A 123,957-nucleotide genomic window follows, 5' to 3' on the forward strand; every position below is an offset into this window, starting at 1 on the left:
TTGGGGTGTGGGTTAGTGAAAGCAGGGAGATGTTTTTAACCTGCGGGTGTTTGGGAGAAGGCTCCCAGAGGGACTTCTGTGCACAGACCAGGCAAGGGGCGGGCGGAGGGTGGGGGCTGTCCCCCAGGCCACGTGGAAGCCAGCTGCCAGGGCTCTGGCAGGGGTGGGGCAGGGGCACTCCGTGCTGGGGATCTGGGTTTACACCTGAGGGTCCCATGGTTGGCGAGGGCTTAGCTGCAGCGAAGGTCGCGCTTCCCAGCCAGCCCTCGGTGTGTAATGGGGCCCGCCGGGCACGGGACAGATTCAGCCTTCCACCCCCACAGCTGGCACCCTTGGAGATGAATTTCTAACAAGTATCTGGGAAGAAAGCCAGATGGAATGTGCTGTGTCATACCCAGGGCGAGGGTTGCCAACCTTCTACCCCCAAGGGCAAGCCCACCTGGGTGCTCTGGAGTTCAGGGGTCTCAGAGACGCAGGATGGCTCTCAGAACAGGAGACTGTCTTGCTGGGGCTGCACCTGGTGTCTGGCCAGGTCTGAGGGAGGGAGAGGCAGCCAGGGCTCACCTGCGTGTCTGGGCCACACCTGGAGGGCCTGGCGGGGGTGTTCATGTGCCCCGAACGCAGGACCTCCGGACGGTGGCTTTGGTCCCACAAGGCCCCCTGCACAGGACTGGGAGGCACTGAGGACATGCCCCGGGCTCATCCCCATCAGAAGCCACAGGGATCAGTGGCACTCAGGAGCCCACAGCTCCTCGGGCACCTGGAAGAGAACATCGATTTACACGGAGATGAAATGCAAAAGGCAGGGAGGGAGGGAAACCAGAGAAGGACAGCTGGGGAAGGAGAGGACCCCCCCTCCCAGAGCCACACCCGAGAGGGAATGTGGGCACCTCAGGACGGCCACTCCTGTGGACAGGGCTCAGCGCTGGGCGGGCGGCCAGGGGGTAGGAATTCCCGGGCTGGCCAGGGGCAGGTGAGGAAGACTCTGGAGCTGTAGTGGCCCCCACGCTGGGGCCCCGGTGGAGTCAGGGGCAGCAGGGCAGGAGGCCAGCCTTGAGCCCAGCGTGCCTTGGCCACTGTCTCCAGCCAGCCAAGAACGGGCATGGCCCCAGTCTAGGATTTATTTTTATTTACTTTTCCAAAACTGAGCGTTGAGCTTTGGGCCAGCACCTGTGGGGTGTGGGTGAGGAGGGCAGCAGATTCCTGTGAACAGTGGTGAAGCGTCTGCCTTCGGCTCAGGTCATGAACAAGGTCCTGGGATCAGCCCAGTGTCCTTGCTCAGCAGGGAGCCTGCTTCTCCCTCCTCCTCTGCCCTTCCCCCTACTTGTGCTCTTTCACACCCACAAGCTCTCTCTCTGTCAAGTAAATAAAATATTAAAAAAAGAAGATTCCTGTGAACAAGGAAACAGAGCTGCTGTGATGCCCCACCCCTGCCCTGTGCCCCCAGCCCTCCTTCCTCAACGCCCCCACAACGGCCCGCCCCAGGCCTTTAAAACCTCCATGCCTCCCTCTCCCGCTGGACGGAGGCTCCGAGTGAGCACCATGCAGCTGAATTTCAGCGGCCTGCAGGCCCTGGTGACAGGGGCAGGGAAAGGTGGGTATGTGTAGAGTGGGTGAGGGTGCGGGAGGGGCTGAGCTGGAGAGGAAGGTGGGGTCTCCCCTGAAGCCTCACAGGCCTGTGTTGGGGATCCTGGGAGTCCCTCCATGCCTGTCACAGACCGCCCCGCCAGCAATTATCCGCCCCCTGCACTCCTAGCAGCCCCTGGACCTGAGCCCAGGCTGATGTCCACCACGTAGCAGGCTGTGTTGGAACAGGACACTGGCCACTCTCTGGTCAGTGCAAGCAAGTCCCCCGCCCCTGGACGGTGGCCCTCAGGCTCAGAGATCCAGCCGGGGCCTCTTCCCCCGGCCCAGTGGGAAGGAGCTGCTCTCCGGGGCCTCCCGTGGTCAGATCCTGGCTGGCCGAGCTTCTGACTCAGACGGCCTCTTGCCCCATGGTGTCCATCCTCTGGCCAGCACCTTGTTCTTTCCTCAGTGAAAGGGGCTGCCGCCCCGGCCCTCAGCCTTGAGCTATATGTACTGAGCCATCTGCTCACTCGCTGCACCCCTGCAGGGATCGGGAGAGACACTGTGAAGGCCCTGCATGGCCTGGGAGCCAGAGTGATAGCCGTGAGCCGCACCAACACTGACCTGGTCAGCCTCTCCAAGGAGGTGAGGCACACAACCTCCACCGCACCCCGTCACCCCCAGCGCCAGGGCCAGAGCCTGCTCCCGCACACCTTCATGAGCCTGCTGGGACCACCTCCTTTGGTTACCAGCCAATGCTTCTCCACAGTGCCCTGGGATAGAGACCGTGTGTGTGGACCTGGGTGACTGGGAGGCCACGGAGCGGGCGCTGGGCAGCGTGGGCCCCGTGGACCTGCTGGTGAACAACGCTGCCGTGGCGCTGGCGCAGCCCTTCCTGGAGGTCACCAAGGAGGCCTTCGACAGGTGGGGAGTAGGAGAGCTGGTGGACTGGGGAAGGGTTGCTGAGATCGTGGGGCAGATGTGGCCACGCACTTGACTCTATGCCCCTCCCCCAGGGCCTTCAACGTGAACTTGCGCTCGGTGGTCCAGGTATCCCAGGTGAGCCAGGGGGAGGACAAGGCCCAGCGATAACAAGGCCCAGGTGGGAGCACGCTGGGGTCAGATTGCCCCTCTCTTGGCTTCTAGATTGTGGCCCGGGGCATGATCCACCGTGGAGTGCCTGGCTCCATCGTCAATGTCTCCAGCATGGTGGCCCATGTCACCTTCCCCAACTTATCTGTCTACAGTGAGTCCCTCTGCCCAGCCTGTAGCCCCGCCCCCCACATTCCATGCAGGAGATGCTGGGCTCCAGGCTTAGCCTCTGTGCAAAGAAGGCTGAATCCCTAAGTGTCCTCAGCACTGCCCTCCCTCCACAGGCTCTACCAAGGGTGCAATGACCATGCTCACCAAAGCCATGGCCTCAGAGCTGGGGCCATACAAGGTGGGCGTGGAAAGGGGGCCCTGAGGGACAGGGGTGGGGGGGCCACAGGAGGTGGGTCTGCAGGCACAAGGTAGGTGCTGGGGAGCGGGGCTTGCAGCTGGCAAGGGTCATGGGCAGCATGGGGCGTGGGGTATGGGAGAGGCCTGAGGAGGATCCGAGGCTCTGGCAGTGGGGTCAGAGATTGGACGCGGAAAGTAAGCTCTGCGGGGGCGGCGGGGGCCGGCAGGGGGGCTCACCTACCTGCTGAGGCCGCCGTTGGCCCCGGGCCCTAGATTCGGGTCAACTCCGTGGGCCCTACGGTGGTGCCGACGGCCATGAGCCAGAAGATCCTGACGGACCCCGAGTTTGTCCGGAAGCTGAAGGAGCGGCACCCGCTGCGGAAGTTCGCTGGTGAGCGGGGCTGCGGGGAGCGGGCACGGGCGGGGCGGGGCCGGGGCTGCCGGGACGCGCCCCCGCCGACCCCGCCTGCCCCCGCCGCAACCCGCAGACATGGAGGACGTGGTCAACAGCATCCTCTTCCTGCTCAGCGACCGCAGCGCCTCCACCAGCGGCTCGGGCATCCTCGTGGACGGCGGGTACCTGGCCTCCTAGGGCGCCGGCGCGGGCGAGCCAGCGGGGCCCTGCTCGGTCCAGCGGGCCCCGCCCCCGCCCCGCCGCGGCCCCGCCCTCCCCTCCCTGGCCCCGCCCCCGCCCCGCCGCGGCCCCGCCCCTCCCCTCCCTGGCCCCGCCCCCGCCCCGCCGCGGCCACGCCCTCCCCTCCCTGGCCCCGACGCGACCACGCCCCTCCATGGGCCCGCCCCCGCCCCGCCGCGGCCACGCCCCTCCATGGCCCCGCCCCTCCCTGGCCCCGCCCCCGGCAGCCCATCGCCCGTGCAGGCTCCGTGTGTGGCCGCGCTCCGCATCCACAGCCGCGCCGCCGTGAAACTCGCCCCGTCGCCCCCGCCCACTGTGTCCTCCGTCGCTGGTGGGATTTGCCTAAATAAACGGAGGCCATTGTCCTGGATCCGGTGCTTGCCGGGTTTGGAGGGAGGCGCCGGGAGGTGAAGGGGCGGATCCCCGGCCGCCGGGACTCCCCGCGACCTGGCTCCGGGCTGCCGGGCTGCGCCGTGTTTGCAGGGAGCCTCGCGGCCCGTGCTCTTCCCCAGAGCAGCGCAGCAGCCCTGCGCTGAGCCCAGAGGGCAGGGCCGAGCGGGCTGCGGCCACCTTCCCCACCCGCAGCTCCGACCGCCAGCAGCCGGGCGGCTGCGGGTCTGGGAGCTGGGGAAGGTGCCCTGGACTGGACCAGGCCATCCCTGGGGAGGACGGGATGGCGCGGTGCTGGAGCAGCCCGGTTTATCCCGCACACTTCCCTCCCCGCACCAGAGCACTGGCCGGAAGGGGTCCGCAGCGGGGCCTGCCTGCTGTCCCGGCCCAGTCCAGACCCAACAGCTCTGCGGGCCCTGTGGGGTTTCCCTGGAGCTCGCCTGAGTAGAGCCCCCACGTGGCAACCGCGGGGTGATGCGGCCTGTGGTGGTCCCTCAGCTAGACTGGGAAAGCCTCCCTCCCTGGCCCGGGAGGCGGGGAAGAGGGGTTGGGTGGGTACTGCGGGGCTAGGAGAGCCTCCGGCCCTGGCGGGGGTGGGCACAGCTCGGGGCATTTCCGGCCAATCTGCAGGGCCCTCCTGCAGCAGGGCTTGTGGCAGCTGGACTGACCCACTGGGGATCACAGGACAGGTCAGAGGGTTGGGACACCGTTCTGAGGTCAAAGGAAAGTCACAGAAGGGATCTAAGCCGATGTGCCTTCCCAAAAGGACCTCAGGTGGCCTCCGGCAGGCAGAGGGCAGGGTTTGCTGGGAAGCCACAGGGTGTGCACCTCAGGGCCAGGCTGGGTGGGGAGGACTCCCTTGGCTGTTCTCCAGGGGCTTCTCAGGTCTGTGCCGTATGCTGCCCTGGCTACTGTCTCCTCCAGCCTGTGCACTCCTCTGGGCCCAAAGCCCCAGCGACCCAGAGGCCCTGCAATCACCGAGTCCCTATTCTTGACCACAGAAGGGACTCCAGGCAGTTCTAGGCTTTCTCACCATGACCCACATATCAGCTTTTATGTGCGAGGCAGTGCACACGCGGGCTCATATATGTCTGTAAATGACCCCACAGCCTCAGGAAACAAAGCTTGCCCTCACTGGACACCGCACCCCGACAACCCCAATCCCATGTCTCCTTATCCTGCCCCAAGTGTTTTATTTTTCTTTTTAAGATTTTATTTATTTACGAGAGACACACAGAAAGAGAGACAGAGACAGACACAGGCAGAGGGATAAGCAGGCTCCATGCAGGGAGCCTGACGTGGGACTCAATCCCGGGACCCCAGGATCACGCCCTGGGCTGCAGGCGATGCCAAACCACTGCACCACCGGGGCTGCCCTGCCCAAGTGTTTTAAACAGCTGGTGGTCTGGGGCAGCCCAGGTGGCCCAGAGGTTTAGCGCCGCCTTCAGCCCAGGGCGTGACCCCGGGGTCCTGGGATCGAGTCCTGCCCCCGGCTCCCTGCATGGAGCCTGCTTCTCCCTCTGCCTGTGTCTCTGTCTCTGTCTCTCTCTGTGTGTCTCTCAGGAATAAATAAAATCTTAAAAAAAAAAAAGAGCTGGTGGTCTCAAGTGGGCAGGCCTTTACACTGGGGTTCAGCCCCCTGGAAGTTCCAGTGGACCTTTGTGGCAGTGGCTTCCTCGCGCTGACAGTTGTCCAAGTGAAGCGGCTGAGCCACGCCCGGGGCGGGGCGGGAGGGCCAGGCCGTCCTCCCGCGCCGCCTTCTCGGGCGCCACCGACCACCCCTGGGTCTGCAACCGCCCGGCGGGAGGAGACGCGCCGAGGTTGACCGGCCGCCCCGCCGCGCCCGCCCCCTCGGCCCGCCCCGCCCCGCCCCGGGGGTGCTCTCGCAGTGTCCCCGCCCCACCGGGCCCGGCCTGTGACTGGTCCCCCGCGCCCCGCCCCGCGCCCTCCCGCCTGCGGTCCGGCCGCGCCGCGCGCAGAGACGGAACCGCGGCCATGGAGCTGGGGCTGGCGGGCCGCCGGGCGCTCGTCACGGGGGCGGGCAAAGGTGGGCCTGCGGGGCGGCCGGGCGCCGGGGTCCAGGGGGCGGCCGGGGTCCAGGGGGCGGGGTCCGGGGGTCCAGGGGTCCAGGGGGCGGCCGGGGTCCAGGGGGCGGGGTCCGGGGGTCCAGGGGGCGGCTGGGGTCCAGGGGGCGGGGTCCGGGGGTCCAGGGGTCCGGGGGGGGCGGGGTCCGGGGGTCCAGGGGGCGGGGTCCGGGGTCCAGGGGGTGGCCGGGGTCCAGGGGGCGGGGTCCGGGGGTCCGGGGCGTTGCTGGGGTCCGGGGGGGCAGCGGTGCACCACACGCACCCACACTCCCTGCAGGCATCGGGCGCAGCACGGTCCAGGCGCTGCACGCCATGGGGGTGCAGGTGGTGGCAGTGAGCCGGACCCAGGCCGACCTGGACAGCCTGGTCCGTGAGGTAGGCTCCACCCTGTCCCCCCCCGCCCCCCCCCCCGCCCCGCCACAGGCCATGGGCCAAGTGCAGGCGCCAGGCGCTGAGGCTGACCGGGGACCCTCAGCAGCCCCTCCCGGGGCACTACCGGGTGTCCGTGGGCGGCCGAGTGTGGGGGCAATGGCGACGCCGCCGTCTGGGCTTGGAAGGAGCCAGAAATGGCTGCCCTGCAGCCTAGGGTGCGGGCAGTGGACCGGCCAGGAGCCCAGGGGCCGTGTTGGCGCCTCAGCCACCTCCTTCAGCGGCCTGGGGCGCCGGACCCTCCGGGACCTCTAACCCCTCCCGGTCGGCCTGGAAGGCCTCACGTGGCAGAGGCCCAGCTGTGCCCCCCGCCCCGGGCATGGAGCCTCTCCCAGCTGGGCCCCCCCCATACACACAGTGTCCCGGGGTGGAGCCCGTGTGTGTGGACCTGGGTGACTGGGAGGCCACGGAGCGGGCGCTGGGCAGCGTGGGCCCCGTGGACCTGCTGGTGAACAACGCTGCCGTGGCGCTGCTGCAGCCCTTCCTGGAGGTCACCAAGGAGGCGTGTGACACGTGAGCCGGCCAGGGTGGGGGAACCCTAGGGCAAGGGCTGGCCCCTGCGGCAGCGGGCCCCAGTCCCTGACCAGGGTCTCCCCATCTGCCTCCAGGTCCTTCCACGTGAACCTGCGGGCCGTCATCCAGGTGTCCCAGGTGAGCTGCCTTCAGGGCAGGGGTGGGAACGCCCGGTGGGTGACTAGTTCTGCCTCACGTTCCCTCTGCAATTCCAGATTGTGGCCCGCGGCTTAATAGCCAGGGGAGCCCCAGGGTCCATCGTGAACATCTCCAGCCAGGCCTCGCAGCGAGCAATAGCCAACCACAGCGTCTACTGTGAGTAAGCCCCCCGCTCCGCCCTCGCCCGACCCCACGGACCCCCAAGCCTGTGGCCAGCTCGGACTCCAGGCATCCCGCTCCTCACAGGCTCCACCAAAGGTGCCATGGACATGCTGACCAAGGTGATGGCTCTGGAGCTTGGGCCACACAAGGTGAGCCCTGTGCGATGCCTCCCACCACCCAGCCCACATACCCTGGGCACCTAGTCTGCCTTGCTGACCTCCTCCCTATCCTCCTGGTGCAGATCCGCGTGAACACGGTGAACCCCACAGTGGTGATGACCCCCATGGGCCAGGCCAATTGGAGCAACCCTCAGAAGGCCAAGACCATGCTGGATCGAATCCCACTTGGCAAGTTTGCGGGTGAGTCAGGCAGGAGCCCAGCTGGAAGTTGCACCAGTAGCCCCAGTGCCTGCCTAGATGAGGGGTGGGAAGGGAGGATGGAGGAGCGCCCCCGCACCTGTGCCCTGACTCCCACCCTGCCTGCAGAGGTGGAGAACGTGGTGGACACCATCCTCTTCCTGCTGAGTGACCGGAGCAGCATGACCACGGGTTCCACTGTGCCGGTGGATGGGGGCTTCCTGGCCACCTGAGTCTCTACCTGACACCCCTGCTCCATGCGGACCCCCCCCACCCAGTTTCTCCAATAAACATGAGTCTTCTGCTCAGCCTGCACATTGATTCCTAGGCTCTGGCAAGTGGCCAGGCGATGCAGAGTCCCGGGCTGCGTGCAGGAGTGAGTACCCGGTGGACTCACACCCCAGGCAGGGTGGCACGTGACTCCCTTGCCTGAGGTTTTCAGGCCTGGGAAGTGGGACCTTCCAGAAGGCCAGCTACTAAGCCTGGTGGTGAATTTGACCAAGGATGACCTTTGGCCCTGTCCAGAGGCCTTTGGGGTACGGGCAGCGGAGTCTTTAGCAGCCGGCTCTGTGGGGTAATCCTGACGTAAATGTTGGTTCATGTTCCTCAAAGTTAATGAGTTAGACAAACGGGAAACAAGAAAGATGGACATGGGAGCTTCGCTAATTGTCAGGGATCTGAACAACTTCTTTGCTGAATTAGATGAGAGTTCTCAGATACTGGAAGAACATTTTTTTTCACCTTTTTAAGAGTTCCTCACAAAGTACTGAGCACACGAGGCGCAGCACGGGAGCTTGATCTGCACTTCTCCGTTGCTTTCCGTCTAGACAGTTCATGGTAAATCAAGTCCCGTGGGAGAACCTGCCTGTTGCAGCCGTGTAGACGCGCAGCCGTGTGATGGCATTGAGGACAGGGCTGGGGAGAGATGCGTGGTCTCCCACCTTTTTTTTTTTTTTTTTACTATTGATTTATTTCTTAAAAAATATTTTTAAAAAATATTTTATTTATTTATTCATGAGAGTCACAGAGAGAGGCAGAGACACAGGCAGAGGGAGAAGCGGGCTCCCTGCGGGGAGCCAATGCTGGACCCATCCTGGGACTCCAGGATCATGACCTGAGCCGGAGGCGGACGCTCAACCGCTGAGCCCCCCAGGCGTCCCTTGATTTATTTTTAGAGACACAGTGTAGAGGGCGAGGAAAGGGAGAGAGGACCTCAAGGCCCCGCCCTGCTGAGTGCGGAGCCCACCGGATCCACACCGTGCTCGAGGTCATGACCTGAGTGGAAACCAAGGGTCCGAAGCTCAACCGAGGCCCGCAGGCGCCCCGAGGGCTCCCACCTTTATCCTTACCACACGGACGTGGACGTGGACGATAGCGCTGCGTACGGGACCAGCTAGGGGTGTTTGCAGTATTCGGAGTTGCTTTTGCTTTCAACTCGGCTACGTGTAATCATACGATGATCAATGATCGATAAAGGCTCTCTGGCAGCTGGCAGCTGGCCCTTCAGACCCGGCTCGGGCCTGCCCTGCGCACCGCCCTGCGCACCCGGGGAGCGCTGCAATCACGTGCTGCCTGGAGGTGCCCTGCGGCCTCAGGGTGAAGTCTGAGCCCCCAGACCAAGGCCCCCCCACAGCCCCGCTCCCGCCCCCCCGCGGACCGGCCCCACCTCTCAGGATTTCTCAGCCCTGCCAGACTGCACCCCCTGCCTCCCCCCTTGAGTGTCGCCCAGGCCCGGTGGGGGCGGGGTTGGGGGGGCTGCTGCAGTCCTGACAGGCTCCGTGGGGCTCGGTGGACCCCGACCACATCTGGCTGCTCAGTGAGTGTGCCCCTCTCAGGACCCTGAAGTCAGTACTCGGGGGGTGGCCCTCTTCACCCCAAAGGGGCTCCGTGCCCTTACTCCCACTTTGGTCTGGTCACATCCTTTGGCCCCGGACACAGCTGAGCAGGGTCTTCTCATCTCGCCCAGCGTGTGGGGTCAAGCTCCCCCCTCTGTGCTCTCCCTGACGGAGGTGAGGGGCGAGGCACCCCGTGGAAAGAGGCGAGTACCCAGACAGGCGGGAGATGTTGGCGGAGAATGTTTATTGTATAAAAGAAGAAAGGGCCACCCCATCCTGGGGCGCACGAACAGGACCCATCCCCCCAACCTCCCCCATCAGGAAGCCCATCCTGGGGCTGCCCTGGACCCGCCCCTGCAGCCCGAGGGAGACCCTGCTCCCTTCCAGCCTCCCGTGGGGGCCAGGCAGAGCTGGAGCTGTGCCCCCAGAAAGAGGAGACAGAGCAGACAGGACTCTGGTGCCCCAGCCCCGTCCCCAGGAGCGGCGGCCGCGTCCCCATGCGTCTTCCCCCTCCCCACCCACACCACTCCCCCACAGCGGACTCAGAGACACCAAACATCTCAATACGACGACAGCAAACAGGGCCCAGTGGGGCTGCTCCTGCAGAGGCAGGCTCTAGAAGACCGTGCACTTCTTCCCCGGCTTTTTCACGGGGGGTGGGCAGAGCACAGCCCGGATGGCCTCGTCAAACACGGTCTTCAGGCCCCGCTGGGTGAGGGCCGAGCACTCCAGGTACTTGACAGAGCCTGGGGGGAGCGAGGGACGGGGGTCAGTGACGGAGGGGCCGGTGGCGGTGGGAGGCGCAGTGCAAGCGGGGTCAGCACGGCGGGGACCCGCTCTGTGCCTCCCAGGGCACGCCCCCGCCCCCTTCCTGCCCCTGCGGTGCCTGCTCACCGATCTCCCGGGCCATGGCCAGGCCCTGGGGGTAGGTGATAGGGGCCAGCTTCTTGTCCCGCAGCCGCTCGATGGTGTCCTTGTCGTCGCGGAGGTCCAGCTTGGTGCCCACCAGGAGGATGGGCGTGTGGGGGCAGTGGTGTCGCACCTCTGGGTACCACTGTGGGGATGGAGGCTCTGACCCCTACACCTGGGGCCTTGTCCTGCAGCCATGCCCACAGCAGGCCATGGCCCCCAAGGGTCCCCTCCTCTCAGGCCCTGCTCCACACTGAGCCCTTCCTGCTTCATGAAGTGGCCAGTGGGCTTGGTGGGGAAACCGCCAAGGACAAAAATACCCACCGGGAAGTTTCAATGGCCCTCGTAGTTGGCCCCGAGCGCCTCACCCAGCACCCCTACCCTGCCTCTGCCCCCTCATCGCTCCCCTGGGTCACCTTCAGACCCAAGCAAAACAGATCTCCTCTGCCTCCCAAGGACACGTGACCTAAGGTCTTCAGGCAACACTGTCCCTGCCCAGCCGGGAAGGTGCTCTGGGCACCCCCCCGACGCCCCCTGCTCCCGCACACGGGTCCTCCCAGCGGCACAGCCCTACCTTGGCTCGAACATTCTCAAAGGATGCCGGGCTCACCAGCGAGAAGCAGATCAGAAAGACGTCCTTGGGAGAAAGGCGAGGGGGCCCAGGTGGGAGCGGTCAAGGACCTCCACATGGCCCCCGTGACCCCGGCCGACCTCAAGCACCCCGCGCCCCAGCGCCCCAGCCCCCCGGGGGCTGGCCCCGTTGTCACCTACAGTTTGGGGATAGGACAGTGGCCGCAGCCGGTCGTAGTCCTCCTGCCCGGCGGTGTCCCACAGCCCCAGGTTCACCGGCTTGCCGTCCACCATCACATTGGCCGAGTAGTTGTCGAAACTGCCAGGCAGAGCGGGACTGTCGGCGGGGCCTGGGCCGGGGCCACACACCCCGCGTGGCGCCGCCGCCCAGGGGAGCCCGGGGAGCCCGGGGAGCCCGGGGAGCCCGCCGCCCCCGCGCAGCGCTCACACGGTGGGGATGTACTCTCCCGGGAAGGCGTTGGTCGTGTAGCTGATGAGCAGGCAGGTCTTCCCCACGGCGCTGCGGACACAGGCCGAGCCTCAGCGCCCGCCCCGGCCCCGCCCGCGGCCCCGCCGGCCTCGGCGCAGGTGGGAGGCCCGGCCCCACCCCCGAGGCCGCGCAGCATCAGGTGGGCCGCGGCCCGCGCCCGGCCCCGGCCCCCGCCCGCCCCGCCCGCCGCCCGGTCCCGCGCCCGCGCCCCGCGCTCACCCGTCGCCGACCACCACGCACTTGATGGCCTGCATGGGCGCGGGCCGGGCGGGCGCGGCCGCGAGCCGAGCTGCGGAGAAATGCCCGGCGCCGGCGCCGCAGCGGCCGCGGACCCGAGCCGAGCGCCGAGCCGAGCGGCCGGAGACAGCCGAGCGCCGCCGAGCGCCGGGCGCGGAGACAGCCGAGCGCGGCCGGCGGGGGGCGCGGGGGGCGCGGGCCCGCCCCGAACCGGCGCGCGCGGCTCGGGACCGCTCGGTGGGGGGCGCCCAAGCCCCGGCCCCGGCGGGCTCCCCTGCGCCCCGGGACCCGCGCCGCCCGCCGGGGGCAGCGCGGGCGGGGGTCCGGGCCCCACCACTCCCCCCGGGGCGCGCAGGGGCGGCCGAGGGGCGTCCGTGTGCACGCGGCGGCCTCGCGGGGGAGCCCCGGGGCCGCAGCAGGGACACCGTGTGCCCGTGTCCCACCACCCCCGCCCCCCGCAGTGGCCCCGGGGTCCTCCCGCCCGGGTCGGGGCAGAGGGTCCCCTGGGTGTGGGGCGCAGACACGTGTGGGAGAAGGCACCACCCAAAACGTATCACAAAGTGTAAAAAGTGTATTTTAGAAGACGCAGGAGATGCGGGCCAGCCTCCCGCACCAGGTTACAGGTGAGAAGGGTGGGGTGCAGGGGTGCAGGGGTGCAGCGTGGGCTCCCGCAGGTCTTTTGCATTTCCTCGCCCTGGGGGTTGGAGGGGGGCTTTCCAGCGGATGCATCCAGCGAATTCCCTGGACTGGAAGGGCCCCGGGAAGGGCCGGAGGTGCCCACTCCCCACCGCGTGGCCAGCCCGCCCTGGGCCTGACTGATCCGGCCTGGCCCCGGACCCCCGAGTCCCCAGCTGCAGACCCCGCCTCAGCTGCCAGGCTGCCTCTTGAGAGGAAGGGACGGGTGGGAGACGCTGCCTCGGCGCCCCTCACTTCTGGGGGCTCGTGGCCCTCCGAGAAGACCCCTGCACATAAGCCAGGACAGCATTTTGCAGGAAGTTGGCCCTCTGGGCCTCCTCCTCCCGGATGCGGGCGATCTCGACCTCCTTGAGCCGAAGCTTCTCACGAAGGGAGGCGTTCTCGCTCTCCCTGTCCAGCAGCGCTTCCCGGTGGTCACCTGCGATCACTGCAGAGGGGGACACGGGCTGGAGGTCCACGTGGAGGCCTGGTGGGGCGCAGGCAGGCTCCCCGATCCCACAGGATCCCACAGGATCCCACAGATCCCACACCACCAGGCACCGCTCAGCCCTGCAGCCCGGCCACCTGTCGGCCGACCCCCTGCGAGAAGGCGCCGGGGGCTCTGGGCCCAGCTCACCCTTCAGCTGGCGCTCCAGGGCCGCCACCTTCTCTTTCAGCGCCTCCTGGGCTGTCAGTTCGGCCTGCAGGCGGCCGTTCTGCTCCTGCAGCTCCACCCGCACCCTGGTCACCTCAGCCACCTTTTCTTGGTCCTTGTTGCTTAGTTCCTGCCAGACACGGGGGTGAGTGTATGGCTGGTGGGGGGGAGCCCGGGGCACCGTGGGGAGACCCTCAACGCCCCAGCCACCTGCTGCAGCTCCTCCAGGCGCCGGCGCAGGCCTTCCACCTGCAGGCCCAGCTGGCTGGCCCGGGCCTGGGCGTCGGCCACCGTCTGCCTCTGCTGCAGGCAGGCGCTCTGAGCCTCGTCCCGGGCCTGCACCAGCAGCCGCAGCTTCTCCTCCAGGTGAGCCAGGCGCTGTTGCTGGGGTCACGGGAGAGGGGCTGGTGAGCAAAGTGAGGAGGGCTCAAGGCCTGCCTGCTGCCGCCCTGCACGTCGCAACCAAAGCACCAGGGAGCAAGGCGAACACCCCACCCCGTTCAGCCGGAGTGGGGATGACCTGTGGAGACGGCCTCCTAACCCGAGTTACCCAAGTTACGTGTGCATATTCTCAACAGGCTCAACTTGAACTAGCCTGTAGGTAGTACCCTTGCCGGGCTCCCCCCATCTCCCAGGCTGACCACTCTGTTCTGTGGTTCCGGCTTGGGCCAGGCCATCACAGGCTGCATGTGGGTGAACCGCTGCCCCCATGCCAGGGCTGGATGCCAGCAGCTCTCTGTAGGGGGTGGGATGTGATCCTGGGCCTGTCCTGCTGGGATCCTACCTGCCCCCAGCCCCTTATGGCTCCTGTCCCCCACCTCCCCCCAGTGAGCCCAAAGCCAGCCTGAGTCCAGCCTATGCACCTCAGCCCCCCAGGCCTCACTCCCTGGTGGGCGCTGCCAGCAGTGGGCTCACCTCCTCCAGACGGACTTGGTTCTTGGCCTTCATGAGCTCCTCCTCAGCCTGGCCACGCTCACTGAGAGCTGCCGCCTTCACTCGGCTCAGCTCCTGTAGCACAGACAGTGATCCCCGGGCCTGTCCTCCCAGCCCTGGCCAGGGACCCCTCTGGCCCCACCCAGCCGCTGGGCCGGGGTGACCCCTGCACCAGCCTCCTGAGAGCTTCGCTCACTAGACAGAGATCCCATGTCCCACCTCATTAGGTCCTCTGGCCTCAGAGGGATGTCGGTGGGTGGGTCCTGATGAGGTTCTGAGACCGAGAGCCTAGCACCCAACCAGCATGTGCTCACCTCCTCCAGGGTCAGCCTCGAGGCCTCCAGCCTCTGTACCCTCTCCTGCATGGCCCTCTCACTCTCTTCCAGGTGGCGAGTCATGTGTTCCACCTGCCAAGGTGAGGGGCAGGAACGGGGCTGGAAGACTAGTGCCCCCACTTACATCCCCCATGCAATCTCCACCCTGTGGCAGGCAAATCGTGGTGACACTTCCTCCTGAGAAGGGGCTGCCCCCCTGGCTTGGCAAGAAGTAAAGATGGAGGGCACGTCCCAGGGCCACGCCCAGACGGCACGGAGCGCCTGGCAGCCTGTGCTATGGTCTTTTCTAGAGGCTGATCGGGAGTTTCTGGGTCTGTCACTTGTTGGGGCTGGCCGAGATCTACCATGCAGCACCCCAAGGCTGCCAGGGAGCACAGCAGGGGTGTGCTTTAGGGGCACCATGCCCCTGAGGCTCCCGCAGGCCCTAGGCAGTCACAAGGGACGGCAGGTGGCACCTCCTTGGCTCGCAGCTGCTCCAGGTCCTCCAAGCTCTGTCGGGACCTATTCTTCTCCAGTTCCAGACGCTCTGGAAGCCCAGGGGGGACAGTGTGGGTGGGAATCCCCGGGTGCCCTCACCACCCATCCTCCCCTCTCTGGCCCCCTCTGCTGTGGGCTTGCATGTGCCCACCCTCGGCCTGGATGGCCCGCGCCTTCAGCTCAGCCGCTGTGTTGGTCAGCTCCTGCCTGGCCAGGAACAGCTGCTCCTGCTGAGATCTCACCTTCCGCTCCAGCTCGTCCACCTGGGAAGCCAGCACCATGGACGGAAGCTCCAGTCTGGCTCCTGCCCATGACCCTGTCCCCACTGTGGCCCTGCCCCCTGCCTGTGGCCCTGGCCCCCTGCCTTTGCCCCCTGCCCCGTGGCCCCAGCCCCTGCCCTGGCCCCCTGCCCCCTGCCTGTGGCCTGGCCCCCTGCCCCCCACCCCAGTCTCCCCAGGGCCCTGCCCCACACCCCCATACCTGGTTCCGCAGAAGCAGGTTCTTCTCGTTGGCAGCAGATAAATCTTTGAGGAGCTTAGACTCCCGTTCTGCAGCCTCCTGAGGGGGAGATCGGGCATCGCTGGTCACCCCGCCTGCCCGCCCTTGCCCACCCTGTGCCCACCCAGCCCTCCCTGCTCACCTGCTGCTCTAGCCTGTGCTCCTTTGCCTGCCTCTGTGCCAAGCTTCGCTGCTCCTGCTCTGTGGTAGCCAAGAGCTCCCCCAGGCCCTGGGCCTTCTGCTCTGACAGGGCCAGGGCAGCCTCGGCCATCTGCAGCCTGGGAGGAGGGGAGAGCCAGCCCCGTCCCAGCTTCGCCTTGAGCCTCGCACACGCGGTGCCGTTCTCACTCCTGCCCACCACTCTTCCCCTCAGCTAGAGCTCACCTCATCCAAGAAACCTTCCGGGGTTACCAACCCAGGAGTCTACTTTGTACACTGGGGACTAGAGTTCTTGTGTGTGTCACTTTTCTGCCGTGGGCCCATCTCTAAAACGTTCCAGAGCCCCCCACTCCTGCCTGTCCCCACTCCTGCCCCCAGCCCCACTGACTTGGCCTTGAGGGCGTTGATGATGGAATGTCTCTCGTTCAGGGCTTCCTGAAGCTGACCCATGCGTGCTGCCGACGCCCTAGAAGCAGAAAGGAAGGTCCGAGAAACCTCAGAGCACTCCCAGGCCCCCTGGCTCTGGCAGCAGCGGCTGCTCCTCATGCTTCCACGACGTCCCAGCCGCGGCTAGGGGTGTTCTCAGCGGCCGCCCCGAACCCGCCAGCCCGTGTCCTTGGGAAGCACACGCCACCACCTCGGCGGGCAGGTGACGAGGCTCGGGGTCAGTCATCCCACAAGGCCGAAGCCAGGACCCAAACCGCAGGCGCGCCGACGGGGCTGCGCTCACCTGCTGCTCCTGGCCATCTCTTTTCGCTGCTTGTCGATCGTCTCCATCAAGTCCAGAAACTGGGGGCAGAGGTGGCCAGAGCCCTGTGAGGGCCCGGAGGCCGCCTGCCGGCCCTGCTCAAGCAGGAAGGGGCGCCGACGCCCGGTCAAGCAGCAGAGCGGAAGGGCACTGGCCTCACGGAAGACGGGGCTCCCGCACTGGGGAGCGCAGAGGCCCCAGGGACGCCCACCTGCCCACCTAGATATGGGCCAGACCAAACCGGCCGAAGTGCTGGCCAGTCAGAGGAGCTTGGGGTCCTGCCGGCCCCCCGAGGCCAGCCCATTGCCCCGGCGGCTGGCATGAGGCTCCGCGGTCAGAGCAGTGCTGTCCTCACCTGCCGGGATTTCTCTTCCTGGAGATGCTGCACCTCCTTGCTGAGCACCCGGGTGCGGGCCTGATTCTCCCGGGAAGCAGCCTGCCGCTGCTGACTGTGGGCCATGGCTTGCTCTGTGGAAGGAGCCCCGCAGGAGCAGCCAGCGTTAGCCCAGCTCCGGGCCCCGAACCCGTAACCCGACAGTCGACACCGTGGGCAGTCTCGCCCCACACGTCAGAGCGCGCCGTGAGGCCAAGGGCTGTGGAGGCATAGGGAGGGGGCAACGGTGGGGCCAGGAGCCCGGGAGGCACCTGCTCAGGGGGGCATGCCTGCGGGAGGGGCAGGGGAGGCCGCTCAGCTGCCGCAGATGGGTATGGTCCTGGGGCATCTGGGCTCACCCCAAGGCTCAGATCCACCGCATGACTTTCAAGAACTGAACGTCACGCTCAACTCCCGTGTTCTGGAGATCTGGGCAGCAGCTGGGGAGGAGCCAGCCCAAGGTGGTGCCAGAGGCAGTGAGGAGAGCTGGGGACGACACGGGCGGGGCAAGCCCAGCCGGGGTGGAGGCCACGAGCGGGACTCCTGCCCACATTCAGGCCCTTGGGTGCCTGGTGCTCCTGAAGGACAAGCAGTCGCACTGAGTGGCAGGGTGTTCAACTGGGCCCGGGGCTGTGTTGTCGGGGTCACCGATGGCAGGGGACCACGGAGGCTGGGTGGCCCCGCTCCCACATGGCTCCCACGCACAGCCGTGACCTCTGGGGTGTCGGGGCAGGGCCAAGAAGCCCCTTTCCAGCTGTGGCTGGGCCACCAAGGTATTGGCATGACCATTGGGGCAAGGCCGTATATGCCAGCACCTCTGCTGCTCCGTCTGCCACGGGTGACCCCCCCACCTCACAGGCCTAACAAGCAAGTGCACACAGGACAGCTCAGAGCACCACAAGTGAAGTCCCCCACGAGCTCCCCGCCACCATACCCTTCCCTAGACACCTTCTCCCTCTTCATCCCGTTTCTGGTTCGGGCCACCCTCCCGATGCTGTTCCACGTCCCCGTCCTGGGCCTGGAGCCGCCCCTCCCTCGGTGGCTGGCCCAGTCAGACGGCCGGCTCCAAACCGTGCGGGCCATCGGCAGCCCCGGGTGCCCATACCCACAGCTCTGAGGATGTCGCCGGGGATGTTGTTCCCAGCCAGCTCCAGCCTCCACAGGCCTCTGTTGCGGGGGAGACAGTTCACCAGGGCCCGGCCTCCCAGGAGGCCGATGCTGTTCCAGCGCAGGTCTGGAAGGAAACCTGTGGTCACCAGATGGGGTGCACCGGGACAGAGCTGGCCCAGCCCGAGATGCTTCCTTTGGGAAGAGTGCTCTCCGTGATCCCCAGCCGAGAGGAGCCCAGCTCCCCAGGCCCCTCCCCACACCTTTCCGCCCCCTTGCTTCTAGAAGAGGACAAGAGCAGCAGAAAGGCGGAGGGAACAGTGGGATAGAGCCCCAGGTCTCCGGGACTGCAGATCTGGAGAAGGCCGGGGGGTGGCGGGGAGGCCTCACCCAGCTGCTGGAGGCTGGTGTTGCACGCCAGGGCCAAGGCCAGCTCCTCCGCGCCCTTGTGGTTGATCTGGTTGTTGCGGAGGTCCAGCTGCTGCAGGGCACTGTTGCCTGCCAGGGCCCCGCAGAAGGTGGCAAAGGCATCGTCCCACGAGCCCAGATTGTTCCACTCCAGGGTGAGACTGCAGGAAAGGTGGGCCTGAGGTGTGCGGCCCCAGGGAGCACCCTGCTGCCACAGGGGCCAGAGGACAGGTGCAGCCTACGGGGTCTTCGGCAGAAAGGCTGGAGCCTCATGAGGAACTTAGAGTTGCCAACACCCTGCCAACGGACGACTGGCCAGGAGACGACTCTCCTAGGCTGCAGGATGGCCCCTGGGCCAACCCCGAACCACTCATGGGGTGCTGGTGGACAGGGCGGAGGCCAGGATCACACCTCACCTCTGGATGGACTTGTTCTGTCGGAGGAGTTGTCCCAGAGCCTCAGCCCCTGCGGCTTGAAGGTTATTGCCCTAGGGCAGGAGGAGGCAGGCTGGTGACTCGCCATTGTTACAGGCTGGGCTCCAAATGCCCCATCTGCACCCCACAGGGCCCCGGCCAGGCAGCAGATGAGGCCTGCTCACCTTGAGATCCAGAAACCGCACGATGGTGTTGGCACACAGCCCCTGGAGCAGCAGTGAGGCCCCTGTGAGGGGGCAGGGCGGTCACTCCTCCCCGTGGGCGCCAGCGTGGGGCAGCTCCACAGAGGAGAGATGACTGTCCCAGCGGCCCCAACGGTCAGGATTCGTGCCCGAGGAGAGTTGCCCTGCTTCCTATTTGGTGCAAAACACCTGTAACCTCTGCTAGGCGCAGGGCCCGGCTGCTGACCCCCCCCCCCCCCCCCACGCTGGGCCTCTCAAAAGTCAGGGGAAGGGAAGGTCTCTCTTTCAGAGATTGCCCGCTGCCGCCAGGGACGCTGCTGCCTGCTTTAACCACACGCAGCGCGCGACAGAGCCTCAGAGGGGCGCCTGGGTGCCTTGTGGGTGAAGCATCGGTCTTCGGCGGGTCATGATCCAGGAGTCCTGGGATCGAGCCCCACATGAGGCTCCCCGCTCAGTGGAGAGCCCGCTTCTCCCTCCATCCCTCCCCCTGCTCCTCCTCTCTAGGTCTCTCACTCGCTCCCTGTCTCTCAAACAAACAAAATCTTAAAGAAAAGAAGAAGACCCCTCACAAAGACGAGGTCTGGTGGAACGGAAGAGCTCTCCGAAGGGGCTGCCGAGGCACCCGGACCCCGCTTAGCGCACCAGGCCGAGCGGAGCCAGGCAAAGCGCCGGACCCCAAGCCCAGCTCTCCAGTTGCAATGGTTGCAACCCCCGCGGCGCCCCGCAGCCCGGGGTGCCCACCTTCCTCGCTCAGCATGCAGTCGCTCAGGACGACCTCCGTCAGCAGCGCGTCCTTCGGCAGCAGCTTGCCCAGGGCCCTGCAGGTGTCCACGGTCAGGCTCTGCGCGGCCAGGTCCAGCCGGCCGCGGGGCAGCTCCTGCAGTCGCTGCAGGACGGCTTCCTGGGGCTCAGCCCCACCTTCCTTGCACAGCCGGCTGTAGGCGAGCCGGAGCTGCTGCATGGCGCTGCCGGAGGGACCGGCACGGACGGAGCCGGGTCCCCGGGGTCCCCGGGGTCCCCGGGGCCGAGCACAGGTCCCAAGTGCTCAGCGGCCGAGCGACGGGGCTCCACGGGAGGGACACCCGTGAGCGCGGGGGCGGCGGGAGCGGCGGGGCGAGGGCCCCTGCGGAAGCGCTCGCCCGCGGGGGGGCGCGAGCCCAGGCCCCCAGCCCGCGCGCCCCGGACCCTCGCTCTCCCGCCGCGGATGCCCGCGGCCGCCGCGAAGCCTCAGTATCCAGGAAGAGCGAGGCGCGCCGGGAAGGGCGGGCGCAAACTGCAACTCCCAGGAGGCTTTGCGAAGGCGGGCGCTTGCCTCCGGCCAATAGGGACGAAGGGGCGGGGCCGCGGAGGGCGCGCCGCGGGCTGATTGGCTGGGGGCGCGGGGGCGGGGCCGCGGAGGGCGCGCTTGGGGCGGACCGGCCGTGGGCTCCGAGGGCTCCGGAGGGCGCGCGTCGGGGCGGCGGTCATGGAGGCAACTGGCGGCGGCTTCCGGAAGGTGAGCGGGCCGGGGCGGGGGGCGGGCTGCGGGGTGCACAGAGGCCGCCGCCCGGCCCCACGCGGCACTCACCGCCCCGGGTCGCGCCCTCCGCCCTCCGCGCGGGGCCCTGCAGCCGAGCGTCCGCGGCCCGCGGAGGGGTGTGCAGAGACCGTGGGGCCCCGCTCGCCGGGGGGCCCCCTGCCTGCAGACCCTTGGCCCGTTGTCTCGCGGGCCTGTGCTCGGGGCCCAACCGAGGCCCTGCTGGTGCGAGTCCCGGGGGCCCCGGGACCCGGGTGCGCGTGTGCCTCGCGTGGACCTAGACACCTCCACTCAGGCACACTTGCGTGCTCTTGGCAGAGGCTGCCCCGGCGAGGACATGGGTCTAGTGCTATCCTCACTTACCAGTGGGGAAACTGAGGCCGAGTGAAGGCTTCATTCAGGCCATTCCGCTCTGGAGCGGCAGCCGTTTGAGGTTCTGGGTGGGTGGGTGGGTACGGAGGGCCCCGGCCGCCACCCCTGCAGGCTGTGAGTGGCTTCTGCATCTCGCTCGGTGGGTCTGTCCTCCGGTGAGATCAGGCAGGTGCGCCAGGTAGGCTCGAGGGCCATGCTCCACCTGTCCCAGGGCAGGAGTTAACGGCCTCACAGAGGCATCCATTCTGTGCCTCACCTGCCTCAGCCTCTTCTTTGTCATCCAGGACGGAGGCTCAGCCTGGCCCAGAGGGGTTAATGACGGGAAAAGGGAGGTCACCGAGGCCAGGGTGACTTGGCCAAGTGACCAGGAGAATCCCCCCGTTATCACTGCTGCAGAGGGTCCTGGAGGGCGCACCCCAGGGCTCCGCCAGAGCCGAGGCCGTGATTACCCTTGGGCAGGGCTGTCCCCGCTGAGGGTGGTGGGGACGGAGGGGCCAGAGCCCCTGCAGGCAGCAGGGCGAAGGCTGAGTGCGTCCAGGTCCTGTCCTGCCTTCTGCGAGTTGAAGTCACTGGTCTCACTCCTTTGATGTCACAGCCCTGCTCGGTAGCTCCGGGGGCAGGAGGGCGCCCCATCCCCGGCAGGTGGCGCCAGGCTCTCACGGTCGCTGCCTGGAGGACGAGGCTGCGTTCCAGTGACCGGGTGGCAGGTTCTTACTCCCCTGAGCCTGGGCTCCGTGGCGTCCACGCCCTCTCCTGCCCCTCTGCTCTGCTCCTGGGCTTTCTCAAGTTGCACCCGGCTGAGACGGCGAAGCCCCCATGGCTAAAGCTGCAGGGCTGGTCAGTCCCCAGTTCACCCTCCCTGCGTGACACCCCACTTCTGGGCTCCTGTGGCCACCCTCCTGCCTCCCTGCTGGCTCGGCTGGCTCCTCACTGACAGCCTCTTCCGCCGGACCCTGGTCTCCATACCCGCCCTTGGCCTACTCCCCAAATCCTCATCATCCTTCCCCCACCTGGCGGCTCTGCCTGGGTGCCTCCCAGCCCCCAGGATCTCTCACCCACAGCCCTCGGCTCTGCAGAGGGGTGTTGTCCCTTATGGGCCCAAGCCCCCCCCGACCTTGGGGAGTCCGGGCTAGGACCCACCCTTATTTGTCAGGAGGCCCTGTAGATGTGCCCAGGCTGTGCTCCCCTCCTCCTGCACCCACCCTGGCAGCCCAGCCCCCGTCCAGCTCTGTGGTTCCCAGTGTCCATCCCGTTACAGGAGGACTCCCTCCTGCACTGCAGCCTCCTGGGGGTGGGGGGCACACCTCCGATGGACCACCCACCACCTAGACCTGGCACGTAGCGCAGGGTCTGGCACAAGCTAGGCAGTGTTGCCAGGTGTGTCCACACCAGGAGCAGCTACGTCCTGCCCCGCTAGGAGTGCCTCCGCCCAGGGGTGGGAGCACAAGACCACCCTGGATCCCGCGGACTGGAGCCCAGACAGCAGCAGGTGGGCGCCTGGACTGCTCCCGCCTGTCCCCCCCGCGTGTCAGACTTCTGATCCTGGAGGCATCTCGGGGCTTCTCACTGCCCAGTCCCCCACCCTGGGAGAGGCCACACGGACGGAGGGCCTTTCCAGCAACCAGAACTAAATGCCTGAGGGGTCTGGCAGGCAGGGTGCCGTGCGGGCTGCTGACCTCGCTCCCCCACCTCTCTTCTCCCACCCCCAGGAACTGGTGAGCAAGCTGTTGCAGATGCACTTTAAGGACAGTAAGACCAAAGGTGCGTGGGCACCAGCCGGTGGGCAGGGCCACACCTGGGGGCTGCCAGGCACCCGTGCCTTGGGGGAAAGGGGCCACCTGTGTGAGGAGCTCAGATTAGTGAGAAGAGCCGTGGGGTGCAGGCCGGGCCTGGGGCCCGGGGGGGGGGGGGGGGGGGGGGGGGCGGCAGGGCGTGGCCCGTCACCTGCTCCCTCCCACCTTGCAGTCAGTGGGGATGCGCTACGGCTCATGGCGGAGCTGCTGACCATCTTCGTTGTGGGTGAGCCCAAGGGCCCTGGCGTGTCCTCCGTGTCCCACGGGGCTGGTCCTGACCCTGTTCCCCTGGCTTTCTCAGCGGGGGGGATCAACACGCAGCTTGGAGCCATTTCCCCACCAGCCCTACACCCCGTTGCTGGAAAAGCCCGTGTCCCAGGGGCCCCCGAGCTCCATCCTCTGAGCTGCCAGCCAGCGCTTGGGGGCGGGGGGGACCTGGGCTGCCCCGTCACTTCCCCCGTGTCGCGGCAGAAGCGGCTATCCGCAGCGTCCGACAGGCCCAGGCAGAGGACCTGGCTCTTGTGGATGTGGACCAGCTGGAGAAGGTGCTGCCTCAGCTGGTAGGTGCCTGCGGCCCATCCTGCATCCTGCGCTCCTGGGGCAGGGCTGGGGCCCGTGGGCTGAGTGCTGCTCTCCCCGCCCCACAGCTCCTGGACTTCTAGGGGCTCCCACCCCTACCGCGCCTGCTGTCCCAGTCAAGACCAAGCCCTGTGCCCACATTTCTGTGGCCTCTGGCCCCAGCCTGAGGTCCTGGGAGATGCCCCGCTGGACACAGCAGATGGGGTGGCTGAGGGGAGGTGGGGGGCAGGTGCCCTCCCTTGACCCCTCACACCCACCGGGGAGAAAGCACGTGTGGAGAAGCAGCGGGCCTAACACCCCGACATCAAAGCTTCCCTGCAACCTCTTAACCACTCGCTGCCCCTCGGAAGACACTTCCCTGAACTACACGTTTGCTCTCCCGAGGCAACATCAATAAATCAAAGCCGCCCGCCAGGCACGCCTCCGTTGCCATTAATCACCCAGAGTCCGGTTGCTTCGAAGCCCACGGGCCTGCCTCTGTCCAAGCCGGTGGAAGGACGGCATGGAACTGTGTGCGAGCGCCCCGTGAAGGGCCACGGCGAGGGCCAGGGAGACCTGAGGCCCCACGTGTGGCTGGGAGCACGGACGGCGCTCCTGCCACGGGATGATCGGCTGTGCGGCTGCCACTGGCCCAGCAGCGTCGCTGTGGGCAGGGTCAGCGGGGCCTGGAGGCTGGAGGCCTGGCCTCAGGCCGAGCCCCCAGTGGAGATCCAGGGCCGCACGGGACCCTCAGGAGCTGGGCCGGGTGGTATGGCTGCCCGTGGATGCTCACAGGCCTGCCCGGCCCCCGGCCGCTCCCTCTGTACCCTGCAGCACCTAACTTGCTTCAGCTCCAAAACCTGCTCAGGAACTGTGCAGTCTGGACACAGCCACAGGATGTCCACTAGGGAGGATGCCCCACCCACCCCAGGAATTGGGAGCAACCCTAGAGGACCACCCGGGGGCAGCCCCATCCACACCTGAGCAGGGTATGGGCTGCGGGGGCCAGCCTGCCCTCCCTGATTCACCCCGCTGGCTGGCTCCCCAACTTTCTCCTCCCACCCAGCTCCTCGGGGAGTTGCAGGGGTTCAAAGCCCTGGAAGGACGTGGAAGTGATTAGACCTAGAGGGGCAGCTGGGAGAACCTGTGCCCCAAGGCCGAGAAGTGCTCAGAGGGAGCAGCAGCCTGCCTTCCCTGTCCCTCCCATCCGGTGCCCTGGGTTAGGGCGGCCCTGCTCGCCTGGGGCCTACCCCCCCCGCACGTGGGTCCTCGTAGGAGGGGTGATTCCTGGGGTCAGTTAGGTAAAGTCACGGCTCGCAGTAAGACCCCTGTGCCTTTAGACCTGGGCCGACACGTGCAGGCCAGCAGCAGGACTCACGGGCCCAGGGGACAGCAGGGCCCTTTGCTGTAGAAAGGACGACAGTGGGGGGGCCGGGCCAGCAGCTCACACCTTTATTCCTGCTGGGGGGGGGGGGGGGTCCTGTGGCGGCAGATGGTGCGTCCAGGCTGGCGGCCCTCACCTCTTGCCGGCTGCAACGGGAACACCAGGATGACCACGGGGCCCTGGGTCAGCGGCCCCTTCCCTCCGCCGCGCCCTGCTACGGTACCTGGCAGCTTCAGCCACTTGGGCACCTTGCCCAGGTCCCTTCTGACCGGCTGGGCCGACCCAGGGCTGGGTTCAGGGAGCCGCACTGCCTCCGCCTCAGCCGCTGGCTCCAAGTCAAGGGGTGCAGGGTCAGGGGCCGGCATTGGGGGTGGGGTCCCAGCAACCCTGGACATGCACCTGTGGACAGAAGGCCGGGGTGCAGGACGGCCGACGCGCCATGGCAGGGGCTCCCCCTCCACAGTGCAGGCACTCACCTGGCCACCAGCACGTCAGCCGCAGACGGGGAGACTGTGTGTTCCAGCAGCCTCGGCGCCAGGAAAAGGCCTGTGGACACCCAGCCCACCGTCAGGCCACAGCTGCTGGGCCCTGGGAGGGGAGCGGCCCGGGCGGGGGGGCTGTCTGGGCACAGACCTCCCTCCCACATGTCCACACATCCCTTATTCCGGGGCATACAACAAGCCAGGATGCTCGGGACCTGGGGCTGGCCAGCTGCGCTGGGCAAGGGAAGGGACCCCCACTCACCTGTCGGTTCCTCAGCTCCAAGATGCACGAGGGCAGCAGGGAAGAGATTCGCCTGTGGGAGAAAAGGAGGCAGCTCAGGGCACCAGGTGGGGACCAGGGAACAGGTGGGGGGGCTGCAGCCCACGTTTGTGGTGGCCTCTTGCAGGCTGCATGTGCAGCTACGTGCACTCCCCAGGACCAGGGCTCCGCTGAGAGAGGGGCCACTGCCCAGCTCGGCTCTACTAGCTCCCCCACCCACCAGCCCCGGTGCAAGCTGGGGGCACGGTGAGACCCAGGGGTCCCTGCAGGAGCCCCTGAGCACTGGGTCCTAGTGCGAGCACTCTGGCATTTCTACTGACCTCTTCTCCCAACGGCCTGGCTCCCTGGGGAACCTGCCTGGAAGCTCTCCCGCCCCGCAGAGACTGCAAGGGGCCGACAGGGCAGGGACAAAGATGGACACAGAGACCGGGGCAGGGGGGCGGGACGTCTGGGGAGCAAAAAGGGGAGGTGTTCCTCAAAGAACAGCCCACAGGGGTCTGCGGCAGTGGGGGGCACGCAGACCTGCTCACAGCGGGGACCCTCGCCGACCACGAGAGTCCTGCGCAGGGAGGGGCCACCCAGGTCAGCCAGACCCCAAACGCCCACACCAGAGTTCCAGTCCCCCGACGTGGCTCTGGGCAGAGACCTGGTAGGGAGCACTAGGACCAGGGAGGGCGCTGCACCGGGAACCCCACACCCTCTCCTGGGTCTCCTCCCTCGGGGGGAGCAGGCAGGGCTCCTGCTCAGGTGTGGGTCAGGGTGGGACTCGGGGCCCCTCACGGCCCGGGATGGGGGGATGGGGGCGCGCAGACCCAGCAGGGGCTAAGTGGAGGTGCAGCATCAGGACTGCAGGCAGGGGGCCCCAGAGTCCACCGGGCCTGCCTCGGCACCTGAGGAGGCGCTCAGTGGAGGCCGGGGCAGATCCGAAAAGCCCTCGCACCATCCTGACACAGGCCATCAAAGCCTCCTGCGGGGCGTGCAGGGTCCTGGAGGCACCAGAAGATGGGGAGCAGGATGGGGACACAGGGATGGTGCTGCCCCAACCCCCGGGAGCCCCGGCTTGGCCGACCCTCCGGGCACCACGGCCCCTCTTGGCGCTGCGTGTATGAGAATGTTCCGGTTCGTGGGACTTTGCCCACACCCGCCTGGCAGGGCGGTCTGGGGGCTGCAGGGCCTCAAGCCTCAGAGGCGTGCTGCAGGGCCCTTGAACCCAGCCCCCCACCAGCGGTCCACCCTCGCCCGCTGGATCTGTGGGGCTCCAACCAGGTGAGGGGTGAGTGGACAGCGCAGGCGGCCACGACCTCCAGGAAGGAGCGCTACCCCTCCGCTCGGGCACACGCCGGACCCTCCCTGCGGAGCGGGCGGGGGTCCCCTGGGCCCAGGACAGCACCGGCACTTGAGCCCACGTGATGGGCACCAGGGGCGCCCGCGCCCACCAACTGCACCCCCTCATCCCCCCTCACCCTTGGCCCGGGCCCCACCTTCGCCAGCACGCACCCACCCCAGCCCGACGCTCCCTGGGCTGAGCGCGGCCCCCGGCGGGCAGCCTCCCGGGCAGCCGGCGGCCAGAGCACGGCCCTGCCAGGGACATGAAAGCGGCGGCTTCCGCGCCCACGCCCACGCCCGCGCACCCACACGGGGCGGAAGGCTTCCTTCCCCGGGCGCTGCCAGCGCTCTGATCGCGGCGGGCGGGGCGGCCACCCCGCGCCGAGGCCCCGCGGCTCCGGCTCAGCTGACGGATGAAAGGAGACAGCTGCTGGCGGCGGGGCAGTGTCACCGGGAAGCCGGTCCCCCCACCCCACCCCGGGCATCTCCTAACTTCAATGTTTATCAACAGGCTGCCCGGGAGGGAGGGAGGGAGGGAGGAAGAGGCCCAGCGCCCCTGGGGCTCCCGGGCCCTGCCCCCGCCGCCCTGGCCTCTTTCCTTTGCTAAACTCCCAGTCCCTGTGGGCCTTGCTCCGTGTCCCCCCCAGCGGGGCAGCCGCAGGCAGCACCCAGCCCCCTGCCCCAGCTCAGACCTCGCGGCCTGCCAGCCACTTAACGAGGGCGGCCTCTGTTACTAATTAAAATATCTGAAAAGACTTTGAAGAGGAAACCATTAGGCCGCAGGGCTGGGGAGGCCCCAGGCTACCCTCCGGGGCAGAGGAACAGGACATTCCTCCTCCTCTGGAAGGCAGGCCCGCAGGGCAGGGCAGGGCGCCCCAACCCTGCTCCCCCCTCACCTGCAGGAGCTGGGGGGCCACAGGGAGCGGCAGCGGAAGCAGACCCAGCTCTTGGGGAGCGCACATTCCCCGCAGAGGCCTCGGGGTGCAGGGGAAGCGGCAGGGGAGCAGGCCAGCAGCCGCCCCCGCAGCCGAGGCCACCCCTCAGGGGCCCGCAGCCAGCCAGCCGCCACCTGCAGGTGACGCCTCTGCCCTTCATCTTCGGGGCCCCCACAGCCCTGCCTGCTTGGCCAGTCACCCAGACCCCAGGGCGGCCAGCCGGGCAGGCCCCACCCTGCAGGGGCAGGAACTGGAGGCTGGGAAGCCGCAGAGGTGCTCCCCCCATACCCCTTCTCCGAGGCATCAGATCCTCCCGTAGAGCTGCCAGGGTGCTCCTCCTCCAGAGCCAGCGGCCGCACCTGCACCCCCAACCCCCTGCCCCCCCCCGCCCCAGGGCAGTACCTGAAAGAGGGTCAGCGTGTGGTCATCCAGGACAGTCTTGGGAGGAGTGATGACTGCAAAGAGACAGCTGTCTGGGCCACGGAGCACCTTGCCCCCCACCCCAGCTCACGGCCCCCTGCCCACCTCTGCCGCTATGAGAGCCCTGGCGGGGGGCTTAGGGGCTGCGAGGGGGCCCCGGCCTCACACGGTTCTCCGCGCAGCCCAGACACCCGGGAGAGGGAAGGCAGGCTGGAAGCAGAGGGTGCAGGGGCACTGGGGGGGCATGAACCAAGCTCCCCTCCCGAGCCCCTGATCATCTGCCTCGCCCTCTGCTACCAGTGAGGCTCACACGGTTGGGCAGGCTCCCGGCAGGACCAATAGCCCCACAGCGTCATTTCTAGGGCAAGGCTGCTTCGAGCCCCAGTTGGGAGGGGTCAGGGGTCACCAAAGGCCACCCGCAGGTGTCCAGGGGGCCCAGGAGAACTCACACAGGTAGAAGGGCAGCTCAGGATTCCCCAGGTGGCTCCTCACAAAGTCCCGCAAGTCCCCCACTGGAGAAGTACAGGGAAGGCAGAGAGGCTCCATGGGATAGGCACAGGCCCCGAACTCAGACCTGGGTCCCACACTGCAGACCCCCCAAGACCTGTGGCCAGGGGCCACCCCAGGCAGCTGGGCACCCCCACCCTCAAGCCAAATTGAGGCCCAGGGGGAGGAACCCAAGCGAGTTTGTCCCAGAGTCCCGAGGTGCTCGGCCTGCCGGGGCATCCCTCTCCTCACCTCTGCCCACCACCCAATCCTGAGCTCCGCCCTGGAGAGGCCGCAGCAGCACCCCAGGGACCTCAGGGCCCACCTACTGCTCTCATGGCCTGGGGACAGGTCGCCAAGGACCCCACTCAGGACTGGCAGCACAGGCACATTCCTTCTAGGTGAGCTGCAGCCCCAAGCCAGAGACACCTCCTGGGGGGGCTGGGCCCACCCCTGCTCTGGGTTCTCCTGTTTCATCTGAACAGGGGGACACAGGGGTGCTCGGCACCAGGCCAGCCCCCAGCCCCGTGCCCACACCTCCAACACTGCAAGCTCAAGGCCTGCCCCACATGGGCAGCAGCAACTGGTAACACCCACGTCCCCCAAAGGCCAGGCAGCCACAGTCCCTCGCCCTGGAAGAAAGAAGCCCAGCCCAGAGGGGCTCAGAGGGCCCCCCGCCCACCCCGGACGCCCAGGCAGGGCCGCTTACCAGTCTCGTTAGGGCGGAAGAAGCCCTGCAGGATGTAGCGGTCAGGGAACAGGACCCTCAGGACCACCTGCGCCAGAACAAGGCAACGTCAGCAGAACAGCCAGCCCCGTCCGGCTGGGCCCTAGACCCTGGACGCCCAGGAGCCGCACCCAGGGCTGGGGCAGCAGAAGGGCCTGCGACCGCCTGGGCCCGGGCGACTGGCACGCTCCCGGCCAGGGCTGCAGCCTCGGCTCGCCGCACACGAGGGCCCTTCAGGCAACCACCATGCACGTTTGCGAAAACATGTAAGTGTCTGCTTTCCACACAAAACGAGGCTGACTGGCCATGACCCACGGCTGGGCAGGCCCCGTGAGGCCTCGTGTGAAGCGTGACCAGGCCGGCGGCCCCGGGGCTGCGTTTGCTGCCGGCAGGGCCCGTGTCTGCGGCAGAAGCCCAGGAGGCCGCGGCCCAGATGCGTCCCCAGCCGCGCTCCTACCTTGGGGTACCGCTCCAGCTTCTCCCGCATCTGAGCCTCTCTGAAAGCCTTGGTCACTAAGGGCGCTTCTTCCAGGCGCTTCCTGCAGGGGTGTGGGTGGGGGCGTGAGGTCTGGGGTCTCCCTGGCCAGGCCGAGTGGCAGAGGGAGAGAGAATCTTAAGTAGGCTCCATGCCCAGTGAGGAGCCCACACGGGCTCCGTGGGCTGCTCCCCCTCGGGGCCAGATGGGACCGGGGACACCCTGCCTGAACCCCTGCACCCTCAGACCTGCTATGGGGGCCGTGGGACCAGGGCAGCACCGATGGGGCCGGGGCGCACCCACCGCTCACTCTTGAGCTGGGCCAATCGTCTTCTCACATCATCCACGGTCACTTCAAAGAACTTGTCCGGCAGCTCCGCGGGCCAAGCCTGGAGCAGCTCTTCCAGGTCTGGGTGGCACACCACGGGGTCCCGATCCACTGGCTGGGTGGGCAGAGGGCTCGGCTGACACGGGACCCCAGGGCCCGGCTCCTGCCTGTGGGGCTGGTGCGCCCAGGCCTCACGGCTGGGGTGGCCACACGGACCCCAGGGCCTGATGCTCACTGGCCACCCCGTCCGCCGCGGCCAGGCTCCGCAGGCACCCTCGCAGTGGGGGGGCCTGGGGAGTGACAGTGCGGCAGGGCCGGCCGTCCCCACAGCTCCCAGCTCGCTCCCTGTCTTGACAAGAGACCCTGATATCAGGCTCCCCCAAAGAGAGCAAACTTGGGGAGCAGAATCCTGGTCGGGGCCACATCGGGGATCCCAGGAGGGCAGGGGAACCGACAGCCCCCAAATTACAGGTCTGGCAAAAACCTGCCAGCCACTGGCCCCACGGCCCGGCTGCCCCCACCTCCCCTCCGTAGGGGAGTAGCCCAGCCCACCCTCACACCCCGGGGGACACAGGAAGTGACAGCATCGCTCCTAATTGGCAGCGACAACGAAGGAAACAGGAGGCAGGGCGTGCTTGGCTCGAGGCGCCTCCGGGGGTAAGCGCCCCTGTGAGTCTCCCGAGCGTGGGGGTGGGTCACCTCTCGGCGCCAAGGCTGCCGTGGGGCCGAGTCTGCCGAGGTGTGCAGGTCCCGCCGGGAGGCCGCCACGTCCTCTCCGGAGCAGGCGAGGGCCCGGCAGGCTCTGGAGGGCGGGCCACCCTGGGGACGAGCCCCGGCTGCCCCGCACACCCGCTGTGCCCGCACGGCCGACTCCGCAGCCGCACCCCGGGCCGTGGCCGTCCACCCCGGGCCGGCGCGTGCCCGGCTGCCCAGGCAGGGAGGCGGGCTCCCATCAGGAGGCCCTCGGACCTGGGCCACGGAGGGCCGGCTGAGCCGGGGCAGCAGGGCCCGTCGGGGGCTGGCCAAGGCCCCTGGGGGCTGCCCTTCGAAGCCACAGGATCCTGCGCTACTGCGGGCGTCTACACCAGAGCTTTTTATAACAAGATGCCAGGCGCCAGGCTGCCCCCCACAGCCGCGGCGCCTGCATTCCAGAAGGGCCAAGGGCTGGCCTGGGCGCCCGGGGCGGGCTGCGGGGGGGGCGAGGGCAGGACGCGGGTGCGCCCGAGCCGGGAACCGCCGTGTACACGTGTGCCAGGACCCGGGCACTCAGGCACGAAGCCCGCAGGCTGCCGGGCACCTCCGCGGCCTCTCCCGGGGCGGACCCAGCGCACACTTGCCCGCAGAACCGACGACCCGGCAGCACGGCGTCCGCGGTGCCCAACACACCTGCCGGGCGAAGCCAGTCCCAGGGAGCCCTGCCCACTGGGTCCTCGCGGTCCTCCTGGGCGCAGCCCGTGGTGCCCGCGCCCCAGGCCCCTTCCAGGACGGGGGACCCCGGGGACACCCGCCCCCCGCGCCACATTGCTCAGGGGCCACGACTCTCGGTCAGAAAACAAAACCGACCAGACCCTTCCTGGTTTGGGATCTGCCCTGCTTCCTTCTCTCCTCCCGCACCTCACGCCCTCCTGTCCGTCCCCCGGGAGCCGGGATGCCGGGCAAGAGCAGCCGGCAGAGCGTGGGGCCAGACCTCCCGCCGTCGGGGCCCAGGCAGGCCCTGCCCCGGGAGGCCACACGGAGGCCCGAGCTAGTGCCGGACGCCGGAGAAAGCAGCACAGCCCCACTCGGCCTTCCCCGGGACGGCATGTCCCCCGCAGAGGACGGGGCTGTGGCCAGGGGGAGCTGGGCCGAGCCCTGGCCCTGCTCACGCGCGACCCTGAGCCAGCAAGCCCCCCCAGCGGTCACGCCGCAGGCTCCCATCCTACGCGGATTCCCGGAGAGCTTTCTGGGCGGAGAGCACACGGCTCCAGCATGACACCCTCAGGAAGAGGAGCACATGTGGTGGCCACCGTGAGGGACAGTTCTGGCAGGACGGAGGACACGTGGGCACAGAGCAGGACAGCTCGACGGCTGTAACGCTGCCTGCAAGGTGGGTAACGCTGGCCAGGGGCCCAGGGGGGCGCAGGAGAGGCCAGGAGCGCGTCTGCGGGGGGCCCGAGCTGCAGAGGCTGGGCAGGCCCGCAGCCACCGAGCACCCGCTGGGGCCGGCCTGCCGGAGGCGCCCTCCTTCACCAGGACGGCCCGGGGCCTTGCCCACCCTTGGCCCCATGCCAGGCTCGGGGCGACTGAGGGCAAAGGTCAGCACCCCACGTGGAGGGCCGGGCGGGCCGGGCGCTGGGCCCACACCCTCTGGCAGCGGCCTTGCGAGTGGCCGAGCGTCCACTGGGCACACGGGTCCCCTCCTGTCGGAAGTGGCCTCACCGCTGCTGAGAGTTCATTTTCTTGACAGTAATTTTCCGGGACGTGATGACACACAGAGAAAAAATGTAAAAACGATTTGGGGGTGACCTCAACCCCAGATTTTCCAGCTTTCCTGTGAGGGCCCTTGTTTTTCTCCCCCAGTCCCAGCCCAGACTGTCCTCTGACAATGGTCTCTGGTCAGAGGGAATGTGAAGCGTTTCCCCTTGAGGCTTGGAGCTTAAATGAATCAGTACGCGAGGGCCGCGGGCCAAACCTCCCGAGTTACTCACAGAGCCGGCGCCCTAAGCCCGCCGCCGCCGGAGCCAGAGGGCGAGGCCAGCCCGGGCCCAGGGGGGCTGCCAAGGGGGCCGCGCAGGACACCTCACCCCGGCCCGCGGCCCCTCCCGAGCGGAGGGAACAGCATAACCGGGCAGCCGAGCACCAGCAGTGAATCTCAGGCTCCCACGTATCGGTGGCGTGACCACACGTGTGTCACCGTGGAGGGGATGCCAGGCGTGGCGTGGGGCCTCCTTGTGCACAGGCCGGGCCGCTGCCCCGAGGACCCCGGGGAGGCCACACAGCGCGAGCTCCGCAGCCACAGAGCAGAGGCCCCCACCCGGTGGGAACAGTCCCAGGGGGGCCCTCCACCTACACGGGCCTCCTGGCCCTGCCCGGCCAGCCCTGGGGGCCGGGCCACCCTGCGTGCCCACTGTCCACCGTGCTGTGCGCACTGGGCGTCTCTCCCCCACACTCAGCTGCAGCAGAGGCGGCTGGAGGGCACCTGCCGCACCACGTGGCCAGGACCTTCGGAGACACGACCTCTCTGCCTCTGCGGCATCCCTGCTAAGGCCACGGCTGCGCCTCCTGGGACAGCTGGGCCCTGGGCGGCTGCTGGAGCCTGAGGGCTGCCACAAACAGTGGCCGCGTGGGACAAGGGCAAGTTCCAACCATGCCCTGGGCCCACACATGGGGCACAGTGGGGCGTGCTCGCAGGAGGGTGCTAGGGGGGTGCCCGGGCCAAGAGGTGGGAGCAGAGGGCACCGCTCGAGGTCTGCTCTGACCCTCAGGCCCTGGCCGGGCTCCTCCAGCCCCACGTGCTCTAAACCTGCCCACAAACCAGGGAGCAGGGACGGCCAGCGGCCAGGCTGACACCTGCCCCGAGACGGAGGTCGACGGCACCAAGGACGGCCCAGGTCGGTGTCTGAGGGAGGAGACCCAGTGCTGCTGGGTGAGGGGAGGGCAGGGGAGACTGCCGCCAGCTGCCCGCCCTGCCCAGGGCACCGGGGCCTTTGATCAGAGCCCCCCATACCGGCTGGGGGGTGGGGGGCGCCTGCTGGGATCGCGGCCCAGCCGCACACAGGGCTGCGGGGCGGCCTCCTGGGCCGGCAGAAGGACTTCAAAGGACAGGCCAGGGGCCGCCGGGCAGCCCCAGCCTCTCCCCGCGCCCGGCTCTGATGGCCAGTAAAACTACCTTCTAATAATTAATGTTTTGACATCAAAGGCAAGAGCCGCCCGGGTCTGTAAACCATCCCAGTTCTCAGCCGAGGACCTGCCTATATTTTATCCTGTCTCTTCTGACTCTTTATTTAAATCCAAAACCACACACAGGCAAAACATTAATGGAAAACTTGGAAACTCTTTTTGATTACCAAAGTGCACCTTTGAAGTTCCCCCAAAAGTTCCGTTTTGTTCCCTTCTCCCCCCACCCCCCCGGGGCTGAAAAGGGACACAAAGCAGACACCATGTGGCCGGCCAGCCCTCTGGGTGTGGGGCTGTTAGTGACAGGAGGCACGAGGCAGGCGGGCGGGCAGGCGGGGGACGCTCCACAATCAACCAGCTGCTGGGGCGCCCAGATCAAAGGCACCCGCTGCTGGCGGCCAGGCGGCCCCTCCCCGGGACTCCTCCCGCCCGGGGGCCCCAGGTTCACAGCCTGGGGATGCACAGGGGCCAGAGAGGAGCCCCCTCCGGGAGGGCACCAGGCCAGACCCCCCAGGTGCCCGCGGGGCCGTCTGCAGCTTCCCAGGACACCTAGAGAGCCAGGGCCTGCTCGGGGCCAGGGGGTGCCCCGGCCCACCAGCCGCAGGCCACGGCGGGGAGAAGACAGCCAGCCCTGGCCCTAGGGTCCAGCCCTCAAACCCAAGGACTCCCAGAAGAGCAGGCCCAGGCGGAGCCAGCCCCTCGGGATGGGCTCACCCCAACCACACACGTGTGCTTTCAGCCACGGATGCCCGGCCCAGGTCACAAAGACCACGAACATGGGGACTGCGTATTAGTTTCTGAGACAGCCCAAACGTCAGCTGAGGGTCCAGGGCACGCCCACCGGCTCCCCAGGATGGCGGCCAGGGGACTCAGGACTGGCTGCGGCCCTTCCCTATGCCCCCCCATCCACTCGGCAAGGACACAGTGAGGGTGGCTCACCCGCAGAGCAGGAGCAAGTCCCAGCCGTCTGCCCCTGAAAGGACGCAGGCTCTGCCCCCGCTCTCCACCCCAGGGGCACAGGCACCCCTGACCCTCCACCCCCAGATGTGTGACCTGGAAGTAAAGAGGAGGACCCCCAGAAGGGACTGGATGCACGTGGGTGGCTTCAGCGACGCCCACACACTGGTTTACCCGAGCTACTGGCGCCAAAGCCTGAACTACAGCCTCAACTCCAACAGAGAGGCTGCGGGAGGACCCATGTCACCCAAACTGGGTCACTCCCTGGAATGCAAGGATGGTGCAAGGCAGGAACCTACCCAAATCCTCACACGTGAACAAACTAAAGGAGAAAGTGGGCCTGCCCCCGCACCCACTAGGCAGCAGCAGGAGACGGCCAACGAGCACAGGGACCCCGGCTAGGGGTCAAGCAACACCAGGGCGGCCTTTGGGTCCAACAGCTGGCGCGGGCACAAGGGTGGAGGGCCACGGCTCCCAGGCACCGCCTGCGCCAGGAGTGCCCGGCTCTCCGCCAGGACGCCAGGACACCGCCCACAGGGCACGCATTTTGGTCAAAACCCACCGTGCTGTGCATCTAGAATGTGCCTCGGGGAAGTTAACACGAAACAGCAGCACACAAACCACTCCCCAGAGAAGACGAACACGCACCCATCGACCCCGCCGCGCCCCCAGGCTCAGTGGCCAGGAGGGAGGACCCCCCCCACAGCCTGCTTCGTACCGGCTCTGGCTCTGGCGGGGGCTCCTGGCCCGGCCGCGACTTCTTGGGCTTGGAGGGGCCTCCGGGGCTGGAGAAGGACTTAGGCAACTTGGCTGAAGGCGACACCACAGACTTGGCGGACCCGGAGGGGCCCCCCAGGCGCTGTCCCCCTCCTGAGAAGGGAACAAAGGGGGCGGGGGCGGGGGCGGGCTCCTTCGAGGTCGGCTTGGCTTGAGCATCCACACGGCCGGCCCCCGAGGCAGCTGCTTCATCCTGATGGCTCACGTCACCCTGGCTGAGCCCCGCTGCATCCAGCGGGAGCAGGGGGCTGCCGGCGGCCTGGTCAGCGGACAGGGAAGGGGTCGGGCTTCCTGGGGTTTTGCTCCGAGAGACCCCAGGGTCCTGCCCGCCAGCCGAGCTGCATCGCTTCATGGAGAACCTGAGGCGCAGACCCAGGAAGCGAGTGAGACCCCCCGGCGCCCGGCCCACCCGACCCCGGCACCCTGAGGGCCCGGCAGGAGCAGCCGTCAGCCAAGTGGGGGGGTGCGTTCCCTCAGACCCGGTCCCCCCCCCCGTGTGGACTGCAGGGCCCCCACCTGATGATGGCGCTGCCCCCGGTGAGGCCCAGGGACTGGAGCGTCGTGGCCTGCAAGGCGGCTCTGCCGGTCACCTGAGAGGATGGAACAGGACACGCAGCTGAGCCCACTGGCCGCCCCCAGCGAGGGCACTGCAGGCTGGGTCCCCCGGCCCGAGCACGGGCACCACTGGCCCCACGGGGGTCCCCGGCCACCCCCGGCCCTGCCTCCCGCGCCCCACCTGCACCCCAGCATCTGTCGGCTGGTCCGCAGCTGCCTCCCCCACGGCGCCCCGTCCCACCAGGTCCCTCCCACTGACGGCCCCGGGGACCTGCCCCTCACAGCCCTGTCCTGGGGCACCTCCAGCACGACAAATAGGTGGGCACGGCCTGTCCACACCGGGACACCTCCCAGGGCCCCTTGGGGACAGGGGCCACCCAGGGCCAGGGAAGGGCACTTGGCCAGACTCAAAACAAAAAGCCCCTGTGAGCCAGGGGACCAAGTGCCAAGAGGGTCCCCGTCACGGGCGGGCGGGTGAGGACAGGCAGGGCCGCGGTGCCGGGCTACGCCTGCACCGTGCTGCCCTCGGTTTTGAAAAGATCAAAACACGGAGCAAAGCAAATATTTATTAAAATGAAACCACTTTTGTGACTCTCAGGCTTTGAGAGACGCTGGGAAAACAAACAGGGCGTCGAGGAGGTTTGGGGAGCAGCCCGGGCGGCCCGTGGTTAGCGCCAACCGAGCCGGCGCTCTGCTTTTTTCCATGAAACACATCACGCTTTCAGAGGCCGCTGCTTTGAAGGCGGGCCTGAGAGTGAATTTTCCAGATTGGAAAGCGGGGCCGGGCCGCGTGGTGACTCGGGCCAGGCGGGGGGGGGCACCTACCTCGTCCCTCATGTACACACAGACCGGGCTGGCCTCGCTCGGCTGCTCCAGGCGCTCCCTGCGGGGGAAGGACACCTCACAGGCCGCCGCCGCCGCCCTCAGACGGCTCCGCGGGGGGCGGGGGGGGGGGTGCAGGACGGCGGGCCCGGGCGGGGCGGCGGCCAACGGCTGGCAGGGAGCCACCTGCCATGGGGCCCTGGGCTCCCAGACAAGCCTCGGGCCACCGTCCACGCCGGGGTCCACGGGAAGGAGCCCCGCAGCCCCCGAGCTGTGCTCCCGTGGGAAGCCGTCCCAGAGAGCCCCAGGCCGGGAGGGCAGACACCCTGTCCCCCTGGGGGCTGTGGCCTCGGTCCTCGCCCCAGCCGCGTGGAGGGCAGCAGGGGCCCCCTGACCTCGGGCCGTGACGTGGAGACCGGGCTCACAGAGGGCCCTCCGCAGCCCCGCGAACCACTGTCACCAAGAGGTGAAAGTACAGGCCGTGGAGGGGCGCGGGGTCGGCACGCGGGGCAGGACGCACGCCCTAGCCACTGTCACACGGGCCGGGCACCGAGGCGACACGGGGGCACGCAGACCAGAAACACCACGGACGCTCCACATAAACACGTCTCCATCATCCGGACCCAGTGTCCCCTCAACATGTCCTCCAGGTTGCCCAGGGCCACACCACTTGCCCTCTTCTCCACACATCGCCTGCACCAGACCAGACATCCTCTCCCCTGGTCCACGCACCCCATGGGAGGGAAGGGCCCCGGGCAGCGCAGCTGGACAGCTGAGGGACGGCAGGCGTGCAGGTGCGCACAAGACACACACGCTCCATGCACACCCGTGCAGCACCTGACGCCGACCCCTGCTCCACCGCCCTGTGCTGACACTGGAGGCTACGGGACGCAGGCCGAGTCCAGGCCTCGGAACCCTGAACTGCTGCTGGCAAAGCGGCGGGAAGCTCACTGCGAGCGCCCACTCGAGACCACACCTGGAGCGGCCTATCTGGTCATCCTCCCCCTGGAAGGGCGAACCAAGGGGTGGGGCCCACCCGGGCTGGAGGCTGCTGCCCATGTACACGCGGCTGGGACAGGAAAACCCGGCAGCAGGGTCCCCGGCTGCCCACGGACACTCAAAATGCACGGCTGCCGGGGCCCGACCTCGAGACCCCCGGGTCTTTCTCTTTACTCCCAGGTTTTGTTTTTGCGCCTGCCCAGAGCTGAGACCCCCAACCCGGAGCCAGAACTAGACCGTGGAGGATGGAAGGCCCAGCCCCCGCCCCGCCCCCGCCCCAGCCCGGCCAGTCCTTTTGCTCCCAACATCCCCACAGGAAAGTGGGAGGCCCCTCAGTGAACAGCACCCCCGTGGGGCTCACCCTGTCCCCTCCGTACACCTACGCGGACAATGGAGCTGCACCCCAGAGCCGGCTGCCAGCCTCAACCTGAGCAATACATGGGGCTGGCCGTGACCTCGTGTGTACCGCCCCAGCCTCAGGAAAAGAGGACCCCAAACTCCTAGAGTGACGCCCCTGGCCAGACCCACACGCTCTTCTTACTGAACATAACACAGAAGACGTGTGGAAAAATCTCTCAAGGAAGATGCGTCCGGCAAACAGGACCCCAGATCCAAGGACCAGGAGACAGGGGTTCCAGGACCAGCGGGACTCAGAGGGCCTGCCGACACCCACCACGTCCAGGGGGTCCCCTCTGCTCTCGGCACCTCTGGCCAGGCCTGCGTTCTCCAAGCCCCTTCCTCTGGGCACCTGATGCCCCGGTGGGGCTCACAAATCACAACCCCATGAGAGCACAACAGTGCCCGGGAAGGCCTGCTCGCCGCTGTGCCCTCCAGGCCTCTGGACATCAAACGCCAGCCCGGCTTTGATGTGCGGCTCCTCCAGAGGGATCAGATTCCCGGGCGGATCTGAGGGAGAGGCCTGTAAACACGCCAGGGGGGGCGGCCGCAATGGCTTCCAGACCTTCCTGGCCAATGAGCAGGGCTCTCCCTCCAAGAACAGTGGACCCGGACGTTCCAGGGTATCGGCCGCTGCCCCCTCAACAGAGACTCACTGAAGTCCCCAGACTCGCGGGGGAGCAGGGCCACGGGCCTCCTGAGGACGAGCCCTGTGCCCGGGCTGCTCCCACGCCGCACCAGGCAGAGCCGCTGGGCCTCGTGCAGGCCTTCCGTGGGCGCCGCCCGCCCCCAGACGTGGCCTCAGTCCCGCAGGAGGACGCTCGCTCCTCTGAGGTCAGCAAACCTGCTCCTTGGTCGGGGCCGAGGCCAGTGGGGATGGCCGGGCAGGGCAGAGGTGCTGCCGCTGGTGGCCGTGCAGACGTCCTCACTCACCACAATCGTGCTGTCCCCACAGGCGTGAGACGTCGTCGCCCGGGCCAGCTCCTGGCGGGGCACCGTGCTGGGGGCGAGCCAGGCATCTGGAGACCCTCCTATTTACCTCACCTATTCGGGCCTGAGCGAGACGGGCCGGACACAGGCGCTGCCAACACAAGCCACTGCGTTCCCCGCGCCAGAGCTCAACGGGCAGGGCCCAACCCAGACCAGCAGAGCCAGGACTTCAAGCTCAGCGGCCACAAGGAGCCCCCCACCCCGGGCAGGGCCACATCCCCAAGGTCCAGGCGACTCGGCCCCGGACACAGAGATGGGGTCAGGGCTGGAGACAGCCACAGTCCCCTCCTCCTGGGCGGTTCAGTCCTCAGCGTGACTGTGGCTGGTCCCGGAGCTCACCCGCAGCCCCTCTGCAGCCCGCGGCGCCCCAGGGTCGCACAGCTCTGAGCGAGACCCGCAGACAGTCTGCCCTGCGCAGGGACACGGAAGCCCTGTGTGTCCCACCAGGGAGACGACGGCGCTGAGACGGGGCGGGCTGGGCCACAGGGCCGGGGGGAGCAGAGCGGCGGGGGCACTGGGGCAGCAGCCCGGAGCCCCTCCCCAGTGCCCCCCCACCGTCCCTGGCAGCTCCCGGCCTCGGGCTCCGAGCACGCATGCGGCTGCGGCCACAGGGGCCCGTCCAAGCGGGAGACGCGCCGGATTTCAAAGCCCTCCACCCGACAAAGGACTACAAACATCTCGTTTCCCTACTAATCACGTGTTCAAAGCATCACGCTGGGGACACCCTGCGTCAAGCCGATCATGATCCTAAAATTAATCGCACCTGCTCTGACTGGTGTTTTGATGTGGCTGCCGACTCCCCTCCGCGGCCCACACGTGCGGCCCACGTGGCCCGGCCGGTGGCCAGGGAGCAGGGCCAGGCGGGGAGCAGGGCAGGGCCGCCCCCGACCAACAGCAGGCCCAGGACGCTGCGCTCCCCTCCGCCCCCCCCAACCTGAGTGAGAAAGGGCAGCCCCCGCTCACCCCACCCCACGCACACTCAGGACTCCAGAGCTGCCGAGTGGGCACCCGCCATGCCCGCCACACGAGGGGCTGTGGGGGCCACGCCCACATGGACCCCACGGTGTCCCCACGGTGGCCGCCCCACCAGCTCATCAGGGGCCGTGACCCGGGGCTGAAGATGCCACCCACCCTCCCGCTCGTGAATCCTGTTGCGCGGCCCGTGGACGCCCGTGGAGCAAAGGCTGGGCACAGGGCCTTTGAGGAACTCCGCGCGGGGCCTACGTGCCAGCCCCGCACCCTCCCCCTGGAGCGCACGGTCAGCGGGCACTGGGGGCCGGACCGACGGACGGCGGCCCACTCCCGCTCTCCCCGCGGCAGCTAGCGGAGCAGCACCCCAACTGCCTGGAGCTGGGAGGCAGCTCCCAGCCGTGGCCAGGGTGCTGGGAGGAAACTTCTAGACAGCTGGCGGATGCTCACAGGCCACACGTAGAGGATGGAAACTGCTCAGTGCACAACGAGGGAGCCCGCACCCACGCACATTCGTGGGCGCCCCGCTGCTGAGTAAAGCGCCGAGGGGCCCGGCTCCTGCTGGTGTGAGCCAGTTTCCCCCAAGAGCGGTCCCTCCTCTGGTCCTGCAGCGCCCCTCCCAAGGGGCCGTCCACCGTGTCCTCACCTGCTTCGTGCCCGACTGACCAAGGACCAGGTTCAGTGTCGCCACGGGAGAGACTCGCCACTCGGATGCTGATTTCTCAGGGGTTTGTTTCCAACACTGATCCTTCTGTTTTTATTTGTACCTACTGCTGCCTCCTCCGGAGGGAGCGTCCTCACAGCGAGGTGGCCCGGCTCCCTGCCACTCTGCTCCCCCAGGCGGGACTCCTGGCCTGCACCCACGTCCAGCTCCTTCTGGGGAGACCCTGCCTGCCCTTCGGTGGAGCGGTCTCAGCAGCTTCCTGAGAGCATGGGCAAGGGGTAAAGGTGTGACCCACCCCCCACAGCCAGGAGTGGCTCTGTTCCATCCTTACCTTCCACTGATACTTTGACAAATAGATAATTCTAGAATAAACACTTTTCCTACAGTTTTTGAAGGCCCTAGTCAGCCAGATTCCCGGTGGGACCTGGGGCCCACGTCTGTCCCTGTCCTGTCCTGACACTCGGCCTCCTGGCTGTGTCCCCAGCTCCCATGCACTCGGTCCCAAGCCTCAGCCGGAACAGCCGGGACCCGCACCCTCAGCTCCGAGGAGGGCACTGCCGGGCCTCGCACGCCCTGCTGCCACCCCGAGGTGCCCGGGCTACCAGCCGAGCCGCCCAGCCCAGCTGACACTCCACGTGAGCGGGATGGCGGGTCCTCAGACCCGGGAGCTCTGGCGCCACAGCCCAGCCTGGGGCCTCTCGACCCACGGCCGGGCTGCCCAGTCCCCGTGGCTGCCATCTCCCGGCCACTCCCACAGGAGCCAGCCCCCCACCCCAGCTGCAAGTGCTCTGGGGGCCACTGCTGGGGGCTCCACCCACATAATCCCCGTTCAGGAAACAGCGCTCACAGCCTCAACCAGGCAGGCACCCGGAGCTGCACACAGTGGGGGAGCGAGACCCCCTCCCCTCCTGCTCTTTGCCCAGCCATCGCCCACCTGCCCGCGACCTGGTGCAGCTGCATGGGTCGAGCTCTAACTTTACAAAATCCTTCGGTGTTGGCTTCGGTGCCTTTTGGGAGGGGGAAGCATGAAGCGCTGCACTCCCTGGTCCTTGCTTCTGTGGCGGGGCCCAGAGGCTCCCCCCCACATCCTGGGCAGCTGCTCCCAAGACCTCCCGTGACCCAGAAAATGCTGCCCTCCCTCCCTGTGACATCTGCTCATCCGCTCCGCGCCATGCGGCGAGCTCCAGGAGGCCCTGGCTGCCCGCTGCAGCCCACCTGGCCCGAGCACTCCGGACGAAGGAGAGAAGACCGACAGACGCAGCAGCAAAAGGCAGACGCCCACAGCCCCTGAGCGCTGAGGAGCCCCGAGCAACTCCAGGTGTCCCGTCCTTCTTCCAAAAATCAGAATAGAAGCCTGGCCTCACCCAGCTGATGGGAGGCCCTGGTCAGACAACAGGTGCCACCACTGCTGATGGCCACCGAGGTGGGGGCCACCAAGTCCTCCCCAGAGCGCCCACGGAGGGAGCGGAGGGAGTAGAGGCAGCCCTGGCTGCCAGGGCCCAGGCGCAGGCGAGCAGAAGGGAGCCAGCTGGTCAGGGCACAGCAGCCCCCGCAGCCACGTCACCAGTAGGACCAGCACAGCAGGAACGGGAAGAGAACTCCGGGCAGGGGGGAGAAGTCGGCTGCTGGGACGGGGGCGGGTGGGCAGTGGGCCCCGCCATCCAGCCACTGTGGGCTGTCCTATGGCGGGGCCCTGCCACCCGGAGGGCCCTACCCAGAGTCCCCTCTCCCACAAGCATGCCACCCTCACATCGCCCTGGGGAGGCCCAGAGGCAGCGGGCAGCAAGCCCAGGGCCACACAGCGACCACCACACCCTCCCGTGGGCGCTTCCAGGCCAAAGCAGAAGACCAAAGAGTGAAGCGCTACCATCACCATTGCGACACGTTCAGAAATGAGATTCAAACCGTTAATTATCGGACGGAACCTGGCGTGTGTCAAACTCCATTACGACTTTCTTTTCAAACGTGGCCATACCACGATAAGGAAGTCTACGTCCGAAGCCCTGGTCCGCTGAGGAGCCCAGAGGCCCCTGTGCCCCTCACTGCTCACCAAGCCCCTCATGACGACAGAGGACAGCTTCACCCTCCAGGAGGACAAGGCCCCGCTGTCATGACAGAAAACGCAGTAAAAAGGATGAGCTGCTGGCAGCCAGCACCTGCCGGGGGCAGCCAACGGCCGGCAGCCTCCTCAGCTCAAAGCAGGCCTCTTACCAGGATCACAGAGCCCAAAAGGCACGGGCTCCGACCACAGCAGCCCTCGGCGTTGTGGCTCTGGGCCGGCCGCACTGACCCACGGTCCTCACCAGAACTTGCCAACACCCACCTGGTCTGTGCAAAGTGGTTGAGAAGCTCCCAGAGCGTCTGGCCCGAACAGAAGGTGTCTTGCAACCGAGAGCCATCATCCAGCTGCAGAGCGATGCGGACCTGAGGGAGGCAGATGCAGGAAACCAAGTCAGGGAGAAAAGGAGCTGCCCTGCGCTGCGCAGGGCCGGAGTCTCAGGGCACAGGTAGGTGAGAGAGCGCTGGCCCTCGGGGCTCCCGGGACCTCCTGGGAAGCTGGCTCCGGAGGTGAGCGCTGCCTCCCGAACACTGCTGATGGCCACCGAGGCGGGGGCCGCAAGCGTCTGTCTGTCCCTGTGTTGTAAGCTGCTGTATCTGGGGTTCACCTGTCGTGTGGGCAGAGATCAGGAACGTGCTACGTCTCCTGAGCTTCCTTCACAGACGAGCACACTGCTTCTGCAGCTCCACAGTTAACAACTACGGCCCTAAGTAAGGACACCTATGACCCAAAAGAACTTCCTTCCTGGTCCTTCCGCCAAATGACAGACACACGAGGGCACGTGTGCACAGAGCTCGAGGCCAGCATGTGTCCGACACCCACGTGCACCTCACTGGGCACGTGGGCTGGTTCTGCGGCCTGGCATGCTGCGCTCTGGCCGAGACACCGTGTCAAGTGCACATCTGCACTGAATCCCAGTAACAAGAGAGGAATGATGTGTGTGCAAGAGAATCTCCCCCCGCAGCCTCTAGGAACCCCCAAGGGAAGTCAGGGTTCCTTCTGAATGAAAGTTTGAGAACCACAATCATAACAAAAAGAGGAGTGCTGGGCCAGTCCCCGCTGCCTGATTCCTGGTGAGCCCCGGAGAGGTGTCGTCCTCAGGACCGAGCTTCCTTATCTCTCTACGGGGATAGAGACCCCCTTCCCTAAGGTGTCTGCAGGACCCAGAGAGACACACAGAAGTGAGCAACCAGCACTGCAGTCCTTCCCACCCACACAACCGTGGGGTCGTCCGCTCCATCTCTAGAACCTACAAGTTACTGAGTTGGTGGACAGCTGCAGGCCTTGGTCAAAGACATGGGCTGTGGTCCAGGTGAGGCCTGTGAAGTCTAGGGTGAGGCCTGAGCCCCTGGGCCACATGTCCTCCTCCCAACAACACTAGGCTGCGCTCGACATCCCACAGGACTCTGCAGGTTCCCATTGCTCAGCGAGTCTACGACCAGAGTCATGAGGCTGGGCAAGTGCTGCTGACAGACGCAGCACAAGTAACCTTCCAACTCCCCCCAACGATAAATTTGGAGGGAAGACTCAGAAGGTTCCTTTCCAATCCACAGCTGCCCCTGGAAAGCGGTGCAGGTGTGAGGACACGGGTCTGGCCTGGCACATCCCTCCATTTACCCTCACGCTCCTCCGACCACTGCAACAGACCATCTCATCTGCTCAGCATGCTGAGGCCTCCCGTGGTCCAAACAGCTTGAGTCAAAGAGCCAGAAGAAGCAGTCCTGCCGGCCCCTCCCTGAGAGCCACCTACCATGTTCTCGGGCCCCTCGCGGCTCCGGGAGACAGGCACCATCTCCAGCTTGGCATTATTGGGCAGATTGGCAAACCTCCACTGGAGAGACAGGTCGAGCACATTCCTCTGAAACCTGCAAAGCAAGCCACAGCTCATGGGCTCCCCTGCAGATCCTGACACAGCCCAGCTAGGAGCAGGGTATTAGCCGAGCGATGTCTGTGTTCATGCAGCAACTCCCCCAGCCAATGCCCCCAAGGCTGCAGGAAGAGAGGGGCAGCCTGCAAGCTCGCAGAGGCACAGCGGGTCCCTGTCTGCAGTGGATCTTCCAATGGAAAGAGAAAGTGGGCATGGACTCAGCGTTGACCAAATGAGCAAAGAACAAGAGGGAGAAACCAGAAACAGGTCATCCTCTGAGGCAGGAAAGGAGCTGCCCGCCCAGGCGTAAACCAGCAACAGGTCCGAGTACAGACTCAGAAAATAAAGACACATCCAAGGGGCGGCTGAGGGGCGTGTACCTAACTCTGCTCTAGAAAGTTCTAACCTGCTTCTGGGAGGTTGGGGGGAACAGAAAAAGCATGAGGCTCTGTAACAGCAACCCGGGGACAGGCAGCATGGAGCACGGCCCTGAGTTCTCAGGGGCAGCAGGGCCCAAGAAAGCAGGCTCCCCCACCAGGGGCTCCTCTTGTCCCCGATGTGAAGACGGCTGTACCACTAAGACACACTGCTAAGGTGAACTGCTCCTCAGGTGGCACAGAAACCCACACCTACCGTGGCAGGGTTCTGACCCTTCTGCTGTTGTAGACCACCTAAGAATCTGCTGAAAGCCCTCCCCCTCTTTTTTTTTTTCTAAAGATTTATTTATTTTTATTTATGATAGAGAGAGAGAGAGAGAGAGAGGGGCAGAGACACAGGAGGAGGGAGAAGCAGGCTCCATGTCGGGAGCCCGATGCGGGACTCAATCCTGGAACTCCAGGATTGTGCCCTAGGCCAAAGGCAGGCGCCAAACCACTCAGCCACCCAGGAATTCCCCAATCCCTCCCCCTCTTTAGAGAGATACCCAGAGACCCATGCATGCGAGCCCAGGGCCGTGAGACGGCCAGGCCCCACCCACACACTGTGTAGGTTTTTCCCTGTTTCTGCATGACCACTTCCTCTTGCCCTCAGAGCCCCCACAGGAACTTATACAACCAAATGTACAAATACCATCTGCAGAAACCCCTAAAAAGACACATCCACAGCCTGGGAATGGAACCTAACTTGGAAATTAGGACTTTGCAGATATAATTAAGTTAAGGATCCTGAGATTACGGCATCCTGGGATTTCAATTCCAATTGACCATTAGGACCATCCTGGCCCTAATTCCAATGACAAGTGTCTTATAGGAGACAGAAGAGGAAAAAACAACAGAGGGAGGCGGCCTCGAGAGGATGAGATAGAGGCTCAGTGCAGCCACCAGAAGCTGGAAGAGATAGAGACTCCTATCTCTCCTAGAGTCTTGGAGGGAGTGTGGCCCTGCCACACCTCGACCTGGGGTTTCCGTGAGACAACACACTTGTCGGTTTAAGCCCCCAGGCCAGGGAGAGGTGGACGGACTTGGATCCTAGCAAACTCACTTCAGATCGTATTCGCTGGGGTTGAAGTCCTGCCGCCGGCATGTGTCCTCCAGAACCTAGGAGTCAGACGACAGGACGGTGAGCCACTGTGTCCTGGCCTGGTGGCTGGGTTGGCAGGCAGAGTCCACCTCTTGGTGAACTAACTGGCTTTGCCAGACCAGGCCTAGTACAAGCCACACAATGGACTGTCCCCCAGATCCACACCCTCCGCTGCAACTCCCAGGCTCTCGGCCTGTCCTCGCTGGGGCCGCCGTGCCCCCCGGTGCCTGCAGGACAGCCCACGGCCACAGACCTCCCAACACACCTTTGGGACCCTGTCCCCACGCACGGGGAGCGCTGTCTGCAGTGCCTCCCCGTCCTCTCCACGGGCCGCCACCGCCCCACCCTGGGGGCTGCTCCCGGGACGCAGCAGCCCCGGGACCGCGGGGCCCAGAAGTTTCTTTAATGCAACAGCTGCCCCGGGAAAGTGCAGCGAGTGACTCAGCAAATAGTATTCAGGCGCCAAGGCCGAACGCGCAGTGGACCCCGGGCGGGCACACAGCTCGGGGCTCGGCAGCGGACTCGACGGGGTGCACGGAGGCGCGGCCCCGACCCCCGCCGGCGCGACCCCAGCCCCGCAGGGACCCGCGGAGCCCGGGGGCCGGGAGCCCGGCACGGAAAGGGGCGGGCCCGCCGCGCCACGAGGCCGTTCATTGGCCGCCGCAGGCCCCGCCCCCGCAGGCCCCGCCCCCGCGGCCCTCGGGAGCCAACCGCAGGCGCGCCCCCCGCCCCCCGCCCCCCCGCCGCCCCCCGCCGCCGCCCCCGCACCTGCAGCAGCACGGTGCTCGGCGTCACCTTCACCGTGTGGCGCCGCCCGTTCGGGGCCAGCACCGACACCGCGGAGCCCCCGCCGCCACCCGGGGCCGCCATCTTCCGCTCACGTGACCCGCCGCCGCCGGCCCGGCGTCAAACCACTTTCTCGCTAACAGCCGGGACGCAGAGCCACGCGGGGGCGGGGCGGGGCCTGAGGGGCGGGGCGCGCGGGGGCTTCCGGGCCCGCCCCCGGCCTGGCCCCGCCCCCAGGCCTGGCCCCGCCCCCAGGCCTGGCCCCGCCCCGCCCCGACGCGTTCGCGGAGCCCCTGAGCACTCGCCGCGCGCGGGGTCGCCCGCGGACCCCCCACCCAGCGCCGCGCGCCACCCGCCCCGCCGGCCTGGGCCCCACTTGCCCCTCGCCCCCGGCTCCAGCGCCCGCCCACTGTCCCCGGCCCCTGGGGCCGCCCGCGGACCGGAGAGCGTGCATTCGGTGAAAGTCAGACCAGCCCTCTCCCCGCCGGCTGCGGGCTCGCTGCGCCAGAACTTGTCCCCGAACCCAGGCTGCCCCGTGGGAGTCTGGGATCCTGCTGCCGTCTTGTGTGGGTGCTGCCCCACGTCCACCTAGGTGCTGCACCCACGTACTGACCAACGCAGACCCCGCAAGCCTGTGACAGGAAACCAGGAAAGGTCGAGGGTGGCTGCAGCTCCAGGGACACCTGTGCTAGTCCAGCCTGATGGCGCAGGTGCAGCCCAACACTCAGGGGGACCTGGGTGTCTCCTTGAGCCCTCTCCCCAGGGTGAGCCCCTCCCCTGAGGCCGCGGAGCATCACAGGACATTGGAGATGTCGCATCTCCAGGAGATGACCTGGGAGGTCATCTGGTCAAGCCCCATTACCAGCCACTGCCAGGTCTTCAGTGGCTCAGAGACAACGCCTGCCGCCCTGTCCCTTCCTCGCTATCGCCTTGCCCTGCCCACTCCTGTCCTCCGCTGTCTGTGTGTAGCTGGGCACACTGGGGTTTGGAGCAGACACTCGGGCATTTGTGGTCACTGCCCTGTCAAGCTCTCCCGCCCCAGCCTTCAGCCCATCAGGGCCCTGACAGGCAGTTCTGTGGCAGCAGGGCCTGCCCCCCAGGTCGTCCTCAGCCCAGCCTCTTCCGCACGGCAGCCTGCCGGGGCTCCCTCGATCCACAGGGACAGGCCGTTGGCACTTGTTCACTTGGCTGTTCTTACCACCTGTGGGGCCCTTCGCTGGGACAGCTCACAGAGCAGAGCCGGGCATGGGCCAAGTGTTTGGCAAACATCTGCTTGACCATTGATGGTACAGGAAACCCAGCCCCCGAACTGTGCCTTCGCCTCCTGCCGCCGACTCTCACCTGGCTCTGGCGGTGGGAGGTAGGAGAGCCAGTGGGACCCGCCCCCCTCAGTGGCCTGGCTGGGCCGGACCCTGTGAAGACCGGGGCGCAGTGAGGCACCTGTGGATACAAAGCCCTGGAGACGACCTCCGGATGCCTGCTTGGAGCCAGGGTGCTGCACCCACCGCCTGACAAGCCTCTCAAGGAAAGAAACACCCAGCAGTGCCCCACACCCCGGGACAGGGGTGCACTTCAGGCCAGAGTTAAAATTTCAGGTCCTGGATGTGCCAGATCCCCACCACAGTGGGAAGGCCCCTCACCTGCCTTTGGGGACTTTGCACGCTCGGGGTTGGCCGCCCACACTGGGACCGTGCATTTGCTCTACTGAGAGGCCTGTCCCCGCACCTGCCTTCCTCAGCTCCTCTCTGCACCTCAGCAGGTTCACTGCCGCTCCAACACCTCCTTCAGACATTTCAGGCACAGTCTCCAGGTACCCAGATTCCAGAATGTCACACATCACATCAGAAGCCACCGGAGGAGACCACGGGGCCAAATGTAATCTTTGGGAGGTTTGCAAAGCCTTAAAATCTTTTTTTTTTTTAAGATTTTATTTATTTATTCCTAAGAGACACACAGAGAGAGAGGCAGAGACACAGGCAGAGGGAGAAGCAGGCTCCCTGCGGGGAGCCGATGTGGGACTCGATCCCGGGACCCAGGATCATGACCTGAGCCCAAGGCAGACGCTTAACCGTTGAGCCCCCCAGGTGTCCCGAAGGGGGTCTTTGCTTAGGTGTTTGTTCAGTGTCTTTTTGCAGCTTCTGTTTTTCATTTCTGATTCGGTATCTCAAAAAAGGACAGGTCTGTACATTAACGTACACAGCAGCTTTATTTGCAATACCAAAAAACTGGGATGAGCCCAGATGTCCTTCGACAGGGGAGTGGTGGAACACACGGGCACAACAATCTGAAAGAACAAAATACGGGGAAAAAAAAAAACACACCAAAATATGGAGCAACCTGGGGGCTCCCTGGGGGAGTGCACGGGGGCATATAAAGGCACACCCCGACGGCTGCAGGCATCCTGCAGCTGTACCGCTGTACAGCTCCAGCGACAGAGCTTTATGGAAACAGTATTTTTAGAAATGGTGGGCAAGGGACGCCTGGGTGGCTCAGTGGTTGAGCATCTGCCTTCAGGTTAGGTCATTATCCCGGGGTCCTGGGATCGAGCCCCATGTTGGGCTCCCTGGTAGGTAGAGGGTCTGCTTCTCTCTCTGCCTCTACCCCACCCGCCCTCATGCTCTCTCTCGCTCTCTCGCTTGCTCTCTCTCTCTCTAATAAATAAAATCTTAAAAAATAAAAAGTGACATCTATGGGGCACCCAGCTGGTTCAGTTAGAGTTAGAGGAGTGTGTGACTCTTGATCTCAAGGGTCATGAGTTTAAGCCCCAGGTTTGGCTTAGAGATTACTTACTTAGGGATGCCTGGGTGGCTCAGTAGTTGAGCATCTGCCTTCAGCTCAGGTGATCCCAGTCCTGGGATCGAGTCCCACGTCGGGCTCCCCGCGTGGAGCCTGCTTCTCCCTCTGCCTGTGTCTCTGCCTCTGTGTGTCTCTCATGAATAAATAAAATATTTAAAAAAATGACATCTAGAGAAAAACTAACACTTAATACACAGGAAGTTACTACTTTCCAACACTTGTATATACTTTTCTCTAGATGACCACTGTTAACATCTCGTCGTATGTCTTTTCTCTGTGCATTTATATTTGCGTATGTATTTATATTTGAAAGTCAGTTGATGATATCCTGGCACTTTCTCTCCAAATAATTCATCAGCAACTCCTAAGAATCAGGACCTTCTCTTACTTCTCTGTAACCCATCCCTGCACCCAACGGGCATGCAGTCATGGATACAATGACATTATCTAACACAGGCTTCACTGTAGCACTGCCCTTGTCCCAAAATGGTCCTTTACAGCTGGTTGTCACATTGCCTTTGGTCGTCACATCTGCTTGTGCTCCTTTAATCCACAACAGATGCTCCATCTTTTGTTTTGCTTGTTTTAATTTTTCATGACACTCGCATTTTGTGACAAACCCAGACCCATTTTCTCTAGACTGTTCCATAGTCTGGATCTGCCTTCTGGGCCTAAACGTTCAGAGCAGCGAGGCAGGGCAGGCGACAGCCCATTGGGAGATCTAGGACATCGACTTGTCCTGTTAATGGGCAGTGAATTCTGGACCCTCGGTCCAAGTGAGTCTGCCAGATTCCTCCATGGCTAGGTCCTTTGTGGAGTGAACAAGCCATGTGGGGGCAATTTTTTGACACTGTAAATATGTTTTTCCAAAAGCCATTTACCTAGGGTGTTAGCCTCCCATGAATGGCTGTTGTCTGAATCCTTCATTACATTTATGATTGCAAAGTCATGACTTTCTAACTTTACCAATTCCTTTACATGTAACAGGCATTTTGTGGTCAAGAAACGCTTCCTCTCCATTTAAAAAAAAAACAAAAAATTAAAAACATTTTTTAAAGATTTTATTTATTTATTCATGAGAGATACACAGAGAGAGAGAGAGAGAGAGAAGAGAGAGAGAGGGGCAGAAACACAGGCAGAGGGAGAAGCAGGCTCCATGCAGGGAGCCCGACGCGGGACACGATTGCAGGTCTCTAGGATCAGGCCCAGGGCTGAAGGCAGTGCTAAACCACTGCGCCACCTGGGCTGCCCAAACCTTTTTTTTTTTAAGATTTTATTTATTGGGATGCCTGGGTGGCTCAGCAGTTGGGCATCTGCCTTTGGCTTGGGGCATGATCCCAGGGTCCCAGGAAAAGAAAGATTTTATTTATTTTTAAGATTTTATTTATTTATTCATGAGAGACACACATAGAGAGGCAGAGACACAGGCAGAGGGAGAAGCAGGCTCCCTGCAGGAAGCCCAATGTGGGACTTGATCCCAAGACCCTGACATCACAACCTGAGCCAAAGGCAGATGCCCAACCGCTGAGCCACCCAGATGCCCCCCCAAAAAATTCTTAAATGTTAATATGAAAAAAAATGTTAATATGAATTCATAGATTTTTTTTCCTTCAATTATTCTTTTTTTTTTTTTTAATTTTTATTTATTTATGATAGTCACAGAGAGAGAGAGAGAGGCAGAGACACAGGCGGAGGGAGAAGCAGGCTCCATGCACCGAGAGCCCGACATGGGATTCGATCTCAGGTCTCCAGGATCGCGCCCTGGGCCAAAGGCAGGCGCCAAACCGCTGCGCCACCCAGGGATCCCTCAATTATTCTTTTTGATGCTCAAACTGATCAAAATTTGGCCAATGAGACCCCCTTCAAGCTGGCTCCTATGGGAGAGGGTGATTTTTATTTTTATATTACTTTAAACTTAGAAGAATGTCGCAAGAACAGTACAAGAAACTCCTGTGTCCTCTTAGACTCAGCAGTTGTAACACATCACCCAGTTGTTTTGTCATTGGGAAATCTACCATTGATACCAACCTCTAGTCAGCAGGCACCTTTCTCAGTGACGTCTTCCCTGCATCCCTTTGACCTATTTCCATTATTCTCTGAGTACTTCTTTGCTTCTGTCACTTCAGATGTCCTAGGCTTACCCAGAATGTTCCATCCCGGCCCTGAATCCACCATTTCTCAAGGAAGCCCTAGTCTCCAAAAGAGGAGAACGGGTTTTAGAAACCAAGGCCTGGAGCTGAGTGTGCTCAGTGCTATGGAGTGAGTGCCCCTGTCTTCCGCGGCCTTGCCAGGGACAGAGCCAGCATCCTGAACACATTGAATGTCTCTCTCCCCAAACCAGGCCCCGGCCAGATTTTCCTCTTCCCTCATCCCATATTTGTATTTGGTTGAATCATACGAAATTGCCAACGTTCAACCATTTTTCTTCTAAAAAGGAAAGAAAGCAAATCTACATGGTCCAGGCAAATATCCCTTTCTCCACAGTGAGGTTTGTTTTCAGTAACATCAGTATATTTACTAACATTCTCTGTCCCCACATTCCCTCCAAATAGCTTCAGAATTACTACACCAATCTATTGACTACTGACCTACTCATGAAATTTGGAGATCTCTTTGTAGCAATTTTTGTCCTTAGAATATATACCACTAAAGAAATACATTATTGTGTGGGCGCCTGGGTGGCTCCGTTGCTTAAGTGTCTGATTCTTGGTTTCAGCTCAGGTCACAATCTCACAGGTCATGGGATCAAGCCCTGCTTGAGCTCCACACTCTGTGAGGAGTCCGCTTGAGGATTTTCTCCCTCTGCCCCTACCCCCACATGCAGTGTCTCTGTCTTTCTCTCTCTCTCTCTCTCTCTCCCCCTCTCTCCTCCCCCCCTCAAATGAATAAATCTTAAAAAAAAAAAAATACAGGGTACTGTGTTCAAATTTTGTTTGAATCAATTCTCTTTTTCTGTGTAGTTAGATTTGTCCCTACATAGATTCAGTTTTTTTCTGAATCCTGGGGTCTTTTTTCATCTTTTTTGATTGAATGTTATATTTGGTTATGCAAAATATTCATGTGATTCAAATGTTATAGGTGGGGATCCCTGGGTGGCCCAGCGGTTTAGCGCCTGCCTTTGGCCCAGGGCGCGATCCTGGAGACCCGGGATCGAATCCCACGTCGGGCTCCTGGTGCATGGAGCCTGCTTCTCCCTCTGCCTGTGTCTCTGCATCTCTCTCTCTCTGTGTGTGACTATCATAAATAAATAAAAATTTACAAAAAAAAATGTTATAGGTGTAAAACAAGACAGCCAGGGACGCCTGGGTGGCTCAGTGATTGAGCGTCTGCCTTTGGCTCAGGGCGTGATTCCAGAATCCCGGGATCGAGTCCCACATCAGGCTTCCTGCATGGGGCCTGCTTCTCCCTCTGCCTGTGTCTCTGCCTCTCTTTCTCTGTGTCTCTTATGAATAAATAAAAAAATCTTTAAAACAAAACAAAACAAAACAAAACAAAACAAAACAAGACAGCCAGAAAGGGTCACTCCCTCTCGGTCCATTCCTACTCACCCCAGAGAAAACCATTTTCTTTTTCTTTATTTATTTATGATAGTCACACACAGAGAGAGGCAGAGATATAGGCAGAGGGAGAAGCAGGCTCCATGCACCAGGAGCCCGACGTGGGACTCGATCCCGGGTCTCCAGGATCACGCCCTGGGCCAAAGGCAGGCACCAAACCGCTGCGCCACCCAGGGATCCCGAACCATTTTTCTTTTAGTTCTGGGATAGTCTTCCTGCGTGTCTGTTTGCAAAGACAAGCGTGTGCGTCAGCATCCTAAGGAGACACAGGTGTGAATTCGGTCTCTCCCTCCTTCTTGCACAACAGATGGCACAAATTGTGCCCTCGTCTGTTCATTTCCCCGTGGCCCACCTGACCCGCTCTGGGGCCTCTCCCTCCGCGTGCACTCCCTCCAGAGCACCAACTGTCCCGATTGGACGTTTAGGGGACGTCTCAGCGTCTGGGCAGCCGAGGGAGCGGCCAGGGCTTGACGTCCTGGCTGCCTGGGTCTCGGTTCACCGCTTGTGGAAGGAGACCAACAGCGGCAGTCAGCACTCGGGAGACGGAGGCTCGGCGCTGCTGAGCTACAGACAGCATCACAGGCAGTGGGGGCCCCACAGTGCGCCCCCACAGGACCCCAGTCTGGCCAGAAGACCAGGTGGGCGGGTCCCTGCCCAGGCTGCACAAGTCTCTTCAGGATGGCCCGGCCCAAACCGAATGCTGAGGAAGGAGGTCCGCGGGGGGTCCTCTTCCTGGGCCTGCGAGTGGGGCGAAGGCTGTATTTTCCAAAGCAATGATGCTCCAAACTGTGGTCCCATTAGGACCTCGGGCTACATATATTCTGGGTAAGAAGCTCCTGGCTGGCCTGGGAACCGAAGCCCCTATTACCTCAAGGAGCAAGTGGCGGGGGAGGCACAGCCCTGCCCCATACCACACTTACCATTCGGCAAAATGCATTTAACACATACGTATGTATCTAAGTGCATTTATATATATACACTTATATGACCGCGGTAACATCACACTTTTTTTAAAGATTTTATTTATCTATTTACGAGAGACACAGAGAGAGACAGAGACACACGCAGAGGGAGAAGCAGGCTCCATGCAGGGAGCCCGATGTGGGACTCCATCCCGGTCTCCGGGATCAGGCCCTGGGCCGAAGGCAGCACTAAACCACTGAGCCAACGGGGCTGCCCACCATTGCACTGTAACTTAACCAACCTAATCTACTTTCCAACACAGACCTTTCTAGAAAATACCTGTATTCCCACTAAGGCAGGGATTTCCCATTGCCAAAGAATGAAACACAGGCAACCCCCTCCAAACACACTGCTCTGGTCCACTTTCTTGTTTTCTCACCTCTGGCATCCTCCCCACCCCCCCCGCCCCCCAGGGACAGCCTGGGGCCAGGGCTCCGCAGAGACGTGGCGGGAGGGAGGCAGAGGCCCAGGCAGGTAGGAACCTCAGCTCACCCGGGCACCAGCTACACTGATCTAGTGTGGATGTCACGAAACAAGTGGAGTTTCCAAGCTGCCGCCCTCCTGGCCACCAGAATAACCCACAACCCGGTGCCGCCCCAGCCGTGGAGGGGGGCCGCGGCGGGGCTGACGGTGCCTCGGGCCCCCCACCCGGCCCATGACCCTCGGGCGGTGCCGCGCAGCAGCAGCCTAGGCAGTGGGCTCCGGGATGACAGGGACCGCTGCCTTGGCTCCTTCGGGCCGTCCTCTGTGCTCCGTCCCAGGCGGTAGCTGGACAGCTGTTCCCAGGATCTGCTTTGCATTAAAGAGTGATGTGGCCCTTTAAGAGAAGCATCTGCCGCCCCCGCGCCCCAGGCCCCTTTGATGTCGTGCTGAGAGGTTCCCAGCCGGGAGATCTGAGGGCTGCTTTCTGCCTCCCCAGGGGCCACGTGCAGATCACAGGGTGGGAGGGCGCGGCGGGGCCGAAGGTCACATGGCCGGCCTCCCTGGCCTGCAGCCACGACTGCCGCGAGGGGACCGCAGGCCGCGCGGACGGGGACCAGCTGGCCCTGAGCTCATTAGGGTGCGGAGGAGCCAGCAGCTGGGAGGGCCAAGGAGGAGCCGTCTGGGGCTCTCCGCACCCGGCCTGGGGCAGCCTGACCTCCCCGACGCCCTCCCTCACCCGGGCGGTGAGGCTCCGCATGGTGGGGACACTCCCGTGACGCCCCAAGGAGCCCTGTCTCCACGGATTTTCAGGAAGCGCCTCCCACCCCATGCCCTTCCTCCTTCCAGCTTTGGAATGTGGACCCTGACCCTCCAGAGTCGGCCCAGGCAAGGCCAGCCGCTGCCAGCAAGCAGGAGGGTCCTTCAGCCAGGACCATCCAGGGACCGGCTGAGGACCCGCAGGGAGGGCACGAGGGGGCAGGGGTGCCAAGAGGCCAGCAGGTCCTGCCAGGAGACCGGTGGGATCCAAGGGTTGAGCTTGGGACCAGAGACCCTGCACTGATCCCCTGCTCACTGGCATAGGGGTAGGGAGGGAAGATCACAGCAGGATGACAGGGTGCAGCCTCCTCCTGCGGCCCTGGGAGCTCTCCCTGCTAAATGAGAGGGTACAGGGTATGTATGGTCCCCCTGTGCCAGGAGACCCCAGGGCTGCTCAGGCCGGGCTGCGAATGGCCACCTGACTCCCAGAAAAGGACATGTCCCCGCTTCAGTCCCAGAGGTATCCATAAGGGCCTCCGCCCCAACTGCACCAAGCAAGCGGAATTGCTGATCAAAGTCCCAGGATACGAGGCCAAAGGGCATTGCCGAGTGGATGGGGTGGGGGGCTCTGAGGAAACAAAACGGGGTTCAAATTCTGTGATCACAGGCTCTGGCTTGGGGTCCCTCCCTGACTCATAGCTAGAGATGGGCTCTTGACTGGCTGGGAGCAGAGCCTCCTCTCAGAGCTGGGGGGAGCGGGATCGTCTGCCCCGCTCCCCTGCCTCTTGGGCCTCAGCAGCCAGCAGCGGGGTGCGGTGCGGAGCTGCCCAGGTGTCTGCGCGGCGAGGCGGCCAGGCCGGCAGGCAGCAGCTGGGGCCCAGACGGTGGCTACAGCTGGAACTCAGAAAATCCCTCCCGTCGAGCCAACCCCGTGTCCAGGCCCTCACGGGGCCCCAGGGGGAGCCAGCGTGTGGCACAGGCTGTCCCACATCTGGGCCATAGCACTGAGCCCACAGCTTCTAGATGGCCTGAGCCCCCACAGGCCCGGCCCTCTGGTCCCATTGCTGGTGTGAGGGGCCCCACACGGGACTCCAGGTGGGACCCCTGCACTGCTGACGGCCCTGCACCGTGCCTGTGCCCTCCCCCTGTCCCCGGTGCCTCCTCCGGCCAGTCTGGGCCCTGTGCCTGCCCCACCTGGGGCCCTCGCTTTTTTTCTGAAATATTCCATCTCTGTTATCCCCAGGATTGGGCACGTGTTCACACGTGGGTCACATGTCAACTGAGCTCTCTGGCTCCTTCCCCCATATCTTCTTCCCCAAGGGCCAGCCCTTGCACCCCCAAGCCATATCTGGGGATACCCCTCCTAAAGAAATGGACCCACCCCCCCGGCCAGGTTCCCATTTCCCCAGCTTCCTTGCAGCTGGGCAGACGCCAGATCTAAGCTTAGCCAGAGCACCTGCTGCCCACCTGAAAGGGAGCCAGGAAGCCAAGAGGCGGGAATAATGCAAAGTCTACTGCATGTGGCAGTGGGCAGGGGGCAGAGAAGGGCGAGACCCGCGCCCAGCACGTGTGGTGTCCCTGGTCAGGGGGCCACCGTCGCAAGGCGATTTGGGACATTGTTCCTGCTCCTTGTCCCCAAACCTGTCTGTCCTCTAGACAATCCGCGAGCCCTTCGTACCCAGGCCCTCGATCTCCCCTGCTCCCGGAGAGATGGCCAGCAGCCACGCCAAAAAACAGCCATCGTGTAGCACGTGCTCACTGGCCTCTGCAGGCCCTGCCTCATTTCACGTTCCCACAACCCTGGGAGGCAGGTCCTGTTGTCGTCCCCACTCTATAGATTATAAACCTAAAGATCAGAGACGCCGCCACAGGCTGGGGAATCAGGCCCCCTGTCCTGCCGCCATATCCCCCACCGTGTGGGTCCCCTAGACTTCCGTCTAACGAGCAAATGGGGGTGTGCACATCCCACGGCCCAGAATTCCCAGAGCTTGGGTGGCCCGCCCTGTTCCAATTCAGGCACTCAGTTTACCTGGCACACAGCTTCAGTCACCCGGTGTCCTACGTCCAGCCTGGTGACCAACGTGGGTCAGACGCAGTGGCGCTTTAAGGTTTGTTTTTGTTTTTGATTTTGTTTTCAGGTAAAATTTACAGAACATAAAATTCAGAGCGTAGAATTCCACGGCATTTAGTACGTTCACCAGGTTGCACAATTACCACTACAGTCATTTTGGAACATTCTCATCACCCCCAAAAGAAACCTTGTACCCATTCCCTATTCCTCCCACTGTCTGGCAACCAGCAGTCGGCTGTTTCTGTGGATTTCCCGTGGTGGACACCCCGCAGAAGTGGAATCGTACACTACGGGGCGCTTTGCCTCCGCCTTCTTTCACTCGGCGTGATGTTCCTAAGCTCACCCGTTTTGGGGCGTGTGTCAGTACTTCGTTCCCTCCTACGTCTGAATACTATTTTATCACACGCAGCATAGACCCCAATTTGTTTATCGTTCACTTGCTGATGGACGTTTGGGTTTTCCACCTGCTGAGGACCGTACACGACGTTGCCATGAACAGTCACGTACAAGCGTTCGTGGGGACCCCTGCTTCCAATGTTTTTAAGACCACACCCCGGAGTGGGATCACTGGATCATATGTTCTTCTGTACAAACTACCGAGGGGCCAGCAGACCGGCTCCCCGCTCCCCCCGCCCCCCGCGGCTGCCCCATTTTACATTCCCGCCAGCAGCACCCAGGTTCCGGGGTCTCCACACCCTCGCCGACACCCGTCCTTTCCACTTTTGACCACAGTCATGTTACTGGCTGTGCGGTGGGACCTGACCCATCGCTGCTCAACTGCGGATCTCCCCTCCCACCCGTCACGGCCACGGTGGCTGTCGCTGGGCTGCATGCGGACAGCCTGGAGGCAGAGGCCCAGGGCCGGGTGGCTGGACAGAGTGGCTGTCCTGGGAGGACCCAGCAGATTCCAGGGGTTGAAAACTCTGAGTGGAGGAGTACGAGGCGCGGGAGGTAAAGCTGGCCTGCGGCGCGGGGGTGCAAGGACACACCATCTGACGAGTGTGAGCAACCCACGGCCACACCAGGGTCGGGGCTGCTGCTCTAAAGGAGCAGGGCTGGGGAAGGCGGAGACACAGATGGACCGGGAAGCTCCGGGGAAAGCGTTCCGATTTTGCTAGTTATGTCGAACAAACCAAAACAGGAACTCATTTCGGTCCAGTACGCAGGCTAAGACACACTAGGGCACACACCAGCGACCCTAATACGCGCGCTCTTCCCGTGTCCTGGAATTTCGTTGCCAATCGTGACCGCCATCCCTGCCGTGCACCATGCTGAGCACTTTCACGCATGGGCTCCCGTAATCCCACAAAAGAACCACTGATAGAGGCACGGTCATTACCCCGCTTTAAAGAAGAGGAAACGGAGGCACAGACAGAGGTCGCAGGCCTTGCCCTGAATCGCCCAGCCAGGAAATGACTCAGAGCCAGGTGAGTGTGAAGCAAGCACAACCCAACGTGGTCGTGCCATCCGGCTGCGGGTAGCACTTCCTGCCTGGGACTTGGAATAGTAGGCTCCTAGGAGAGGGCTCCTTGGGCAGGTTCTCCCTGAAGCCAGGGTCAGCGGGGGCTGGGTGGGGGGATTAGATACCTCCGGACGGACGGGACCTAAGTTTGAAGCTGCTGCTTCTGGCGGGCCAGTCCTAAGCACGACCTCTAAACCGACCGACGACAGGGGGACGGCCAGTGTGGACTTCAGGACGAGGAGAGCTCATCGTCAGCTCTTCTGTTAGCTTCTCTGAGTCTCAATTCCCTTCATCTGGAACGTGGGCACACGGCTGCCCTGGCGGTGCCTGTGGGGAGGACCTGTGCTTGTGACACAGCCTGCCCCCTCCTTAGCTGAATGACCCCAGCCCAGGTCAACCTCCCGGGCACCTCAGACTCATGCTAGGCTTCAAGGGCTCCGCCACAGCATCTCTCACCCCTCAAGTGCCCCAACACCGACTTGTAAGGACCCTCTGGGGTCTGGAGCGCAGCCAGAGTGGCTGCTGTGTGCGCAGCTCCACACCCAGCCTCGGGCCTGCAGAGAAGGACAGAGGGCGCTGGGGCCAGCGGCAACCCAGGAGGCTGGGTGCGGAGCTGGGCCAGAGCCCCCGGCAGCCGCTGAGCCCCTGCCCCACCGGGGGACACCGCCTCCCCACTGCCCTGATTTAGGATCACACCCCCAGGTCTGGATCCCTGTCCCCAAAGCCGGCCGCTCCCTGTCTTTAGCGCGGGTGTGATGGCGCCGCTGGACCGCCGGGAGGGGTAAGGAGAGTCCTGCGAAAGCTGTCCGTGGCACTTTGTGGGTGTGGAGGGCGAATAAATGCTTTTTCTCTCCCCACCCACCCCGCCTAGCAGCCTCCTAAGCAAACACCTGCCCCCTCCCCGTTTTGATGTCTGAGCATCTCGTTCTGTCCTCAGTGAGGAGGTGAGCGGACGGGCCGGAGGAACTAGGTCGGGAGGAGGTCACCGAGCAGCGAGCGGAGACCAAGCCCGCCGCTGCTCCCGGATCCGGGCCCCCGCCCTCCTGCGGCGGCGGGGCAGGGAGAGATTCTGGGGGTCCTTGGGGTGCGGCGCTGACGGGGTCAGGCCGGGGCGCTGCAGGCCCCACCGCAGCCCCACCGGCCCGGTACGCGGCGGCCCCCACGGGTTCCAGGGCCGCGCGGGGTCTGTGCATCCGGCGGGGGACCGGCGACTCCCCCGTGGCGCCGCGCAGGTCAGCGAGGGCGCCGGGGACCGCGCCACACCTGTCCGCTCCTCCCGGAGGCCCCTCGGCGCGGGGCCCGTGTCCGCCGTCGCTTTGATCCCGGGGGCCCCGCTGGATAAAAGTCTCGGCGGCTCCGCGCCAGCGCCAGAGGGAGAGCGCAGCGGGCCGGCGTCCCAGCGGGCGAGCCGAGGAGCCGGGCGCGGGGCAGCGGCGGTGAGCGCGGGGGCGCGGGCGGGGGAGGGGCGGGGGCGCAGGTGAGCGCGGGGGCGCGGGCGGGGGGAGGGGCGGGGGCGCAGGTGAGCGCGGGGGCGCGGGCGGGGGGAGGGGCGGGGGCGCAGGTGAGCGCGGGGGCGCGGGCGGGGGAGGGGCGGGGGGGAGGGGCGGGGGCGCAGGTGAGCGCGGGGGGCGCGGGGGCGCGGGCGGGGGGGAGGGGCGGGGGCGCAGGGGAGCGCGGGGGCGCGGGAGGGGGAGGGGCGGGGGCGCAGGTGAGCGCGGGGGGCGCGGGCGGGGAGGGGGAGGGGCGGCGCCGCAGGTGAGCGCGGGGGGCGCGGGGGCGCGGGCGGGGGGAGGGGCGGCGCCGCAGGTGAGCGCGGGGGGCGCGGGCGGGGAGGGGGAGGGGCGGCGCCGCAGGTGAGCGCGCCCCCCGCGCCCCCGCCCGTCGGCCCGGCCCCTGCGCGGCGGCGGAGTCGGGGCGCCGAGGAAGCCCCGCTGGCCGCGCCCCTGCAGCCTCCCGCGGGCGGGGGCGGCGGCGCCGGGCGGGCCGCGGGGCTCGGGGCTGCCGGGCCGGCGGGGCCGCGCTGCCCCCCACGGAGCCGGCCGGGAGCGCCTCCGGCGGCCGCGGCGGGGTAGGCCAGGCCCCTCCGTCAGGCTTGCGGTTTGGGAAGAAAAGGCGATGCCTCCGCCAAGAAAGGAGCGAGCGCGCCCCCCTCCCCCTCGGCCGGGCGGCGGCGGCGGCACATCTAAGGCGCGGGCACCCGGGCCGCCGCGGCCCCGCAAACTACGCCCAGGCTCGGCCCCCGCCGCTCATTGGCGCGGGCCGGAGCCAGCGCCCCCGGACCCTGCGCTGCCCTCGCCCGCCGCGCCGCGCCCCGCCGCCCTCGACGCCGAGCCGGCAGCAGCGCCCCGCGCCCGCCCCGCCCCGCCCGCGCCCCCGCCCGCCCGCCCGGCCCCGCCGCCTCAAGGCCGCCCGCTCTCCGCAGGTGGCCGCGGGCCCGAGCGGCGCGGCCATGGGCCGAGGGGTGCGCGTGCTGCTGCTGCTGGGCCTGCTGCACTGGGCCGGGGGCGGCGAGGCCAGGAAGACCTGGCGGCGCCGCGGCCCGCAGCCGCCCCCGCCCCCGCCCCCGCCCCCGCCCCGCGCCGAGGCCGCCCCCGCGGCGGCGCAGCCCGTGGAGAGCTTCCCGCTGGACTTCACGGCCGTGGAGGGCAACATGGACAGCTTCATGGCGCAGGTCAAGAGCCTGGCGCAGTCCCTGTACCCCTGCTCGGCTCAGCAGCTCAACGAGGACCTGCGCCTGCACCTCCTGCTCAACACGTCGGTGACCTGCAACGACGGCAGCCCCGCCGGGTGAGGCCCGCCCCGGCCCCGGCCCCGCGCCCCGGCCCCGGCCCCGCGCCCCGCCGGCGCCCCACCTGGCTGCCCGGCGCCCGCTGCCCCCTCCCTCGGCGCCCGGCGGAGGGCCCGGCCCTGGGACCCGCGGGGGTGGGGCAGCTCGCAGCGCGGGCGGGCGGATGGGCAGGCGGGGGCACTGACCCCTGGGCCACCGTGCCCGGCCCCTCTGCTAGCGTCCTTCGGGCTCTGGGCGGGCAGATGCAGTCCCCGAGCGGCCCTGCTCCGGCAGGAGGAGGCGGTGCAGCGGGTGGGGAGACTCCTGCTGTCCCCCCCAGTCCGCTCCTCGCTGCCACCGGGACTGCCTGGGATCCCAGCCAGCCGGAGGGACGGGGAAGGGGCGCAGGTGGGACAGGAGGACGGGGAGCAGCGTCCACCCCTCTCCAGCCCCAAAGTGTGCAGAGGAAGGATGCACGCCTGAGGGTCAGGGAGGGCCCCGACGGCCGGAGGACCAGAGGTTGGGTCGAGCCTCGGTGACACCCGTGCCCTCGCACGCCCCACTGGCGGGTCAGGCCCTCGCCCCACACAGTGGGGGCCCTTTTCGGGCTCCGAGCACCCCAGCGCCTCCCGGGAGATCCCGAGCCCAGCAAAGACCTCCCGCTCCCGCCCGGCCGCCGGCACCAGGGTTACAGCGGGTCCCGCGCGGGGCGGGCCGTGGGGATTTTCCACGGACCACACAGCCCCTCGCGGCCCTTCCCGCCCCGCCAGCGCCACCTCTCGGGACCGGTCGCTGCCGGCGGCGCCGCACACGGTCCGCGGGGCCTGGTCGCTGGCGCCCTCGTGCGGCCCGCGCTGCCCGGGCGACAGGTGGAACGACCCTTTTCTCCCCAGAGCTGGGTCCTGCTGACCTCATGCTCCTCCCGTCCCCCCCCCCCCCCTTGCAGCTACTACCTGAAGGAATCCAAGGGCAGTCGGCGGTGGCTCCTTTTTCTGGAAGGTGCGTCCCGGGAGCCCAGGCGGCGTGGTGGGCGGAGGCCCCTGGGCATGGACACTGACAAGGTGGCTGTGCCCGCAGGTGGCTGGTACTGCTTCAACCGGGAAAACTGCGACTCCCGCTATGACACCATGAGGCGCCTCATGAGCTCCAGGGACTGGCCGCGCACCCGCACAGGTCAGCAGGTCTCCGACTGCCCCCCCCCTCCTGGGGGGTGGGCGGGGCAGGCTGGAGCTCACAGTTCTGACTTCCCAAAGAACTCCTGCCCTCTGCTTTCTAGAGTCCTGGGGAGCCCCCCACCCAGTTCTCTCCCCCTTCTAAGGTCTGCGGGCACCCACCTATCATTCATTCTTATTCTGCGGGTATCGTCGGAGGCTTACCACGGCTGCTCCACGCACCACTCCTCGGCCAAGGCAGCCAGTGCAGGGTGGGAGAGGGTGAGGGTCACATCCAAGTGGCTGGCCTGGCCTGCCTGCCTTGTGGCCAAATAGGATGGCCCACATCCCACACTGTCCTGGAGCCCCGGTCGGTGCACAGCCCTTCCCCCCAGAAAGATCCCTGTCTCTGTTCTTCTCCAGGCACCGGGATCCTGTCCTCCCAGCCAGAGGAAAACCCCCACTGGTGGAATGCCAACATGGTGTAAGAGGGAGCAGCGGGGTGCCTTCTGGGGGGGTCCTTCCCTGGGGAGTCTGTGGGGGGTGGTCCTCCTTGGGGAGGGTCCCTGTTCCTGAGGGCCTTGGCAAGCTCACTCTGTTCTCCTGTTGCAGCTTCATCCCCTACTGCTCCAGCGATGTCTGGAGTGGGGCTTCGTCCAAGTCTGAGAAGAGTGAGTCCTCTCTGTTTCCTGCCCCCAAAGCCCAAGTGGGGAGGACGGGGCTTCTGTCTCATAATTTCCTCTAATCCCCTGACGCCACGTCCCGAGGTGCCTGCCCCAAGCACCCGCTGTCGGTTGTCCGTGGCTGGCTTGGCCGCTGCAGGGATCCCGCTCCTGCGTGTTCCCTGGGGAGGGGCCCCCAGCTTAGCCTGGGACACCTGACCGCCTCCCTCCGTTCATCCCAGCCCCCTCCCCTGGAAGAACGTCCAGGCCCCCGGCGGAACTCCTCTTCCTTCCAACCTGGAGGCAGGAGGCCTTGCTCTCTGTCCAGGCCCCCCTTGAAACCACCCTTCTCCCCCACACAGACGAGTATGCTTTCATGGGCGCCCTCATCATCCAGGAGGTGGTCCGAGAGCTCCTGGGCAAGGGGCTGAGCGGGGCCAAGGTGCTGCTGCTGGCAGGGAGCAGGTGGGCCAGGCGGGTGAGGGCCAGAGCGTGCAGGGCGGGGCGGGAGGGGAGGGCAAGGAGGGACCCAGCCTGGGCAGGAAGCGGGAGGGTTCCGCTCCAGGGTGCGGTGTAGCTGGAAGCCTCCAGAGGACGCTTCTGGGCTCTGTGGGTGCGCATGCGAGGGAAGCTTGGACTACAGGGACCAGGGCGCCCTCTCTAACGGTTGGGGTCCCTGTGAGTGGGATCGCACCTGGTCGCCGTGTTGCTGCAGCTTGCCGAGGCCCAGAGGACATCTGTAGAGTAGAGGAAGGGGCCTGAGGTTGCGTATCTCGCCGTGGTTTGTAGATGAGGAAACAGAGAGGGAGAGAGAAGGGAAAGAGGAGTGGGAGCAAGTGGGATGGCCTGCAACTTGGCTCATTGCCGTGGGCTCAGGGCCAGGGGCTCAGGGCCAGGGGCTCTGCTAGCCTCTCCTGTGCCTCTGGGACCCCGGAAGGCCTGTGGGTCTTCCACACGATCTGGAACGTGTGGGCAGTTCAGGACGTGCCCGTCCGCGGCCATGGGCCTGGGCCGGCGGGCTCTGGGGCCTCACGGGCTGCCTCCTCTGCAGCGCGGGGGGCACAGGGGTGCTGCTGAACGTGGACCGCGTGGCCGAGCAGCTGGAGGAGCTGGGCTACCCGGCCATCCAGGTGCGGGGCCTGGCGGACTCGGGCTGGTTCCTGGACAACAAGCAGTACCGCCGAACAGACTGCATCGACACCGTCACCTGTGCGCCCACGGAGGCCATACGCCGAGGCATCAGGTGCTGGCCGCCGTGGGGACGCTGCCGGGCTCGCGTGGGGCCTGTGACGGGCGGGGAGGGGGCGGCGCCGCCTGACCCGCAGCCTGTGCCCAGGTACTGGAATGGGGTGGTCCCGGAGCGCTGTCGGCACCAGTTCAAGGACGGCGAGGAGTGGAACTGCTTCTTTGGCTACAAAGTCTACCCAACACTGCGCTGTGAGGGGCCGGCCACGGTCGGGGTGCACGCGGCAGGGTGGGGGGCCGGGAGCATTCGTCTCGGCTGCGGCCAGCCCGGAGGCCACTGCCCCCTCCGAGGGAGCCAGGTCGCAGCCGGCCAGGTTTGCCTGGGACTGGCCTGGGCTTAGCATCGCAAGTCCACTGGGGCCCAGGCCGACCGGGACAGTTGGTCACCCTGTCCACAGTCGCGGTTGGGAACGTGCTGCCCTTGGCGGGGCCTTGGCTGTCCTCCTCAGGTTCACGCCCGAAGGGACATGGTCACCAAGTTGTGGTCAAAGCGGAGACCCTGGGAGCCAGGCCAAGATGGGCTGGGAGGGGGAGTAACAAGGGTGCCGCGGGGGGCTGGCGGCCAGCACTCTGAGGGGAGAGCCCAGCTGCCTGTGAGCCCACCGGGGAAGGGGCCGGGGCCTCAGGCGCCCTGAGGGGGGCAGAGTGCCGAGGCAAGGCCCAGCTGAGCTGTGCCCCCCAGGCCCGGTGTTTGTGGTGCAGTGGCTGTTCGATGAGGCTCAGCTGACCGTGGACAACGTGCACCTCACGGGACAGCCTGTGCAGGAGGGCCAGTGGCTGTACATCCAGAACCTGGGCCGCGAGCTGCGGAACACGCTCAAGGATGTGCCGTGAGTGTGCTGGGGACCCCCGCCCCCGACTCAGCCCTCTAGATACGGGGGGAACCGTGAGTGGTCTCCGAGGCGTCCAGCCGTCCAGCCGAGGGGTGTTTCCCCAGCTAAAAACAAGAGCTTTCAAACCATGGGAGGCCGTGGAGGAAGCGTAGCTGCATGTTACCAAGAGCAGGAGGCCGATCTGGAAAAGGCTGCAGAGTGTACGATTCCAGCTCCGCGACATTCGGGGGCGGGGGCGGGAGGCAGACGTGAGACAGTGAGACAATCAGGGATGGAGCTGGGGAGGGGGCGGTACACAGGGCAGTGAGGAGTTTTAGGACAGGGAAACTATCCAGCCCAAGAGGGTGGACGCACGTGGTCATACATGTGTGCAAACCCGTAGAGCGCACAGGAGCAGGGCGAGCCGTGATGTGCGCCACGGGCTCCGGGTGACCGTCGTGTGTCTGAGCGGGTCCATCCGTGGTGACAGGCGCCCCTTTGGTGGGGTGTTGACAGCGTGTGGAGGGGGAGGCTGTGCGTGTGGAGAGGGCGTGCGCAGGAAATCCCTGCTCAATCTTGACGTGAACCTAAAACAGCTCTAGAAATAAACTCTATTAAATGAACAAAGCAAAATACTCACACATCCAGGTCAGCCTGCCGCCACTGCCCAGCCGGCCCTGCCTGGAGGCGTGGACTCTGAGCAGGGTCTGGAGGCAAGAAGAGACGAGCGTGAGCAGGGAGCACGTGGGCTGCTGGGGACAAGGCCTGGTCCAGAGGGCAGCTGGCTAGGCGCAGCCATGGCGGGGGATGGGAGCCAGGGACAGGAGAGGTGCCCGGGGGAGGGGGCTGGAGCTACTGTGACCTGCGGGCACGGGGGTGGGGTGGGGAAGAGGCCCAGGGGGTTGCTGCAAGCCTGCTGTCTCCTCCCCAACAGGGCCAGCTTCGCCCCCGCCTGCCTCTCCCATGAGATCATCATCCGGAGGTCAGTGTCCCTCCCCATGCCCGGGATAGATGGTATCTGGGTCTCCTGCAAACACCCACGGCCCCACCCCCACCTGCTCGCCACCGCTTCCCCAGCTCTGTAGAAAGGGCTTCCTTCCAGGGCTTTCAGTGCCAATTGTACAACCAGCCACGTGGCTGAGATGGGCCCGCCTCCACCTGGTCAGGCCGCCCCGCGTGACTCCACCTGGATTTCTGTCTGCAGCCACTGGACAGACGTCCAGGTGAAGGGGACCTCGCTGCCCCGGGCGCTGCACTGCTGGGACAGAAGCCTGCATGACGGTCACAAGGCCAGCAAGGCCCCGCTGAAGGGCTGCCCCGTCCACCTGGTGGACAGCTGCCCCTGGCCCCACTGCAACCCCTCTTGCCCCACCATCCGGGACCAGTTCACCGGGCAGGAGATGAACGTGGCCCAGTTCCTCATGCACATGGGCTTCGACGTGCAGACCGTGGCGCAGCAGCAGGGCCTGGAGCCCAGTACGCTGCTGGGGATGCTGAGCAGCGGGAGCTAGGGGTCCCGCCCCGGGGAGCTGGCGCTGGGGCCGGCCGCGCCACGGGCTCCACTGCCCTCCTAGGATGGACGGGGCCCCGGCTGGCCCCACAGCTGCCTTCACTGCCCCTACCACTGCCGCCGGGAGCCCAGCCGCAGCCCCCAGCCCTGCCTCCTGCCCACGCTGGGGAGCCCCAAGCACTGGGCTCCAGCCCACCAGCCAGGATGTCCCCCGAGCCCAGCCCCAGCCTCAGCCTCTCTTGGCGTTTTGTATTATTTTATAAAGTGACTTTTTTATTACTTTAATTTTTTAAAAAAGGAAAATAAGAAATATATGATTAATGATATTGTTCTGTAACATATTTTTTTTAAATAATGAAAAAAAAAAAGACAACAAAAGAGCCTCACCCTGCAGACGTGTTTATTTGAATGGGTAGCTTGGCCACTTGACACACCCTGCGCCCCATCCCCAGAGAAGCAGCGGTACTGGGCGCGACCCCCGGACGCACAGATCCTATCCGTGGCCCCACCCCACCTGTCCCATCCCAAAGCCTCCTTCCGTCCATGCGCTCAGCAAACACCAGTCATGGGCACAGCACAAGCAAGGCCCCGACACAGCGGTCACAGCCAATGCTTCTCAATCTAGTGACATTCACACAGCGCAAAATTTCACCATCCCCAGGAAAACACTCCTTAGGCAGCTAACACTTTCCTTTCTTTTTTCTTTTTTTCTTTTCTTTTTAAAGATTTTATTTATTTATTCATGAGAGACACAGAGAGAGAGAGAGGCAGAGACACAGGCAGAGGGAGAAGTAGGCCCCATGCAGGAAGCCTGATGTGGGACTTGATCCTGGGATTCCAGGTTCACGCCCTGGGCTGAAGACAGATGCTTAACTGCTGAGCCACCCAGGCGTCCCCTAACATTTTCTTAAAAGTTTGCATTCGTACCTGTTCTTACGAGGTCATCCCGGCACATGCGAAGATGTAGATTCAGGGCGAAAATGCCCCTGGGCCCCGCCCCCGCTCTGACATGTTTGGTTTTTATTTTTTATTTTTTAAAGATTTTACTTATTTATTCATGAGAGATGCAGAGAGAGATGCACGGACACAGGCAGAGGGAGAAGCAGGCTCCCTGCAGGGACCCCAATGCGGGACTCAATCCTGGGACCCCGGGGCCACGGCCTGAGCCGAAGGCAGATGCTCAACCATGGAGCCACCCGGGGTGTCCCTCAAGTAGGTTTTATTAAAGCCCGGAAGGACAGATACAGTTGCTGCGACCTGCAGGGTGTGACAGGGAGGTCTCCGCCGGGTCAGCCTGGGCTCCACACCCTGCTCCCCAGCACAGACGTCCGGAGCCGGCAGGCCTGTGCACAGAATGGGGAGCTTCTCAGAGACCCCACACCTTCACTCCCAGCAAGGTCAGGGGCCGTGCCCTGGGGATGTCAGAGCCACCGTGGGCCTTAGAGGGATCCAAGCAGACCCCAAAGGCACCGATGCTGTCTGCAGAGGGGTCTCCTCCCCCCCACCCTGCGGCCCACTCGTCACCGTGTTGGCATCCCCAGGTGGCCCTGAGTGGAGACCTGTGGTGTCCTCCACAGGCCACTGTTCCATGTCCCCTGTGGGACCTGTGCAGTCCAAATGGCCCAGGGAAACTGAGGTCAGGGATGGGGCGGCCAAAGGCTGAAGATGAAAGCAGGTGTACACGGGAGTGCTGCTGGCTTGGGGGGCAGCCCCTTCCTGGGGCCTCCCGGAGGGCCACGGACGGTGGGCTCCCGGGGAGAGAGGGGCTGGGAGGGCCCGACAGGAGACACTTCAGGGGAAGGGGCCTGCCACGGTCACCTGGGGGGTGGGGGACTCAGGTGCTGCTGCCCGAAAGCCAGCCCTGTGCGGAGAAGGGTGGTGGGCGGCGACACTGGCACCGTTAGACAGATGTCCCACCGTGCCTGAGGCGGGCCGAACGGGGTCAGCGGGCAGCTTTGCGTGTCTTCGAAGCCCGGGGTGCGTGGAGTGTTCATTATACCTGTGGGCTCGGGCAGATGGGATTTCTCCACCAAAGGAATACACGCTGTCCCCCTGTGTTCCTGACAAAGAAGGAAAGAGGCGGGACCCAGCCCGGGGCCTCGGGGTCAGTCCTTGGTGCACTTTACTGCCAGACCAGTGACAAAATGAGCCCAGGACACGCAAGGACGGTGGGTGCCTAAGCCAAAGCCAAAGCCGAAGGACTCAGCGAGGCCGCCCGTGGGACCTGCAGACCTCTGCACGCTCAGGGCCCCGCTTCCCAGAGATGTTGCTACTTACACCTTCCGTGTCACGTGAGTCCTACAGGAGCAAAAATGCTCAGCACATTCTTGTAAAGTGGGGGGGGCACCTGGCTGGTGCGGTCGGCTAAGCGTCTGACTCTTGATTTCAGTGGCGTGATTCATGATCTCAGGGGCGTGAGTTCGAGCCTGGCAACCTTCTGAGATCAAGGTCCCTTGCAGACAGGGAGCCAGTAAGAACCGAGAAGGGGGAAACGGGCAGGCCCTGGGCCTGGGGCCACCACTGAGCAGACCCCCTCGGCCTCCGCCTCCTTCCTCCTTCCTCCTGGAACTCAGGACTTGGCTCTGCCCCCGGGGCCTCGCGAAGAGCTGGGGGTCCAGCAGCCAGGGGGCTGCACCCGGACTCGGGCACAGCAGGCACGAAGTGGTCAGGAAAGGCAGGGTCCAGGGCAGAGTCTGCGGACCTGAGTCTGGGCCCGGCCCCCAAGCCGGCTGCTGGCCGGGGTCACCAGTGCCGAGTGGGGGGACCGTGTGGCTGCGGGGAGCCTGGTGGCTCGGGTCAGGGGTCTCAGTTTTGTCACAGATTGAGCCCCACATTGGGGTCCCTGCATGGAGCCTCCTTCTCCCTCTGCCTGTGTCTCTACTTCTCTCTGTGTCTCTCAGGAATAAATAAATAAAATCTTTAAAAATAAGTAAATAAATAGAATAAATTTCCCAACTGAAGTTATTGTATTCAGGTTCTTTTTTAAAAAAAAATTTTAAAGCTTTTGGGGATACCTGTGTGGCTCAACAGTTTAACGCCTGCCTCTGGCTCAGGGCCTGATCCTGGAGACCTGGTATCGAGTCCCACGTTGGGCTCCCTGCGTGGAGCCTGCTTCTCCCTCTGCCTGTGTCTCTGCCTCTCTCTCTCTCTCTCATGAATAAATAAAATCTTTATAAAACTTTTTAAAGCTTTTATTTATTCATGACAGAGAGAGAGAGAGAGGCAGAGACACAGGCAGAGAGAGAAGCAGGCTCCACACAGGGAGCCCGATGCGAGACTCGAACCTGGGTCTCCAGGATCAGGCCCTGGGCTGAAGGTGGTGCCAAACCGCTGAGCCACCTGGGCTGCCCTGCATTCAGGTTCTAGGGGAGAATGGCCTCGTCCTTAGGAGATTCTATTGGAAGTATCTACTGACAAATTGTCATATCTGCATAATTAATTAGTCCCACGTCAGGCTCCCTGCATGGAGCCTGCTTCTCCCTCTGCCTCTCTCTCTCTCTGAGTCCCTCATGAATAAATAAATAGGATCACGCCCTGGGCTGAAGGCGGTGCCAAACCACTGAGCCACCCAGGCTGCCCTTTATTATTTTTTTTGTATTATTAATTATTAATGGTGTACGGGAGAGAGAACACAAATAGGCCAGACTATTGATAATTCCTGAATCTAGGTGAAAGATATCTGAGTGTTCATTGTGTTATCTTGCGACTCTTCTGTAAATCTGAAATCTTTCTAAATGAAAAGTGAAAAGAAACATGCATAAGGATGTATAGAGATGCACAATGTTCATAGAGCTGACTTGGGCAATAGCGTTACAGGCAAATTTATTAGTCTCTTCCTGTGGTCACTGGGCCTCCACATGGACAACTTTTACAGTCAGAAAATTGGTTTTCATTTTCCTTTTTTTTTTTTAAAGATTTTATTTATTTATTCATGAGAGACACAGAGAGAGGCAGAGACACAGGCAGAGGGAGAAGCAGGCTCCCTGCGGGGAGCCCCATGTGGGACTCGACCCCAGGACCCCGGGGTCACCCCCTGGGCCAAAGGCAGACCCTCAACCGCTGAGCCACCTGGGTGCCCTGTTTTTCATTTTCAAAACCATATCACATATTATTAATATTTTAGCCTAAGGAGGGGAGACCCGAGTTTTTTCTAGCCATTATCATAAGTTGAGGAAAGACGAGTGAAGAGCCCCATAATGAACCCCTCATGACAGCGAAAACTCTGCACCCCAAGGTCAGTCCCGCCACCTCCAGGTTGGGGGTGGTGGGGGAGAGCCCAGGGGATTGGGCAGCAGGGGCCTGAGATCCCCCTCCCTCCTCAACGAGGGGGCTGGAGGCGTCGGTCTCCCCCTCCCCCTCCCCCTCCCCGTCCCCTCCCGCAGGCAGTGGGGCAGCCTACCGCAGACAGACCAGACAGACGCTGGACGCAGGTGCTTCGGAGGCGGGCGGCGCCAGCAGCCAAGGGGTTAACGGTCCTGGCGGGGGGGTTGGCGGCGGGCGCAGGGGTCAGATGACCCTCCGGCAGGGGACAGACACTCCCAGCTGCTATTCCTGGGCTCCAATCGAATCGTGAGCACCTATTTATAGTGCGGGGGGGGGGGGCGCACCCCACAGGCGCGGAGACGCTGCCCTGCTGCAATGTCAAGCGGCGGCGTCATCGCTACTGCAGGCGCCCGGCACCTGTCACAGCAGCCCCGGGAGGCACAGGGCCCGCGGCCCGCCGGGGAGCCGGATGGGCAGCGCCATGGAGCCCCCCGGGGGTGGGCACCTGCACCTGGGCGCCGTGGCGTCCCCCGTGGGCACGGCCCGGGCACTGCAGCTGGCCTTCGGCTGCACCACCTTCAGCCTGGTGGCCCACCGCGGGGGCTTCGCGGGCGTGCAGGGCACCTTCTGCATGGCTGCCTGGGGCTTCTGCTTCGCCCTGTCGGGCCTCGTGGTGGCCTGTGAGTTCACCCGCCTCCACAGCTGCCTGCACCTGTCCTGGGGCAACTTCACGGCGGCCTTCGCCATGCTGGCCACGCTGCTGTCGGCCACGGCCGCGGTCATCTACCCGCTCTACTTCACCCGGCTGGAGTGCCCGCCCGAGCCCGCGGGCTGCGCAGCCAGGGACTTCCGCCTGGCAGCCAGCGTCTTCGCCGGGCTGCTCTTCCTGGCCTACGCCGCGGAGGTGGCCCTGACCCGGGCCCGGCCCGGCCAGGTGGCCAGCTACATGGCCACGGTCTCAGGGCTCCTCAAGATCGTCCAGGCCTTCGTGGCCTGCATCATCTTTGGGGCACTGGTCTACGACAGCCGCTACGGGCGCTACATGGCCACCCAGTGGTGCGTGGCCGTCTACAGCCTGTGCTTCCTGGCCACGGTGGCCGTGGTGGCCCTGAGCGTGACGGGCCACACAGGGGGCCTGGGCTGCCCCTTCGACCGTCTGGTGGTGGTGTACACCTTCCTGGCCGTGCTCCTCTACCTCAGCGCCGCTGTCATCTGGCCTGTCTTCTGTTTCGACCCCAAGTACGGTGAGCCTGGACGGCCCCCCGACTGCCCGAGAGGCAGCTGCTACTGGGACAGCCAGCTGGTCGTGGCCACCTTCACCTACGTCAACCTGCTCCTCTACATTGCCGACCTCGCCTACTCCCAGAGGATCCGCTTCGTGCCCACCCTGTAGCTCTGCAGGAAGCCGCTGCCCACCCGCGCTCTCCAGGGGCTGCGGCTCCGTGAGGGGACCCAGGTGAACCCAGATCCCTGGGCAGCAAGCCAGAGGGAGGCAACCAACTGAGCACTCCTGGATTTCTGGCTCAGCAGGGGGAGGAGGGGGAAGACGGAGCGGATCAAGGCCCGAGCGGGACCCAGGCGAGCACCTCCCCGCCGGCAGCTCCCAGCCGCTGTCTGCCTCTCTCCTCTGTGCACATCTCGTCTCTGTCCGTACCTCCGTCTGTCTCTCCCCGTGTCCTGGCCCTCCCTGGCTCAGTGCTACCCACTGTAACGTGACAAGCCTTTGAAGCAGATGCTGTTGTGACCCACTTTATAGGTGGGGACAGCAAGGCGAGGGTTTTGGAGGCAGCCCCACGTGCCCGGAGACCACATTCGGGCCGTGACCTAAGCGGAGTTGACAAGGAGACGGTTCCCAGACGTGTGTCAGCAGGGCGCTGCTGGGGCGGGAGTCCGTGCCAGCTCAGAGAGGAGCCGGGACTTGGGACCCCAGCCTGCCCACCTCTGAGTGGCTGTAACAAGAGCAGGACTCATGGTGTGGTCGCACAGGGCGGCCTCAGCAGGCTGGGGACAGTGCTGGGGGCCGGCAGGGGCCCGCTGCGGGTGGGCAGCCCCACGATGAGCCCAGAGTGCTGAGGGGAAGGAGGGCGCCCGCCCGGGTGAGGGAGTGCCCACCAGGTGCCCCCGTCAGCCCCACACAGCAGCTCCTGCGGTGCCTGCTGTGGGCCCCCGGGGAGGCCGGCTGCCGCAGGGCAGCCCTGACCGGGGAGGGCCCAGCCTGGGGCGGCCACGGGGCCGCAGAGCCTGGGCACCGGGCACCCCTCTGGTACTCACAGGCCCGTGACCTCCGAGCAAGCATCGGTCACCCGGCCTTGACCACCAGGGCCCACCGGGCTGTCACCCGCCCAGCTCCAGCCAGCCTCTCCCGTTCAAGAGCTCAGACGGGGCCACCCCAGAGCAACCTGCAGGGGGGCCCCTGAGATGGCAGCGGCCTTGAGCCGGAATAAACGCCAGTGTTGACTTGCACCCCGGCTCTGGTGAGCAATCTGTACCGAGGGGCGACGGGCAGCAGCAGCCCCTGGGCCGTCCCCCAGTGTGAGCAGAGCGAGGGGCCATTGACAGGCCCCAGGGAGGGGCGGGGGCTGCGGCAGAGCCAGGCTCCCTCAGGCCGTGGGCGGCCTCCAGGGGAAGAAGCAGGCAGTGGGCAATGGGGGTGGCAGGAGAGGAGGGTGAGGCAGAGCTTGTCTCGCCCCTTGCGGCACCCCGCACTCCTGCTGGGGGGCGCCAGGGGCATGGCCATGGCAGGGGGGCTGCTGTTCCCAGGGTGCCTGAGCCCAAGCAGCTCGAAGGCGCGGGCTCTGCAGGCTCCCTGGCCCTGCGCCCCTTGAGCGGGCGCCACGCAGACCAGGGGAGCAGCGGCTCACCTGGCGGGTTGGGGCGGCACGACGACACCCGTCCTTTACCTGCAGGGTGCGGGCGTTACTGGCTCCACAGCCAATCCCCAGAGGGACCAGGAGCCACAGGGGCCTGAGGTGTCCCAACGGCCCTGGCTGGCTGATGGGGAGTGGGGGCCAGGGGTACTTCTCCGGGTGACAGAGGAGCATAGGGGCCACGTCCTTCGTCGCTCACAGGGGGGCCTGGACACTAACCAGTCTTCCCTCCTTGTCTAGCTGAACTTCTGAAACGCTAATCTGTCACCAGCTCCCCAATCTCCTCATTGTCCAGTAGCTTGGTGCCCCCAGTGGCCCTACGTTTGGCAGAAGTCCTCCAGGACGCTTGTCTTGGGATGCTCCTGCTGACAGTCACTCCCTGGGTCAGAGGACTCTTTTTGGAGGAAGGAGTTATTTGCTCTTATCAGTGAAAAACAGGACTTTTTAAAGAAGCGGTTCTGGCCTTTGATTATGTATCGTCAGGCAAAACTCAGTGGGGCTGCTGGGCTTGATGTGTATGGGTTTGAGTCTGGGCCACTCCCCAGACAGTCCACTTTGGACAAGTGGGGTGGGGTTGGGGGCAGGTTGGAGGGTAGGGGCCTCAGGGGGAGGCGCCTGAGTCGTGAGGCTTGGTGGGCATGGATCCTGGGGGTGTCAACTAGGGCCTCCTGCTACGGCCCCTCCCCCCGAGGGTAAGGACTAAATGTTCAGATGCACCTAAGTGGGGGACGCCAGAAGTCACCCACACCGTCACTACGCAGTGGTCTGATGGTGCTGGTGGCCACCAGCGTGTCCACAAGAGCTCACAGCCCTGCTTCTGGGGCATATCCACCAGAGGAATGCTGGATCCCGTCTGAGGGTGCCTTGTTACCATTTAAGTTACAGAACTGAAAAAAATAAACCAGCCTACCCCTTCCCCTGGGGGAGAATGGGGTTCTCCATGACTGCTGCTTCTTACTTTGCCTGGTTAAGTGCTGCTGACAGACCCTGGACTGTCCTGAAACCCAAATGCAAACTCAACTCCCATGAGCCCTGAGCATGTCCACAGAGAGAAAATGACTTTTTTCTCCCAAAGGTAGGGCCCAACATTTCCATGCATGCTGCAGACAAGATGTCAGGAGGCATGGGGTGCTCCACGGGAGTGGAGGGCACTACGGGATCTCTCCTCTATTTACCGGTTGATCACTACCTCCCCCAAGCATCTGTTTGGGGAGGTTTACATGGTAACAAGCCTATGTTACTCCAGTCACTCCTGAGCCTGGGTAAAGACTTGCAGAGGGACGCCTGGAGGGCTCAGCGGCTTGGTGCCCACCTTTGACTCACGTTGTGATTCCGGGATCCGGGATCGAGTCCCACATTGGGCTTCCGGTGAGGAGCCTGCTTCTTCCTCTGCCTGTGTCTCTGCCTCTCTCTCAAGTCTGTCTCTTTCATGAATAAATAACTAAATCTAAAAACAAACAAACAAAAAAACCCCCACAAAACTTCCAGATAAAACCCCACTTGGGAAGAAGAGGGTCTGGAACTCAGAGGGGACTGAACTATGCCTCCTAGGTGCCCCCCAATTTTGAGATTCTTATTTTTCTGTCATGATGACTTTTTAATTATTTTTTTAAAATATTTTATTTATTCATGAGAGACAGAGAGAGGCAGAGACACAGGCAGAGGGAGAAGCAGGCTCCATCCCGGGACTCCGGGATCATGCCCGGAGCCTAAGGCAGGCGTGCAACCGCTGAGCCACCCAGGTGTCCCCAATTTTGAGATTCTGAAAAACTTAGACTACCCTCTCCAGTGTGCAAGCTTCTTGGTACAATAAATTTCAAAGCGACAAAACACAGTATCAAAATGGTGTTATTTTTGAATGTTTCCATTTTGCAAATTGTTTCCAATCCTCCCACAAAAAAAGGGGGGGGGGGAGAAAAGCAAGCAAGCAAGCAAGCAAAAATCTTATAGTTTGGGCTTCTCCAAACAGGATGACCACGTAGCAGCAAGCATCAGCCACGCGACTGTGGACACCCGCGTGCCCGTGTCCGCGTGGCCCCCCGCCAGGCCCCGCGCGGGGAGCCCCCGGCCGCAGCCCCCAGCACAGCCCCCACGCGCGGTCGCGGGGGCGCGGACCCGGGGGCGCGGGGAGGCTGGGCGGGGGCGGCGCGGCGGCGGGGGCGTGGCCCCGGGAGAGCGGATGATGCAACCGCCCCCCGCGGCCCCCGATTGGCCGGCGCCTGGCGGCCGCGCAGCCCATTGGCCGGGGCGGCGGGGGCGGGGCCGGGAGGCTGGGGTGCCGCGTGGCGGGCGCGGCTCCGCGGGGCCTGGGCGACCTGCGCGCGGGGACCGGTGAGTGGGGTCGGGCACAGCTGAGGTCGCGCGTGGGGGCGGCGCGGGGGAGACGCGCATCCGCGCCCCGGCTCGGGTCTGGGGGCGCTGGGGGGGCCGGGGGGGCCCGGGCTCCGATGCGTCGCCCCGCGGAGCTCTGACCCGTTCCGGGGGCCGGCGCGGCCGCCCGCGTGTCCTCCGTGCGGGATCCCCGGGAGCAGGTCGGGGACGGCTCCGCGGGGCGGGGACGGGGGTAACTGCCCGGTCGGAGCTGGCGGGCGCTTGGGGGAAAGTTGGATGGGGCGGGGGGAGCCGGGGGGAGCCGGGGCGCGGGGCCAGGCCTGGCACTGCCCGCCCACGTCCTGCCCTGGATCCTGCCCCGGATCCTGCCCGTCTGGTCCGCAGTTGCCCTGCAGCACCGGTGCCGGCCTGGAGCTGTGGGCGCGCCCGCCACCATGAGCGTCGGCTTTATCGGCGCCGGCCAGCTGGCCTTTGCCTTGGCCAAGGGCTTCACGGCGGCAGGTGGGTCCCCAGCCGGGCGCCTGGAAGACTCAACTTGTTTGAGTCCTGTGGGACTGGGTCCTTGTGATGTGTGGGGTGGGCGGGGGCTGGCTGTCCTGCTCTGGGCGGGGGGATCTCCACTTCCCTTCCTGGGAACTGGATGGGGGCAGGCCTTGAGGAAGGGTGTTACCTGCAGGCATCGTGGCTGCCCACAAGATCATGGCCAGCTCCCCGGACATGGACCTGCCCACGGTTTCTGGCCTCAGGGTAGGTGCGGGGTGGGAGGGGGCAGTCCCAAGAAGGGGCTAGTCCTGTGCTGGGGAGAGCCGCCATAGCCTGGACCCTGAGAGCCAAGTGTGAAGGCCCCAGGTGGAGACAGCTCGCCGCCTCCCACACGGGAGGAGGGCCCGGGTCCCAGCATCCCAGAGCCTGCCTCCCGGCCCGCTCACAGCCCCTCTTGTTCAGCTCTTGGCCTCTGGGTGACGGGTACACGGGTGGCTGGCAGGGAAGGTGTGCTGGACTGGAATGGGGCCCCCCAAATGGAGCCCCACCCCGGGGCCACGGGAGCCAGGCAGACGGGGCCTCGGGATTGGGGCCAGGTCAGACACATCCAGGCACTGAATACAGCTTTGCTGCCAGGGCTGAATTAGGGCCCCAGGTGCGAGGGCGGGGCGGGCCCCCACCTTGCAACTAGCCCCCCCAATGCCGCGCACCCCTGGAGGACAGCAGCCCCCCCGAGGCGGGGATGCACATCTCTTCTCTTCTTGCGGAAGGATCACACTCCCAGAGCAGCGCTCCTTCCACTTTAGGGTGGAAGGGTGGCAGGGGGCTGTCAGAGCGCCATACTGAGCCCCCAAACCCGGCTGTCCAGTCTCAGCAAGCTCTGCCCTGGTTCACGTGTGGGGCTCTTAGCTTGGGGAGGATACTGGGGGGCCAGCCAGCTGCGGTGCCAGGCTGAGCCCACGTTGCATTCCCTGCAGAAGATGGGAGTGAACCTGACCCCCCACAACAAGGAGACCGTGCGGCACAGCGACGTGCTCTTCCTGGCCGTGAAGCCACACATCATCCCCTTTATCCTGGACGAGATTGGCAGCCACATCGAGGATCGGCACATCGTGGTGTCCTGCGCAGCTGGTGTCACCATCAGCTCCATCGAGAAGGTGGGCACTGTGGCTCCAGGCCAGGGGCACCTGTGGAGGGGACGCGAGTGTGTTCCGTACAGCACTCAGGAGCTCTGGCTCCCGTACAGCCCGTAGCGGGAAGTCAGGAAACGCTTAGCTGGGTGAGTGCGGGCACCCTCACGCCCGGCACGCTGCGCCGGGCAAGGGGCAGGACAGACACACAGCTGGTTTCTCCTCCAGAAGCTGACGGCGTTCCAGCCAGCCCCCAAAGTCATCCGCTGCATGACCAATACGCCAGTCGTGGTGCGGGAGGGGGCCACCGTGTACGCCACGGGCACCCACGCCCAGGTGGAGGACGGCAGGCTCCTGGAGCAGCTCATGGGTAGCGTGGGCTTCTGCACGGAGGTGGAGGAGGACCTGATTGATGCCGTCACGGGGCTCAGTGGCAGCGGCCCAGCCTATGTGAGGCCTGGGGATGGGCGGCAGGTGGTGGTGGTAGTGGTGGTGGACGGTTCCAGGGCCTCCGGGCACATCCTCCGCCCTCCTCCCTGCTCTGGCTGCTGTGGGCAGAGCTGCTGGACCTGCTGGTGCCAGGAGGAGGAGGAGGAAGGGCCCAGGGCGGGGCCTTAGGTGTCCTCTCCCTGCAGGCATTCACAGCCCTGGAGGCCCTGGCTGACGGGGGCGTGAAGATGGGGCTTCCCAGGCGCCTGGCAGTCCGCCTCGGGGCCCAGGCTCTGCTGGTCAGTGTTCTTCCCGATCCTTTGGTGGGGGCTCCTCCTGGCTGGGCCTGATGCTGTTGCACGGGGGCGGGTGGGTGGAGAGTCAGTGGGTGCATGGTGCCCGGGCTGGGGCAGAGGCCTGCGGGCCGGACAGGTGCGCCCTCGGCAGCCAGCTGCTCTCTCTGGCTGTAGGGGGCCTCCAAGATGCTACTGGACTCGGAGAAGCACCCCGGGCAGCTCAGGGACAACGTGTGCTCCCCCGGCGGGGCCACCATCCACGCCCTGCACGTCCTGGAGAGTGGCGGCTTCCGTTCCCTGCTCATCAACGCCGTGGAGGCCTCCTGCATCCGCACACGGTGGGCCCCAGCCGCGTGCCCCGCTCCCCAGAGCCCCTGCAGATTTTGCTCAGCCATCCACCCAACAGACGTTTATCGAAGCCTGGCAGTGGTGCCCTGGGGTCACGGCTGGCAGCACCCTTCAGCAGCCATGGCCCCTGGGGGGACGGCTGCCCTCTGGGCTCACGCTGTGCTCCCCCCATAGTTTCCCCAGCTGTAGCCCGCAGACCAGGCTGGTCACCCAAGCCGGGGAGCTTCCCCAAGCAGAGGGAACCCCAGGTGGGCCCCACCCTCCTCACCCCCCTCCCCGGTCCTGGGGAGATGAAGCAAGTCAGCTGGCCGGATGCTCAGTGTCCCCAGCTGGGTGACAGCAGAAAGGAAATCCAAGAGGGGGGACAGCAGGGCTTGGTGGCTTGGCTTGGAGCCGTGGTCCCCGGCTCAGGTCCGCAAGATGGACAGGTGGCACTGTCACCTCCCTGCCTGCCCCCCAGTTGAAACCCAGAACTTCTCCAAGTGCCACAATGTGACGGCGAGGCTGCCTCGGATGCCGTGCTGCCCTCCTGGCGCCAATCCTCAGGGCCTGTAGATACAGCCCAGGGCCCAGTGGGGTGGTGGTGGGTTCCGGGCCAGGGGGCTGCTAGTAGGTTCGGTGACCCGAGCTGATCTGAACGAGGGGAGAGGAAGGCAGATGGCTGTCTAGGGGAGGAGTGGCTGGCAGGGGGACCTGAGACGGGAGTGACAGCACAGCAACCCAGGCGGGCAGGTGCCCCCTCTGCCCTGGTGGACCCTTGGGCTCAGGAGGAAGGCAGAGGCCTGGAGCCAGCACTCCTCTCTGCCCCCCCAGGGAGCTGCAGTCCATGGCTGACCAGGAGAAGGTCTCACCAGCCTCCATCAAGAAGACCATCTTGGACAAGGTGAAGCTGGAGTCCTCTCCAGGGCACTCACTGGCCCCTTCTGGCCACTCCAAGCTGTTCCCGCAGAGCCTGGCCCCAGCAGGCAAGGAGAACTGAGGTGTCCACCAGGCTAGCCTGGCTCCCCACCTTCTGTCCCCCCCCCCAGGCTTGGAACTCCTGCACCGGCCGGTCTTAGCTCCAGCCACACGGGGTGTCCCCGTAGCTGCCCACTGCCCGTGACTTTGGTCACATTGGGTCAGCGGGGGCTGTAACCAGGGCGGGCCCACATCGCTGCCCATGGGAACCGGTGCAGTCGCTGAGTGCTTCCTGGCCCGGCGCCGAGATGGATTCGGACCCTCAACCTACCCCTTCCTCTGCCCCCAGACGAGGTCAGGAGCACTTCTTCCAGGAGGCCCTCAGGAGGCCTGGGGGTCTTTACTCCCCATGGCCCGCTGGCTCGGGGCTTGGCCTCTTCTTGGGTACAAAGGTCAAAGTTGCCCTCCCATGAAGGCCCAGCCGAGGAGGGAACCCCATCCCACCCCTGCCCCTGCTCCAGCCTCCACTTGGGGTGCCTTTTCCGTGTGAGAAGGACCAGAGGGTCCCAAGCATCCTGAGCCCAGGCCAGACCACAGCTGCCAACTACACCTTATTTTTGGCATTTGAGGAAAGGGCTCCTTGGGTGGTCCCGACCTCTGAGGGCCTTACTGCCCATTCCCGACCTGACTTACAGAGTCTATCACTCTGTCCCCAACCTTTTAGGTGAAATACATTAGTTTCCAACCCGGTGCCTGTTTCTAACTTTGTCACCTCATGTTGGGGGGGACCCCAGCTGCCCTAGAGGGTCCTCGTTGAGTGTAATCGAGATGCCACCCGCAGCCCGCAGGTCCTGGAGCCCTTTCCTGCAAGGCGTTCTGGGCCTCAGTGAGCAAGGCTACAGGGAGCTTCCAGGGAGGAGTGCGGTGCTCTGGGCCATTCTTAGCTCCAGCCACACGGGCTCTACAGGTGTGATCAGAAGCTGGCACCATGGGCTCGGTGTGCCCTGCTGGGGGAAAGGCACCACCTCTGCACCCTCCGTACCTCCCAGCTCGGGGGGCGGGGGGCAGATGGCTCCTTGACTCACGCAGGCAGGAGGCCAGGAAGGAGCCCCTAGGGCTCTCCAGAGAAACAGACCCAGTAGATGCGTATGTGTCTGGGCCTGGAGTGCCTGTGCCCCGCTCCTCTGTGTGGATGAAGGTGGGCACGAGGGTGGGCAGTGAGCAGCCAGTCACCCCTTTTCTCATAGAGCCCTGGGAAAAGGGGTTCCCAGAAGAGGTTAGGCCACCGGCCTTTCCAGGACAAGCTGGGGAGCGCTGCAATGCTACCACCTAGAGAAGCCACCACAGGGGTCGCGCTGGGGAGGGTCAGCTTGGCCGGCCTTCCTGGCTCCCATGGTGCCAGATCTGATACCTCCCATGTCCTGGACCTCCCCAAGGGGGCAGAGCCTGGAATGAACTTCCTGCCCTTTGCTCAGTGGGCCAGGTGAGCCTGGTGGAAGAACCAGCTCCCTCTGCTTGATCCAGTTTCTGCCTCAGTTTCCTAACTAGAACCTTGCCCTCGGCTCCTGCCTGCCTAGATGGGGCCTTGCCCTGCTTCTCTCTGCCAGTCCTTTCCTGCAGCAGGCTCACCTTGTCCTGTGGCCCCCATGCACGCTGGGCTCAGGCTGCAGAACAAAAGGACCAGCAGCCCTTGGCTAGTTAGAGAAGGAAGAGGTCCATCCTCAGAGGGCCCTGGCCTGGACACCTGTGGGAGCAGAGCCAGTCAGTCAGTTTGGACACCAGCCATATCCCGTGTGCCCTGAGCCTCCGTGCAAGGTGGGGGCCTGCTGAACTCCAGGAGAAGCCAATGGGGTCCCAGGATCTGCTGGTGGAGGGTGCAGGCTGAAGGGGGGTTGTGGAGTTGGGAGGACACCTGGCGGGGCACCAGCAGGAGGGCGGCATCCAGCTGCAGCAGGAAGCAGCGTGCTGGAGGCCCAGCGAAGGCCAGGCCAGGCCAGAGACCCGGGTGTGAGCGTCGGCCCTCAACAGGCAGCTCTGGAAGCTGGTCATGGTGACTCTGTGTGGACCAGCGGGGATGCTGAAACCTGTGGGCCTGTCTCCTTGAGGTTTCACTCCCAAGCAAGGCCGCAGTGCTGTTCCCGGGGACAACCGTCCCGGACCCTGGGCAGGAGGCAGCCAGACTGGGGGCAGCTGAGACCCACCATGGACTCCCTCGGGCTCTTCAGCTGGACCCAGAGACCGCTCCTGGAGGCTTGGCTATCTTGGCTGTTTCAACATGGCATGTCCTCCTCCTCCTCGATGGCCTCCCCCAGACATGCAGACAAACCCACTGTTACTCTATAGGTGATCAGGACACTGTTCACATACTCTGCCCACGCTCCTGGAGAAGAGTCTCGGGTGAGAGGGCAGCAGGGTCTGGGTTGTCTCCTGGGACGTTCCCCTCCACACAGGTCCCAGAGGTGAGAAGGTGGGCAGCACTACATCCCGTCACGTGTCCGGAGGGCTGACCTCAGGGCCCGGGGCCGTCTGCAGGAAGCAGCCCTAACATCCTCTCACTGGCCTCCAGGTGCACTGGGCCCCAATTCACTTCCCATCGACCTCTCTGGTGGCCCTGGGTGGGCGCATCCCCCTGCCTCCCTGTCCCCTCTTCCAAGATGGAAGAAGTGGCCAGCTGTGTTCCCAGTGGGGGGAGGAGGAGGAGAGTCCTTCCTGAGAGTAGGAGCCTCCTTGGGGAGAAGAGCAGAGCAGCAGGGGGCTGATAAAGCAGCCCCTCAGTCACCTCTCGTGCATAAACGGCAGCCAGACTCCCTCCTGTGAGGCCTGAGGAGTCGGGGGTGTGGGAACATGAGCGGATTAGCCAGCGAGCTTGCACCCATGGTGGTCCCAGCCCCGGGGCCAGTTGCTTCTATTTCCTGATGGCATCGTGGTTCCCGGCTTGAGCTGGGCGGCACCAGGTCAAGCCCGCGTGGCCTGCCAGGGTCCTGCTGTGTGGAGTGGCCCCTGGCCCAGCAGTCGGTCAGACTCTACGTCCCCACCAGGTGTGGCCTGGAGAACTGAGCTGGTGGTGGCGGTGGGGAGGCTGGTGGAGCTGGAGGCCACAGGACTGCACTTCCGTCCTCAAGGGCAGGCCTTCGAGGTTGCGAGTATATCGAGTTGGCTGTAAGAGTCATGGCCCGGGGACACCTGGCTGGCTCCGTCCGTAGGACGTGCCATCTTGAGGTTGTGCGTTCGAGCCCCATCTTGGGTGGAGAGACTTACAAATAAAATCCTCAAAGAAAAAGAAATTAAGAGTCACAGCCCAGATGTCTTAGGGCCCCGGAGTCTCTGACTGCAGCCACGGCCCGTGCAAGGTCGCGCCATGTCCTCAGCGCTTTGGGACAGAGGGGTCCTGCGGGCGCCCTCGCGCCCTGGCTTTGGGGACCTCTGCAGGGGGCCTTCCTCAGGCGGCGGCCCTGAATTCCCACCAAAACCCCGCCGCCGGCCTCTCGCTGCGCCTGCGCCGGCTCACCTGGGCGCCCCGGGCCTGCCCGGCCAGGTGAGCCGCCCTGCCCGGCTCTACGCCCGAGAGGGGAAGTGCAGAGGCGACGGGATCCCCCGACGGCCCTTCCCCAGGGGCCTGTTTCCCGGGGAGCCGAGCAGCCCCGAGAGGTCCCTGCGGGGCGGGGGCAGACGCGGCCCCGACAGCCCCGACGGCGCGGGAAGGGTCTCGCCGGCGGAGCGGGCCGCGGCGCGGGCGCCTCCAGGGCTGGGCGCAGGGCAGCCCTCGGTGCGGGCGCTGGACGGCGCTGCGGGGCCCCTGCGAGCCGGGGGCGGCGGCGGCGGCGGCGGGGGCGGCGGCGGGAGCGCGGGGCAGGGCGAGGCCCCGGGCGCGGCTCCCCGCGCACGCGCAGTGCCGCCGCGCCGCCGCTCCGGCCCCTTTAAGCCGCGGCCGGCCCGTCGCCGCTTCATGAATGGAGCCCACGTGACCAAACATCATGTGACGTCTGTGGAGCGGCGGCGGCGGCGGCGGCGGCGGATCCCGAGCCTGGTCCGGCCCGGCCTTCCCAGCGCGCTCGGCCCGGCCCGCGCAGGCGGCGAGCCCCCACCCCGGGCCCGGAGCCCCCGCGCGGCCCCGACCCCCGCCCGCCGGCCGCCCGGCCTCGGCCCGCCCGGGCCCGCAGTGTGCTGGGTGAGTGCGGCGGCGGCGGCGGCGGCGGGGGTCGGGCCCGGCGGGGGCGGGCGGGCGGGCGGCGGCTCCCCGGGCGGCGGCGGCGGCGGGCGGGCCGCGCGCTCCCCGCTGCTCGTTTGCCCGCGCGCTCCCGGCGGCCGTGCCTCGGTTTCCCCGACCGGGCCCTGGCGCCCGGGGTGCCGGGGGTGGGCCGCGGGGGCCGGAGGAGGGCGGGGCGGGGCGGCCGCGGGGCCGCTCGGCGGAGCCCGGGGCGCCCTGGTGGGAGGGGCGGCCGAGTGGCGGGAGGAAAGGGTGGGGTCGAGCGGGGCGCCCGCGGCTCGGCGGAAGAGCCCGGCCCGGCTGCTGATTCATCAGGTGTCCGTGCCCGCCGGCCCGGGCGCTGGGGTCCCCGGCGGCCCGCGGGGGGCGGCACGTGGCGGCCCGGGAAGACCCTGCCCGCGCCGGCTTCGCTCCGTCACACGCGTGCCAGGGCCCGGAGGGAGACTTGCTGAGTCATCAGCATGAGGTCACTCGATGCTCGTTCTAATGGGGGGGCCGAGCCAGGGGCCTGGGGTCTGAGAGGCCGCGGGATGGGCGCGGGAGGGGAAGCGGGGCGGGGGCCAGGCCCAGGGCCCAGGGCCCAGGGCCGGGCGGCGGCTCAAGGCTGGGCTGCTGGGCGAGCTGAAGCCTGGGCGAGGACGAGGTGCAGGGGCCTGCGCGCAGGTGTCGTGTCCCGGCGGAGCGTGAGGCCCCCGCCCGCCCGCCCGCCAGCCCGGCCGTGCTCGCCTCCGGAGCCCGGTCCCCAACCGGCGTCTGGGACACTTCCCCAAACTGGGAAATAGTTCTGAGTGAGAGGAGGGGAGGAGCTTAGGGGGGCCGTGCTTGCCAGGCTGGGAAGCAGGCTTTCCCTGTGACTGGTCTAGTGGGCTGGGCTGGGCAGCCCCTGGGCGGGGAAGGGAGGGATGCACCCTGGCCGGAGGGAGTCAGTGGCAGAAACAGGGGTGCCTGGATTCTCCAGTCCCGGAGGACAGTGGACAGGGCAGGGGCGAGCAGGTGCAGCTCTACCAGGAAACTCCAATGAGACGGGGCGGCAGGACTTTGGCATCTGGGGAGTGAGGTGCTGGTGAGCAGGCCCTGCCCCTTTGGCAGACTGGCCTTGGGGTTTGGGTCCAAGCCCTGCAGGTGGCGGCGGCTGTGAGGCCGAGGGCGCCTGGACCTTGGGGCACAGCCCGTGGGCTGGTGTGGGAGGCACGCGGAAGGCGCTCCGCTCCCCGTCACCCCAGAGCTGTCCCCCTCGAGGCTGGGCTCTGCGCTGTGTGGGTGTTAGTGAAGACTGTGGCCCCTGTGGGTGTCGGGACTGGGGGGGGGCAGCCTGAGGGTGGTGTGGCCTGGGCTACCTTTCCTGACTGTGGGTGGCTCCTGGCCTCCAGGGGCGGGGGTGTTTTGTCTTGACCAGAGCTGCCTATTCTTGCCTAGGGGTTCATGGCTAGGTCAGGCCGGCCTTGTGGTCTGTCTTCAGGGATCCCCTCCCCCCACACGCGCACTCACGACACGCGCATACTTAGCCTTGGGCTCAGCGATGCCAGGTGTTTAACACCTCAGCTGGTCTCTCCGCGCCAATGTCGTACCTGCGGAATGCAGATTCCCGAGGGCTGCTTCTCTAAGTCTTCTCCTTTATTCTTAGTGGAAACTGAGTCGTTGGGTTTTTCCAGAATGGCTTTCAGTGGCTGGGGGATCTCGGAGGAGGTGGTGAAGGCCCCGCTAGGTTGGGGCCACCAGAATTTGGGGCCAGGGCAGGAGCAGGGGCTGGCTGTGTTGCTCTTGCCACCTGTCCACATCCTGGTTTGGGCCCAGGTAAGGGGTGGCGCTGTCTGAACCCCTTTCCCTTCCCAGCTGGCTGTCAGCCTGAGGAGGTGGCCCAGCGCACCCTGGGGATTCCAGGCTGTTGGGACCGCCCGAGCCCTCTCCACGAGGTGGCTCAGCCTCTGGGGAAGGGGAGCGGGGAAGGATGACGGAGCCTGTGGGACGGGGAAAAGCGGAAGCTTCTCCTTAATCCAGCCTCCTGGGTACCCTCCCTCTGGCTTCTAGGGGTACCCTGAGCTGTCTCTAACAGTCCCTCCCCAAAGGCTATCGCTGTCACACCTGTGTGTCCCAGGGGGGCAGAGCCGGCTCAGGAGCCTGAAGCACGGGCTTTGCAGAGGCCTGCCCCTCCCCCACCGCACGCAGACACACGCTACACCTTTGATTAGGAGGCGAGTGGCTGCACTTGTGCTGAGTTCAGGCCTTCTGCAGAGGGCGAAATCTGTCGAGGAGGCACTTTTCAGCTCCCAGCCGCCACGCTCGGCACTTCTCTGCGTGATCTCTCCAGGAAGTCACCGCTGTGCTCAGCATTCGGGGGTGGAGGGAGGATGGCTGGCGGGAAAAGCTGGTGCCCGGGCTGTTCCTTTGGGCTGACAACGGTTAGACCAGGGGAGTGTCCCTGTACCCCGACTCAGACTCGAGGCTGGGGGAGCCCCCGGGGTGGGTCTGGGGCCCTGGGGATCTTCTGGCCTCCAGCTGGTGTCTTCTCCATCCTCTGCTCTGGAACAGCCATGGGACCAGCCTCAGGGTCTGCCTCAGAGCCCTGGGGAACCCGGCTGTGGTGAGGCACGTCCCGGGACTAGGACGGGGCTAGGTGAGGTGGCCGCTGTACCCTGAAGCCGCTTTGCACTTCCACCTCCCCCACCTGTGCTGTATCTCCCCAGTGAGGGTGAGAAAGCCCCCAGCCCAGGGCTACCTGCAGAGCTTGTGACCTCCTGCAGCAGGGAGACCACGGTCCTTTTTTTTCTCCAGCCACTTACCTTTCTGCGCCGAACCTGGCAAGTAGGGGTTGGAGAGGGAAGCGTCCTTGTCTAAGGGTTTGGTGGGGGGCTGGCTGGGCCAGAATTGCAGGATTAGGTGCACAGAAATGTCCTTGGCAGGGCTTGAGAAAGCATTGAGGGCCGGGTATGGGAAGGGCAACTGAATGGCTGCGAGGGGGCCCTTTGGTCTGCACCCCCCAGCCCTTTTGTTGTTCCCTGAGCTGTGGGCATTGACCCCTGGTGGGGGGGGCTGGAGGAGGCTGAGCGGGTCCCCCGGTTGGGTGGCTAACCGGGCACTGTTAGGAAATAGCAGGGATGGGGTGGGGCAGGGGCGCAAGATGCTGCAATCCAAAGCCACAGGAAGGTTGCTCCACCAGGCAGCGGAGGTGGGCTGAGCCCGGCCTCTGCTGGGGTGCCTGCCACCTGGGGGCGGGGGGGGGGGCTCCCACCAATGCTGAGGACGGTCGAGCTCTTCAAAGTGAAAAGTCTGACTCGCCTGCATGAGCTCTTCAAAGTGAAAAGTCTGACTTGCCTGCATCCTCGTCTTGGCCCCGAAGCCTTCACGGGACCCCCTCCCAGGACCCCCGTACCAGGGCAGCTAGGGGAGGGGGCTGTCAGAGGTAGGGCCCTGGAGTGCACAGGTGCGGGGGCACTGGCCCCAGCAGCGCTCTGCCCAGGCTGCGGGTCCCCCGGGGCTGTGCTGGCTGGCAGCCCTGGGGAGCGCCAGGCCAGGCTGGTGAGGGAGCGGGAGCGATGTGCTGAGTCAGCGTGACTCGCCAGGAACAGCCGTGGGGCGCACACTGGGGTTATTTTTAAAGCTCCCGGCTTCCTTCTAGGCTGGCCCCTCCTGCATCCCTTCCATCTCTTCCCGAGGCCCTTTTCTAGTCTCGGCCTCTCTAACAGCCGTTCATTCAGTTACCCTCCCCTGATCAGGCCCACTGGGTTCCTGGGCACAAGGTGCACAGGGAGCAGCCTAGCCAGAGGGTGGCAGGTGGTCCTCTGGGCCAGGTATCGGGAATGGTCAGGTGAGAGGCTCAGGTGAGAGGCGAGGCTGGGGGCTCTGCGGCCTGGGGAGGGAGAGGGGAGTGGGCTGTGGGGTCCTGACCTCTGCTCCCTGTCCTGCAGAGTGCCTGCTTGCCGTGCCCCCGGGTTATGACGACCCCCAATAAAGGAAACAAAGCCTTGAAGGTGAGCGGACAGAGGGGGCGGCCTCTGGAGCCGGGGAGCACAGGGGTGGGCGTCCCCCCTCCGCCCCCACCTCACGCCCTGTCGCGCCCCCAGGTGAAGCGGGAGCCGGGAGAGAATGGCACCAGCCTGACCGACGAGGAGCTGGTGACCATGTCGGTGCGGGAGCTCAACCAGCACCTGCGAGGCCTGTCCAAGGAGGAGATCATCCAGCTGAAGCAGCGCCGGCGCACGCTCAAGAACCGCGGCTACGCTGCCAGCTGCCGCGTCAAGCGCGTGACGCAGAAGGAGGAGCTGGAGAAGCAGAAGGCGGAGCTGCAGCAGGAGGTGGAGAAGCTGGCCTCGGAGAACGCCAGCATGAAGCTGGAGCTCGACGCGCTGCGCTCCAAGTACGAGGCCCTGCAGAACTTCGCCAGGACCGTGGCCCGCAGCCCCGTGGCGCCAGCCCGGGGACCCCTCGCCGCCGGCCTGGGGCCCCTCGTCCCCGGCAAGGTGGCCGCCACCAGCGTCATCACGATAGTAAAGTCCAAGACGGACGCCCGGTCGTAGGGACGCGCGCTTGCCCGGGCGGGTCGCGAGGGGCCACTAGGCGCATGGCGAGTTTGGCAGCCCTGTCCCTTCTTTCTCCTCTCCTTTCCTCCTCTCCCGCCTCCTCCCTCCCCTGCAAAGCACAACCTGCACCCCGGGGGCGCCGGGCTGAGCCCCTCTGATCTCGTCGTTGTCATCGTGTGTTTTGTACGTTGGGATTGGTCAGTTCGGCGGTGGTGTGGGGTCGCCCCAGTCCCCTTTGTGCCAAGGCCGTGCAGGCTTGGAGTCCAGGGCTGGCCCCGTGGGAACAGAGGAACACCGGACGCGCACTCTGGGGCTTGCGAGTTTGAGCAGGGAGGGCTCCAGGGCAGGGGGCCGCTGGCCACTCCTGGTGGCCCACAGCCCTGACCGCTGCCGGCTGGCAGGGGGCTGTGGTTCACTCTCAGTGCGGCCAACGGGCATAGATGGCCTCTGCTCCTACGAGTAGGGCGTCCTCGAGGGCCCTGCATGGGCGGGCCACCAGCCTGGGCACTACGGGCGCTGGGAGGGACAGGGCGTTCTGTGGCTTTGGGCCAGGGGCCACGGCGCTCGAGCCTGACGCATTGCACTGAACAAGACCAAATCACTGGTTGTGAGCATACGTGAAGGGTGTGTCCCGTGTCCTGCGATGGGTCCCGTGTCACTGTTTACATGAGCTATTTGTGTGGTTACATAGCCCTTTATTTAAAAGAGAGGAGTTCCTTTTACGAAGTTATTAAATTATATGTTTAAAAGCTAAAGAAAAAAGAGCTGCAGAGTATTTATAAAACTGTCTTTTTAAAAAAAAAAAAAACAAGCAAGAACATTTGACCGTATATATGGACAAGGAAGGAAAGTATAATAGAAACTTTGCTAGTTTAACAAAAGAAAAAAAAACAAAAAAAAATCCCTTTCTTGTAAACTTATGGACAAGTCTTTGTGGCTGTTGGAGTTTAGTTTTTATATACACAGAGTTATCAGACGTTATTTATAAAACTTAGTTTTAAAAAAGACAAAAAAAAAAAAAAAAGCCAAGCCGTGAGCGACCACAAGGCGCGTGCTGGCGCCCTCTTTGCTATCTCTTTTGCAATTGTACCGAAAGTGACTTACTCCCTTGCCCTTCCTGCTTCCGTCTCTTGCCGGTGCCGTGCCGTCGTGCCGTCGTGCTGTCGTCTGAGCCTGGTGAGGTCTTGTGCAGCGTCCCGTGCTGGTGCTTCTGGTGACCTTTGACCTGTGGGTGTCACTTCTTGTGTCTGTTATTCCCGTGTCTGTTTTTTGGATTTGGTTGTGTTTTTGCTTCTGCTGGCTTGCTGGGCCTGCACTGGGTGCTGGGCAGCTCCTGCTCCGGCAGGGCCTGGGGATCTGCCCGCCAGCCCGGCCCCCTCTGCCTCGGTGCCTGACCCAGGACCCCAGAGGATCAGATACGGGGCTCTGCCGCTCTCACCTCTGCACAGCCTTGGCTTCGCATGTCTCTGGAAGGCTTGGGCTGAACCAGTGGCCGGGTGGGTGAGACCAGGGGCCATCCCAGAGCGCCCCCCGACCCCACCGCTTCCATGCCCACCGCCTCTGGCCATGGGTGACAGACTAGCAGGGACCAAGGAGTCACTAGGTGCCCCCAGGTGTCTTCCTTCTGGCCTCTCGTCAACATGCGTGGGCTCTGGCCGTCGAGCGCAGCCTTGTTCCTGCAGGCGTCACGTGGGCCCCATCCGGGGAACCCTATGGCCCATGTGGGAGTGTCGAGGCCTGCTGCCCACCTATCCTAGCCGTGCTTCCATGCTGTGAAGGGATGCTTCCCGGGAAACCAGGTGGTTTGGGGCTTGTCTGGGGTGGCCCCTCTCCCTGCCCGCGGGCCGGAGTGAGGGGGGTCTCCACCAGTGTCAGACAAGGGCTACAGTCTCCGGGGCCAGGTCCTGTCCCTCACCTCGCCCTGAACGTGCTCCGGCTCTTGGCTGTGGGCCACTTTTTGCCTCCCTTTGGGATCTGTGTCTTCCAGGGATGCGCTGCTCAGCTTGTGGAGGTGCATCTCTCCGGGGCTGAGCCCACCACCTCCCCATGGCCCCTCGGCAGAGGCAGCTAGTCTTCCAGCCCTGGCTCGGGAAGCTCCTCCTAGGCCTGTGACGGGAGCTGCCTGCGGTGCCTGCCCTCAAGAGGCTACTGCCCGGTCTCTGGCCACATGGATCTTGGCTTCTCCTGGAGGTCACTGGGCAGCTTCTCTGGGGGCTTGAGCCCCTATAAAGCACAGAGGTGTGGGCTGGTGAAAAGAATCTCACTGCAGCCTGGTGGGGCATGACTTTGTGGGCAGCAGGGTTTCCCTCCCCGGGTGTGACCCCGGGTGCCGTGGGATAGAAGCAGGGCCATGCTGTCCGATTCTATCTTCTCTTGGCCCTAGATGCTCCCCGGTCCCGGTTGGACTCGGGTCGGCCTGCCGTGGAGATTCTGACCGTTGACTCTCAATACTTAGTGGCTTCCTGCCCCTCCCTGCCGTGTGGCTTTGTCTACCTAGGGTCCAGATGAAAGTTGTCGATGTTGGTTGTAGCGGCACTGATTTGGAATCCCATCCTAAGAGTCCCTGAAGAGAGGGAGAAGCCTGTGCCCTCCATATCCACTTCTGGTCCCCACTTTGGTCCTGGCTAGGAGGCAGTCATCCATCTGCCAGGCTGGAGACCTGGAGAGCAGAGGAAGGAGACAGGCTTGGAAGGTGAGAGGCGGGCTGTGGGGGTGGGCACCAGGAGAAGACCACTTGCAGATCGGATTTAGGTAATAGAAGAAGCTTCTAGAGTTAGTGAGGCCATGCTTCCTTTCATGGTTTTTGGATTTGGAGCAACTGTTCCTTGGGTCTGGGGGAACATCCTGTTCCCGTCAAGCCCGCCCTGCGGGGCCACTCCGCACTCTGCCCCTTCCCTCCCATCACCTTGGTTTCTTGACAGGTACAGCCTGTGTCCACATGTGACTGCTTTGGTGTCTTTCTGATTCTTGTTAATTTAGTTTTCCTACTGTGACGGTGTCGTGTTCTTTTTCCCGACTTTTCTGACACAGCGAATCGAGGGCTTTGGCAGAGGCCAAGTCTCCCAAACTTGCCCGCTAAGTAAACCATGATGTGCACCTTCCTTCCCATCTTGCCCTCACTCCTCCCTTATCCCAACACGGACACTCAGATTTCAGAGGAGAGCCCTGTGGGAACAGTCAGCTCCTGCCCTGAGTATGACCCCAGGGAGACCTCCCTGTGGCCCTGGCTTGCTGCTCTGGGTGGCACTGCTGTTTGTCCAGGTGAGGAGATGTGGCTGCTCAGCCGTGTGGTGCTCTGGTTTCTGCCGGATGCCAGGTCTCCCCTGGAGGCTCTTCTGCTCCTGCTCCAGGTCTTTGTGCACACGGCTGATGGTCAGCAGCAGCCTCTGTGGTCAGCGCGTGAGCCCACGCCTCTGATCGGCTGCGGCCGGCTTTGGGACAGGTGGTCAAGCCCCCTCCTGTCCCTGTCGCCTCCCCTCTCTGAGGTGGCCGGTTGGCTCAAGCTCCCATCCGCCGCTGGGCAGCCCAAGCCACAGCCTGCAGCACCGTTTCCGCTCTGGGATCTTGTAAGTTGCTTTTTTGGGCTGTGGTTTGGTGAAAGGAACCAACACGGTAACGATCCCCCCCCCCTCCCCCCCCCAGAAGCCACTGAATAATTCTTTTTGGCGCGTTTTTGCCTTCCTGTTGGCCGTCTAGTTTTGGAGCAGGCCGGGGGACGTGGAGGGCGCACGGAGGCAGGGCTGTGGCCTGTCCTCCCGCAGGCCTGCGTGTTTTGAGCGTGTGCTGTCCCCGTGGGCCGGTCACCGGGTCTCCACCCCGCGCTGGGGCAGCAGCCTTGGTGCGTGGTGCCTGGGCAGCCCGCGCAGGAGGGGAGCGTGCCGGGAGCTTCGAGGGGCCCGCCCTCCCCCCACCCCGCACCCCGCACCCCGCACCCCGCTGCTCCCTGAAGCCTTTAACCAAACGGGAGTGGGTGGCGCCGCCGTGCAGCCCGGTGCCCGGCTCCGGGGCCGCCCTGGCGCGGAGGGGCTGGGTGCAGGGAGTCGCCGGGGGCTGGAAGCAGGGGCGGGGTCCGGGGGCTGCCGGGGCTGCCGGGGCGGCCGGGCCGATGAAGATCCGGCGGGGAGGGGCCTCCTGGGCCTCGGCGCCGCGCCCCGCCTGCCCTGTGCAGTATTTATTGCTAAATTATTGTCCAGGGGGGGCGGCACTGGGCCGGACCCCGGGTATTTATTGCTGTACATAGTGTATGTTTGTGATATATAAGGTTTTCTTTATTTTGTATATGACCAATAAACACCTTTTAAAGAGACCGTCAGGTGCCTCCTTTGCGCGCGGCGCGGGCGGGGCCGGAAGGGCGGGGCGCCGGGCGCGCATGCGCGGTGCGCGGCCTGCCGGGAGGCGGAAGCGGAAGCGCGGGCCTCCCGGGAGCGATGGCAGCCGGGGGTCCCAGCCGCTCGGAGCGCAAGGCGGCGGAGCGGGTCCGGAGGCTGCGGGAGGAGCAGCAGCGGGAGCGCCTCCGCCAGGTACGCCGCCGCCGCCGCCCGCCCCGCGCCGCGCCCCCGGCCCGCGCCGCCCTCACCGCCCGCCCCGCGCCCGCAGGTGTCGCGCATCCTGAGGAAGGCGGCGGCCGAGCGCAGCGCCGAGGAGGGCCGGCTCCTGGCGGAGAGCGAGGACCTGGTGACCGAGCTGCAGGGCCGGAGCAGGCGGCGCGAGGGCCTGAAGCGGCGGCAGGAGGAGGCGAGTCCGCGGCGCGCCCGGGGCCGGCGGGGCGGGGCGGGGCGGGGCTTACGACCGGCCTCGGCGTCTCGGCAGGTGTGCGACGACCCGGAGGAGCTGCGCAGGAAGGTCCGCGAGCTGGCCGGCGCCGTCCGCAACGCCAAGTACCTGGTGGTCTACACCGGCGCGGGGATCAGCACGGTGAGGCGGCCCTGCCCGGGGCGGGGCGCCCCCTGCCGGGTGACGGGCCCCAGGACCCGGCAGAGCCCTCTGCGCGCCGGCCCTGACCCGCAGGAACCGCACCTTCGCGCAGAGCAGCTCTGCTGTGCTGTCTCCAAGCCGTTGCTTGGTCTATTTTTGAAAGCACTTTCTACACCCAGTGTGGGGCTGGGACGCAGGACAGATGTAGAGCTTCACGCTCTTCCGACTGACGCCGCCAGGCGCCCCGCTGTTTTCTCCCCTTGTCGTTTTTTAAAGTCTTATTTATCTATTTGAGAGAATGCGCACAGGGCAGAGGGAGAGAGACCCTCGGACAGACCCCCCCCCCCCCCGGGAGCGCAGGGCCCCACCACCCGGAGATCAGGACCTAGGGCGGCCACCAAGCGCCCCCTCCCCATGTGGTTTCCCAGAGAGGCTTGAAACGATTCCACTTCAAACTTCACTGGGGAGATAAGTATTTTTCAACGTATGCAGTTTTTGCGATGCCCGTTTAGACACAAGAAAGGAAGGAGGGGTAAGAGGGACGTGAAACCTCAGTGCCTGCGGGCAGCTCCTCACTTAAAGTCAAGGCGGTTCATCACTAGCCCAAGGTTAGGTGGGCAGAGTTAAGCCAGAACTTGTCTCCAGGTTCCCCATTCACCGCGTTTTCTCCGTGTTGAAAGTCACTAGGAAGCAAGGCAGGACGAACGAGAGTACACCAGGGGAAGGAGAGAAATGCGTGGGGTGGGGTTTGGGCAGGTTTTATTGGGAAGCTGTCTCGGACCACGGAACATGGGTAGCTTTGAGTGTCATTGTCTACTTAGTGGGTGCATGTTGAGCGTGATGCAGTGTAAGCCCAGCAGAGGGGAGCCTGAAGATTTCCAGCCTCAAGATGCCCGCAGGCGATGAGAATATGGCGTGTAAGCAGACAGCTAAGGCAAAGCTGGCTGTGCTAGGTTGCTAGAGTGGAAACGCAGACAGCCACCTCCCCATCCCACTCCCTCCGTGGCTTCAGCAGCGAAATCCATCCGGTTGGCTTTCTGTGCGAGACAGCATTGAAGCCAGGCCTTGAAGGTTGAGTAAGGTTTTACGGGCAAGGGTGAGAGTAAGAGCCTCCAAAACAAGAATGCGTAAGGAGCACTGAGCACCCTGACTTGCAGACCCTGGAGCCCTGGTAGTGGGGTCTCCTGCCTGCAGTGATGTGTGCGTTCCTGTCATTTGTGGGGGTGCTGCACAGGGTTACAGACAGCTGTGTGCTGCTCTGTAGTTGAGCATTACTGATTGAGATTTCTCTTCAGTGTCATTCAGAACCACGCTCTTCAGGACGGGCATTTTTCCAAGCTTCAGCTGCAGGAGGGAGACAGGGCTCCCCAGAAGGCAGGTCACTCACAGCCTGGGGAACACAGGAGTCCTTGATCTTGGGCTACTGTCTTCTCTCGTGATGGCTTTGTTTCGCTGGATCGAGAACTAGAGTTCAGTGGTGCTTATCTTGTGTAGAGAGGTTGGCTATCTTTGTGAAGGGAAGACAGCAAACACTATCAGGATACAAGAATTGGGACAGTTGAGTGCTCTGACCTGCGGTTTCACTATTTGCTAAACCTTCCCGGAGCACTGGCCGGGCCCTGGGGACCCACAGATGAGCCTGTCCAGTCCTCTGCCTCGGTTTAGAGGACGGGTGTGGCTACATAGCCTGGGCTATTCCCAGGGCTGGAGAGGTTCCCAGAGTCGGCAGGATCCTTGAGACCTGGAGGGATGAGCTAGACCAGGTGAGAGCAGGGATGTGGGCAGAGGGAAGGAGCCCCTCTGTCTGGGTGCAGGCAGGTTGTGGTAGGAAGTGCTGAGCCTCTGGAATGGATAGAGCCTAGTGCGAGGACAAGCCTGGAACACCACATGAAGAGGAACATTTGCTTTTCACTCTTGCAAATTGTGCCAGTTCCTACAGTGATGCATTGTCACCGGGTTTATGTTCTTTGTGGACGTGCAGGCAGCCTCCATCCCAGATTACCGGGGCCCCAATGGAGTGTGGACGCTGCTCCAGAAAGGGAGGAGCATCAGGTAAGCGGCCTAGCGCAGCCCTCACACAGCCTTCGCACACGGTCCAGCCAAGGCAGCGTGGGCCTGACCTCACAGCTTCCCACCCCTGTGCTCCCTTCTACCTGGCAGTGCCGCTGACCTGAGTGAGGCTGAGCCGACCCTCACCCACATGAGCATCGCCCGCTTACATGAGCAAAAGCTGGTAAGAACCCGAGGTGGCTAGCTGGGTCCCCAGTACAGGACCTGGAGGGCCACCTCTGTGCCCGAGCAGCAACTGCATCATAGCTTGTCAGCCCTTGGACGCTGAGATGAGTGCCTACCGCAGGTTTGAGACTCCGGGTTCGAATCTCTCTCGTGAATCATCCTGTATAGGACCGATCTCAGGCCCAGAGCTGCTGGTGGCTCTTTCCCCCTGTGTTTCTATCACATTGTCCCCACAGACCTCAGAAGGTACCTACATACAGGGGAAGCTCGCGGGCAACCTCTGGAGACCCTCTGCTGAGCACTTTGAACCACGTGGGGAAGGGTCAATCCTTCTGGTCCTTCAGCTACCTGAAATGTAATGAGCTGAGCCCTTCCTAGCTGAGAGCAAGCATTTGCCCTCTTAGCTCGCCAAGTGCTTCAGAGCTGTTGGGGTGGGGGTGGGGTGCCGGGGGCGGGGGTGTGCCTGGGGCCTTTCCCACCCAGGACCCTCCTGAGTCAAGCTAGGACCGGCCTGCCATTCCAGTTTTGCCTTTGAAGCTTCATGCAGGACTGGAGTCCCCCCTGGTTTGGGAGCTCTGGGTAGGGTTACGGATGGTGTCCTGGCTGAACGCAGCCCCACAGTACCAGCACACACACACCCCACCCCACCCCCGACCCCTGCTGACCTGCCCCGTCTCCCCTTCAGGTGCAGCATGTGGTGTCTCAGAACTGCGATGGGCTCCACCTGCGGAGCGGGCTGCCTCGGACGGCCATCTCGGAGCTCCACGGGAACATGTACATTGAGGTGAGCAGCCCCTCTGGGGTTTCGGGGGCCGGTGCAGGCCGGCGGCTCCTGCCCACAGTGCCCTCTCCTTCTCAGGTCTGTACAGCCTGCACACCCAACAGGGAGTACGTGAGGGTGTTTGATGTCACTGAGCGCACCGCCCTTCACCGGCACCAGACAGGCCGGGCCTGCCACAAGTGTGGGGGCCAGCTCCGGGACACCATTGTGCACTTTGGGGAGAGGGGGACGCTGGGGCAGCCTCTGAACTGGGAGGCAGCCACTCAAGCTGCCAGCAAAGCAGACACAATCCTATGTTTAGGTTCCAGCTTAAAGGTACGTGAACAGCGCCATGGAGGAGGGAGTGGACGGGACAGAAGGGGAGGGAGCCTGCTTGCCAGTCCCTAGCTGGATCAGTGTCGGACCCTAGCTTCCTGTGGCTTCGTTCGCTCTTGTGCATGGGCTCTTTCTGTCTGTCTGTCCATTCCTGCAGGTTCTGAAGAAATACCCTCGCCTCTGGTGCATGACCAAGCCCCCCAGCCGGAGGCCCAAGCTCTACATCGTGAACTTGCAGGTAAGTTGCACACCAAGATACACCTCCTTAGATCTGGACCTTAGAGCAGGAGAACCAGAGAGTTCCTGGGGCCACAGAGGTCTGGCTGAGAAAGGGCCATTGCGAAGAAGTGAGATGTCCTCACTCGCCTCCCCCTGTCCCTAGTGGACCCCGAAGGATGACTGGGCTGCCCTGAAGCTACATGGGAAATGTGATGACGTCATGCAGCTCCTCATGGATGAGCTGGGCCTGGAGATCCCCCCCTATAGCAGGTGAGGGGGGCACGGGGGCATCCGCCCCTTCCCTGCCCCTGTGTGGATGGGCCGTGTCTGTCTTTACTCGTGAACCTGAGCATAGAGAATGCTCTGAGATGTTGCAGATGGCGTCTGAGGTGTGACTGCAGCTTGGTGGCCTCTGCAGGGAGTGGCTGAGGCATCAGCAAAGGCTGATGTGACTCCCTGTGGGGAGAGGGAATGTGCCAGTGTGTGCCTGGAGCGCCCCCTTCTACCTTAGACAGCCTGGACGGGAAGGTGCCTCGAAGGGACGTGGTCTCGGCAACTCCAGTCAAACAGATTCTTGGTGCACCTGGTTTGGGGAGCTGGCATACTTTGGGGAAACTTAAACTGTACCTTAATACAGAATTTGTGATAATTTAGACATGGTGTATGTATTGAGTAAAAAGTTTACACTTTCTTTCTCTGTGAATTTTCAGGGTCTTATAGGGGAAATCAATAACTTCTTTTAATCAAAGGGTTCAAGAATTAAGGATCCCTTCACCTTCTGGGCCTGGCAATTCTTGTATGTTATGTTTGTGGTGTTCTGTAATGTGGGCCTATTGTGTACCGTACTTTTTTTTTTTTTTTTTTTACATTAACTTAGCTCATTTTCTTTATCAGTGCTTATCTGTATCTTAAGTTTATAATATGTGGTTCTGCATCTCAGACACATGATCTCTTCATGGTGTAGTTTATAGGCCACACCTCCCTAGTCAGCTGGCCTCCCCACCCCCCCAGCCCCCCACCATCAGGTTTTGCAGTCTGGGAAGAGGGAGAGGGTCTGGTCCACCTGCCCCTGGCCATACAAGTGAAAGGTGGGACCCAGAGCTGCTAGTGATCCGTCCCTCTCGGGGCTACTCCTGCCCCACCCTGGGTGTCCACGGCCTGCTCCATCGCCAGCACGGACACAGTTCTGCGGAGGCTGAGCTAGTGTGAGCGCTGACCTTTGAGTTCCTGGGGAGCTTCCCCCTCTTGGCGCTGTTCTGTAGCTCAGGAACAGTGGAGCTGCCGCTAAGCCAAGCCTGGCCACAGTTAAGACTGGGAGGGGAGCAGGGCGACCTCAGTCAGCTTTCCCGCCCTGGGGCAGGTTGTGCTGAGGCCCCCAGGCACACCTGACCCAGCTTTCCCTTTCCGGTAGGTGGCAGGACCCCATCTTCGCCCTGGCCACTCCCCTGCGTGCGGGTGAAGAAGGTAGCCACAGTCGGAAGTCGCTGTGCAGAAGCCGAGAGGACCCTCCGCCTGGGGACCGGGGTGCGGCCCTGAGCTCGGCCCCTGTGCTAGGTGGCTGGTTTGGCAGGGGCTGCGCCAAACGCACAAAGCGGAGGAAGATCACGTAACCTGGGGCTGTGGACAGGAACACTTGGCACTTTGCGGACGGCAGAAGTCTTACTCAGGGGCCGGCCCCGGGGCCCGGAGCGTGCTCCCGGGGTGACGCGCTTAGCCCTGGGTCCCGGCGGGAGCCCCCTGCACTGCTGTGGCCGCCTCCGGCCTGGGCCTCCGGAGGACGCCTCACCCGTCCTTGGCGGCGGCCAAGCCTTCCCGCGAGGACAGAACTCGGGTTATTTCGCGGCCGGCCGGGGGGAGCACGCGGCTGCCTTACCTGGTCCGCCGGGCTAGTCTCAGGGGCCTCAACCCTTTCTACTGCTTCTTACTAAAACATGGTAACTACGGCAACCTTTGCTGTGCGGGGCGTGCGGCGGCGGGGGGTTCTGAGCCTGGGCTCCCAGCAGGCCTTCTTGTTATTAAACGTCTCTGCACTGCCTCGCGCGTGTCCTCGACTGACTGCCCTGCTGGCACCGGGACGGGGCGGCACCGGCACCGGGACGGGGCTCCTCGGGGAGGCGGGCGGGCGGTGCCCCGCGTGGCCCTGCCCCGCCCCCTCGGCCAGGTGCGCGTGCGCCATTGGCCTCGCGCGCTGGGGGGCGGGGCGGGGGCGGGGCGCGGCCCCGGCGGCTCCCGCCATTGGCGGCGGCTGGGGGCGGGGCCCCGGGGCGGGGCGGCGCTCGCCATTGGCCGCGCGCGGCGGGTGAGGCCCGCGTGACGGCGCGTGCGCCGGGCTGGGCGGGGCGTGCGCGGGGCTGGCGGGCGGCGGCCGCTGGGAGTCGCGGAGCCGGCCGGGCCGCGCCGCTGCTGCGGGGCCATGATCCGGAACGGGCATGGGGCGGCGGGCGGTGCGGAGCCGCCGGGCCCGGGGGGCAGGCGCGCCGTGCGGGTGTGGTGCGACGGCTGGTGAGCGCGGCGGCGGCGGCGGGCGGGCCGGGGGCGGGCGGGGGCCGCGGGGCCCGCTGCGTCGCCGGCCGAGAGGCGCCCGCGGACCGGCCCTGGCTCCCGGTCCCGGTCCCGGCCCTCCTGGGGACGCGGGCGCCCGGCCGGTGGCAGCGCGAGTTCCGTGTCCGGCCCCGACGAGCCGGACCGCTGCAGCCCGGGACACCAGCGCCCCGAGCGACTTCCCCGGTCTCGCCGTCCGTCCCCAGCCTGCCCGTCGCCAGGGCAGCACACGTGTGCCCGCGACCCCGGTGAAGCCCCCGTGACCCGGGCCCCGCCCAGGGGGCCACACTGCCCATCCGTTCTCTCCCCGCGAGCCGGAGACCTGGGGTTGTTCCCAGAGAGGTTTGGGGCCGTCAGCAGACAGGGGGAGGAGTGCCGGTGGAGGGCTGTCACCTGGGATGTTCCCTCGGGGCCTTTACCTGGCAAAGCTCGGCAGGAACAGTCCCTACCTGGCCGGTTTACAGAGCCGGACCTTGGCGGCCCTGCCTGAGTCACCTTGGGGAGAGGGATCACGGCTTCCCTTGGTGGACTCTGACCTTGGCCAGGGTCCGGCTGGGCCCCTGCCCCAGCAGGCCACCACGGCCACAAGGCCCCTGTGGCTAGGACACGCTGCAGTCCGAGCTGCGCACCCCCGGCCCGCCTGTCCAGGGAGCTCAGGGGCCAGCGGGGCTGCTGGATTTGGACTTAGCTCCCCTCTCCCCCTAGGGCCAGAGCAATGTGACCCACAGGCCTGTGTGCAGGGACTGGGTGGGCCGTGGTGGGAATAACGTGTCAGGGACTGCAGGGGCTCGTGCACCAGGTGGCCCGGGTCTCCTGGAGAAGCAGGGAGCGTCTCCTACTCAGGAGACAGCTGGTTTGAGGCCAACTTGGGGTCCTCCCCAGCCCACCCAGGGAGCAAGTGGGCCTGCACCTGAGAAGCGACTCCTTCATCAGGCCCAGGTTTAAGGATAAAAGCTCTAGAACAAGGTGGCAGGGAGGTGGTTGTCAGCCCCGGAGAGCAAAGCCTCGCTGAGTTTCTGGAGGCTGTGGGGGAGCGCGCAGGATTTCCAAAGCTACCAACTGCCTTTGCTCATTTGTTGGACTTTGTTTTGTGTTGGCCCCAAAGACCGTCCACCTGTCTCAGGGTAGTACAGAGTCCAGCCTACCCCTAAGTTAACATCAGTTTACAGCTTGCAGGGACTGCACCCCCCCATGGTTTGCAGTGGGGGAGAGGAGGCTGAGGGCAGAGGGCAGAGCTCCATGGCCCGGATGGGGAGCCGAGGCTGTTCCGTGTGCTCACCAGCCCCGGACACCGGCAGGCCTTGTCCCTGGGCACAGCCCAGCCCGTCGCACTCGCTGGATCTGGCCCGGGGCCAGTGGTGGGGAGAGTGGAGTGCCCACCTCCCCTCTGAAAGCCCCAGCTCAGCCTGAGGAGCCAGGCTGCCCCGCCCACACCCAGCCCCAGCTGCTCAGTCCCCCCCCCCCAGCACAGGGACTCACCATCCTTCCTTTCCACAGCTATGACATGGTACATTACGGCCACTCAAACCAGCTGCGCCAGGCGCGGGCCATGGGTGACTACCTCATCGTGGGCGTGCACACCGACGGTAAGCTGGGGCTGCTGCCTTTGACTAACCCTAAGGGGCCCCGCGAGGGTTTAGGCCACGCTTATGGCCATCCCTCCCAAGAGCCCAGCGCAGCAGGTGCACCCGCCGGGGGCTCTCCATCTCACGGCTCAGGTTGAACAGTGCAGCCGAGGGGTCAAGCTTCTGGCCCTGCCTCCACTCCCCTTCCCCCAACAACCTGGGTCCCAGGGTCTTCGAGAATGGAGCGCCCAGCTGTCAGAGGACTTTGCCTGGAGCTCCGGTTGGGTGAGGGAACCGTGCGGTTATCCAGCAAGCACGTCCTGAGTGCCTGGACTGGCTCATAGAGAACAGGGTGGAGGCCACCTGGGTGCGTTTCTGCCCTCAGGGGCTGAGAGCCCAGGGAGAGAGACAGCTGCGTGCCGGGGGCTCCCACGCCTACCTCGTCCTTGCTTTCTTCCCTGGCTCTAGAGGAGATCTCCAAGCACAAGGGGCCCCCGGTGTTCACTCAGGAGGAGAGGTACAAGATGGTGCGGGCCATCAAGTGGGTGGACGAGGTGGTGCCGGCGGCTCCCTACGTTACCACGCTGGAGACCCTGGACAAGTACAGCTGCGACTTCTGTGTCCATGGCAGTGAGTGGGTGGGCCTGTGGGCGGGCCGGAGGGGCCACCAGGGTGCTGGGGCCTCGTCACGCTGGGTCCTTGCCCTGAAAGAGTCCCTGCCCCCGGGGGCCTGGGATGAGGCTCACGGGTGCTCATTCTCACACATGTGTTGCTCCTCAGATGACATCACTCTGACCGTAGATGGTCGGGACACCTATGAGGAAGTGAAGGCAGCCGGGAGGTACAGGTGAGCCCCCGCGAGGGCCCCACCTTGTCAAGGAGTGGGGCTCGAAGCGCCCCCCGGGCTCTTTCTGCCTGCTTCTAGGCCAGGACTGGCACCAGGTGGGGGTGCTGCCCAGGGGGCTGCGCGTGTGGTACATCCAGGTGGCTGTCGGGCGGGGAGAAGGACAGTGTGACCAGGAGCATGTCATCTTGTTGAGGAACTCAGCCACTGTGTCCTCCGGGGACAGCGCAGCCTGGAGTTCCCTTGGCAGAGGGCGCATTGCAGGGCAAGGCCAGACCTGCAGTCCATGCGCGGTGGGGCTGGTGGTGCCCGCCCCCCCCACCGACTGGCCAGCCCCCCGACGCTGCACACTGAGCTGTGGCAGCGCGCTCCCTCCATTGTAGTGGGCCCTTCAGTTGGTAAAACAGTATTCCCCGCGCTCCTGGGCCCGGTTTTCTGTCCAGCCCGGAGCGGGCAGTGTGCACACAGAGGCAGCCCCGGGGGGAGCTGGCGGCGGGCTCAGGAGGACGTCTGGGTGCGAGCCCTGAGCCCACGTCCGTCCGCAGAGAGTGTAGGCGCACCCAGGGCGTGTCCACCACGGACCTCGTTGGCCGCATGTTGCTGGTGACCAAGGCCCATCACAGTGGTCAGGTGAGCCTGGGGGGAACGGGGCAGGATCCCCGAGGTCCCAGGGCTAAGGACGCTGCTGGGAGGGAGGGAGGGAGCACCCGATCTGCTCGGTGCTTACTCCTCTGTGGGCTCCAGGACGAGGAGTTTCGGGGTCTGGGGATTGACCATGTCCTCCGTGTCCCCCACCCTTCCATTCAGGAGATATCCTCTGAGTACCGGGAATACGCGGACAGCTTTGGCAAGGTGAGTGTGGCCCCCACTAGCCAGGCCGGTACCTGATGCCCCCAGGCCGCCCCCGAGAGAAGGCTGGCCGGGACCCTCACCCTCCTCGGCTCCCCGGCTCCTGGGCACTGACTGGGTGCTGGCTGCCAGGCTTGGCAAGCTAGCGGGTCAGGTGGCCCCTGGAGAAGGAGCAGGGACTGGCTCTAGTCGGGCCGACTGGTCCTCTCTCCCTTTGTAGCCCTCTCACCCGACACCCACCCGGGAGACGCTTTCCTCGGGAGGCTCCTCCCAGGTGACCAGAAGGTGGCCTCAGGGTGCTGGGTCCCCACGACGGCAGTGTCCACAGGTGGGCCCGTCCAGGCGGCAGTGGTGGTGGCTGCAGTACCCACTGTGGCCACAGGGCGAAGCCACACGTCCCACTGGTCACGGGGCCCTGGCCCAGCCTGGCCCTGGCGTGTTCCTGCCAGAGGCACCTGCCTGTGGGCTCTGCGGGCAGGTATGGGGGCGGTGGGGGTCTGCAGTTCTGGTGTATCAGCCCGTAGCCGCTCCCAGAGCCGACAGGCAGGCGCAGGCAGCTCTAGGCCCAGAGGAGGGGCTCTGGGGTGAGAAGCGGCCAAGGACGTGCCTGACCAGCGTCTGGGCTGACCAGAGGCCTCTTGGCTTTCAGTGCCCTGGGGGACGGAACCCCTGGACGGGGGTGTCCCAGTTTCTGCAGACATCTCAGAAGATCATCCAGTTTGCTTCCGGGAAGGAACCCCAGCCAGGGGAGACGGTCATCTACGTGGCCGGCGCCTTTGACCTGTTCCGTATCCTCTGAGACCGTGTGGGAGGGTTGCCCTGCCTGGCCCCCTGTGCACCCCGGGGTCAGGAGACCCAGAGCGGCCTTGCCGACTCTTCGAGGCCCCCGGGCTGGGGCGGAGCTCGAGGGGCCCTGCCAGAGGCCCTGGTCCTGCAGGCAGCCACTCCCTGTCCTGTTACTTGCTTCTTAACCTGGACACAGACATCGGCCACGTGGACTTCCTGGAGAAGGTGCACGGCCTGGCGGAGAGGCCCTACGTCATCGCCGGCCTGCACTTTGACCAGGTCTCAGATGGAGCGTGGGGGTTCTTGAGGGGCTCCTGGGGTTGAGGTTGGGCACAGGTGGCCCACGGGGTGAGGCCTTGGGTGCTGATGGAAGAGGAGACAACCTGGGGCCGCTTCCTGGGGACCAGGGCTTCCCACCCCCGCGGGCACCCATGAAGAGCACCTGTGAGGAGCTTTTGGGGGCGATGACAGCTCCACCCCCGCTGCCCGGGGCTGCGCGCTGACCCGAGCTCGCTCCGGCCCTAGGAGGTCAACCACTACAAGGGGAAGAACTACCCCATCATGAACCTGCATGAGCGGACGCTAAGCGTGCTGGCGTGCCGGGTGAGTGCGGGCCGTGCTGGGGTGCGGCAGTGAGGCCCCTGGTGCACGGGCCCGGGACACCAGGGGCCTTGGGCTTCTGGCCAGCACCCCCACCATGCTGCGCCTTCCCCCAGTCCTGGCTTCCTTAGCCGAGAGCGCCGCCCTCTCCCCCGACCTGGCGGAGTCCCGCTAATGGCCTTTTGCTCCTGTCCCCATAGTACGTGTCAGAGGTGGTGATAGGGGCCCCCTACGCTGTCACGGCAGAGCTCCTGGACCACTTCAAGGTGAGGCTCCTGGTGGGCCAGGTCCCCCTGAGGGCCTCTGAGTGCAGGGCGCCAGGGCCCTGACCCACTCCCTTCGCAGGTGGATCTGGTCTGTCACGGGAAGACAGAAATCGTGCCTGACAAGGATGGCTCAGACCCCTACCAGGTGGGCACGAGGGTCCCTGGGCTCATGGCACCTGTGTGGGAGCCAGGCTAGGGGCTCAGTGCCCAGCCGACGCACCCCCCCCCCCTCGGCTCAAGAAGGCAGCAGGGGTCTGCGTGTCCATGTCCTGGGCATCCGGGAGTGACGGCCCTCCAGGCCCGGGGCTGGGCAGTGTCCTCGGGGCCCAGGGGACGGCCCTCACCCCCTCCCCGCCACCTTCCCCTTCCAGGAGCCCAAGAGAAGGGGCATCTTCTGTCAGATTGACAGCGGCAGTGACCTTACCACAGACCTCATCGTGCAGCGCATCATCAAGAACAGGTGAGGGTGGCAGGCGGGGCCTGGGGTGGCGCCCGCAGCCCCCACGGCCCCAGGCCTGGGCACCCCTCACACGGCCCGCCCCCAGGCTGGAGTATGAGGCCCGGAACCAGAAGAAAGAGGCCAAGGAGCTGGCCTTCCTGGAGTCCAGGAGGCGGCAGGAGGCGCAGCCTGAGACAGGGAGCGACTGTGACCTGTGAGCGCAGGACGTCCCACGCCCAGCCTGCCCTGCTGCCCAGCCTGCAGGCCCGTTTCCACGGTTCTTAACTGCGGCGCTCCCCCCTCGCCACCCGGTTCCAAGGTTTCCGAGGGGCAGGCACTGCCCCCACCCCCTGCCGGGTGGTCTTCCCACCCAGCACACAGAGGGGCACCCAGCACAGTGGGGCGGCCCAGCGCAGGACGAGCACGGGGTCCCTTCGGGCTGGGGGCACCGCCCTGTGCGCCCGAGAAGGCCTGGCTCCCACTCCTCCCCCAGCCCCTGCAGACCCAGGACGCCCGACTGCCCAGCACTTTCTGCCCTCCCAGCCTCCCTGGCAGCCAGGTTCAGGGGAGCGGAGACCTGGAGGGGACACCCATTGCCCCTTCAGGTCATGGACCATGCTGCCTTCGCGTGGGCACGTCTCCTGGGCCCTGGCCCGCTCCCCCATTTCCTGGGCCTTACTGGTCTCCCCACAGACTGTTCTCTCGACTTTGTCCAGTTGGCTGGGGTACAACCAAATAAACCTGGTGGGAGGTGTTCTGTGTCCGGCTCTTGGCCCCGCTCCCCACCATCCACACAGTGGGGAGGCGGCGGAGGGGTGTGGGCAGCCTGGCAGCGAGGAGTCCCTGGGTCCCGAAGACCCCATCCCAGGGAGCCCGTCCCCGAGACCCTGTCCCGAGGCCAAGGGAACCACTCCCTGTGGCTCTGCAGAGCCCACGCTTCCAGGAAGGACCGGGCTCCAGCTCCCTGACTGGACCCAGAGAATCTTAGGGCCCACTGGGAGCAGCCCAGCGGCTACAGGGTGCTGACCCTGGTCACCTCGTAGTTTAGGGCAGGGGGGAGCAGCTTTAACAAGCTGTTCAGTCGTGTTCAGACGTGGGGACGGTGGGGGTGTTTTCAGCCCCCGCCAAGGGCATCTGTCCCTCAGCAGCTGGTCCGGGTGAGGCCGCACCCTGCAGCCTGGCCCACCGAGCGCAGGGCTCGGATCCTTTCCCTCTAAGACACGGCCTGTCCTTTTCTTCCCGTTCGTGTAACCAGAACCCCGTGCAGGACACAAGGGAAGTGACTGTGGAAGTTCATGTTCCCACCCTCGGCTGGGCAGCCACCCCCAGCTTTCCTTTCCTCCTTCCCCAAGTTAGGGTAGAAAGTCGTGAGAGGCATGGGGCCCCCAGCTTCGGGGGGCGCGGTGGTGTCCGGCTTCCCCACAGTTGAGGCTCCTGGTCCCCTGGGCTTCAGGGTCACCTGAGCACAGGGACAAGGAGCGACCAGCCTGCCCTGCATGGAGTTGGACGGGGCAGGACGGGAGCAGTCAGCCCTACACCTGCCCAGAATCCCCCCTTGTTGCCCTCAGCTAGGGACTCCGGGCAGTGGGGAGCCCTGTGGGACCCACAGAGGAGGCCCAGAGCCTGGCAAGCCTGTGCCCCTGGAGACATGCGCTGGGGCGCAGCGGGGCTGTGGGGCCCCCGTAGCCTCTGAGTGCAGGGCCCTGGACGCCCACGGGGTGGGGGACGCCCCAGCACAGTGCCCACCTCCTTTCAGCCAGCGTCCCCGGAGGCCTCGGTCCGTGCCCAGAAGGGACCTCAGGGTCGGGCTCAGCGGGCTGGGGGCTCGAATGAACAGATTCCCCCCAGTAAAGTAGGTGATTAGCCTGGAGGAGGGCTCTGTGCGGCGCCGGGCCTGCGAGGGGCGGGGCGGCCTTGTCTGGCCTCCTGGGGCGCCGTGGGGTCCGCAGGCTGCTCCCCACCCCGCGGCCACTGCCCCGTGCTTACTACTTCGAGGTGTTTCAGGGGCGCCAAGACAGGGTGACCCCCGGGGCTGCCCCTCCAGTAACAGCCTTGTCCCCAAGAGATCCAGGAAGCAGGGCGGGGCCGCCTGGGGTGGGGGCGGGCGTGGGCGTGGGGGCTGGGCAGCACGACCCTGCGTGGGGCGGCTGCGTGGGCGCCGCGGAGGCCCGAGCTGGGCACCTTCTCTGCCCCAGGGTTTGGGGTGCCTCTGCCTGCCTGGGGGGCTGGGACACCCGCTGGGGCCCCGCAGTGTCTGGCGGCGGAGTCGGGGTCCCCAGCACCGCCCGCCCCCACTCGGAGTCCAGCTGCGCTTCTCATTTATTCACGTGGCGGGTCACCGCGGGGGGCGGGGGGCGGGGGGCTCAGGCGCTGCGGCAGTCGGCGGCGCGCGGCGACAGGAACGCGTCCGCCCGGCACTGGAAGGTGGCGCGGCCGTCGGGGAGCTCGCAGCTGCGCAGGTTCGGGGAGGCGCCCTTGACACACGCGGCCTGGGGGCGGGAGGAGGCTGAGGGGGCGCCCGGGCCTGACCTGCCCCGCCCCGCCCCGCCCCGCCCGCGCCCCGACCCCTGACCCCGCCCCACCCCGACCGCGCCCCGACCCCTGACCCCGCCCCGACCTGCCCCCGCCCCACCCCGACCCCGACCTGACCGCGCCCCGACCCCGCCCCGCCCGGGGCCCGCCCCCGCCCTGACCCGGACCCCGACCCCGACCCCCCCACCCCACCCCACACTCACGAGGCTCCGCGGGCGGCGGGGCTCGGCGGCGGCCCGGCCCGGGGGTCCCGCGCTGCCGGGGGGCTCGGAGCGGCGCGCGTGCGGGGACCTGCGGAAGCCGGACAGCAGCCCCGCGGCGCGGCCCACGGAGTAGGAGCTGGGCCCGGCCGCCGGCTTGTACCACGCGAGGCCGGGCGGCGCCAGCAGCAGGCACAGCGCCAGGGCGGCGGCCACCAGGGGGACGCTCGGGGCCATGGGGACGCGGGCGCGGGGCGGCGGGCTCGGCGGCGGCCGCCTTATATCTGCCGCGGGCGCGGGGGCGGGCGCACAGCGCCGTCGGGCCGCTCCCGCCGCAGGGAGCCCGCTGGGTGGGGGGGCCCCGCCGCTCCCCATAGGGCCTCACTGCCCCCAGGCGGGGGAGACGGCAGTGCCGGGGGACACCTCTCGGGCCCTAAAGCGGGACCCCTGGCCCGAGCCGGGGTAGAGGCGACCTGGCTGTCGCGTGCGCCCGGGGCCTTACTCTGTTGCACGCGCAGGGCTACTCCTGGGGGTCCGTTGGGAAGAGGTGGGCAAGGCCAGGCCTGAGCTCGGGAGAGCAGTCGGAGGGACAGCTGCCAGGCCCCCCAGCCCCCCACTCCCTGCCCTCGGGCCTTCTCGTCAGAGCACCTGTGGCCCCCAGGAGGGATCAGCCGGTCCCGGACTCAAACCACAGCAACTGGGAAAGCAGAGCTCCAGAGCCGGAGGGGGGCAGCTGGGGGGGCTGGGGGGCAGCCAGGGGAGAGTGACGGCAAAGGCAGGTGCTCCGAGCCTCAGCGTTCGGGAGGAGGGGGGCCGGCTGAGGTCCCGGAGGCCTGAGAGGACCTCACAGGGGCCCTGAGCTTCCTGGGGGGATCCCTGGCCGGAGGAGGACAGGACCTGGCGGGCGGCCCCATGGTCAGCTTGAGGCCAGGCAGGCCCTGCGAGGACCACGCTGGGGCTCGGAAACAGTGCGAGAGCCGGGGTGGCAGGGCAGTGCAGGCAGCCCACGGGAGGGGCCATGGGCAGCCCCTCTGGGGACGTGCACACCCACCCCACAGGGCAGGGCTGGAAGGCTGGTGCGACTGCCCTCAGGGTCTGACACCCCAGGAGACCCCCACCCCCAGGCAGGGGGAGTGGGCTGCAGAGCCCTCCCTGTGACTCCCCGGGTCCTGACAGTGTAGACACAAACATTCAAGAATACAGAGTAGCTGGCCCGACCCTGCAGCCGGTGTAAGCTTGTTCGCAGATGTAACTTTGTTTGTGGGGCTGCTGTGGGATCTGGGCCCTCAGGCAGCCCTCCTTCCACTCACTGTCCCTACACATCCTGGTCACAACCCATCTCCCTTGGGGTGCGTCCTCCCCAGGGCAGACACCGGCACAGAGGCCCTGGCAGCTGGGTGTCTGGACACAGGGCGTGTGGCCTCCAGATTGGGGAAGGGTAATGGTCCCCGGGGCTTTCTTCCCTCTGGGCAGTGTCCAGACACGAAGTAGGGTGCCGCAGAGGTGGCCGACCAGGAGGCCAGCCCCGAGTAAATACACGTGCCCCAGGGCCCTTGCACCACCAGGCCTTCCAAGCCCCCAGAGCCAGTCACTCGCCCCCAGGCTCTTCCGGCTGACCATCCGCTCCTTCTGCGGCTGTGACTCAGAGCCTTGGTGGCATCTCATCGAGATGTTTATTCATGAGTTTTCCTATCAACACACTGTGACGCTGCATCGGGACCAGAAAACAGGCGAGCAGAGGCCTCCAGCAAGGTTCAGACAATTTAATGAGTTTTACTTATTGGATAAAAGTGTCACAATCTGAAGGAAAACAAATACAGCTCCAGTCCTTGTTTCAAGTGTGTCCCCACCGCCACCGGAGGGGCTGTCGCCAGGGGAGTGGGCAGCGGGCCAGCGGGCGGCGGGGATGGGGCGGGTGCTGGCACAGGGTGGCCTCACTCCTTGAACTTCCACTCCTGGCGGCACATGGGACAGTGCTGCTGCACCTGCTGCGCGTTGAGCCACTTGAGGATGCAGTGCATGTGGAAGCAGTGGGAGCACTGGCCCCACACCAGGGGGCAGTCATCGCCCGGCACCTTGCCTGCGGGAGGGGGTCGAGAGGACCAGCAGGTCACGCCCAGCAGGGGACCAGGACCCAAGGATGTCAGGCACCTGCGCCAGACGGCTGCCCGGGGGGCTCGTGTGCACAGCCTCACACTTTGTGTTTCAGGAAAGACAGAAACCAGGAGTGTGAGCACACGCTCTGCAGCGTGCCCCCCAACAGCTCCGCCCTGCCCTGCAAGGGGTGCTCGACTGCAGGGGGTGGTTCTCGCCCAGCCCACACCCCACCCCCGGGGGTGCAGGCCCAGCTGCAGACCCACCACAGCCCCACCACTGAACCTGTGACACGGGAGGTACAGCACGAATGTGCTAGGCACAGGCCCCCCCCCCCCCCCCCTGCCTCGTGCCCAAGAGCTGCTGTCTGAAGAGGGAACTATTTCTTCTGCTCAAGGGAAGGACAGCTGGGGCCCTGGGGCTGAGGTTTCTCTCCCAGGTGGCATAGACCCAGCACGAGACAAGGGAGTGGCACTTGTGGCCCCACCCGGAGCAGCCCGCAAGCAGGTGTGACCTCCCACCTCTCCCATTTCTGGCCTGAAGGGGCCCCACCACCAAGGCCCAGGGCTCATGCTGCTCACACTCCACTCCACGTGCCTGGAAATGCGACCTCCGTGGACGGCTACAGGGGACATCCACGCTGCCCGCAACCACAAGAAACATGACTTCCAGAACCAAGAACATCCCATCAAACAGCTGCTGATGCCAACAGAGCATAACGACCTCCCTCAGGCCCCGTGTCAGGGTCCCCATGGGCATGAGGTGCTGTGGCTTGCCGCCTCTACCTTTCCTGGGGTGTCACCCCCATCACTGCCCTGGGGTCCTCTATGCCTGCTGAGCGCCAGCTGTATCCAGCTGTCACTGGTATACAAACAGCAGGAACCAGACAGACAAGCCAGGGCCGGGACTATCAGGACATCTTGTCCCGCAGCAGCTCCACTTCAGCACATCCTAAATGCAAGCTGGGTGCTCTGCAGGAAACCCACACTGCCTTTGGACCTCTCTGACCACAGTCCTTACTCCTGACACCAAACACAGGATGCTCAGTCCTGCAAAACACCAGACGACATAAAGCTCCCTCCTGGCACCCGCTCCTCACTGGCCTGGGGCTGGGAAGCTGCCGAGCTCTCGGCCAATCTCCCCAGAGCAGCCCCTGCCCCGCAGCAGTGCCCGCACCCCAGCAAATCAGAACACACATCTGCCACGTCTTTTTAGTTGCTTGCCTCGGGATAGTGTTTTTCAGTCTTTTAAAAAAAACTTTACGAGAAAACCATCACTACCTTTCTGGAACTTTTATGACGCACCACCAAAAAGTATACACTTGGCAAAAAAAAAGAACTACCTCACTCTGCTTCCCCAGCCACAGGGGCGGGGTGAGAGCCTGTGACACCTGAGATTACATCCCCCACCCCAGGGCCTTCCCAAGCCCAGAACTCAGCTTGGAATCACCACTAAGAGGTGGCTGGGGCGGGGTGAGCACTCAGTGGCTAAGGCGGCTACCTTCAGCTCAGGTCATGACCCGGAAGTCCTGGGAATCGGCTTCCCGCTGGGCGGGGAGACTGCCTCTCCCTCTGCTACTCCCCCCGCTTGTGTGCGCGCGCGCGCTCTCTCTCTCTCTCTCTCTCTCTCTGTGTCAAAGAAACAAAGAATCTTAAAAAAAAGAAAAAAGGAATCACACCTATGAAATCAGAGTCCCCTGCAAACAGAGGACACACTGGTGGGGGGCAAGGGATGCCCAGGTGTCCCACTGATGGGGTTGTACCCAGGCCACTTGGTCCCTCTGAGGGAGGCTTGTTAGGAGAAGGAGCCACTTCCAGTAGTGCTACCTGCAGCCAGGCCACCGGAGGCATGTGATGAACACGGGAGCACAAAGCGGTGACTCACCCAAGGGCTTGTTTGTGTCTCGATGGAAATCTTTAGTAACGAAAACACCTCTCGAGAAGACTTACTCCCAAAGCCCTCTGGGCCTGGGAGCAGATTATTAGTCTTAGTCACTCAGGGTATTTCACAAGAGCTCAATTTTAGCAAGAGGAACCCAGCGTCACTTCACCTGTATAAAGGCTCGTCAGACACTCTGCACGGTAGGACTGGCTCTGAAGATGAGGCTCCAAGCCCCCTACACTCAGCCAACGGGTCCCCTTCCACAAGACCTGAGCACCCCGGCAAACACAGGGATGCCAGCCACAGGCCCAGCTGCAACGGCACCAGCTGGGCTCCGCAGGCTCCGCGCCAGCGCCAACACACCGCTCACGCTCCCACGGCCAGTCTAGGGCAATGCTTTCCAGGACTTCTCTTTCCAGAAGCTAACAGTCTGTGGCTCAAGAAGCTGCAAGTGTGTGCCCCTGCAGGCTCCCACTGCCTCTGCTGTGTCCCTAAGGACGCACCTGAGGGTGATTAAAACAGAATCCGTAAAACCAGTTCGTGAGCTTTACTGCTAAGTAAAACTTAATCAAGTAAAGCCAATCAGTGACTTCCTTCGGTCACATCCCACCTGACTGATTCAATCAGGATGGATTAAATCCTGGGAGATGAGATTTTCTCTCGGCCAAAGTAAAGATCAAGCCCATAACAAAATAGTATCTGCACTAAAACTCGATAATTTGAATTTCACTGTAAGATGCAAAGCCCGGTTGTTATTCTGGGCGCTCTCCTGACCCCACAAAAAGCCTGGTCACTTACGGGCCAGAGGGGTCCCTCAGTCCTCCCAGGTCCCATTTTCCTCTTGGGACTGCCCCTATCCCCCCAAGGGTCAACCTGCTTCTGCTTAAATTCACTTTGGTTTGGCTAAAAACACAATTCGCTGGTGCAAAAGCCTGTTTTTGACTTAAAAATACACTCAAGCAAAAATAAAAAAAGAAAATACACTCAAGCATTTCTACTTCACCAGAACGTGACGGGACAGAGGTGAGACAAAACCCACCAGAGAGGTCTGATAAAACCTGGCGGTGGGCACTCCGTGGCGCGACACAACCACTTTGCTGAAAGGTCAGATGCCTTGAAAAACGAGGGAGAGGAGTGGAAGCGCCTGTTCTATATTCACGTTCAACAGCCAGGGCAGGGCTGAGCGAGCACACGCACAGACAACGTGAGCAAGCACCAGGAATGGGGGGACACCGAGGGCTTATCGTCACGTCCGGTGTGACAGCGCTACACTTAGCGACTGGGCTGGAGGGGAGCCGGGCCCCGGAAGCCACTTCCAAGCCAGGACGCGAACACAGGCCCTTAGCGCTGCAACGGTGGGCGCTGGCGGAGGGGACGGGCACCCCCGCGACAGCCTGCGTGCCCGCTGGAGAATCGTCCCGCGGCGCTCCAGCGTCCCCCGGCCCGCGGGCGTCACGGCTGTGAGCACAGTAAAAAGCCACACGGCCCTCTCTTACAGAACTTCCATGGGCTCCTCACACAATCATGGGCCCAAACCACCTGCCTTTCTTCTGTCAGCTTGTGTTGAGCAGAGTGACCCCAAAACCCAAGCACTCTGCGCAGGTGTTTCCGAGGAGACGCCCTGGCCAGGCCCGCAGGCAAAGCTCGAGGGGGAGGGAGCACAGGGCACACTCACAGTCCGGGCAGCAGCCATTAAAGGCCATCCGGCAGATGCCACAGTTCTCGTCGTTGGCCACCCAGAGCCAAGTAGCCACGCCGTTCCAGCACTTGATCTTCACCTTCATGGCCGCGGAGCCTACAGGGGGGAGACATCGCGGGGCCACACTCATCGGCACAGCTAGGCATCTAGGCACCCAAGGGGCACGGCTCCCAGCCGAGGGTCAGCCCGGCCGGACCTGCTGCCAGAGCTCAGAAACCCTGAGAGCTCTGCACCCGCGGCGAGGGCAGGGCCCGGGCCACCCTCGGGAGAACAGCGCGCCCCAGAGCCAGAGTTCTCGGGAAGGCTGCAGGGTCTGTCCTGCGTCCCCAGAAGGGCACATGGGCTTCCGCCAGTAATTGCAAAAACGTACCATACGGGTTTTTTTTAAAGAGATCCGACTAAATCGGGGTTGACAAATAGAGGGGACCACGAGTTCGCGCCAGGGAACCGCCACCCAGCCCACTAGGCCTGCGCCACCACCCCGGGGTGAGGGTGCAGAGTGGGGGGTGCCGGGCAGGACCCGGGCTTGGGGGGAAGGGGTGAGGGCAGGAGCATGCAGCAGAGGCCGGGAGAAAGTGAGGTGCAGGGAGGGGCCAGGGTGTGTGGAGAGCGGGATGTGGGGAAGCGGTGGGGGGGGCGGAAGGCGCAGGGGTGCGGGCCGAGAGTAGGGGAAGGCGTAGGGGTGTGCGGAGAGGGTGGGGTGAGGAGCAGGGGTGCCTGAAGGGGGTGGGGGAGGCGCCCGGGTGCGGGGAGAGGGCAGAGGGAGGGCGCGAGGCCGGAGCGCGGGGAGGAGGAGGGGGAGGGGAGCGCGCCCGCCCCGCCCCGCCCCGCGGCCACGCCCACCCGCGCCCCCCGCCGGCCTCCGCGCGCCGACCCCGCCTTCCGTTGGCGGCGCCCGCGCGGGAAGGTATAAAAGCGGCCGCGGCCGCCGCCGGCACCTCAGCTGCGCCCGCCGAGCCCGCCGTCCGGCGCACGCGCCCCCGCTCCCGCCCGCCCCGCCCGCGCCCGCTCCCGCCCGCCGCGGCCAATCCCCGGCGGCCCCGGCCTCGGTCCCGGCAGGCCGCGCGCGGGCCCGGAAGTGACGCGCCGACGTGCTGACGCGCGGGCTCGAGCCGAGGCCGACTCCGCGCCCGCCATGGCCGACAAAATGGACATGTCTCTGGACGACATCATCAAGCTGAACCGGAGCCAGCGAGGCGGCCGCGGCGGAGGTCGGGGCCGCGGCCGGGCCGGCTCCCAGGGCGGCCGCGGTGGCGGGGCGCAGGCCGCCGCGCGAGTGAGCCGGGGCGGCGGGCCCATCCGGAACCGACCGGCCCTCGCCCGCGGCGCGGCGGGCGGCGGCGGCAGGAACCGGCCGGCGCCCTACAGCAGGGTGAGCGGGGCGGCGGGCCGGCGGGCGGGGGCGCGCGGGGGCGCGGGCGGCGGGCCGGGGGGCGCGGGCCGGGCGGGCGGGGGGGCGCGCGGCGGCCGCCCGGGGCGGCAGAGACCCTCCCGGCCTTTGTCTGGGCCGGGCGCCGGGCCTCGTGGCGGCGGCGGGCGGCGGGCGTTGGGCGCGGCCGCGCGGGCGGCGGGAAGCGGGTCGGAGGGAGCGGCGGCGCCGGGGACGCCGGGGGGCGGCGGGCGGGGGCGTGCGGGCGCCGCAGGGTCCGCGGGAGACGCTCACGGGCCGCGTGCTCCTGTGCTCTCCTCCCCCCGCAGCCGAAACAACTTCCCGACAAGTGGCAGCACGACCTCTTCGACAGCGGCTTCGGGGGCGGCGCCGGCGTGGAGACGGGTGGGAAACTGCTGGTGTCCAACCTGGATTTCGGAGTGTCGGACGCGGATATTCAGGTGAGGGGCGGGCGCTCGTCGGTGAGCGGGTCACCCGCACCCGGTGGCCCCGTTGAGGACGCGGCCTGAACCGCGCGCGCCGCACCCTAGGGCGGGGAGCCCTCGGGGCCCAGGGGCAGCCGCCGGCCCTCTAAGGGCTGCAGGAGTGCAGAGCGGAGGTCCTGGCCCGGGAAGTGCGGCCGGCAGGTCGGGGTGTCGGAGGTCGGGCCCGGCCTAGCGGGACGAGCGGCCGCTCTTCCTGAGTCGTGCCCCGCGCGCGCGGGCGCAAACCCCCTGCCGGAGCCCTCGCTCCTGGCGGGAAACCTCGGCCTAACCTGAGCGGTCTCTGTTCCTGCCTCGCTTAGGATCTGAGTTTTGTTTACTTTGTAGTTCTTTTAACGGTTTGCTGGGAGGACAGATCTTTTTCTGTGGAAGCCTATGGGCAAAGCACAGACGCAGGATGGCGCTGGGCATGTTTTTGCTCAGCTGGCCTTGAGCCCCCGGCTCCATGTCATACAGGACCTACACCCTGTCTCCCCACCCCCCCCCCTTTTTACTGGCATGATTCTCAATCCCGACTTTGGTTGAAGCTTCTTCGTTTTCTTTGTTTTCTTTTTGTTGCTGTTGTTGTTGTTTTGTTTTTTGGGGTCTTTTGGTTTTGGTTTTTTGGGGGCGTTTTTGTTCTTTTTGGGTTTTTTTGTTTGGATTCCAAAGGCATATAAACTTGTTTCTTGGTTAAGTACAGACATTTTGGGGATCAGTCCCAGAGATGGCTGGGTCAGGGTGCTGGGCCTTCCTGGGTTCAACTTCCCAGAGCCCAGCTGTTTGACTACCGTGGGAGGACAGAGCAAGGCCGGTGAGCACTCACGGTGTCTCAACACTTTTTTTAAGGTGGTTTCTGGCATCCACTGGAAACCGCTTTTGGTGAACTCCACTTCCCGCTGTGTGCCTGCGGCCGGAGTAGCCCCACACTCTGGGTTCCCTCTCCAACTCCCAGCCTGCCTGAGGTCAGGGCAGTTTCCATGGCAGCGCTTGACTTCAGCCTTTGCGGCAGGCTTGAGTAGGAGGAGAGGGAAAGGTGAGCCAGAATCTGCCCTGGGGGAGGGGCTGGGTCAGGGCTCCCGAATCGCGGGGCCCTGTGAGCTGGTCCACATGTCGGATAGCATCCCTTGCTCTGTGATCTTGGCCTTTGCGGTTTCTTGGTACAGTCCTTGGGTGTGTTGTCAGTTTTCCTCTGTTGAAGAAGATAGCGACTTAATCATGTTCCCTTCACTGGTGGGCTCTGTGGTCCTTTACCTGCATCCTGGTACTGATGTAAGGTCCCCACACTGGCAGGAGCCCTCAGACCCAGCTGCTCCGGGAAGTGGCTGTCCCATCTGCCCCTCCCTCCCCGTGGTTTCCACTACCACTGCCCTGCCCCCATACGTGTTTGCCTCCCAGGGAAATAACCCCCCCTGAGCAGCTCACCCTCCCAGGGACTGTCCTGGGCCACCGGAAGGGAAGCACCTCACTAACAGCTGCTCTTTCTGGCCCCCAGGAACTCTTTGCTGAATTCGGAACTCTGAAGAAGGCAGCTGTACACTATGACCGCTCCGGGCGCAGTTTAGGAACAGCCGATGTGCACTTTGAACGGAAGGCAGATGCCCTGAAAGCTATGAAACAGTACAACGGTGTCCCTCTGGATGGTGCGTCTGAGGTTGGACCCGGATGCTAGAGGGGCTGCGTCTCGTGGAGTCGGGCTGGCCGCTATCCGTGCAGGAGTATGGCTTACCCCTGTGGCTGAGGACACTTTGCATTCGCCCCTTTGTCTCTCTCTTCCATTCCGCCACCTCTCATGCTGCCCCACACATCCGGACCAACCTCTTGTGAACCCCCATCCAGCAAGCTACACCCTCCCCTCCTTCAGCTCCTTCCGGAAGACTCACTTCTGTGAAGCCTTCTCAGAACCGCCATAGTACACCTCTGAGTGCGGGGCTGTAGTCGTAAAGACAAAGGTACCGGTTCTTCTTCCGTCAGGCCACCCACACCTTTCCACCCATGAGCACCCCGGACACCTGACCAGACACCCAGCTAACTGGACTGAGAAGGAGCGAGGAGGTTTTGGTGGGGTTGTCATTGGCACCATCTCGTTCTCCCACCAGTAGTGCTCGGCCACTCCCCTTGTCGGGAGCATTTGGAGACACAGCCCCTTTCCAGTGCTTGCATGGAGACCGGGGTGTGGTGCCCCTCGGCGCGTTTCGAGCCCTCTAACTGCATGTGTCCTCTTGTATTCTTTGCCGCAGGCCGCCCCATGAACATCCAGCTCGTCACGTCACAGATTGACACACAGCGGAGACCGGCGCAGAGGTGAGTTCTGGGGCCTTTGGGACGGTGCTGACCTGTGGTTAAGTGGGCGCTCACCCCATGGGTCTTTGAACATCACGTGAGTGAGTCCCCTCTCCCTTGGCAGCGTAAACAGAGGTGGGATGACTAGAAACCGCGGCTCCGGAGGTTTCGGTGGTGGCGGCGGCACCAGGAGAGGCACTCGTGGAGGGAGCCGGGGCAGAGGTCGAGGCACTGGCAGGAGTTCGAAGCAGCAGCTTTCTGCAGAGGAGTTGGATGCCCAGCTGGACGCTTATAACGCAAGAGTAAGTCCCAGACGAGGGTTGGGGAGGGCAGGAATTGACTGGAAGTATGAGGGCTCTTGTTGAGCAGAAGTTTCTGTGTGTTTCAGATGGACACCAGCTAAAGAGACCGGCAGATCCTCAAGTGGAGCAGGACCCAGATGTCTCCTCCGTGCTCCCTGGCGGGAGGGGGCGGTGGACTGGGGGCTGTGCAGCCAATGATGGATTTGTTTCTTTTATGTTTTAAGATAGGATTTAAAAACTCATGTAAAGGTTTTTTTTTTTTTTCTTTTTTTTCTTTTTTTTTTAAATTCTGAAGCAGCCCTGTTTTGTACCGAGTTATTTTTGGGATAAATGTTACCGGTTGCCGTTGTGGGGAAGGTGGCGTTTTCACCTTTGCCATAATAAAACAGAGACATGTGTGGAACTGGAGTCCTATGGCTCATCCCCTGTCGCAGTCCTTGCTTGGGCCACAGCTGTGGTGTCGGGGGCTGACGAGCGTGGGGAGCAGTCTCCCCTGGTAGCTGGAGTCTGCTTGGGAGGGAGATGGCTGCTGCTCCGCCAGGCCTGACTCCTTCCTCTCCTCCCTGGTGGATGCACCCACCTAGCTGCCTGCACCAGGAAGTGACGGGTGGGTTGGGGCGCCCCTGTCGTTGCCAGATTCATATGACCAGGTAGGGTTGTTCTTGGCTTCTGGTGCTCTGGTTCTCAGAAATGTGGATCAGCAGTTACGATTTCATAACATCATCCTTTCCTGTTTCTCATTTGCGTCAGGCACAAGCCCCAAAATGTCCTCTTAATCGCATCCCAGGTGAAAGACTCGGGGGACCTGTGGCAAGAGTCTGGTTGCGGGTGCACAGACTTGGAGGGGCTGGCTGACAGCTGCCCCCTGAGGACCCCCTCTGGGACAGAAGAGGGCAGACCACTGGCATCACTTGGACCCTTGCCTCTGCTGCCCAGAGGAGGCTGAGGCCCGGGGGGCGGGGCAGGGAGATGCAGCCAAGTCCTCAGGTTCCTACATCCTCCAGGTGGTACCCGTGGGCCACCCAGCTGTCCCCAAAGACCACCGGCACAGCCTAGGCTGCAGCGGGCGTTTGGAAGGGTACAGCTGCTGTGGAGAAGAGAGACCTGGGAAGGCAGGTGGGCTCCGGGGAGCAGAGGCTACCAGCAGGGATGCCAGGGAGGGGACGGTCGACGCAGGAAGACTGGCCGGAGTGTGGACTGCGGCTCAGCAGCCCAGCAGCCCCAGGTCCACTTGGGGTAGAGCTCGGGTAGTGTCTGTAGCCGGAGGCCCCGTGCTGTTGCTCTGGACCCGGCGGCCGCCTGGCTCAGCCCTGGAGGAGCCCGGGTCCCGGGAAGGGGCTGGTGTGTGCCTGGCCTTGGCTGCTGCGGCAGGAGGGACAGCAGACCGCCTTTGCCGAGGAGCTGGAGGGGGAGGACGAGCGCAGGCCTCTGGGCCGCGAGTGCTGGAACTAGGGGTGCCTGGAGGGGGCGGCTCAGGGGCGTAGGAGCGGTGTCTGGGGTGCCACGCGTAGAAAGGCCCACGAGAAAGCAGGTGAAGGGAAGGGGCCAGGCTCCGTTTGGGATCCAGGAGGCAGGCAGGCAGCAGACCTGGACAGGCGCCCATGGTCCTTTGAGCTGGGTGTCCCCAACCTAGCAGCTGTTGACACGTGGACATTAGCAAAGCGGCAGACGGTGTGGCCCAGGAGAGGGTTGGAGGTGGCAGGAGAAACTGGAGGTGACATCACGGGAGCTGGGGATACCCTGAGGCGTGAGGGGATGACTGATAAGACCCGGTCACCTGAGATGTCGCGATGGGGCGGATGGAGCCAGATGACACGCAGACCCCGTGGGAGCCGAGAGCAGCCTTAATCGCTGTGAACCTCAGCTCCTTATTTGTGAGACAGGAAGCCCCGTTTTACTTCAAAAGTGTTGGACCGAGTCCCCGTCTACGCCGGGGCGCTCCTGAGCAAAGCGGGGTGCTGGGTGTGCAGACGGCATCCACGATCCGAGGCAAACCGAAGGGACGGCGCCCGGCCGCCCTGCTGCGGCCTGCTCTTGCCCAGTGTCGGCGGAGGGCGAAGGCCGAAGTGACGCCGGGCGGTCTTGGCTCCGGCAGAAGGCCGTGCCCCACAGCCGCCCAGCGCATTGGGCCGCCGCCTCAGCCCGGACGCAGCCCGTCCGACCCTCTTCCCAGCGGCGGTCCGCGTGGCAGCTCCGTGGCGGGTCCAGAAGCGGGTACGAGACCCGGCTGGCCTGTCCGAGTCCCGCTTCCCGCGGGGATTGGAGCCCTGGGCCTTCGGCCGACAGGTAATCAGGTGGCTGACGGAGGGAAGCCAGTCAGCTCGGGAGCGGGTTCTTGGTTTTTGCTTAGTTGAGCAATGATGCATGTGGTTGCAGAACAATCTGGAAGAAGAAATAACAGCACTCAGGACCCTTGGGGGGCTCCGCAGCTGAGTGCCTGTCTTCGGCTGAGGGTGTGACCCTGGGGTCCTGGGATCGAGTCCCGCATCCGGCTCCCGGCACAGAGCCTGCTTCTCCCGCTGCCTGTGTCTCTGCCTCTCTCTCTGTCTCAGGAATAAATAAAAATCTTTTAAAAGAAAAAAAAAAAAAGAAACAACCACCCTCTGTGCTTGTTGGTGAGCGATGGCTGCCCTTCTCGGATGCCCTTCGGGGCCCTCTAGCCTACTCTGTGCAAGTCCCCGGAGGGAGGACACTTGTTCTTGCCGTCAGGGAGCTGAGAGTCTAACACGGGAAACAGAAATGAGAAATTGTAATCCGCTCTAATATCTACGATGGGAAAAGTAAGTGTGGGGACGAGACTGCGGGCGTGTGTCTTGTCCGCCACAGGAGCTCCACCTGTACCCTGAGGGCCTGTGTCTCCCACGGGCTGGGCGGCCCACAGGTCCCGTTATCCTCTCAGGCACCTGGGGAAGCAAAGTATTTTTGAGGTTAAAGAAAACAAAATTGATTTATTCATCCAGCAAATGTGTGCGTGCCTGCCAGGCACCAGGCCCCATCGTCCCGCGCTGGGGAAGTAGGGGGAGCGAAACAACCCTCTGCCCTCATAGAGCTGGGGGGTGGGGTACAGGATGTCAGGTGGCAGGGGCGTCCCGGCCGGATCGCTGGGCAGAGCCTGCGACTCTTGATCTTGAGGTCATGCATTCAAGCGTCACATTGGGGGTAGAGATCGCTTAAAACACAGACAAATGGGGCACCAGGATGGCTCAGTCAGTGAAGTGTCTCCCTTCATCTCGGGTCATGACCCCAGGGTCCTGGGATCGAGTCTTGCATCAGGCTCCCCACAGGGAGCCTGCTTCTCCCTCTGCCTGTGTCCCTGCTTCTCTCATGAATACATAACTAAAATCTTTTTTCTTAAAGTAAAAAAAAACATCTGGATGGGGGATCTCCAGGTGGCTCAGCAGTTTAGTGCCTGCCTTCAGCCCAGGGCGTGAGACCAGGGTCCTGGGGTCAAGTCCCTTATCGGGCTCCCCGCAGGGAGCCTGCTTCTCCGTGCCTGTGTCTCTGCCTCTCTCTCTTTCATGAATAAATAAAATCTTAAAAAAGAAAAAACATCTGGATGGAATAACAGCCCTCAGAGGTAAGGTGTGCCCCCCGGGTGACTCCGAGGACCCCCCGAAGCGAGCTGGGGGTGCCGCAAGCAGCATGCCTCCTGCTCAGCATAGTGGACTCCTACAAGGTTGACCTTGTCGAGTGGGGGGAGTGTCCTTACTGCAGTTTCACAAAGGATCACACCTGACCTCTCTCCGGGCTGCCCTGTGCCGTGAAAATCTTCTGGAATCCTCTCTCGAACATGGTGAGACTCCTGAGGCGATACAGCCGCGGTCCCTCCGGCATTATCCTCCCTCTCGGTCCCCTTCTGTCCTCCTACCTGTGTCCCCGGGAGTGCCATTGAGTGTTCCTCTGTCATTTCCATACTCAGATTTACCGGGAAGTGAGCGCAGTGCAGGGCGTCTCCCCAGACGCGGCGTCCGCTTGTCTAATCTGAACCGAGACGAGTGCAGCATGATGCCGCGTACCCCAACCCTTCTGAGTTTTTCCTTTTTTTTTTTTTAATTTAAGATTTATTTGACAGAGAGCGAGAGAGCACTAGCAGGGGGAGCGGCAGAGGGGGAGGGAGGAGCAGGGCACCCCCGCGCGGCCCCCCGGACCCCGACAGCAGGACGAGCTGAGGGCAGGCCCTTCACCCACTGAGCCACCCAGCGCCCCTTCTGTGTGTATTTCTTTAAAAACAAGGATATTCCGGGGGCACCTGGGAGGTTTGGTCATTTAAGCATCCAACGCTTGATTTCGGCTCCGGTCCTGCTCTCGGCTGTGACATCCACCCCGCGGCAGGCTCTACGGCGGCACAGGGGGCACAGGGGGCACAGGGGGCACAGGGGGCACAGGGGCGGCCCCAGGCTCTCTCCTCGGCCCCTCCCCCACTCCTTCTGAAAAACAAAACGAAACACTAGGACACTGTTTGCCATAATCAGACGCCAACGGTGGTGGCTAAGGGTGCCACCCTCTGAACTACAGGCCGGATGCCGTTTAGCCAAATGTCCTTTATTTATTCAAGGTTTTATTTATTCGTGAGACCCAGAGAGACGCAGAGATCCAGGGACAGGGAGAAGCAGGCCCCTGCAGGGAGCCCGATGGGGGACTCGATCCCGGGACCCCGGGGTCATGCCCTGGGCCGAAGGCAGACGCTCAAGCGCCGAGCCCCCCGGGGACCCCCAGCCAACTGTCCCTACAGCCTGTGTTGTACACGCTTCTCCTGGTCCACAGGGAAGGGGCTGCCGGTCCGCTGACCGCAAGACGTCCGGGAGCGTCTTAAACTGGTGGTGCCTCAGCCTTGCCTTATCTTTCATGACCCGTGTGCTTCTGAGGGTTGGTCCCACCGGGGACTGTCTCCTTTCTCCATGATTAGACCAGGGTGACGTAACCCTGGTAAGACCAGCGCAGGTGGGCTGCTCCCATCCCAGCGCACCCCGCGGGGCAAGGATGGCAGCCTGTCTGTCTTGGTAGGCCCTGGTCACCAGCTTCAGCTGTTTGGGGCCCAGCGTCTCTACTGCAGACTCACTGCTCTCCACTCTGTGACCCACAAATATCTTCAGGGAGACGTTATGAGGTTAAGTGAGTGCCTGTTTCGGGGCACCTATTTTTTATTTAAAAAATAAAGATTTCTTTTTTAAAGATTTTATTTATTTGGGAGAGAGAGCACAAGCAGGGTGGGCAGCAGAGGGAGAGACAGAAGCAGACTCTTTGCTGAGGAGAGAGCCTGATGCAGTACTCAATCTCAGGACCCTGGGATCATGACCTGAGCCAAAGGCAGATGTTCAACGGACTGAGCGCCACCCAGGCGTCCTGTCTGCAGTGAAATATTTTATTAAAAAAAAAAAAAAAAGGGATCCCTGGGTGGCACAGCGGTTTAGCGCCTGCCTTTGGCCCAGGGCGCGATCCTGGAGACCCAGGATCGAATCCCACGTCGGGCTCCCGGTGCATGGAGCCTGCTTCTCCCTCTGCCTATGTCTCTGCCTCTCTATCTCTCTCTATGACTATCATAAGTAAATAAATTAAAAAAAAAAAAAAAAAAGAGAGACCGGGGGTGGGGGGCGGGGGGGGCAGCCCCGGTGGCGCAGCAGTTTAGCGCCGGCTGCAGCCCAGGGTGTGATCCTGGAGACCCAGGATCGAGTCCCACATCTGGCTCCTTGCATGGCGCCTGCTTCTCCCTCTGCCTGTGTCTCTCTCTGTGTATCTCTCATGA

General features: G+C 64.5%; 15 protein-coding genes and 3 long non-coding RNA genes across 45 annotated transcripts; 10 read left to right on the forward strand and 8 right to left on the reverse strand.

Moving 5' to 3' along the window:
* The first annotated feature begins 1,472 nt into the window (after positions 1-1,472).
* Positions 1,473-4,010, forward strand: LOC112920583 (carbonyl reductase [NADPH] 2-like). The gene is made up of 8 exons (XM_072745684.1): positions 1,473-1,594; positions 2,114-2,211; positions 2,336-2,490; positions 2,583-2,625; positions 2,713-2,812; positions 2,943-3,007; positions 3,280-3,397; positions 3,495-4,010. The coding sequence occupies exons 1-8, from the start codon at positions 1,501-1,503 to the stop codon at positions 3,596-3,598; spliced, it is 777 nt and encodes a 258-aa protein (XP_072601785.1). The 5' UTR covers positions 1,473-1,500; the 3' UTR covers positions 3,599-4,010.
* Positions 1,769-3,384, reverse strand: LOC140597425 (uncharacterized). Its single transcript, XR_011999248.1, has 3 exons — positions 3,248-3,384; positions 2,191-2,339; positions 1,769-2,107 (listed from the first exon to the last, which is right to left on the reverse strand). It is a non-coding gene; the product is annotated as an uncharacterized lncRNA (long non-coding RNA).
* Positions 4,011-5,824: 1,814 nt separating the features above from the next.
* On the forward strand, positions 5,825-8,041 carry DCXR (dicarbonyl and L-xylulose reductase). The gene is made up of 8 exons (XM_072745688.1): positions 5,825-6,077; positions 6,392-6,489; positions 6,902-7,056; positions 7,152-7,194; positions 7,272-7,371; positions 7,462-7,526; positions 7,619-7,736; positions 7,863-8,041. The coding sequence occupies exons 1-8, from the start codon at positions 6,026-6,028 to the stop codon at positions 7,964-7,966; spliced, it is 735 nt and encodes a 244-aa protein (XP_072601789.1). The 5' UTR covers positions 5,825-6,025; the 3' UTR covers positions 7,967-8,041.
* Positions 8,042-9,795: 1,754 nt separating this feature from the next.
* Positions 9,796-11,940, reverse strand: RAC3 (Rac family small GTPase 3). Of its 3 annotated transcripts, none has more exons than XM_072745751.1 (6): positions 11,757-11,940; positions 11,496-11,567; positions 11,249-11,366; positions 11,052-11,114; positions 10,463-10,622; positions 9,796-10,314 (listed from the first exon to the last, which is right to left on the reverse strand). In XM_072745751.1, the coding sequence occupies exons 1-6, from the start codon at positions 11,789-11,791 to the stop codon at positions 10,184-10,186; spliced, it is 579 nt and encodes a 192-aa protein (XP_072601852.1). In that variant the 5' UTR covers positions 11,792-11,940; the 3' UTR covers positions 9,796-10,183. The 3 variants fall into 3 exon arrangements, with proteins under 3 accessions (XP_072601852.1, XP_072601857.1, XP_072601864.1); XM_072745756.1 differs by having other exon boundaries at positions 11,778-11,886; XM_072745763.1 differs by having other exon boundaries at positions 10,116-10,314; positions 10,459-10,622; positions 11,757-11,939.
* A 385-nt stretch (positions 11,941-12,325) lies between these two features.
* Positions 12,326-21,240, reverse strand: LRRC45 (leucine rich repeat containing 45). Of its 3 annotated transcripts, XR_011999253.1 has the most exons (18): positions 20,638-21,240; positions 19,500-19,576; positions 18,741-18,802; positions 18,559-18,629; positions 18,125-18,303; positions 17,733-17,861; positions 16,610-16,722; positions 16,237-16,295; positions 15,895-15,972; positions 15,490-15,625; positions 15,330-15,407; positions 15,001-15,112; positions 14,828-14,898; positions 14,352-14,444; positions 14,020-14,112; positions 13,315-13,508; positions 13,087-13,234; positions 12,326-12,897 (listed from the first exon to the last, which is right to left on the reverse strand). XR_011999253.1 is itself a non-coding variant. In XM_025999965.2 (17 exons), the coding sequence occupies exons 1-17, from the start codon at positions 19,717-19,719 to the stop codon at positions 12,701-12,703; spliced, it is 2,013 nt and encodes a 670-aa protein (XP_025855750.1). In that variant the 5' UTR covers positions 19,720-19,996; the 3' UTR covers positions 12,326-12,700. The 3 variants fall into 3 exon arrangements, 1 of the variants encoding a protein (XP_025855750.1); XR_003235153.2 differs by lacking the exon at positions 20,638-21,240 and having other exon boundaries at positions 19,500-19,996; XM_025999965.2 differs by lacking the exon at positions 20,638-21,240 and having other exon boundaries at positions 13,315-13,488; positions 19,500-19,996.
* Positions 20,137-23,432, forward strand: CENPX (centromere protein X). 2 transcript variants are annotated; one of them, XM_025999963.2, is made up of 5 exons: positions 20,137-20,253; positions 22,356-22,407; positions 22,612-22,665; positions 22,911-22,999; positions 23,087-23,432. In XM_025999963.2, the coding sequence occupies exons 1-5, from the start codon at positions 20,224-20,226 to the stop codon at positions 23,099-23,101; spliced, it is 240 nt and encodes a 79-aa protein (XP_025855748.1). In that variant the 5' UTR covers positions 20,137-20,223; the 3' UTR covers positions 23,102-23,432. The 2 variants fall into 2 exon arrangements, with proteins under 2 accessions (XP_025855748.1, XP_025855749.1); XM_025999964.2 differs by lacking the exon at positions 20,137-20,253 and adding an exon at positions 21,241-21,483.
* Positions 23,433-24,434: 1,002 nt separating this feature from the next.
* Positions 24,435-47,238, reverse strand: ASPSCR1 (ASPSCR1 tether for SLC2A4, UBX domain containing). 4 transcript variants are annotated; one of them, XM_072745734.1, is made up of 17 exons: positions 47,058-47,229; positions 46,251-46,306; positions 44,655-44,769; positions 43,169-43,269; positions 36,831-36,888; positions 35,967-36,040; positions 35,392-35,809; positions 29,816-29,955; positions 29,495-29,576; positions 29,020-29,086; positions 28,274-28,336; positions 27,807-27,859; positions 25,464-25,591; positions 25,126-25,177; positions 24,858-24,927; positions 24,605-24,780; positions 24,435-24,527 (listed from the first exon to the last, which is right to left on the reverse strand). In XM_072745734.1, exons 1-16 carry the CDS (start codon positions 47,157-47,159, stop codon positions 24,614-24,616), a joined length of 1,746 nt encoding a protein of 581 aa, XP_072601835.1. In that variant the 5' UTR covers positions 47,160-47,229; the 3' UTR covers positions 24,435-24,527; positions 24,605-24,613. The 4 variants fall into 4 exon arrangements, with proteins under 4 accessions (XP_072601835.1, XP_072601844.1, XP_072601841.1 ...); XM_072745743.1 differs by lacking the exon at positions 47,058-47,229 and adding an exon at positions 46,555-46,916; XM_072745740.1 differs by lacking the exon at positions 25,464-25,591 and having other exon boundaries at positions 47,058-47,238.
* Positions 47,239-57,739: 10,501 nt separating this feature from the next.
* On the reverse strand, positions 57,740-60,448 carry LOC140597447 (uncharacterized). Of its 2 annotated transcripts, none has more exons than XR_011999269.1 (3): positions 60,367-60,448; positions 59,560-59,657; positions 57,740-59,430 (listed from the first exon to the last, which is right to left on the reverse strand). It is a non-coding gene; the product is annotated as an uncharacterized lncRNA (long non-coding RNA). The 2 variants fall into 2 exon arrangements; XR_011999271.1 differs by lacking the exon at positions 60,367-60,448 and adding an exon at positions 59,800-59,928.
* A 711-nt stretch (positions 60,449-61,159) lies between these two features.
* On the forward strand, positions 61,160-67,636 carry NOTUM (notum, palmitoleoyl-protein carboxylesterase). The gene is made up of 11 exons (XM_072745801.1): positions 61,160-61,890; positions 62,817-62,869; positions 62,948-63,043; positions 63,445-63,505; positions 63,634-63,692; positions 64,046-64,148; positions 64,735-64,926; positions 65,020-65,120; positions 65,611-65,758; positions 66,675-66,722; positions 66,945-67,636. The coding sequence occupies exons 1-11, from the start codon at positions 61,553-61,555 to the stop codon at positions 67,249-67,251; spliced, it is 1,506 nt and encodes a 501-aa protein (XP_072601902.1). The 5' UTR covers positions 61,160-61,552; the 3' UTR covers positions 67,252-67,636.
* LOC140597446 (uncharacterized) lies at positions 63,675-66,809 on the reverse strand. Of its 2 annotated transcripts, XR_011999267.1 has the most exons (4): positions 66,796-66,809; positions 66,381-66,447; positions 64,378-64,420; positions 63,675-63,865 (listed from the first exon to the last, which is right to left on the reverse strand). It is a non-coding gene; the product is annotated as an uncharacterized lncRNA (long non-coding RNA). The 2 variants fall into 2 exon arrangements; XR_011999266.1 differs by lacking the exon at positions 66,796-66,809 and having other exon boundaries at positions 66,381-66,612.
* Positions 67,637-71,846: 4,210 nt separating the features above from the next.
* MYADML2 (myeloid associated differentiation marker like 2) lies at positions 71,847-73,111 on the forward strand. Its single transcript, XM_025999959.2, has one exon. It carries the CDS (start codon positions 71,983-71,985, stop codon positions 72,904-72,906), a length of 924 nt encoding a protein of 307 aa, XP_025855744.1. The 5' UTR covers positions 71,847-71,982; the 3' UTR covers positions 72,907-73,111.
* Positions 73,112-76,644: 3,533 nt separating this feature from the next.
* Positions 76,645-81,044, forward strand: PYCR1 (pyrroline-5-carboxylate reductase 1). The gene is made up of 8 exons (XM_072745813.1): positions 76,645-76,711; positions 77,096-77,212; positions 77,388-77,458; positions 78,172-78,351; positions 78,553-78,774; positions 78,960-79,052; positions 79,224-79,387; positions 80,211-81,044. Exons 2-8 carry the CDS (start codon positions 77,146-77,148, stop codon positions 80,374-80,376), a joined length of 963 nt encoding a protein of 320 aa, XP_072601914.1. The 5' UTR covers positions 76,645-76,711; positions 77,096-77,145; the 3' UTR covers positions 80,377-81,044.
* Positions 81,045-84,279: 3,235 nt separating this feature from the next.
* On the forward strand, positions 84,280-89,829 carry MAFG (MAF bZIP transcription factor G). 13 transcript variants are annotated; one of them, XM_072745894.1, is made up of 3 exons: positions 84,284-84,462; positions 88,407-88,469; positions 88,563-89,829. In XM_072745894.1, exons 2-3 carry the CDS (start codon positions 88,434-88,436, stop codon positions 89,013-89,015), a joined length of 489 nt encoding a protein of 162 aa, XP_072601995.1. In that variant the 5' UTR covers positions 84,284-84,462; positions 88,407-88,433; the 3' UTR covers positions 89,016-89,829. The 13 variants fall into 13 exon arrangements, with proteins under 13 accessions (XP_072601988.1, XP_072601995.1, XP_072602072.1 ...); XM_072745936.1 differs by lacking the exon at positions 84,284-84,462 and adding an exon at positions 84,842-84,967; XM_025999956.2 differs by lacking the exon at positions 84,284-84,462 and adding an exon at positions 85,461-87,901.
* A 3,513-nt stretch (positions 89,830-93,342) lies between these two features.
* Positions 93,343-99,517, forward strand: SIRT7 (sirtuin 7). 2 transcript variants are annotated; one of them, XR_011999277.1, is made up of 11 exons: positions 93,343-93,538; positions 93,615-93,752; positions 93,828-93,932; positions 95,914-95,984; positions 96,093-96,165; positions 96,853-96,951; positions 97,027-97,263; positions 97,421-97,501; positions 97,646-97,752; positions 98,193-98,278; positions 98,894-99,517. XR_011999277.1 is itself a non-coding variant. In XM_072745873.1 (10 exons), the coding sequence occupies exons 1-10, from the start codon at positions 93,446-93,448 to the stop codon at positions 99,090-99,092; spliced, it is 1,203 nt and encodes a 400-aa protein (XP_072601974.1). In that variant the 5' UTR covers positions 93,350-93,445; the 3' UTR covers positions 99,093-99,517. The 2 variants fall into 2 exon arrangements, 1 of the variants encoding a protein (XP_072601974.1); XM_072745873.1 differs by lacking the exon at positions 98,193-98,278 and having other exon boundaries at positions 93,350-93,538.
* A 305-nt stretch (positions 99,518-99,822) lies between these two features.
* Positions 99,823-106,126, forward strand: PCYT2 (phosphate cytidylyltransferase 2, ethanolamine). Of its 2 annotated transcripts, none has more exons than XM_072745856.1 (13): positions 99,823-99,984; positions 101,521-101,609; positions 102,057-102,218; positions 102,369-102,435; positions 102,978-103,062; positions 103,240-103,284; positions 103,502-104,069; positions 104,264-104,346; positions 104,593-104,670; positions 104,868-104,933; positions 105,013-105,078; positions 105,305-105,393; positions 105,479-106,126. In XM_072745856.1, exons 1-13 carry the CDS (start codon positions 99,896-99,898, stop codon positions 105,588-105,590), a joined length of 1,599 nt encoding a protein of 532 aa, XP_072601957.1. In that variant the 5' UTR covers positions 99,823-99,895; the 3' UTR covers positions 105,591-106,126. The 2 variants fall into 2 exon arrangements, with proteins under 2 accessions (XP_072601957.1, XP_072601965.1); XM_072745864.1 differs by having other exon boundaries at positions 103,931-104,069.
* Positions 106,127-107,661: 1,535 nt separating this feature from the next.
* Positions 107,662-108,541, reverse strand: NPB (neuropeptide B). Its single transcript, XM_072745981.1, has 2 exons — positions 108,108-108,541; positions 107,662-107,861 (listed from the first exon to the last, which is right to left on the reverse strand). The coding sequence occupies exons 1-2, from the start codon at positions 108,477-108,479 to the stop codon at positions 107,736-107,738; spliced, it is 498 nt and encodes a 165-aa protein (XP_072602082.1). The 5' UTR covers positions 108,480-108,541; the 3' UTR covers positions 107,662-107,735.
* Positions 108,542-109,857: 1,316 nt separating this feature from the next.
* ANAPC11 (anaphase promoting complex subunit 11) lies at positions 109,858-114,834 on the reverse strand. 4 transcript variants are annotated; one of them, XM_072746000.1, is made up of 3 exons: positions 114,717-114,834; positions 113,755-113,874; positions 109,858-110,184 (listed from the first exon to the last, which is right to left on the reverse strand). In XM_072746000.1, the coding sequence occupies exons 2-3, from the start codon at positions 113,861-113,863 to the stop codon at positions 110,039-110,041; spliced, it is 255 nt and encodes an 84-aa protein (XP_072602101.1). In that variant the 5' UTR covers positions 113,864-113,874; positions 114,717-114,834; the 3' UTR covers positions 109,858-110,038. The 4 variants fall into 4 exon arrangements, with proteins under 4 accessions (XP_072602101.1, XP_072602120.1, XP_072602113.1 ...); XM_072746019.1 differs by having other exon boundaries at positions 114,653-114,756; XM_072746012.1 differs by having other exon boundaries at positions 114,622-114,744.
* Positions 114,835-114,851: 17 nt separating this feature from the next.
* Positions 114,852-118,622, forward strand: ALYREF (Aly/REF export factor). The gene is made up of 6 exons (XM_072745994.1): positions 114,852-115,150; positions 115,477-115,608; positions 117,125-117,272; positions 117,870-117,933; positions 118,037-118,214; positions 118,301-118,622. Exons 1-6 carry the CDS (start codon positions 114,914-114,916, stop codon positions 118,313-118,315), a joined length of 774 nt encoding a protein of 257 aa, XP_072602095.1. The 5' UTR covers positions 114,852-114,913; the 3' UTR covers positions 118,316-118,622.
* Positions 118,623-123,957: the final 5,335 nt, after the last annotated feature.

Source organism: Vulpes vulpes, chromosome 2 (genome assembly GCF_048418805.1).
Source record: "Vulpes vulpes isolate BD-2025 chromosome 2, VulVul3, whole genome shotgun sequence".
NCBI classification, from domain to species: Eukaryota; Metazoa; Chordata; class Mammalia; order Carnivora; family Canidae; genus Vulpes; species Vulpes vulpes.

Bases quoted from the DNA above. Each gene is read 5' to 3' on its own strand.
- ALYREF (XM_072745994.1), top strand. From the start codon at position 114,914: ATGGCCGACAAAATGGACATGTCTCTGGACGACATCATCAAGCTGAAC. The intron at 117,273-117,869 runs GTGCGTCTGAGG...TCTTTGCCGCAG, and splicing joins CAACGGTGTCCCTCTGGATG to GCCGCCCCATGAACATCCAG. The intron at 117,934-118,036 runs GTGAGTTCTGGG...CTCCCTTGGCAG, and splicing joins CAGCGGAGACCGGCGCAGAG to CGTAAACAGAGGTGGGATGA.
- LOC112920583 (XM_072745684.1), top strand. From the start codon at position 1,501: ATGCCTCCCTCTCCCGCTGGACGGAGGCTCCGAGTGAGCACCATGCAG. The intron at 1,595-2,113 runs GTGGGTATGTGT...GCACCCCTGCAG, and splicing joins GGTGACAGGGGCAGGGAAAG to GGATCGGGAGAGACACTGTG. The intron at 3,398-3,494 runs GTGAGCGGGGCT...CGCAACCCGCAG, and splicing joins CCCGCTGCGGAAGTTCGCTG to ACATGGAGGACGTGGTCAAC.
- ANAPC11 (XM_072746000.1), bottom strand. From the start codon at position 113,863: ATGAAGGTGAAGATCAAGTGCTGGAACGGCGTGGCTACTTGGCTCTGG. The intron at 110,185-113,754 runs GTGAGTGTGCCC...CCCCTCCCGCAG, and splicing joins TAATGGCTGCTGCCCGGACT to GCAAGGTGCCGGGCGATGAC.
- ASPSCR1 (XM_072745734.1), bottom strand. From the start codon at position 47,159: ATGGCGGCCCCGGGTGGCGGCGGGGGCTCCGCGGTGTCGGTGCTGGCC. The intron at 36,889-43,168 runs GTGGGTGTTGGC...CTTCCCCCGCAG, and splicing joins AACCACTTTGCACAGACCAG to GGAGCGCCTGGAGCAGCCGA. The intron at 25,178-25,463 runs GTCAGTAGAAAT...TTTCTCCCACAG, and splicing joins CCAGGCCGTTGGGAGAAGAG to GCGAATCTCTTCCCTGCTGC.
- PCYT2 (XM_072745856.1), top strand. From the start codon at position 99,896: ATGATCCGGAACGGGCATGGGGCGGCGGGCGGTGCGGAGCCGCCGGGC. The intron at 103,285-103,501 runs GTGAGTGTGGCC...CTCCCTTTGTAG, and splicing joins ACGCGGACAGCTTTGGCAAG to CCCTCTCACCCGACACCCAC. The intron at 104,934-105,012 runs GTGAGGCTCCTG...CTCCCTTCGCAG, and splicing joins AGCTCCTGGACCACTTCAAG to GTGGATCTGGTCTGTCACGG.
- DCXR (XM_072745688.1), top strand. From the start codon at position 6,026: ATGGAGCTGGGGCTGGCGGGCCGCCGGGCGCTCGTCACGGGGGCGGGC. The intron at 6,490-6,901 runs GTAGGCTCCACC...CCATACACACAG, and splicing joins TGGACAGCCTGGTCCGTGAG to TGTCCCGGGGTGGAGCCCGT. The intron at 7,527-7,618 runs GTGAGCCCTGTG...CTCCTGGTGCAG, and splicing joins TGGAGCTTGGGCCACACAAG to ATCCGCGTGAACACGGTGAA.
- LRRC45 (XM_025999965.2), bottom strand. From the start codon at position 19,719: ATGCAGCAGCTCCGGCTCGCCTACAGCCGGCTGTGCAAGGAAGGTGGG. The intron at 18,304-18,558 runs GTGAGGTGTGAT...CCTTTCCTGCAG, and splicing joins CAGAACAAGTCCATCCAGAG to TCTCACCCTGGAGTGGAACA. The intron at 13,235-13,314 runs GTGGCTGGGGCG...CGTGTCTGGCAG, and splicing joins GCCTGGAGGAGCTGCAGCAG to GAACTAAGCAACAAGGACCA.
- NOTUM (XM_072745801.1), top strand. From the start codon at position 61,553: ATGGGCCGAGGGGTGCGCGTGCTGCTGCTGCTGGGCCTGCTGCACTGG. The intron at 64,149-64,734 runs GTGGGCCAGGCG...CCTCCTCTGCAG, and splicing joins CTGCTGCTGGCAGGGAGCAG to CGCGGGGGGCACAGGGGTGC. The intron at 65,759-66,674 runs GTGAGTGTGCTG...CCTCCCCAACAG, and splicing joins AACACGCTCAAGGATGTGCC to GGCCAGCTTCGCCCCCGCCT.
- CENPX (XM_025999963.2), top strand. From the start codon at position 20,224: ATGGAGGCAACTGGCGGCGGCTTCCGGAAG. The intron at 20,254-22,355 runs GTGAGCGGGCCG...TCCCACCCCCAG, and splicing joins CTGGCGGCGGCTTCCGGAAG to GAACTGGTGAGCAAGCTGTT. The intron at 22,408-22,611 runs GTGCGTGGGCAC...CCCACCTTGCAG, and splicing joins TAAGGACAGTAAGACCAAAG to TCAGTGGGGATGCGCTACGG.
- SIRT7 (XM_072745873.1), top strand. From the start codon at position 93,446: ATGGCAGCCGGGGGTCCCAGCCGCTCGGAGCGCAAGGCGGCGGAGCGG. The intron at 96,166-96,852 runs GTAAGAACCCGA...TCTCCCCTTCAG, and splicing joins GCTTACATGAGCAAAAGCTG to GTGCAGCATGTGGTGTCTCA. The intron at 97,502-97,645 runs GTAAGTTGCACA...CCCTGTCCCTAG, and splicing joins TCTACATCGTGAACTTGCAG to TGGACCCCGAAGGATGACTG.
- MAFG (XM_072745887.1), top strand. From the start codon at position 88,434: ATGACGACCCCCAATAAAGGAAACAAAGCCTTGAAGGTGAGCGGACAG.
- PYCR1 (XM_072745813.1), top strand. From the start codon at position 77,146: ATGAGCGTCGGCTTTATCGGCGCCGGCCAGCTGGCCTTTGCCTTGGCC. The intron at 77,213-77,387 runs GTGGGTCCCCAG...TGTTACCTGCAG, and splicing joins CAAGGGCTTCACGGCGGCAG to GCATCGTGGCTGCCCACAAG. The intron at 79,388-80,210 runs GTGGGCCCCAGC...CTGCCCCCCCAG, and splicing joins GCCTCCTGCATCCGCACACG to GGAGCTGCAGTCCATGGCTG.
- NPB (XM_072745981.1), bottom strand. From the start codon at position 108,479: ATGGGGAGCGGCGGGGCCCCCCCACCCAGCGGGCTCCCTGCGGCGGGA. The intron at 107,862-108,107 runs GTGAGTGTGGGG...TCCCGCCCCCAG, and splicing joins CCCGCCGCCCGCGGAGCCTC to GCCGCGTGTGTCAAGGGCGC.
- MYADML2 (XM_025999959.2), top strand. From the start codon at position 71,983: ATGGGCAGCGCCATGGAGCCCCCCGGGGGTGGGCACCTGCACCTGGGC.
- RAC3 (XM_072745751.1), bottom strand. From the start codon at position 11,791: ATGCAGGCCATCAAGTGCGTGGTGGTCGGCGACGG. The intron at 11,367-11,495 runs GTGAGCGCTGCG...TCTGCCTGGCAG, and splicing joins GGAGAGTACATCCCCACCGT to TTTCGACAACTACTCGGCCA. The intron at 10,623-11,051 runs GTAGGGCTGTGC...CCATCCCCACAG, and splicing joins TTGAGAATGTTCGAGCCAAG to TGGTACCCAGAGGTGCGACA.